A 144,179-nucleotide genomic window follows, 5' to 3' on the forward strand; every position below is an offset into this window, starting at 1 on the left:
CTGTAGATATTTATTATATACTGAATGGACTGATCACGCAGTTAAGTGTCCGGCGAGGGGAATCAGTGCAGCGCATGGTTTGGGAAAGGGAGTGGTCTGAGGGTAATATACTCTAGATATTCATTATATACTGAATGGACTGATCACGCAGTTAAGTGTCCGGCGAGGGGAATCAGTGAAGCGCATGGTTTGGGGAAGGGAGTGGCCTCAGGGTAATATACTGTAGATATTTATTATATACTGAATGGACTGATTACGCAGTTAAGTGTCCGGCGAGGGGAATCAGTGCAGCGCATGGTTTGGTGAAGGGAGTGGTCTGAGGGTAATATACTGTAGATATTTATTATATACTGAATGGACTGATCACGCAGTTAAGTGTCCGGCGAGGGGAATCAGTGAAGCGCATGGTTTGGGGGAAGGGAGTGGTCTGAGGGTAATATACTGCAGATATTCATTATATACTGAATGGACTGATCACGCAGTTAAGTGTCCGGCGAGGGGAATCAGTGAAGCGCATGGTTTGGGGAAGGGAGTGTTCTGAGGTTAATATACTGTAGATATTTATTATATACTGAATGGACTTATCACGCAGTTAAGTGTCCGGCGAGGGGAATCAGTGAAGTGCATGGTTTGGTGAAGGGAGTGGTCTGAGGGTAATATACTGTAGATATTTATTATATACTGAATGGACTGATCACGCAGTTAAGTGTCCGGCGAGGGGAATCAGTGAAGCGCATGGTTTGGGGAAGGGAGTGGTCTGAGGGTAATATACTGCAGATATTCATTATATACTGAATGGACTTATCACGCAGTTAAGTGTCCGGCGAGGGGAATCAGTGAAGTGCATGGTTTGGGGAAGGGAGTGTTCTGAGGGTAATATACTGTAGATATTTATTATATACTGAATGGACTTATCACGCAGTTAAGTGTCCGGCGAGGGGAATCAGTGCAGCGCATGGTTTGGGGAAGGGAGTGGTCTGAAGGTAATATACTGTAGATATTTACTATATACTGAATGGACTTATCACGCAGTTAAGTGTCTGGCGAGGGGAATCAGTGCAGCGCATGGTTTGGGGAAGGGAGTGGTCTGAGGGTAATATACTGTAGATATTTATTATATACTGAGTGGACTGAACACGCAGTTAAGTGTCTGGCCAGGGGAATCAGTGCAGCGCATGGTTTGGGGAAGGGAGTGGTCTGATGGTAATATACTGTAGATATTTATTATATACTGAATGGACTTATCACGCAGTTAAGTGTCCGGTGAGGGGAATCAGTGCAGCGCATGGTTTGGGGAAGGGAGTGGTCTGAGGGTAATATACTGTAGATATTTATTATATACTGAATGGACTTATCACGCAGTTAAGTGTCTGGCGAGGGGAATCAGTGCAGCGCATGGTTTGGGGAAGGGAGTGGTCTGAGGGTAATATACTGTAGATATTTATTATATACTGAATGGACTGATCACGCAATTAAGTGTCCGGCCAGGGGAATCAGTGAAGCGCATGGTTTGGGGAAGGGAGTGGCCTCAGGGTAATATACTGTAGATATTTATTATAACTGAATGGACTGATCACGCAGTTAAGTGTCCGGCGAGGGGAATCAGTGCAGCGCATGGTTTGGTGAAGGGAGTGGTCTGAGGGTAATATACTGTAGATATTTATTATATACTGAATGGACTGATCACGCAGTTAAGTGTCCGGCGAGGGGAATGAGTGCAGCGCATGGTTTGGGTAAGGGAGTGGTCTGAGGGTAATATACTGTAGATATTTATTATATACTGAATGGACTTATCACGCAGTTAAGTGTCCGGCGAGGGGAATCAGTGAAGCGCATGGTTTGGGGAAGGGAGTGGCCTCAGGGTAATATACTGTAGATATTTATTATATACTGAATGGACTGATCACGCAGTTAAGTGTCCGGCGAGGGGAATCAGTGCAGCGCATGGTTTGGGAAAGGGAGTGGTCTGAGGGTAATATACTCTAGATATTCATTATATACTGAATGGACTGATCACGCAGTTAAGTGTCCGGCAAGGGGAATCAGTGAAGCGCATGGTTTGGGGAAGGGAGTGGCCTCAGGGTAATATACTGTAGATATTTATTATATACTGAATGGACTGATCACGCAGTTAAGTGTCCGGCGAGGGGAATCAGTGCAGCGCATGGTTTGGTGAAGGGAGTGGTCTGAGGGTAATATACTGTAGATATTTATTATATACTGAATGGACTGATCACGCAGTTAAGTGTCCGGCCAGGGGAATCAGTGAAGCGCATGGTTTGGGGAAGGGAGTGGTCTGAGGGTAATATACTGCAGATATTCATTATATACTGAATGGACTGATCACGCAGTTAAGTGTCCGGCGAGGGGAATCAGTGAAGCGCATGGTTTGGGGAAGGGAGTGTTCTGAGGTTAATATACTGTAGATATTTATTATATACTGAATGGACTTATCACGCAGTTAAGTGTCCGGCGAGGGGAATCAGTGAAGTGCATGGTTTGGGGAAGGGAGTGGTCTGAGGGTAATATACTGCAGATATTCATTATATACTGAATGGACTGATCACGCAGTTAAGTGTCCGGCGAGGGGAATCAGTGAAGCGCATGGTTTGGGGAAGGGAGTGGCCTCAGGGTAATATACTGTAGATATTTATTATATACTGAATGGACTGATCACGCAGTTAAGTGTCCGGCGAGGGGAATCAGTGCAGCGCATGGTTTGGGAAAGGGAGTGGTCTGAGGGTAATATACTCTAGATATTCATTATATACTGAATGGACTGATCACGCAGTTAAGTGTCCGGCGAGGGGAATCAGTGAAGGGCATGGTTTGGGGAAGGGAGTGGCCTCAGGGTAATATACTGTAGATATTTATTATATACTGAATGGACTGATCACGCAGTTAAGTGTCCGGCGAGGGGAATCAGTGCAGCGCATGGTTTGGTGAAGGGAGTGGTCTGAGGGTAATATACTGTAGATATTTATTATATACTGAATGGACTGATCACGCAGTTAAGTGTCCGGCGAGGGGAATGAGTGCAGCGCATGGTTTGGGTAAGGGAGTGGTCTGAGGGTAATATACTGTAGATATTTATTATATACTGAATGGACTTATCACGCAGTTAAGTGTCCGGCGAGGGGAATCAGTGAAGCGCATGGTTTGGGGAAGGGAGTGGCCTCAGGGTAATATACTGTAGATATTTATTATATACTGAATGGACTGATCACGCAGTTAAGTGTCCGGCGAGGGGAATCAGTGCAGCGCATGGTTTGGGAAAGGGAGTGGTCTGAGGGTAATATACTCTAGATATTCATTATATACTGAATGGACTGATCACGCAGTTAAGTGTCCGGCAAGGGGAATCAGTGAAGCGCATGGTTTGGGGAAGGGAGTGGCCTCAGGGTAATATACTGTAGATATTTATTATATACTGAATGGACTGATCACGCAGTTAAGTGTCCGGCGAGGGGAATCAGTGCAGCGCATGGTTTGGTGAAGGGAGTGGTCTGAGGGTAATATACTGTAGATATTTATTATATACTGAATGGACTGATCACGCAGTTAAGTGTCCGGCCAGGGGAATCAGTGAAGCGCATGGTTTGGGGAAGGGAGTGGTCTGAGGGTAATATACTGCAGATATTCATTATATACTGAATGGACTGATCACGCAGTTAAGTGTCCGGCGAGGGGAATCAGTGAAGCGCATGGTTTGGGGAAGGGAGTGTTCTGAGGTTAATATACTGTAGATATTTATTATATACTGAATGGACTTATCACGCAGTTAAGTGTCCGGCGAGGGGAATCAGTGAAGTGCATGGTTTGGGGAAGGGAGTGGTCTGAGGGTAATATACTGCAGATATTCATTATATACTGAATGGACTGATCACGCAGTTAAGTGTCCGGCGAGGGGAATCAGTGAAGCGCATGGTTTGGGGAAGGGAGTGGCCTCAGGGTAATATACTGTAGATATTTATTATATACTGAATGGACTGATCACGCAGTTAAGTGTCCGGCGAGGGGAATCAGTGCAGCGCATGGTTTGGGAAAGGGAGTGGTCTGAGGGTAATATACTCTAGATATTCATTATATACTGAATGGACTGATCACGCAGTTAAGTGTCCGGCAAGGGGAATCAGTGAAGCGCATGGTTTGGGGAAGGGAGTGGCCTCAGGGTAATATACTGTAGATATTTATTATATACTGAATGGACTGATCACGCAGTTAAGTGTCCGGCGAGGGGAATCAGTGCAGCGCATGGTTTGGTGAAGGGAGTGGTCTGAGGGTAATATACTGTAGATATTTATTATATACTGAATGGACTGATCACGCAGTTAAGTGTCCGGCGAGGGGAATCAGTGAAGCGCATGGTTTGGGGAAGGGAGTGGTCTGAGGGTAATATACTGCAGATATTCATTATATACTGAATGGACTGATCACGCAGTTAAGTGTCCGGCGAGGGGAATCAGTGAAGCGCATGGTTTGGGGAAGGGAGTGTTCTGAGGTTAATATACTGTAGATATTTATTATATACTGAATGGACTTATCACGCAGTTAAGTGTCCGGCGAGGGGAATCAGTGAAGTGCATGGTTTGGGGAAGGGAGTGGTCTGAGGGTAATATACTGCAGATATTCATTATATACTGAATGGACTGATCACGCAGTTAAGTGTCCGGCGAGGGGAATCAGTGAAGTGCATGGTTTGGGGAAGGGAGTGGTCTGAGGGTAATATACTGCAGATATTCATTATATACTGAATGGACTGATCACGCAGTTAAGTGTCCGGCGAGGGGAATCAGTGCAGCGCATGGATTGGTGAAGGGAGTGGTCTGAGGGTAATATACTGTAGATATTTATTATATACTGAATGGACTGATCACGCAGTTAAGTGTCCGGCGAGGGGAATGAGTGCAGCGCATGGTTTGGGGAAGGGAGTGGTCTGAGGGTAATATACTATAGATATTTATTATATACTGAATGGACTTATCACGCAGTTAAGTGTCCGGCGAGGGGAATCAGTGAAGCGCATGGTTTGGGGAAGGGAGTGGCCTCAGGGTAATATACTGTATATATTTATTATATACTGAATGGACTGATCACGCAGTTAAGTGTCCGGCAAGGGGAATCAGTGCAGCGCATGGTTTGGGGAAGGGAGTGGCCTCAGGGTAATATACTGTAGATATTCATTATATACTGAATGGACTGATCACGCAGTTAAGTGTCCGGCGAGGGGAATCAGTGCAGCGCATGGTTTGGGGAAGGGAGTGGCCTCAGGGTAATATACTGTAGATATTTATTATATACTGAATGGACTGATCACGCAGTTAAGTGTCCGGCGAGGGGAATCAGTGCAGCGCATGGTTTGGTGAAGGGAGTGGTCTGAGGGTAATATACTGTAGATATTTATTATATACTGAATGGACTGATCACGCAGTTAAGTGTCCGGCGAGGGGAATCAGTGAAGCGCATGGTTTGGGGAAGGGAGTGGTCTGAGGGTAATATACTGCAGATATTCATTATATACTGAATGGACTGATCACGCAGTTAAGTGTCCGGCGAGGGGAATCAGTGAAGCGCATGGTTTGGGGAAGGGAGTGTTCTGAGGTTAATATACTGTAGATATTTATTATATACTGAATGGACTTATCACGCAGTTAAGTGTCCGGCGAGGGGAATCAGTGAAGTGCATGGTTTGGGGAAGGGAGTGGTCTGAGGGTAATATACTGCAGATATTCATTATATACTGAATGGACTGATCACGCAGTTAAGTGTCCGGCGAGGGGAATCAGTGCAGCGCATGGATTGGTGAAGGGAGTGGTCTGAGGGTAATATACTGTAGATATTTATTATATACTGAATGGACTGATCACGCAGTTAAGTGTCCGGCGAGGGGAATGAGTGCAGCGCATGGTTTGGGGAAGGGAGTGGTCTGAGGGTAATATACTGTAGATATTTATTATATACTGAATGGACTGATCACGCAGTTAAGTGTCCGGCAAGGGGAATCAGTGCAGCGCATGGTTTGGGGAAGGGAGTGGCCTCAGGGTAATATACTGTAGATATTCATTATATACTGAATGGACTGATCACGCAGTTAAGTGTCCGGCGAGGGGAATCAGTGCAGCGCATGGTTTGGGGAAGGGAGTGGCCTCAGGGTAATATACTGTAGATATTTATTATATACTGAATGGACTGATCACGCAGTTAAGTGTCCGGCGAGGGGAATCAGTGCAGCGCATGGTTTGGTGAAGGGAGTGGTCTGAGGGTAATATACTGTAGATATTTATTATATACTGAATGGACTGATCACGCAGTTAAGTGTCCGGCGAGGGGAATCAGTGAAGCGCATGGTTTGGGGAAGGGAGTGGTCTGAGGGTAATATACTGCAGATATTCATTATATACTGAATGGACTGATCACGCAGTTAAGTGTCCGGCGAGGGGAATCAGTGAAGCGCATGGTTTGGGGAAGGGAGTGTTCTGAGGTTAATATACTGTAGATATTTATTATATACTGAATGGACTTATCACGCAGTTAAGTGTCCGGCGAGGGGAATCAGTGAAGTGCATGGTTTGGGGAAGGGAGTGGTCTGAGGGTAATATACTGCAGATATTCATTATATACTGAATGGACTGATCACGCAGTTAAGTGTCCGGCGAGGGGAATCAGTGCAGCGCATGGATTGGTGAAGGGAGTGGTCTGAGGGTAATATACTGTAGATATTTATTATATACTGAATGGACTGATCACGCAGTTAAGTGTCCGGCGAGGGGAATGAGTGCAGCGCATGGTTTGGGGAAGGGAGTGGTCTGAGGGTAATATACTGTAGATATTTATTATATACTGAATGGACTTATCACGCAGTTAAGTGTCCGGCGAGGGGAATCAGTGAAGCGCATGGTTTGGGGAAGGGAGTGGCCTCAGGGTAATATACTGTAGATATTCATTATATACTGAATGGACTGATCACGCAGTTAAGTGTCCGGCGAGGGGAATCAGTGCAGCGCATGGTTTGGTGAAGGGAGTGGTCTGAGGGTAATATACTGTAGATATTTATTATATACTGAATGGACTGATCACGCAGTTAAGTGTCCGGCGAGGGGAATCAGTGAAGCGCATGGTTTGGGGAAGGGAGTGGTCTGAGGGTAATATACTGCAGATATTCATTATATACTAAATGGACTGATCACGCAGTTAAGTGTCCGGCGAGGGGAATCAGTGAAGCGCATGGTTTGGGGAAGGGAGTGTTCTGAGGTTAATATACTGTAGATATTTATTATATACTGAATGGACTTATCACGCAGTTAAGTGTCCGGCGAGGGGAATCAGTGAAGTGCATGGTTTGGGGAAGGGAGTGGTCTGAGGGTAATATACTGCAGATATTCATTATATACTGAATGGACTGATCACGCAGTTAAGTGTCTGGCGAAAGGAATCAGTGAAGCGCATGGTTTGGGGAAGGGAGTGTTCTGAGGGTAATATACTGTAGATATTTATTATATACTGAATGGACTTATCACGCAGTTAAGTGTCCGGCGAGGGGAATCAGTGAAGCGCATGGTTTGGGGAAGGGAGTGGTCTGAGGGTAATATACTGTAGATATTCATTATATACTGAATGGACTGATCATGCAGTTAAGTGTCCTGCGAGGGGAATCAGTGAAGCGCATGGTTTGGGGAAGGGAGTGGTCTGAGAGTAATATACTGTAGATATTTATCATATACTGAATGGACTTATCACGCAGTTAAGTGTCCGGCGAGGGGAATCAGTGAAGTGCATAGTTTGGGGAAGGGAGTGGTCTGAGGGTAATATACTGCAGATATTTATTATATACTGAATGGACTTATCACGGAGTTAAGTGTCCGGCGAGGGGAATCAGTGAAGCGCATGGTTTGGGGAAGGGAGTGGTCTGAGGGTAATATTCTGTAGATATTTATTATATACTGAATGGACTGATCACGCAGTTAAGTGTCCGGCCAGGGGAATCAGTGCAGCACATGGTTTGGTGAACGGAGTGGTCTGAGGGGAATATACTGTAGATATTTATTATATACTGAATGGACTGATCACGCAGTTAAGTGTCCGGCGAGGGGAATCAGTGCAGCGCATGGTTTGGGGAAGGGAGTGGTCTGAGGGGAATATACTGTAGATATTTATTATATACTGAATGGACTGATCACATAGTTAAGTGTCTGGCAAGGGGAATGAGTGCAGGGCATAGTTTGGGGAAGGGAGTGGTCTGAGTGTAATATACTGTAGATATTTATTATATACTGAATGCACTGATCACGCAGTTAAGTGTCCGGCCAGGGGAATCAGTGAAGCGCATGGTTTGGGGAAGGGAGTGGCCTCAGGGTAATATACTGTAGATATTTATTATATACTGAATGCACTGATCACGCAGTTAAGTGTCCGGCGAAGGGAATCAGTGAAGCGCATGGTTTGGGGAAGGGAGTGGTCTGAGGGTAATATACTGCAGATATTCATTATATACTGAATGGACTGATCACGCAGTTAAGTGTCCGGCGAGGGGAATCAGTGAAGCGCATGGTTTGGGGAAGGGAGTGTTCTGAGGTTAATATACTGTAGATATTTATTATATACTGAATGGACTTATCACGCAGTTAAGTGTCCGGCGAGGGGAATCAGTGAAGCGCATGGTTTGGGGAAGGGAGTGTTCTGAGGTTAATATACTGTAGATATTTATTATATACTGAATGGACTTATCACGCAGTTAAGTGTCCGGCGAGGGGAATCAGTGAAGTGCATGGTTTGGGGAAGGGAGTGGTCTGAGGGTAATATACTGCAGATATTCATTATATACTGAATGGACTTATCACGCAGTTAAGTGTCCGGCGAGGGGAATCAGTGAAGCGCATGGTTTGGGGAAGGGAGTGGTCTGAGGGTAATATACTGTAGTAATTCATTATATACTGAATGGACTTATCATGCAGTTAAGTGTCCGGCGAGGGGAATCAGAGAAGTGCATGGGTGGGGGAAGGGAGTGGTCTGAGGGTAATATACTGCAGATATTTATTATAAACTGAATGGACTTATCACGGAGTTAAGTGTCCGGCGAGGGGAATCAGTGAAGCGCATGGTTTGGGGAAGGGAGTGGTCTGAGGGTAATATTCTGTAGATATTTATTATATACTGAATGGACTGATCACGCAGTTAAGTGTCCGGCCAGGGGAATCAGTGCAGCACATGGTTTGGTGAACGGAGTGGTCTGAGGGGAATATACTGTAGATATTTATTATATACTGAATGGACTGATCACGCAGTTAAGTGTCCGGCGAGGGGAATCAGTGCAGCGCATGGTTTGGGGAAGGGAGTGGTCTGAGGGGAATATACTGTAGATATTTATTATATACTGAATGGACTGATCACATAGTTAAGTGTCTGGCAAGGGGAATGAGTGCAGGGCATAGTTTGGGGAAGGGAGTGGTCTGAGTGTAATATACTGTAGATATTTATTATATACTGAATGGACTGATCACGCAGTTAAGTGTCCGGCCAGGGGAATCAGTGAAGCGCATGGTTTGGGGAAGGGAGTGGCCTCAGGGTAATATACTGTAGATATTTATTATATACTGAATGCACTGATCACGCAGTTAAGTGTCCGGCGAGTTGAATCAGTGAAGCGCATGGTTTGGGGAAGGGAGTGGTCTGAGGGTAATATACTGCAGATATTCATTATATACTGAATGGACTGATCACGCAGTTAAGTGTCCGGCGAGGGGAATCAGTGAAGCGCATGGTTTGGGGAAGGGAGTGTTCTGAGGTTAATATACTGTAGATATTTATTATATACTGAATGGACTTATCACGCAGTTAAGTGTCCGGCGAGGGGAATCAGTGAAGCGCATGGTTTGGGGAAGGGAGTGTTCTGAGGTTAATATACTGTAGATATTTATTATATACTGAATGGACTTATCACGCAGTTAAGTGTCCGGCGAGGGGAATCAGTGAAGCGCATGGTTTGGGGAAGGGAGTGTTCTGAGGTTAATATACTGTAGATATTTATTATATACTGAATGGACTTATCACGCAGTTAAGTGTCCGGCGAGGGGAATCAGTGAAGCCCATGGTTTGGGGAAGGGAGTGGTCTGACGGTAATATACTGCAGATATTCATTATATACTGAATGGACTTATCACGCAGTTAAGTGTCCGGCGAGGGGAATCAGTGAAGCGCATGGTTTGGGGAAGGGAGTGGTCTGAGGGTAATATACTGCAGATATTTATTATATACTGAATGGACTTATCACGGAGTTAAGTGTCCGGCGAGGGGAATCAGTGAAGCGCATGGTTTGGGGAAGGGTGTGGTCTGAGGGTAATATTCTGTAGATATTTATTATATACTGAATGGACTGATCACGCAGTTAAGTGTCCGGCCAGGGGAATCAGTGCAGCACATGGTTTGGGGAAGGGAGTGGTCTGAGGGTAATATACTGTAGATATTTATTATATACTGAATGGACTGATCACGCAGTTAAGTGTCCGGCCAGGGGAATCAGTGCAGCACATGGTTTGGGGAAGGGAGTGGTCTGAGGGTAATATACTGTAGATATTTATTATATACTGAATGGACTGATCACACAGTTAAGTGTCCGGCCAGGGGAATCAGTGCAGCGCATAGTTTGGGGAAGGGAGTGGCCTCAGGGTAATATACTGTAGATATTTATTATATACTGAATGGACAGATCACGCAGTTAAGTGTCCGACAAGAGGAATCAGTGCAGCGCATGGTTTGGGGAAGGGAGTGGCCTCAGGGTGATATACTGTAGATATTTATTATATACTGAATGGACAGATCACGCAGTTAAGTGTCCGACAAGAGGAATCAGTGCAGCGCATGTTTTGGGGAAGGGAGTGGTCTGAGGGTAATATACTGTAGATATTTATTATATACTGAATGGACTGATCACACAGTTAAGTGTCCGGCCAGGGGAATCAGTGCAGCGCATGGTTTGTGGAAGGGAGTGGTCTGAGGGTAATATACTGTAGATATTTATTATATACTGAGTGGACTGAACACGCAGTTAAGTGTCTGGCCAGGGGAATCAGTGCAGCGCATGGTTTGGGGAAGGGAGTGGTCTGAGGGTAATATACTGTAGATATTTATTATATACTGAATGGACTTATCACGCAGTTAAGTGTCCGGCGAGGGGAATCAGTGCAGCGCATGGTTTGGGGAAGGGAGTGGTCTGAGGGTAATATACTGTAGATATTTATTATATACTGAATGGACTTATCACGCAGTTAAGTGTCCGGCGAGGGGAATCAGTGCAGCGCATGGTTTGGGGAAGTTAGTGGTCTGAGGGTAATATACTGTAGATATTTATTATATACTGAATGGACTTATCACGCAGTTAAGTGTCTGGCGAGGGGAATCAGTGCAGCGCATGGTTTGGGGAAGGGAGTGGTCTGAGGGTAATACACTGTAGATATTTATTATATACTGAATGGACTGATCACGCAATTAAGTGTCCGGCCAGGGGAATCAGTGAAGCGCATGGTTTGGGGAAGGGAGTGGCCTCAGGGTAATATACTGTAGATATTTATTATAACTGAATGGACTGATCACGCAGTTAAGTGTCCGGCGAGGGGAATCAGTGCAGCGCATGGTTTGGTGAAGGGAGTGGTCTGAGGGTAATATACTGTAGATATTTATTATATACTGAATGGACTGATCACGCAGTTAAGTGTCCGGCGAGGGGAATGAGTGCAGCGCATGGTTTGGGGAAGGGAGTGGTCTGAGGGTAATATACTGTAGATATTTATTATATACTGAATGGACTTATCACGCAGTTAAGTGTCCGGCGAGGGGAATCAGTGAAGCGCATGGTTTGGGGAAGGGAGTGGCCTCAGGGTAATATACTGTAGATATTTATTATATACTGAATGGACTGATCACGCAGTTAAGTGTCCGGCGAGGGGAATCAGTGCAGCGCATGGTTTGGGAAAGGGAGTGGTCTGAGGGTAATATACTCTAGATATTCATTATATACTGAATGGACTGATCACGCAGTTAAGTGTTCGGCAAGGGGAATCAGTGAAGCGCCTGGTTTGGGGAAGGGAGTGGCCTCAGGGTAATATACTGTAGATATTTATTATATACTGAATGGACTGATCACGCAGTTAAGTGTCCGGCGAGGGGAATCAGTGCAGCGCATGGTTTGGTGAAGGGAGTGGTCTGAGGGTAATATACTGTAGATATTTATTATATACTGAATGGACTGATCACGCAGTTAAGTGTCCGGCGAGGGGAATCAGTGAAGCGCATGGTTTGGGGAAGGGAGTGGTCTGAGGGTAATATACTGCAGATATTCATTATATACTGAATGGACTGATCACGCAGTTAAGTGTCCGGCGAGGGAAATCAGTGAAGCGCATGGTTTGGGGAAGGGAGTGTTCTGAGGTTAATATACTGTAGATATTTATTATATACTGAATGGACTTATCACGCAGTTAAGTGTCCGGCGAGGGGAATCAGTGAAGTGCATGGTTTGGGGAAGGGAGTGGTCTGAGGGTAATATACTGCAGATATTCATTATATACTGAATGGACTGATCACGCAGTTAAGTGTCTGGCGAAAGGAATCAGTGAAGAGCATGGTTTGGGGAAGGGAGTGTTCTGAAGGTAATATACTGTAGATATTTATTATATACTGAATGGACTTATCACGCAGTTAAGTGTCCGGCGAGGGGAATCAGTGAAGCGCATGGTTTGGGGAAGGGAGTGGTCTGAGGGTAATATACTGTAGATATTCATTATATACTGAATGGACTGATCATGCAGTTAAGTGTCCGGCGAGGGGAATCAGTGAAGCGCATGGTTTGGGGAAGGGAGTGGTCTGAGAGTAATATACTGTAGATATTTATCATATACTGAATGGACTTATCACGCAGTTAAGTGTCCGGCGAGGGGAATCAGTGAAGTGCATGGTTTGGGGAAGGGAGTGGTCTGAGGGTAATATACTGCATATATTTATTATATACTGAATTGACTTATCACAGAGTTAAGTGTCCGGCGAGGGGAATCAGTGAAGCGCATGGTTTGGGGAAGGGAGTGGTCTGAGGGTAATATTCTGTAGATATTTATTATATACTGAATGGACTGATCACGCAGTTAAGTGTCCGGCCAGGAGAATCAGTGCAGCACATGGTTTGGTGAACGGAGTGGTCTGAGGGGAATATACTGTAGATATTTATTATATACTGAATGGACTGATCACATAGTTAAGTGTCTGGCAAGGGGAATGAGTGCAGCGCATAGTTTGGGGAAGGAAGTGGTCTGAGTGTAATATACTGTAGATATTTATTATATACTGAATGGACTGATCACGCAGTTAAGTGTCCGGCCAGGGGAATCAGTGAAGCGCATGGTTTGGGGAAGGGAGTGGCCTCAGGGTAATATACTGTAGATATTTATTATATACTGAATGCACTGATCACGCATTTAAGTGTCCGGCGAGGGGAATCAGTGAAGCGCATGGTTTGGGGAAGGGAGTGGTCTGAGGGTAATATACTGCAGATATTCATTATATACTGAATGGACTGATCACGCAGTTAAGTGTCCGGCGAGGGGAATCAGTGAAGCGCATGGTTTGGGGAAGGGAGTGTTCTGAGGTTAATATACTGTAGATATTTATTATATACTGAATGGACTTATCACGCAGTTAAGTGTCCGGCGAGGGGAATCAGTGAAGCGCATGGTTTGGGGAAGGGAGTGTTCTGAGGTTAATATACTGTAGATATTTATTATATACTGAATGGACTTATCACGCAGTTAAGTGTCCGGCGAGGGGAATCAGTGAAGTGCATGGTTTGGGGAAGGGAGTGGTCTGAGGGTAATATACTGCAGATATTCATTATATACTGAATGGACTGATCACGCAGTTAAGTGTCTGGCGAAAGGGATCAGTGAAGCGCATGGTTTGGGGAAGGGAGTGTTCTGAGGGTAATATACTGTAGATATTTATTATATACTGAATGGACTTATCACGCAGTTAAGTGTCCGGCGAGGGGAATCAGTGAAGCGCATGGTTTGGGGAAGGGAGTGGTCTGAGGGTAATATACTGTAGATATTCATTATATAGTGAATGGACTTATCATGCAGTTAAGTGTCCGGCGAGGGGAATCAGTGAAGTGCATGGTTTGGGGAAGGGAGTGGTCTGAGGGTAATATACTGCAGATATTTATTATATACTGAATGGACTTATCACAGAGTTAAGTGTCCGGCGAGGGGAATCAGTGAAGCGCATGGTTTGGGGAAGGGAGTGGTCTGAGGGTAATATTCTGTAGATATTTATTATATACTGAATGGACTGATCACGCAGTTAAGTGTCCGGCCAGGGGAATCAGTGCAGCACATGGTTTGGGGAAGGGAGTGGTCTGAGGGTAATATACTGTAGATATTTATTATATACTGAATGGACTGATCACGCAGTTAAGTGTCCGGCCAGGGGAATCAGTGCAGCACATGGTTTGGGGAAGGGAGTGGTCTGAGGGTAAATATACTGTAGATATTTATTATATACTGAATGGACTGATCACGCAGTTAAGTGTCCGGCCAGGGAAATCAGTGCAGCGCATAGTTTGGGGAAGGGAGTGGCCTCAGGGTAATATACTGTAGATATTTATTATATACTGAATGGACAGATCACGCAGTTAAGTGTCCGACAAGAGGAATCAGTGCAGCGCATGGTTTGGGGAAGGGAGTGGTCTGAGGGTAATATACTGTAGATATTTATTATATACTGAATGGGCTGATCACATAGTGAAGTGTCGGGCCAGGGGAATCAGTGCAGCGCATGGTTTGGGGAAGGGAGTTGTCTGAGGGGAATATACTGTAGATATTTATTATATACTGAATGGACTGATCACATAGTGAAGTGTCCGGCCAGGGGAATCAGTGAAGCGCATGGTTTGGGGAACGGTGTGGTCTGAGGGTAATATACTGTAGATATTTATTATACACTGAATGGACTGAACACGCAGTTAAGGGTCCGGCCAGGGGAATCAGTGCAACGCATGGTTTGGGGAAGGGAGTGGTCTGAGGGTAATATACTGCAGATATTCATTATATACTGAATGGACTGATCACGCAGTTAAGTGTCTGGCGAAAGGAATCAGTGAAGAGCATGGTTTGGGGAAGGGAGTGTTCTGAAGGTAATATACTGTAGATATTTATTATATACTGAATGGACTTATCACGCAGTTAAGTGTCCGGCGAGGGGAATCAGTGAAGCGCATGGTTTGGGGAAGGGAGTGGTCTGAGGGTAATATACTGTAGATATTCATTATATACTGAATGGACTGATCATGCAGTTAAGTGTCCGGCGAGGGGAATCAGTGAAGCGCATGGTTTGGGGAAGGGAGTGGTCTGAGAGTAATATACTGTAGATATTTATCATATACTGAATGGACTTATCACGCAGTTAAGTGTCCGGCGAGGGGAATCAGTGAAGTGCATGGTTTGGGGAAGGGAGTGGTCTGAGGGTAATATACTGCATATATTTATTATATACTGAATGGACTTATCACAGAGTTAAGTGTCCGGCGAGGGGAATCAGTGAAGCGCATGGTTTGGGGAAGGGAGTGGTCTGAGGGTAATATTCTGTAGATATTTATTATATACTGAATGGACTGATCACGCAGTTAAGTGTCCGGCCAGGAGAATCAGTGCAGCACATGGTTTGGTGAACGGAGTGGTCTGAGGGGAATATACTGTAGATATTTATTATATACTGAATGGACTGATCACATAGTTAAGTGTCTGGCAAGGGGAATGAGTGCAGCGCATAGTTTGGGGAAGGAAGTGGTCTGAGTGTAATATACTGTAGATATTTATTATATACTGAATGGACTGATCACGCAGTTAAGTGTCCGGCCAGGGGAATCAGTGAAGCGCATGGTTTGGGGAAGGGAGTGGCCTCAGGGTAATATACTGTAGATATTTATTATATACTGAATGCACTGATCACGCATTTAAGTGTCCGGCGAGGGGAATCAGTGAAGCGCATGGTTTGGGGAAGGGAGTGGTCTGAGGGTAATATACTGCAGATATTCATTATATACTGAATGGACTGATCACGCAGTTAAGTGTCCGGCGAGGGGAATCAGTGAAGCGCATGGTTTGGGGAAGGGAGTGTTCTGAGGTTAATATACTGTAGATATTTATTATATACTGAATGGACTTATCACGCAGTTAAGTGTCCGGCGAGGGGAATCAGTGAAGCGCATGGTTTGGGGAAGGGAGTGTTCTGAGGTTAATATACTGTAGATATTTATTATATACTGAATGGACTTATCACGCAGTTAAGTGTCCGGCGAGGGGAATCAGTGAAGTGCATGGTTTGGGGAAGGGAGTGGTCTGAGGGTAATATACTGCAGATATTCATTATATACTGAATGGACTGATCACGCAGTTAAGTGTCTGGCGAAAGGGATCAGTGAAGCGCATGGTTTGGGGAAGGGAGTGTTCTGAGGGTAATATACTGTAGATATTTATTATATACTGAATGGACTTATCACGCAGTTAAGTGTCCGGCGAGGGGAATCAGTGAAGCGCATGGTTTGGGGAAGGGAGTGGTCTGAGGGTAATATACTGTAGATATTCATTATATAGTGAATGGACTTATCATGCAGTTAAGTGTCCGGCGAGGGGAATCAGTGAAGTGCATGGTTTGGGGAAGGGAGTGGTCTGAGGGTAATATACTGCAGATATTTATTATATACTGAATGGACTTATCACAGAGTTAAGTGTCCGGCGAGGGGAATCAGTGAAGCGCATGGTTTGGGGAAGGGAGTGGTCTGAGGGTAATATTCTGTAGATATTTATTATATACTGAATGGACTGATCACGCAGTTAAGTGTCCGGCCAGGGGAATCAGTGCAGCACATGGTTTGGGGAAGGGAGTGGTCTGAGGGTAATATACTGTAGATATTTATTATATACTGAATGGACTGATCACGCAGTTAAGTGTCCGGCCAGGGGAATCAGTGCAGCACATGGTTTGGGGAAGGGAGTGGTCTGAGGGTAATATACTGTAGATATTTATTATATACTGAATGGACTGATCACGCAGTTAAGTGTCCGGCCAGGGAAATCAGTGCAGCGCATAGTTTGGGGAAGGGAGTGGCCTCAGGGTAATATACTGTAGATATTTATTATATACTGAATGGACAGATCACGCAGTTAAGTGTCCGACAAGAGGAATCAGTGCAGCGCATGGTTTGGGGAAGGGAGTGGCCTCAGGGTAATATACTGTAGATATTTATTATATACTGAATGGACAGATCACACAGTTAAGTGTCCGACAAGAGGAATCAGTGCAGCGCATGGTTTGGGGAAGGGAGTGGTCTGAGGGTAATATACTGTAGATATTTATTATATACTGAATGGGCTGATCACATAGTGAAGTGTCGGGCCAGGGGAATCAGTGCAGCGCATGGTTTGGGGAAGGGAGTTGTCTGAGGGGAATATACTGTAGATATTTATTATATACTGAATGGACTGATCACATAGTGAAGTGTCCGGCCAGGGGAATCAGTGAAGCGCATGGTTTGGGGAACGGTGTGGTCTGAGGGTAATATACTGTAGATATTTATTATACACTGAATGGACTGAACACGCAGTTAAGGGTCCGGCCAGGGGAATCAGTGCAACGCATGGTTTGGGGAAGGGAGTGGTCTGAGGGTAATATACTGCAGATATTCATTATATACTGAATGGACTGATCACGCAGTTAAGTGTCTGGTGAAAGGAATCAGTGAAGCGCATGGTTTGGGGAAGGGAGTGTTCTGAGGGTAATATACTGTAGATATTTATTATATACTGAATGGACTTATCACGCAGTTAAGTGTCTGGCGAGGGGAATCAGTGAAGCGCATGGTTTGGGGAAGGGAGTGGTCTGAGGGTAATATACTGTAGATATTCATTATATACTGAATGGACTGATCATGCAGTTAAGTGTCCGGCGAGGGGAATCAGTGAAGCGCATGGTTTGGGGAAGGGAGTGGTCTGAGAGTAATATACTGTAGATATTTATTATATACTGAATGGACTTATCACGCAGTTAAGTGTCCGGCGAGGGGAATCAGTGAAATGCATGGTTTGGGGAAGGGAGTGGTCTGAGGGTAATATACTGCAGATATTTATTATATACTGAATGGACTTATCACGGAGTTAAGTGTCCGGCGAGGGGAATCAGTGAAGCGCATGGTTTGGGGAAGGGAGTGGACTGAGGGTAATATTCTGTAGATATTTATTATATACTGAATGGACTGATCACGCAGTTAAGTGTCCGGCCAGGGGAATCAGTGCAGCACATGGTTTGGTGAACAGAGTGGTCTGAGGGTAATATACTGTAGATATTTATTATATACTGAATGGACTGATCACGCAGTTAAGTGTCCGGCGAGGGGAATCAGTGCAGCGCATGGTTTGGGGAAGGGAGTGGTCTGAGGGTAATATACTGTAGATATTTATTATATACTGAATGGACTGATCACGCAGTTAAGTGTCCGGCCAGGGGAATCAGTGCAGCGCATAGTTTGGGGAAGGGAGTGGCCTCAGGGTAATATACTGTAGATATTTATCATATACTGAATGGACAGATCACGCAGTTAAGTGACCGACAAGAGGAATCAGTGCAGCGCATGGTTTGGGGAAGGGAGTGGTCTGAGGGGAATATACTGTAGATATTTATTATACACTGAATGGACTGAACACGCAGTTAAGGGTCCGGCCAGGGGAATCAGTGCAGCGCATGGTTTGGGGAAGGGAGTGGTCTGAGGGGAATATACTGTAGATATTTATTATATACTGAATGGACTGATCACATAGTTAAGTGTCTGGCGAGGGGAATGAGTGCAGCGCATAGTTTGGGGAAGGGAGTGGTCTGAGGGTAATATACTGTAGATATTTATTATATACTGAATGGACTGATCACGCAGTTAAGTGTCCAGCGAGGGGAATCAGTGAAGCGCATGGTTTGGGGAAGGGAGTGGTCTGAGGGTAATATACTGTAGATATTTATTATATACTGAATGGACTGATCACGCAGTTAAGTGTCCGGCCAGGGGAATCAGTGAAGCGCATGGTTCGGGGAAGGGAGTGTTACGAGGGTCATATACTGTAGATATTTATTATATATTGAATGGACTGATCACGCAGTTCAGTGTCCGGCCAGGGAAATCCGTGCAGCGCATGGTTTGGGGAAGGGAGTGGTGTGAGGGTAATATACTGTCGATATTTATTATATACTGAATGGACTGATCACGCAGTTAAGTGTCCGGCGAGGGGAATCAGTGAAGCGCATGGTTTGGGGAAGGGAGTGGCCTCAGGGTAATATACTGTAGATATTTATTATATATTGAATGGACTGATCACGCAGTTAAGTGTACGGCCAGGGGAATCAGTGAAGCGCATGGTTTGGGGAAGGGAGTGTTCTGAGGGTAATATACTGTACATATTTATTATGTACTGAATGGACTGATCACGCAGTTAAGTGTCTGGCGAGGGGAATCAGTGCAGCGCATGGTTTGGGGAAGGGAGTGGTCTGAGGGTAATATACTGTAGATATTTATTATATACTGAATGGACTGATCACGCAGTTAAGTGTCCGGCGAGGGGAATCAGTGAAGCGCATGGTTTGGGGAAGGGAGTGGTCTGAGGGTAATATACTGTAGATATTTATTATATACTGAATGGACTGATCACGCAGTTAAGTGTCCGGCCAGGGGAATCAGTGCAGCGCATAGTTTGGGGAAGGGAGTGGCCTCAGGGTAATATACTGTAGATATTTATTATATACTGAATGGACAGATCACGCAGTTAAGTGTCCGACAAGAGGAATCAGTGCAGCGCATGGTTTGGGGAAGGGAGTGGTCTGAGGGTAATATACTGTAGATATTTATTATATACTGAATGGACTGAACACGCAGTTAAGTGTCCGGCCAGGGGAATCAGTGCAGCGCATGGTTTGGGGAAGGGAGTTGTCTGAGGGGAATATACTGTAGATATTTATTATATACTGAATGGACTGATCACATAGTGAAGTGTCTGGCGAGGGGAATGAGTGCAGCACATAGTTTGGGGAAGGGAGTGGTCTGAGGGTAATATACTGTAGATATTTATTATATACTGAATGGACTGATCACGCAGTTAAGTGTCCGGCCAGGGGAATCAGTGAAGCGCATGGTTTGGGGAAGGGAGTGGTCTGAGGGTAACATACTGTAGATATTTATTATATGCTGAATGGACTGATCACGCAGTTAAGTGTCCGGCCAGGGGAATCAGTGAAGCGCATGGTTTGGGGAACGGAGTGGTCTGAGGGTAATATACTGTAGATATTTATTATACACTGAATGGACTGAACACGCAGTTAAGGGTCCGGCCAGGGGAATCAGTGCAGCGCATGGTTTGGGGAAGGGAGTGGTCTGAGGGTAATATACTGCAGATATTAATTATATACTGAATGGACTGATCACGCAGTTAAGTGTCTGGCGAAAGGAATCAGTGAAGCGCATGGTTTGGGGAAGGGAGTGTTCTGAGGGTAATATACTGTAGATATTTATTATATACTGAATGGAATTATCACGCAGTTAAGTGTCTGGCGAGGGGAATCAGTGAAGCGCATGGTTTGGGGAAGGGAGTGGTCTGAGGGTAATATACTGTAGATATTCATTATATACTGAATGGACTGATCATGCAGTTAAGTGTCCGGCGAGGGGAATCAGTGAAGTGCATGGTTTGGGGAAGGGAGTGGTCTGAGGGTAATATACTGCAGATATTTATTATATACTGAATGGACTTATCACAGAGTTAAGTGTCCGGCGAGGGGAATCAGTGAAGCGCATGGTTTGGGGAAGGGAGTGGTCTGAGGGTAATATTCTGTAGATATTTATTATATACTGAATGGACTGATCACGCAGTTAAGTGTCCGGCCAGGGGAATCAGTGCAGCACATGGTTTGGTGAACGGAGTGGTCTGAGGGTAATATACTGTAGATATTTATTATATACTGAATGGACTGATCACGCAGTTAAGTGTCCGGCGAGGGGAATCAGTGCAGCGCATGGTTTGGGGAAGGGAGTGGTCTGAGGGTAATATACTGTAGATATTTATTATATACTGAATGGACTGATCACGCAGTTAAGTGTCCGGCCAGGGGAATCAGTGCAGCGCATAGTTTGGGGAAGGGAGTGGCCTCAGGGTAATATACTGTAGATATTTATCATATACTGAATGGACAGATCACGCAGTTAAGTGTCCGACAAGAGGAATCAGTGCAGCGCATGGTTTGGGGAAGGGAGTGGTCTGAGGGTAATATACTGTAGATATTTATTATATACTGAATGGACTGAACACGCAGTTAAGTGTCCGGCCAGGGGAATCAGTGCAGCGCATGGTTTGGGGAAGGGAGTTGTCTGAGGGGAATATACTGTAGATATTTATTATATACTGAATGGACTGATCACATAGTGAAGTGTCTGGCGAGGGGAATGAGTGCAGCACATAGTTTGGAGAAGGGAGTGGTCTGAGGGTACAATACTGTAGATATTTATTATATACTGAATGGACTGATCACGCAGTTAAGTGTCCGGCCAGGGCAATCAGTGAAGCGCATGGTTTGGGGAAGGGAGTGGTCTGAGGGTAATATACTGCAGATATTCATTATATACTGAATGGACTGATCACGCAGTTAAGTGTCCGGCGAGGGGAATCAGTGAAGAGCATGGTTTGGGGAAGGGAGTGTTCTGAGGTTAATATACTGTAGATATTTATTATATACTGAATGGACTTATCACGCAGTTAAGTGTCCGGCGAGGGGAATCAGTGAAGTGCATGGTTTGGGGAAGGGAGTGGTCTGAGGGTAATATACTGCAGATATTCATTATATACTGAATGGACTGATCACGCAGTTAAGTGTCTGGCGAAAGGAATCAGTGAAGAGCATGGTTTGGCGAAGGGAGTGTTCTGAAGGTAATATACTGTAGATATTTATTATATACTGAATGGACTTATCACGCAGTTAAGTGTCCGGCGAGGGGAATCAGTGAAGCGCATGGTTTGGGGAAGGGAGTGGTCTGAGGGTAATATACTGTAGATATTCATTATATACTGAATGGACTGATCATGCAGTTAAGTGTCCGGCGAGGGGAATCAGTGAAGCGCATGGTTTGGGGAAGGGAGTGGTCTGAGAGTAATATACTGTAGATATTTATCATATACTGAATGGACTTATCACGCAGTTAAGTGTCCGGCGAGGGGAATCAGTGAAGTGCATGGTTTGGGGAAGGGAGTGGTCTGAGGGTAATATACTGCATATATTTATTATATACTGAATGGACTTATCACAGAGTTAAGTGTCCGGCGAGGGGAATCAGTGAAGCGCATGGTTTGGGGAAGGGAGTGGTCTGAGGGTAATATTCTGTAGATATTTATTATATACTGAATGGACTGATCACGCAGTTAAGTGTCCGGCCAGGAGAATCAGTGCAGCACATGGTTTGGTGAACGGAGTGGTCTGAGGGGAATATACTGTAGATATTTATTATATACTGAATGGACTGATCACATAGTTAAGTGTCTGGCAAGGGGAATGAGTGCAGCGCATAGTTTGGGGAAGGAAGTGGTCTGAGTGTAATATACTGTAGATATTTATTATATACTGAATGGACTGATCACGCAGTTAAGTGTCCGGCCAGGGGAATCAGTGAAGCGCATGGTTTGGGGAAGGGAGTGGCCTCAGGGTAATATACTGTAGATATTTATTATATACTGAATGCACTGATCACGCATTTAAGTGTCCGGCGAGGGGAATCAGTGAAGCGCATGGTTTGGGGAAGGGAGTGGTCTGAGGGTAATATACTGCAGATATTCATTATATACTGAATGGACTGATCACGCAGTTAAGTGTCCGGCGAGGGGAATCAGTGAAGCGCATGGTTTGGGGAAGGGAGTGTTCTGAGGTTAATATACTGTAGATATTTATTATATACTGAATGGACTTATCACGCAGTTAAGTGTCCGGCGAGGGGAATCAGTGAAGCGCATGGTTTGGGGAAGGGAGTGTTCTGAGGTTAATATACTGTAGATATTTATTATATACTGAATGGACTTATCACGCAGTTAAGTGTCCGGCGAGGGGAATCAGTGAAGTGCATGGTTTGGGGAAGGGAGTGGTCTGAGGGTAATATACTGCAGATATTCATTATATACTGAATGGACTGATCACGCAGTTAAGTGTCTGGCGAAAGGGATCAGTGAAGCGCATGGTTTGGGGAAGGGAGTGTTCTGAGGGTAATATACTGTAGATATTTATTATATACTGAATGGACTTATCACGCAGTTAAGTGTCCGGCGAGGGGAATCAGTGAAGCGCATGGTTTGGGGAAGGGAGTGGTCTGAGGGTAATATACTGTAGATATTCATTATATACTGAATGGACTTATCATGCAGTTAAGTGTCCGGCGAGGGGAATCAGTGAAGTGCATGGTTTGGGGAAGGGAGTGGTCTGAGGGTAATATACTGCAGATATTTATTATATACTGAATGGACTTATCACGGAGTTAAGTGTCCGGCGAGGGGAATCAGTGAAGCGCATGGTTTGGGGAAGGGAGTGGTCTGAGGGTAATATTCTGTAGATATTTATTATATACTGAATGGACTGATCACGCAGTTAAGTGTCCGGCCAGGGGAATCAGTGCAGCACATGGTTTGGGGAAGGGAGTGGTCTGAGGGTAATATACTGTAGATATTTATTATATACTGAATGGACTGATCACGCAGTTAAGTGTCCGGCCAGGGGAATCAGTGCAGCACATGGTTTGGGGAAGGGAGTGGTCTGAGGGTAATATACTGTAGATATTTATTATATACTGAATGGACTGATCACGCAGTTAAGTGTCCGGCCAGGGAAATCAGTGCAGCGCATAGTTTGGGGAAGGGAGTGGCCTCAGGGTAATATACTGTAGATATTTATTATATACTGAATGGACAGATCACGCAGTTAAGTGTCCGACAAGAGGAATCAGTGCAGCGCATGGTTTGGGGAAGGGAGTGGCCTCAGGGTAATATACTGTAGATATTTATTATATACTGAATGGACAGATCACACAGTTAAGTGTCCGACAAGAGGAATCAGTGCAGCGCATGGTTTGGGGAAGGGAGTGGTCTGAGGGTAATATACTGTAGATATTTATTATATACTGAAGGGGCTGATCACATAGTGAAGTGTCGGGCCAGGGGAATCAGTGCAGCGCATGGTTTGGGGAAGGGAGTTGTCTGAGGGGAATATACTGTAGATATTTATTATATACTGAATGGACTGATCACATAGTGAAGTGTCCGGCCAGGGGAATCAGTGAAGCGCATGGTTTGGGGAACGGTGTGGTCTGAGGGTAATATACTGTAGATATTTATTATACACTGAATGGACTGAACACGCAGTTAAGGGTCCGGCCAGGGGAATCAGTGCAACGCATGGTTTGGGGAAGGGAGTGGTCTGAGGGTAATATACTGCAGATATTCATTATATACTGAATGGACTGATCACGCAGTTAAGTGTCTGGCGAAAGGAATCAGTGAAGCGCATGGTTTGGGGAAGGGAGTGTTCTGAGGGTAATATACTGTAGATATTTATTATATACTGAATGGACTTATCACGCAGTTAAGTGTCTGGCGAGGGGAATCAGTGAAGCGCATGGTTTGGGGAAGGGAGTGGTCTGAGGGTAATATACTGTAGATATTCATTATATACTGAATGGACTGATCATGCAGTTAAGTGTCCGGCGAGGGGAATCAGTGAAGCGCATGGTTTGGGGAAGGGAGTGGTCTGAGAGTAATATACTGTAGATATTTATTATATACTGAATGGACTTATCACGCAGTTAAGTGTCCGGCGAGGGGAATCAGTGAAATGCATGGTTTGGGGAAGGGAGTGGTCTGAGGGTAATATACTGCAGATATTTATTATATACTGAATGGACTTATCACGGAGTTAAGTGTCCGGCGAGGGGAATCAGTGAAGCGCATGGTTTGGGGAAGGGAGTGGACTGAGGGTAATATTCTGTAGATATTTATTATATACTGAATGGACTGATCACGCAGTTAAGTGTCCGGCCAGGGGAATCAGTGCAGCACATGGTTTGGTGAACGGAGTGGTCTGAGGGTAATATACTGTAGATATTTATTATATACTGAATGGACTGATCACGCAGTTAAGTGTCCGGCGAGGGGAATCAGTGCAGCGCATGGTTTGGGGAAGGGAGTGGTCTGAGGGTAATATACTGTAGATATTTATTATATACTGAATGGACTGATCACGCAGTTAAGTGTCCGGCCAGGGGAATCAGTGCAGCGCATAGTTTGGGGAAGGGAGTGGCCTCAGGGTAATATACTGTAGATATTTATCATATACTGAATGGACAGATCACGCAGTTAAGTGACCGACAAGAGGAATCAGTGCAGCGCATGGTTTGGGGAAGGGAGTGGTCTGAGGGGAATATACTGTAGATATTTATTATACACTGAATGGACTGAACACGCAGTTAAGGGTCCGGCCAGGGGAATCAGTGCAGCGCATGGTTTGGGGAAGGGAGTGGTCTGAGGGGAATATACTGTAGATATTTATTATATACTGAATGGACTGATCACATAGTTAAGTGTCTGGCGAGGGGAATGAGTGCAGCGCATAGTTTGGGGAAGGGAGTGGTCTGAGGGTAATATACTGTAGATATTTATTATATACTGAATGGACTGATCACGCAGTTAAGTGTCCAGCGAGGGGAATCAGTGAAGCGCATGGTTTGGGGAAGGGAGTGGTCTGAGGGTAATATACTGTAGATATTTATTATATACTGAATGGACTGATCACGCAGTTAAGTGTCCGGCCAGGGGAATCAGTGAAGCGCATGGTTCGGGGAAGGGAGTGTTACGAGGGTCATATACTGTAGATATTTATTATATATTGAATGGACTGATCACGCAGTTAAGTGTCCGGCCAGGGAAATCCGTGCAGCGCATGGTTTGGGGAAGGGAGTGGTGTGAGGGTAATATACTGTCGATATTTATTATATACTGAATGGACTGATCACGCAGTTAAGTGTCCGGCGAGGGGAATCAGTGAAGCGCATGGTTTGGGGAAGGGAGTGGCCTCAGGGTAATATACTGTAGATATTTATTATATATTGAATGGACTGATCACGCAGTTAAGTGTACGGCCAGGGGAATCAGTGAAGCGCATGGTTTGGGGAAGGGAGTGTTCTGAGGGTAATATACTGTACATATTTATTATGTACTGAATGGACTGATCACGCAGTTAAGTGTCTGGCGAGGGGAATCAGTGCAGCGCATGGTTTGGGGAAGGGAGTGGTCTGAGGGTAATATACTGTAGATATTTATTATATACTGAATGGACTGATCACGCAGTTAAGTGTCCGGCGAGGGGAATCAGTGAAGCGCATGGTTTGGGGAAGGGAGTGGTCTGAGGGTAATATACTGTAGATATTTATTATATACTGAATGGACTGATCACGCAGTTAAGTGTCCGGCCAGGGGAATCAGTGCAGCGCATAGTTTGGGGAAGGGAGTGGCCTCAGGGTAATATACTGTAGATATTTATTATATACTGAATGGACAGATCACGCAGTTAAGTGTCCGACAAGAGGAATCAGTGCAGCGCATGGTTTGGGGAAGGGAGTGGTCTGAGGGGAATATACTGTAGATATTTATTATACACTGAATGGACTGAACACGCAGTTAAGGGTCCGGCCAGGGGAATCAGTGCAGCGCATGGTTTGGGGAAGGGAGTGGTCTGAGGGGAATATACTGTAGATATTTATTATATACTGAATGGACTGATCACATAGTTAAGTGTCTGGCGAGGGGAATGAGTGCAGCGCATAGTTTGGGGAAGGGAGTGGTCTGAGGGTAATATACTGTAGATATTTATTATATACTGAATGGACTGATCACGCAGTTAAGTGTCCAGCGAGGGGAATCAGTGAAGCGCATGGTTTGGGGAAGGGAGTGGTCTGAGGGTAATATACTGTAGATATTTATTATATACTGAATGGACTGATCACGCAGTTAAGTGTCCGGCCAGGGAAATCAGTGCAGCGCATAGTTTGGGGAAGGGAGTGGCCTCAGGGTAATATACTGTAGATATTTATTATATACTGAATGGACAGATCACGCAGTTAAGTGTCCGACAAGAGGAATCAGTGCAGCGCATGGTTTGGGGAAGGGAGTGGCCTCAGGGTAATATACTGTAGATATTTATTATATACTGAATGGACAGATCACACAGTTAAGTGTCCGACAAGAGGAATCAGTGCAGCGCATGGTTTGGGGAAGGGAGTGGTCTGAGGGTAATATACTGTAGATATTTATTATATACTGAAGGGGCTGATCACATAGTGAAGTGTCGGGCCAGGGGAATCAGTGCAGCGCATGGTTTGGGGAAGGGAGTTGTCTGAGGGGAATATACTGTAGATATTTATTATATACTGAATGGACTGATCACATAGTGAAGTGTCCGGCCAGGGGAATCAGTGAAGCGCATGGTTTGGGGAACGGTGTGGTCTGAGGGTAATATACTGTAGATATTTATTATACACTGAATGGACTGAACACGCAGTTAAGGGTCCGGCCAGGGGAATCAGTGCAACGCATGGTTTGGGGAAGGGAGTGGTCTGAGGGTAATATACTGCAGATATTCATTATATACTGAATGGACTGATCACGCAGTTAAGTGTCTGGCGAAAGGAATCAGTGAAGCGCATGGTTTGGGGAAGGGAGTGTTCTGAGGGTAATATACTGTAGATATTTATTATATACTGAATGGACTTATCACGCAGTTAAGTGTCTGGCGAGGGGAATCAGTGAAGCGCATGGTTTGGGGAAGGGAGTGGTCTGAGGGTAATATACTGTAGATATTCATTATATACTGAATGGACTGATCATGCAGTTAAGTGTCCGGCGAGGGGAATCAGTGAAGCGCATGGTTTGGGGAAGGGAGTGGTCTGAGAGTAATATACTGTAGATATTTATTATATACTGAATGGACTTATCACGCAGTTAAGTGTCCGGCGAGGGGAATCAGTGAAATGCATGGTTTGGGGAAGGGAGTGGTCTGAGGGTAATATACTGCAGATATTTATTATATACTGAATGGACTTATCACGGAGTTAAGTGTCCGGCGAGGGGAATCAGTGAAGCGCATGGTTTGGGGAAGGGAGTGGACTGAGGGTAATATTCTGTAGATATTTATTATATACTGAATGGACTGATCACGCAGTTAAGTGTCCGGCCAGGGGAATCAGTGCAGCACATGGTTTGGTGAACGGAGTGGTCTGAGGGTAATATACTGTAGATATTTATTATATACTGAATGGACTGATCACGCAGTTAAGTGTCCGGCGAGGGGAATCAGTGCAGCGCATGGTTTGGGGAAGGGAGTGGTCTGAGGGTAATATACTGTAGATATTTATTATATACTGAATGGACTGATCACGCAGTTAAGTGTCCGGCCAGGGGAATCAGTGCAGCGCATAGTTTGGGGAAGGGAGTGGCCTCAGGGTAATATACTGTAGATATTTATCATATACTGAATGGACAGATCACGCAGTTAAGTGACCGACAAGAGGAATCAGTGCAGCGCATGGTTTGGGGAAGGGAGTGGTCTGAGGGGAATATACTGTAGATATTTATTATACACTGAATGGACTGAACACGCAGTTAAGGGTCCGGCCAGGGGAATCAGTGCAGCGCATGGTTTGGGGAAGGGAGTGGTCTGAGGGGAATATACTGTAGATATTTATTATATACTGAATGGACTGATCACATAGTTAAGTGTCTGGCGAGGGGAATGAGTGCAGCGCATAGTTTGGGGAAGGGAGTGGTCTGAGGGTAATATACTGTAGATATTTATTATATACTGAATGGACTGATCACGCAGTTAAGTGTCCAGCGAGGGGAATCAGTGAAGCGCATGGTTTGGGGAAGGGAGTGGTCTGAGGGTAATATACTGTAGATATTTATTATATACTGAATGGACTGATCACGCAGTTAAGTGTCCGGCCAGGGGAATCAGTGAAGCGCATGGTTCGGGGAAGGGAGTGTTACGAGGGTCATATACTGTAGATATTTATTATATATTGAATGGACTGATCACGCAGTTAAGTGTCCGGCCAGGGAAATCCGTGCAGCGCATGGTTTGGGGAAGGGAGTGGTGTGAGGGTAATATACTGTCGATATTTATTATATACTGAATGGACTGATCACGCAGTTAAGTGTCCGGCGAGGGGAATCAGTGAAGCGCATGGTTTGGGGAAGGGAGTGGCCTCAGGGTAATATACTGTAGATATTTATTATATATTGAATGGACTGATCACGCAGTTAAGTGTACGGCCAGGGGAATCAGTGAAGCGCATGGTTTGGGGAAGGGAGTGTTCTGAGGGTAATATACTGTACATATTTATTATGTACTGAATGGACTGATCACGCAGTTAAGTGTCTGGCGAGGGGAATCAGTGCAGCGCATGGTTTGGGGAAGGGAGTGGTCTGAGGGTAATATACTGTAGATATTTATTATATACTGAATGGACTGATCACGCAGTTAAGTGTCCGGCGAGGGGAATCAGTGAAGCGCATGGTTTGGGGAAGGGAGTGGTCTGAGGGTAATATACTGTAGATATTTATTATATACTGAATGGACTGATCACGCAGTTAAGTGTCCGGCCAGGGGAATCAGTGCAGCGCATAGTTTGGGGAAGGGAGTGGCCTCAGGGTAATATACTGTAGATATTTATTATATACTGAATGGACAGATCACGCAGTTAAGTGTCCGACAAGAGGAATCAGTGCAGCGCATGGTTTGGGGAAGGGAGTGGTCTGAGGGGAATATACTGTAGATATTTATTATACACTGAATGGACTGAACACGCAGTTAAGGGTCCGGCCAGGGGAATCAGTGCAGCGCATGGTTTGGGGAAGGGAGTGGTCTGAGGGGAATATACTGTAGATATTTATTATATACTGAATGGACTGATCACATAGTTAAGTGTCTGGCGAGGGGAATGAGTGCAGCGCATAGTTTGGGGAAGGGAGTGGTCTGAGGGTAATATACTGTAGATATTTATTATATACTGAATGGACTGATCACGCAGTTAAGTGTCCAGCGAGGGGAATCAGTGAAGCGCATGGTTTGGGGAAGGGAGTGGTCTGAGGGTAATATACTGTAGATATTTATTATATACTGAATGGACTGATCACGCAGTTAAGTGTCCGGCCAGGGGAATCAGTGAAGCGCATGGTTCGGGGAAGGGAGTGTTACGAGGGTCATATACTGTAGATATTTATTATATATTGAATGGACTGATCACGCAGTTAAGTGTCCGGCCAGGGAAATCCGTGCAGCGCATGGTTTGGGGAAGGGAGTGGTGTGAGGGTAATATACTGTCGATATTTATTATATACTGAATGGACTGATCACGCAGTTAAGTGTCCGGCGAGGGGAATCAGTGAAGCGCATGGTTTGGGGAAGGGAGTGGCCTCAGGGTAATATACTGTAGATATTTATTATATATTGAATGGACTGATCACGCAGTTAAGTGTACGGCCAGGGGAATCAGTGAAGCGCATGGTTTGGGGAAGGGAGTGTTCTGAGGGTAATATACTGTACATATTTATTATGTACTGAATGGACTGATCACGCAGTTAAGTGTCTGGCGAGGGGAATCAGTGCAGCGCATGGTTTGGGGAAGGGAGTGGTCTGATGGTAATATACTGTAGATATTTATTATATACTGAATGGACTGATCACGCAGTTAAGTGTCCGGCGAGGGGAATCAGTGAAGCGCATGGTTTGGGGAAGGGAGTGGTCTGAGGGTAATATACTGTAGATATTTATTATATACTGAATGGACTGATCACGCAGTTAAGTGTCCGGCCAGGGGAATCAGTGCAGCGCATAGTTTGGGGAAGGGAGTGGCCTCAGGGTAATATACTGTAGATATTTATTATATACTGAATGGACAGATCACGCAGTTAAGTGTCCGACAAGAGGAATCAGTGCAGCGCATGGTTTGGGGAAGGGAGTGGTCTGAGGGTAATATACTGTAGATATTTATTATATACTGAATGGACTGAACACGCAGTTAAGTGTCCGGCCAGGGGAATCAGTGCAGCGCATGGTTTGGGGAAGGGAGTTGTCTGAGGGGAATATACTGTAGATATTTATTATATACTGAATGGACTGATCACATAGTGAAGTGTCTGGCGAGGGGAATGAGTGCAGCACATAGTTTGGGGAAGGGAGTGGTCTGAGGGTAATATACTGTAGATATTTATTATATACTGAATGGACTGATCACGCAGTTAAGTGTCCGGCCAGGGGAATCAGTGAAGCGCATGGTTTGGGGAAGGGAGTGGTCTGAGGGTAACATACTGTAGATATTTATTATATACTGAATGGACTGATCACGCAGTTAAGTGTCCGGCCAGGGGAATCAGTGAAGCGCATGGTTTGGGGAACGGAGTGGTCTGAGGGTAATATACTTTAGATATTTATTATACACTGAATGGACTGAACACGCAGTTAAGGGTCCGGCCAGGGGAATCAGTGCAGCGCATGGTTTGGGGAAGGGAGTGGTCTGAGGGTAATATACTGCAGATATTCATTATATACTGAATGGACTGATCACGCAGTTAAGTGTCTGGCGAAAGGAATCAGTGAAGCGCATGGTTTGGGGAAGGGAGTGTTCTGAGGGTAATATACTGTAGATATTTATTATATACTGAATGGAATTATCACGCAGTTAAGTGTCTGGCGAGGGGAATCAGTGAAGCGCATGGTTTGGGGAAGGGAGTGGTCTGAGGGTAATATACTGTAGATATTCATTATATACTGAATGGACTGATCATGCAGTTAAGTGTCCGGCGAGGGGAATCAGTGAAGTGCATGGTTTGGGGAAGGGAGTGGTCTGAGGGTAATATACTGCAGATATTTATTATATACTGAATGGACTTATCACAGAGTTAAGTGTCCGGCGAGGGGAATCAGTGAAGCGCATGGTTTGGGGAAGGGAGTGGTCTGAGGGTAATATTCTGTAGATATTTATTATATACTGAATGGACTGATCACGCAGTTAAGTGTCCGGCCAGGGGAATCAGTGCAGCACATGGTTTGGTGAACGGAGTGGTCTGAGGGTAATATACTGTAGATATTTATTATATACTGAATGGACTGATCACGCAGTTAAGTGTCCGGCGAGGGGAATCAGTGCAGCGCATGGTTTGGGGAAGGGAGTGGTCTGAGGGTAATATACTGTAGATATTTATTATATACTGAATGGACTGATCACGCAGTTAAGTGTCCGGCCAGGGGAATCAGTGCAGCGCATAGTTTGGGGACAGGAGTGGCCTCAGGGTAATATACTGTAGATATTTATCATATACTGAATGGACAGATCACGCAGTTAAGTGTCCGACAAGAGGAATCAGTGCAGCGCATGGTTTGGGGAAGGGAGTGGTCTGAGGGTAATATACTGTAGATATTTATTATATACTGAATGGACTGAACACGCAGTTAAGTGTCCGGCCAGGGGAATCAGTGCAGCGCATGGTTTGGGGAAGGGAGTTGTCTGAGGGGAATATACTGTAGATATTTCTTATATACTGAATGGACTGATCACATAGTGAAGTGTCTGGCGAGGGGAATGAGTGCAGCACATAGTTTGGAGAAGGGAGTGGTCTGAGGGTACAATACTGTAGATATTTATTATATACTGAATGGACTGATCACGCAGTTAAGTGTCCGGCCAGGGGAATCAGTGAAGCGCATGGTTTGGGGAAGGGAGTGGTCTGAGGGTAATATACTGTAGATATTTATTATATACTGAATGGACTGATCACGCAGTTAAGTGTCCGGCCAGGGGAATCAGTGAAGCGCATGGTTTGGGGAACGGAGTGGTCTGAGGGTAATATACTGTAGATATTTATTATACACTGAATGGACTGAACACGCAGTTAAGGGTCCGGCCAGGGGAATCCGTGCAGCGCATGGTTTGGGGAAGGGAGTGGTCTGAGGGGAATATACTGTAGATATTTATTATATACTGAATGGACTGATCACATAGTTAAGTGTTTGGCGAGGGGAATGAGTGCAGCGCATTGTTTGGGGAAGGGAGTGGTCTGAGGGTAATATACTGTAGATATTTATTATATACTGAATGGACTGATCACGCAGTTAAGTGTCCGGCGAGGGGAATCAGTGAAGCGCATGGTTTGGGAAAGGGAGTGGTCTGAGGGTAATATACTGTAGATATTTATTATATACTGAATGGACTGATCACGCAGTTAAGTGTCCGGCCAGGGGAATCAGTGAAGCGCATGGTTAGGGGAAAGGAGTGGTACGAGGGTAATATACTGTAGATATTTATTATATATTGAATGGACTGATCACGCAGTTAAGTGTCCGGCCAGGGAAATCCGTGCAGCGCATGGTTTGGGGAAGGGAGTTGTGTGAGGGTAATATACTGTAGATATTTATTATATACTGAATGGACTGATCACGCAGTTAAGTGTCCGGCGAGGGGAATCAGTGAAGCGCATGGTTTGGGGAAGGGAGTGGCCTCAGGGTAATATACTGTAGATATTTATTATATATTGAATGGACTGATCACGCAGTTAAGTGTCCGGCCAGGGAAATCCGTGCAGCGCATGGTTTGGGGAAGGGAGTGGTCTGAGGGTAATATACTGTAGATATTTATTATATACTGAATGGACTGATCACGCAGTTAAGTGTCCGGCGAGGGGAATCAGTGAAGCGCATGGTTTGGGGAAGGGGGTGGCCTCAGGGTAATATAATGCAGATATTTATTATATACTGAATGGACTGATCACCTAGTTAAGTGTCTGGCGAGGGGAATGAGTGCAGCGCATAGTTTGGGGAAGGGAGTGGCCTCAGGGTAATATACTGTAGATATTTATTATATACTGAATGGACTGATCACGCAGTTACGTGTCCGGCGAGGGGAATCAGTGCAGCGCATGGTTTGGGGAAGGGAGTGGTCTGAGGGTAATATACTGTAGATATTTATTATATACTGAATGGACTGATCACGCAGTTAAGTGTCCGGCCAGGGGAATCAGTGCAGCGTATAGTTTGGGGAAGGGAGTGGCCTCAGGGTAATATACTGTTGATATTTATTATATACTGAATGGACTGATCACGCAGTTAAGTGTCCGGCCAGGGGAATCAGTGCAGCGGATAGTTTGGGGAAGGGAGTGGCCTCAGGGTAATATACTGTTGATATTTATTATATACTGAATGGACTGAACACGCAGTTAAGTGTCCGGCGAGGGGAATGAGTGCAGCGCATAGTTTGGGGAAGGGAGTGGTCTGAGGGTAATATACTGTAGATATTTATTATATACTGAATGGACTGATCACGCAGTTAAGTGTCCGGCCAGGGGAATCAGTGAAGCGCATGGTTTGGGGAACGGAGTGGTCTGAGGGTAATGTACTGTAGATATTTATTATATATTGAATGGACTGATCACGCAGTTAAGTGTAAGGCCAGGGGAATCAGTGAAGCGCATGGTTTGGGGAAGGGAGTGTTCTGAGGGTAATATACTGTAGATATTTATTATGTACTGAATGGACTGATCACGCAGTTAAGTGTCTGGCGAGGGGAATCAGTGAAGCGCATGGTTTGGGGAAGGGAGTGGTCTGAGGGTAATATACTGTAGATATTTATTACATACTGAATGGACTGATCACGCAGTTAAGTGTCCGGCGAGGGGAATCAGTGAAGCGCATGGTTTGGGAAAGGGAGTGGTCTGAGGGTAATATACTGTAGATATTTATTATATACTGAATGGACTGATCACGCAGTTAAGTGTCCGGCCAGGGGAATCAGTGAAGCGCATGGTTTGGGGAAGGGAGTGGTACGAGGGTAATATACTGTAGATATTTATTATATATTGAATGGACTGATCACGCAGTTAAGTGTCCGGCCAGGGAAATCCGTGCAGCGCATGGTTTGGGGAAGGGAGTGGTGTGAGGGTAATATACTGTAGATATTTATTATATACTGAATGGACTGATCACGCAGTTAAGTGTCCGGCGAGGGGAATCAGTGAAGCGCATGGTTTGGGGAAGGGAGTGGCCTCAGGGTAATATACTGTAGATATTTATTATATATTGAATGGACTGATCACGCAGTTAAGTGTCCGGCCAGGGAAATCCGTGCAGCGCATGGTTTGGGGAAGGGAGTGGTCTGAGGGTAATATACTGTAGATATTTATTATATACTGAATGGACTGATCACGCAGTTAAGTGTCCGGCGAGGGGAATCAGTGAAGCGCATGGTTTGGGGAAGGGGGTGGCCTCAGGGTAATATAATGCAGATATTTATTATATACTGAATGGACTGATCACCTAGTTAAGTGTCTGGCGAGGGGAATGAGTGCAGCGCATAGTTTGGGGAAGGGAGTGGCCTCAGGGTAATATACTGTAGATATTTATTATATACTGAATGGACTGATCACGCAGTTACGTGTCCGGCGAGGGGAATCAGTGCAGCGCATGGTTTGGGGAAGGGAGTGGTCTGAGGGTAATATACTGTAGATATTTATTATATACTGAATGGACTGATCACGCAGTTAAGTGTCCGGCCAGGGGAATCAGTGCAGCGTATAGTTTGGGGAAGGGAGTGGCCTCAGGGTAATATACTGTTGATATTTATTATATACTGAATGGACTGATCACGCAGTTAAGTGTCTGGCCAGGGGAATCAGTGCAGCGGATAGTTTGGGGAAGGGAGTGGCCTCAGGGTAATATACTGTTGATATTTATTATATACTGAATGGACTGAACACGCAGTTAAGTGTCCGGCGAGGGGAATGAGTGCACCGCATAGTTTGGGGAAGGGAGTGGTCTGAGGGTAATATACTGTAGATATTTATTATATACTGAATGGACTGATCACGCAGTTAAGTGTCCGGCCAGGGGAATCAGTGAAGCGCATGGTTTGGGGAACGGAGTGGTCTGAGGGTAATGTACTGTAGATATTTATTATATATTGAATGGACTGATCACGCAGTTAAGTGTAAGGCCAGGGGAATCAGTGAAGCGCATGGTTTGGGGAAGGGAGTGTTCTGAGGGTAATATACTGTAGATATTTATTATGTACTGAATGGACTGATCACGCAGTTAAGTGTCTGGCGAGGGGAATCAGTGAAGCGCATGGTTTGGGGAAGGGAGTGGTCTGAGGGTAATATACTGTAGATATTTATTATATACTGAATGGACTGATCACGCAGTTAAGTGTCCGGCGAGGGGAATCAGTGAAGCGCATGGTTTGGGGAAGGGGGTGGCCTCAGGGTAATATAATGCAGATATTTATTATATACTGAATGGACTGATCACCTAGTTAAGTGTCTGGCGAGGGGAATGAGTGCAGCGCATAGTTTGGGGAAGGGAGTGGCCTTAGGGTAATATACTGTAGATATTTATTATATACTGAATGGACTGATCACGCAGTTACGTGTCCGGCGAGGGGAATCAGTGCAGCGCATGGTTTGGGGAAGGGAGTGGTCTGAGGGTAATATACTGTAGATATTCATTATATACTGAATGGACTGATCATGCAGTTAAGTGTCCGGCGAGGGGAATCAGTGAAGCGCATGGTTTGGGGAAGGGAGTGGTCTGAGAGTAATATACTGTAGATATTTATCATATACTGAATGGACTTATCACGCAGTTAAGTGTCCGGCGAGGGGAATCAGTGAAGTGCATGGTTTGGGGAAGGGAGTGGTCTGAGGGTAATATACTGCATATATTTATTATATACTGAATGGACTTATCACAGAGTTAAGTGTCCGGCGAGGGGAATCAGTGAAGCGCATGGTTTGGGGAAGGGAGTGGTCTGAGGGTAATATTCTGTAGATATTTATTATATACTGAATGGACTGATCACGCAGTTAAGTGTCCGGCCAGGAGAATCAGTGCAGCACATGGTTTGGTGAACGGAGTGGTCTGAGGGGAATATACTGTAGATATTTATTATATACTGAATGGACTGATCACATAGTTAAGTGTCTGGCAAGGGGAATGAGTGCAGCGCATAGTTTGGGGAAGGAAGTGGTCTGAGTGTAATATACTGTAGATATTTATTATATACTGAATGGACTGATCACGCAGTTAAGTGTCCGGCCAGGGGAATCAGTGAAGCGCATGGTTTGGGGAAGGGAGTGGCCTCAGGGTAATATACTGTAGATATTTATTATATACTGAATGCACTGATCACGCATTTAAGTGTCCGGCGAGGGGAATCAGTGAAGCGCATGGTTTGGGGAAGGGAGTGGTCTGAGGGTAATATACTGCAGATATTCATTATATACTGAATGGACTGATCACGCAGTTAAGTGTCCGGCGAGGGGAATCAGTGAAGCGCATGGTTTGGGGAAGGGAGTGTTCTGAGGTTAATATACTGTAGATATTTATTATATACTGAATGGACTTATCACGCAGTTAAGTGTCCGGCAAGGGGAATCAGTGAAGCGCATGGTTTGGGGAAGGGAGTGTTCTGAGGTTAATATACTGTAGATATTTATTATATACTGAATGGACTTATCACGCAGTTAAGTGTCCGGCGAGGGGAATCAGTGAAGTGCATGGTTTGGGGAAGGGAGTGGTCTGAGGGTAATATACTGCAGATATTCATTATATACTGAATGGACTGATCACGCAGTTAAGTGTCTGGCGAAAGGGATCAGTGAAGCGCATGGTTTGGGGAAGGGAGTGTTCTGAGGGTAATATACTGTAGATATTTATTATATACTGAATGGACTTATCACGCAGTTAAGTGTCCGGCGAGGGGAATCAGTGAAGCGCATGGTTTGGGGAAGGGAGTGGTCTGAGGGTAATATACTGTAGATATTCATTATATACTGAATGGACTTATCATGCAGTTAAGTGTCCGGCGAGGGGAATCAGTGAAGTGCATGGTTTGGGGAAGGGAGTGGTCTGAGGGTAATATACTGCAGATATTTATTATATACTGAATGGACTTATCACGGAGTTAAGTGTCCGGCGAGGGGAATCAGTGAAGCGCATGGTTTGGGGAAGGGAGTGGTCTGAGGGTAATATTCTGTAGATATTTATTATATACTGAATGGACTGATCACGCAGTTAAGTGTCCGGCCAGGGGAATCAGTGCAGCACATGGTTTGGGGAAGGGAGTGGTCTGAGGGTAATATACTGTAGATATTTATTATATACTGAATGGACTGATCACGCAGTTAAGTGTCCGGCCAGGGGAATCAGTGCAGCACATGGTTTGGGGAAGGGAGTGGTCTGAGGGTAATATACTGTAGATATTTATTATATACTGAATGGACTGATCACGCAGTTAAGTGTCCGGCCAGGGAAATCAGTGCAGCGCATAGTTTGGGGAAGGGAGTTGCCTCAGGGTAATATACTGTAGATATTTATTATATACTGAATGGACAGATCACGCAGTTAAGTGTCCGACAAGAGGAATCAGTGCAGCGCATGGTTTGGGGAAGGGAGTGGCCTCAGGGTAATATACTGTAGATATTTATTATATACTGAATGGACAGATCACACAGTTAAGTGTCCGACAAGAGGAATCAGTGCAGCGCATGGTTTGGGGAAGGGAGTGGTCTGAGGGTAATATACTGTAGATATTTATTATATACTGAATGGGCTGATCACATAGTGAAGTGTCGGGCCAGGGGAATCAGTGCAGCGCATGGTTTGGGGAAGGGAGTTGTCTGAGGGGAATATACTGTAGATATTTATTATATACTGAATGGACTGATCACATAGTGAAGTGTCCGGCCAGGGGAATCAGTGAAGCGCATGGTTTGGGGAACGGTGTGGTCTGAGGGTAATATACTGTTGATATTTATTATACACTGAATGGACTGAACACGCAGTTAAGGGTCCGGCCAGGGGAATCAGTGCAACGCATGGTTTGGGGAAGGGAGTGGTCTGAGGGTAATATACTGCAGATATTCATTATATACTGAATGGACTGATCACGCAGTTAAGTGTCTGGCGAAAGGAATCAGTGAAGCGCATGGTTTGGGGAAGGGAGTGTTCTGAGGGTAATATACTGTAGATATTTATTATATACTGAATGGACTTATCACGCAGTTAAGTGTCTGGCGAGGGGAATCAGTGAAGCGCATGGTTTGGGGAAGGGAGTGGTCTGAGGGTAATATACTGTAGATATTCATTATATACTGAATGGACTGATCATGCAGTTAAGTGTCCGGCGAGGGGAATCAGTGAAGCGCATGGTTTGGGGAAGGGAGTGGTCTGAGAGTAATATACTGTAGATATTTATTATATACTGAATGGACTTATCACGCAGTTAAGTGTCCGGCGAGGGGAATCAGTGAAATGCATGGTTTGGGGAAGGGAGTGGTCTGAGGGTAATATACTGCAGATATTTATTATATACTGAATGGACTTATCACGGAGTTAAGTGTCCGGCGAGGGGAATCAGTGAAGCGCATGGTTTGGGGAAGGGAGTGGACTGAGGGTAATATTCTGTAGATATTTATTATATACTGAATGGACTGATCACGCAGTTAAGTGTCCGGCCAGGGGAATCAGTGCAGCACATGGTTTGGTGAACGGAGTGGTCTGAGGGTAATATACTGTAGATATTTATTATATACTGAATGGACTGATCACGCAGTTAAGTGTCCGGCGAGGGGAATCAGTGCAGCGCATGGTTTGGGGAAGGGAGTGGTCTGAGGGTAATATACTGTAGATATTTATTATATACTGAATGGACTGATCACGCAGTTAAGTGTCCGGCCAGGGGAATCAGTGCAGCGCATAGTTTGGGGAAGGGAGTGGCCTCAGGGTAATATACTGTAGATATTTATCATATACTGAATGGACAGATCACGCAGTTAAGTGACCGACAAGAGGAATCAGTGCAGCGCATGGTTTGGGGAAGGGAGTGGTCTGAGGGGAATATACTGTAGATATTTATTATACACTGAATGGACTGAACACGCAGTTAAGGGTCCGGCCAGGGGAATCAGTGCAGCGCATGGTTTGGGGAAGGGAGTGGTCTGAGGGGAATATACTGTAGATATTTATTATATACTGAATGGACTGATCACATAGTTAAGTGTCTGGCGAGGGGAATGAGTGCAGCGCATAGTTTGGGGAAGGGAGTGGTCTGAGGGTAATATACTGTAGATATTTATTATATACTGAATGGACTGATCACGCAGTTAAGTGTCCAGCGAGGGGAATCAGTGAAGCGCATGGTTTGGGGAAGGGAGTGGTCTGAGGGTAATATACTGTAGATATTTATTATATACTGAATGGACTGATCACGCAGTTAAGTGTCCGGCCAGGGGAATCAGTGAAGCGCATGGTTCGGGGAAGGGAGTGTTACGAGGGTCATATACTGTAGATATTTATTATATATTGAATGGACTGATCACGCAGTTAAGTGTCCGGCCAGGGAAATCCGTGCAGCGCATGGTTTGGGGAAGGGAGTGGTGTGAGGGTAATATACTGTCGATATTTATTATATACTGAATGGACTGATCACGCAGTTAAGTGTCCGGCGAGGGGAATCAGTGAAGCGCATGGTTTGGGGAAGGGAGTGGCCTCAGGGTAATATACTGTAGATATTTATTATATATTGAATGGACTGATCACGCAGTTAAGTGTACGGCCAGGGGAATCAGTGAAGCGCATGGTTTGGGGAAGGGAGTGTTCTGAGGGTAATATACTGTACATATTTATTATGTACTGAATGGACTGATCACGCAGTTAAGTGTCTGGCGAGGGGAATCAGTGCAGCGCATGGTTTGGGGAAGGGAGTGGTCTGAGGGTAATATACTGTAGATATTTATTATATACTGAATGGACTGATCACGCAGTTAAGTGTCCGGCGAGGGGAATCAGTGAAGCGCATGGTTTGGGGAAGGGAGTGGTCTGAGGGTAATATACTGTAGATATTTATTATATACTGAATGGACTGATCACGCAGTTAAGTGTCCGGCCAGGGGAATCAGTGCAGCGCATAGTTTGGGGAAGGGAGTGGCCTCAGGGTAATATACTGTAGATATTTATTATATACTGAATGGACAGATCACGCAGTTAAGTGTCCGACAAGAGGAATCAGTGCAGCGCATGGTTTGGGGAAGGGAGTGGTCTGAGGGTAATATACTGTAGATATTTATTATATACTGAATGGACTGAACACGCAGTTAAGTGTCCGGCCAGGGGAATCAGTGCAGCGCATGGTTTGGGGAAGGGAGTTGTCTGAGGGGAATATACTGTAGATATTTATTATATACTGAATGGACTGATCACATAGTGAAGTGTCTGGCGAGGGGAATGAGTGCAGCACATAGTTTGGGGAAGGGAGTGGTCTGAGGGTAATATACTGTAGATATTTATTATATACTGAATGGACTGATCACGCAGTTAAGTGTCCGGCCAGGGGAATCAGTGAAGCGCATGGTTTGGGGAAGGGAGTGGTCTGAGGGTAACATACTGTAGATATTTATTATATACTGAATGGACTGATCACGCAGTTAAGTGTCCGGCCAGGGGAATCAGTGAAGCGCATGGTTTGGGGAACGGAGTGGTCTGAGGGTAATATACTGTAGATATTTATTATACACTGAATGGACTGAACACGCAGTTAAGGGTCCGGCCAGGGGAATCAGTGCAGCGCATGGTTTGGGGAAGGGAGTGGTCTGAGGGTAATATACTGCAGATATTCATTATATACTGAATGGACTGATCACGCAGTTAAGTGTCTGGCGAAAGGAATCAGTGAAGCGCATGGTTTGGGGAAGGGAGTGTTCTGAGGGTAATATACTGTAGATATTTATTATATACTGAATGGAATTATCACGCAGTTAAGTGTCTGGCGAGGGGAATCAGTGAAGCGCATGGTTTGGGGAAGGGAGTGGTCTGAGGGTAATATACTGTAGATATTCATTATATACTGAATGGACTGATCATGCAGTTAAGTGTCCGGCGAGGGGAATCAGTGAAGTGCATGGTTTGGGGAAGGGAGTGGTCTGAGGGTAATATACTGCAGATATTTATTATATACTGAATGGACTTATCACAGAGTTAAGTGTCCGGCGAGGGGAATCAGTGAAGCGCATGGTTTGGGGAAGGGAGTGGTCTGAGGGTAATATTCTGTAGATATTTATTATATACTGAATCGACTGATCACGCAGTTAAGTGTCCGGCCAGGGGAATCAGTGCAGCACATGGTTTGGTGAACGGAGTGGTCTGAGGGTAATATACTGTAGATATTTATTATATACTGAATGGACTGATCACGCAGTTAAGTGTCCGGCGAGGGGAATCAGTGCAGCGCATGGTTTGGGGAAGGGAGTGGTCTGAGGGTAATATACTGTAGATATTTATTATATACTGAATGGACTGATCACGCAGTTAAGTGTCCGGCCAGGGGAATCAGTGCAGCGCATAGTTTGGGGAAGGGAGTGGCCTCAGGGTAATATACTGTAGATATTTATCATATACTGAATGGACAGATCACGCAGTTAAGTGTCCGACAAGAGGAATCAGTGCAGTGCATGGTTTGGGGAAGGGAGTGGTCTGAGGGTAATATACTGTAGATATTTATTATATACTGAATGGACTGAACACGCAGTTAAGTGTCCGGCCAGGGGAATCAGTGCAGCGCATGGTTTGGGGAAGGGAGTTGTCTGAGGGGAATATACTGTAGATATTTATTATATACTGAATGGACTGATCACATAGTGAAGTGTCTGGCGAGGGGAATGAGTGCAGCACATAGTTTGGAGAAGGGAGTGGTCTGAGGGTACAATACTGTAGATATTTATTATATACTGAATGGACTGATCACGCAGTTAAGTGTCCGGCCAGGGGAATCAGTGAAGCGCATGGTTTGGGGAAGGGAGTGGTCTGAGGGTAATATACTGTAGATATTTATTATATACTGAATGGACTGATCACGCAGTTAAGTGTCCGGCCAGGGGAATCAGTGAAGCGCATGGTTTGGGGAACGGAGTGGTCTGAGGGTAATATACTGTAGATATTTATTATACACTGAATGGACTGAACACGCAGTTAAGGGTCTGGCCAGGGGAATCCGTGCAGCGCATGGTTTGGGGAAGGGAGTGGTCTGAGGGGAATATACTGTAGATATTTATTATATACTGAATGGACTGATCACATAGTTAAGTGTTTGGCGAGGGGAATGAGTGCAGCGCATTGTTTGGGGAAGGGAGTGGTCTGAGGGTAATATACTGTAGATATTTATTATATACTGAATGGACTGATCACGCAGTTAAGTGTCCGGCGAGGGGAATCAGTGAAGCGCATGGTTTGGGAAAGGGAGTGGTCTGAGGGTAATATACTGTAGATATTTATTATATACTGAATGGACTGATCACGCAGTTAAGTGTCCGGCCAGGGGAATCAGTGAAGCGCATGGTTAGGGGAAGGGAGTGGTACGAGGGTAATATACTTTAGATATTTATTATATATTGAATGGACTGATCACGCAGTTAAGTGTCCGGCCAGGGAAATCCGTGCAGCGCATGGTTTGGGGAAGGGAGTGGTGTGAGGGTAATATACTGTAGATATTTATTATATACTGAATGGACTGATCACGCAGTTAAGTGTCCGGCGAGGGGAATCAGTGAAGCGCATGGTTTGGGGAAGGGAGTGGCCTCAGGGTAATATACTGTAGATATTTATTATATATTGAATGGACTGATCACGCAGTTAAGTGTCCGGCCAGGGAAATCCGTGCAGCGCATGGTTTGGGGAAGGGAGTGGTCTGAGGGTAATATACTGTAGATATTTATTATATACTGAATGGACTGATCACGCAGTTAAGTGTCCGGCGAGGGGAATCAGTGAAGCGCATGGTTTGGGGAAGGGGGTGGCCTCAGGGTAATATAATGCAGATATTTATTATATACTGAATGGACTGATCACCTAGTTAAGTGTCTGGCGAGGGGAATGAGTGCAGCGCATAGTTTGGGGAAGGGAGTGGCCTCAGGGTAATATACTGTAGATATTTATTATATACTGAATGGACTGATCACGCAGTTACGTGTCCGGCGAGGGGAATCAGTGCAGCGCATGGTTTGGGGAAGGGAGTGGTCTGAGGGTAATATACTGTAGATATTTATTATATACTGAATGGACTGATCACGCAGTTAAGTGTCCGGCCAGGGGAATCAGTGCAGCGTATAGTTTGGGGAAGGGAGTGGCCTCAGGGTAATATACTGTTGATATTTATTATATACTGAATGGACTGATCACGCAGTTAAGTGTCCGGCCAGGGGAATCAGTGCAGCGGATAGTTTGGGGAAGGGAGTGGCCTCAGGGTAATATACTGTTGATATTTATTATATACTAAATGGACTGAACACGCAGTTAAGTGTCCGGCGAGGGGAATGAGTGCAGCGCATAGTTTGGGGAAGGGAGTGGTCTGAGGGTAATATACTGTAGATATTTATTATATACTGAATGGACTGATCACGCAGTTAAGTGTCCGGCCAGGGGAATCAGTGAAGCGCATGGTTTGGGGAACGGAGTGGTCTGAGGGTAATGTACTGTAGATATTTATTATATATTGAATGGACTGATCACGCAGTTAAGTGTAAGGCCAGGGGAATCAGTGAAGCGCATGGTTTGGGGAAGGGAGTGTTCTGAGGGCAATATACTGTAGATATTTATTATGTACTGAATGGACTGATCACGCCGTTAAGTGTCTGGCGAGGGGAATCAGTGAAGCGCATGGTTTGGGGAAGGGAGTGGTCTGAGGGTAATATACTGTAGATATTTATTATATACTGAATGGACTGATCACGCAGTTAAGTGTCCGGCGAGGGGAATCAGTGAAGCGCATGGTTTGGGAAAGGGAGTGGTCTGAGGGTAATATACTGTAGATATTTATTATATACTGAATGGACTGATCACGCAGTTAAGTGTCCGGCCAGGGGAATCAGTGAAGCGCATGGTTTGGGGAAGGGAGTGGTACGAGGGTAATATACTGTAGATATTTATTATATATTGAATGGACTGATCACGCAGTTAAGTGTCCGGCCAGGGAAATCCGTGCAGCGCATGGTTTGGGGAAGGGAGTGGTGTGAGGGTAATATACTGTAGATATTTATTATATACTGAATGGACTGATCACGCAGTTAAGTGTCCGGCGAGGGGAATCAGTGAAGCGCATGGTTTGGGGAAGGGAGTGGCCTCAGGGTAATATACTGTAGATATTTATTATATATTGAATGGACTGATCACGCAGTTAAGTGTCCGGCCAGGGAAATCCGTGCAGCGCATGGTTTGGGGAAGGGAGTGGTCTGAGGGTAATATACTGTAGATATTTATTATATACTGAATGGACTGATCACGCAGTTAAGTGTCCGGCGAGGGGAATCAGTGAAGCGCATGGTTTGGGGAAGGGGGTGGCCTCAGGGTTATATAATGCAGATATTTATTATATACTGAATGGACTGATCACCTAGTTAAGTGTCTGGCGAGGGGAATGAGTGCAGCGCATAGTTTGGGGAAGGGAGTGGCCTCAGGGTAATATACTGTAGATATTTATTATATACTGAATGGACTGATCACGCAGTTACGTGTCCGGCGAGGGGAATCAGTGCAGCGCATGGTTTGGGGAAGGGAGTGGTCTGAGGGTAATATACTGTAGATATTTATTATATACTGAATGGACTGATCACGCAGTTAAGTGTCCGGCCAGGGGAATCAGTGCAGCGTATAGTTTGGGGAAGGGAGTGGCCTCAGGGTAATATACTGTTGATATTTATTATATACTGAATGGACTGATCACGCAGTTAAGTGTCCGGCCAGGGGAATCAGTGCAGCGGATAGTTTGGGGAAGGGAGTGGCCTCAGGGTAATATACTGTTGATATTTATTATATACTGAATGGACTGAACACGCAGTTAAGGGTCCGGCGAGGGGAATGAGTGCAGCGCATAGTTTGGGGAAGGGAGTGGTCTGAGGGTAATATACTGTAGATATTTATTATATACTGAATGGACTGATCACGCAGTTAAGTGTCCGGCCAGGGGAATCAGTGAAGCGCATGGTTTGGGGAACGGAGTGGTCTGAGGGTAATGTACTGTAGATATTTATTATATATTGAATGGACTGATCACGCAGTTAAGTGTAAGGCCAGGGGAATCAGTGAAGCGCATGGTTTGGGGAAGGGAGTGTTCTGAGGGTAATATACTGTAGATATTTATTATGTACTGAATGGACTGATCACGCAGTTAAGTGTCTGGCGAGGGGAATCAGTGAAGCGCATGGTTTGGGGAAGGGAGTGGTCTGAGGGTAATATACTGTAGATATTTATTATATACTGAATGGACTGATCACGCAGTTAAGTGTCCGGCGAGGGGAATCAGTGAAGCGCATGGTTTGGGAAGGGGGTGGCCTCAGGGTAATATAATGCAGATATTTATTATATACTGAATGGACTGATCACCTAGTTAAGTGTCTGGCGAGGGGAATGAGTGCAGCGCATAGTTTGGGGAAGGGAGTGGCCTTAGGGTAATATACTGTAGATATTTATTATATACTGAATGGACTGATCACGCAGTTACGTGTCCGGCGAGGGGAATCAGTGCAGCGCATGGTTTGGGGAAGGGAGTGGTCTGAGGGTAATATACTGTAGATATTTATTATATACTGAATGGACTGATCATGCAGTTAAGTGTCCGGCCAGGGGAATCAGTGCAGCGTATAGTTTGGGGAAGGGAGTGGCCTCAGGGTAATATACTGTTGATATTTATTATATACTGAATGGACTGATCACGCAGTTAAGTGTCCGGCCAGGGGAATCAGTGCAGCGGATAGTTTGGGGAAGGGAGTGGCCTCAGGGTAATATACTGTTGATATTTATTATATACTGAATGGACTGAACACGCAGTTAAGTGTCCGGCGAGGGGAATGAGTGCAGCGCATAGTTTGGGGAAGGGAGTGGTCTGAGGGTAATATACTATAGATATTTATTATATACTGAATGGACTGATCACGCAGTTAAGTGTCCGGCCAGGGGAATCAGTGCAGCGCAAAGTTTGGGGAAGGGAGTGGTCTGAGGGTAATATACTGTAGATATTTATTATATACTGAATGGACTGATCACATAGTTAAGTGTCTGGCAAGGGGAATGAGTGCAGTGCATAGTTTGGGGAAGGGAGTGGCCTCAGGGTAATATACTGTAGATATTTATTATATACTGACTGAATGGACTGATCACGCAGTTACGTGTCCGGCGAGGGGAATCAGTGCAGCGCATGGTTTGGGGAAGGGAGTGGTCTGAGGGTAATATACTGTAGATATTTATTATATACTGAATGGACTGATCACGCAGTTAAGTGTCCGGCCAGGGGAATCAGTGCAGCATATAGTTTGGGGAAGGGAGTGGCCTCAGGGTAATATACTGTTGATATTTATTATATACTGAATGGACTGATCACGCAGTTAAGTGTCCGGCCAGGGGAATCAGTGCAGCTTATAGTTTGGGGAAGGGAGTGGCCTCAGGGTAATATACTGTTGATATTTATTATATACTGAATGGACTGAACACGCAGTTAAGTGTCCGGCGAGGGGAATGAGTGCAGCGCATAGTTTGGGGAAGGGAGTGGTCTGAGGGTAATATACTGTAGATATTTATTATATACTGAATGGACTGATCACGCAGTTAAGTGTCCGGCCAGGGGAATCAGTGAAGCGCATGGTTTGGGGAACGGAGTGGTCTGAGGGTAATATATTGTAGATATTTATTATACACTGAATGGACTGAACACGCAGTTAAGTGTCCGCCCAGGGGAATCAGTGCAGCGCATGGTTTGGGGAAGGGAGTGGTCTGAGGGGAATATACTGTAGATATTTATTATATACTGAATGGACTGATCACATAGTTAAGTGTCCGGCGAGGGGAATCAGTGCAGCGCATGGTTTGGGGAAGGGCGTGGTCTTAGGGGAATATACTGTAGATATTTATTATATACTGAATGGACTGATCACATAGTTAAGTGTCTGGCAAGGGGAATGAGTGCAGCGCATAGTTTGGGGAAGGGAGTGGTCTGAGGGTAATATACTGTAGATATTTATTATATACTGAATGGACTGATCACGCAGTTAAGTGTCCGGCGAGCGGAATCAGTGAAGCGCATGGTTTGGGGAAGGGAGTGGTCTGAGGGTAATATACTGTAGATATTTATTATATACTGAATGGACTGATCACGCAGTTAAGTGTCCGGCGAGGGGAATCAGTGCAGTGCAAAGTTTGGGGAAGGGAGTGGTCTGAGGGTAATATACTGCAGATATTTATTATATACTGAATGGACTGATCACGCAGTTAAGTGTCGACGAGGGGAATCAGTGCAGTGCATGGTTTGTGGAAGGGAGTGGTCTGAGGGTAATATTCTGTAGATATTTATTATATACTGAGTGGACTGAACACGCAGTTAAGTGTCCGGCGAGGGGAATCAGTGCAGTGCAAAGTTTGGGGAAGGGAGTGGTCTGAGGGTAATATAATGTAGATATTTATTATATACTGAATGGACTGATCACGCAGTTAAGTGTCGACGAAGGGAATCAGTGCAGCACATGGTTTGTGGAAGGGAGTGGTCTGAGGGTAATATTCTGTAGATATTTATTATATACTGAATGGACTGATCACGCAGTTGAGTGTCCGACGAGAGGAATTAGTGCAGCGCATGGTTTGGGGAAGGGAGTGGTCTGAGGGTGATATTCTGTAGATATGTATTATATACTGAGTGGACTGAACACACAGTTAAGTGTCCGGCGAGGGGAATCAGTGCAGCGCATGGTTTGGTGAAGGGAGTGGTTTGAGGGTAATATACAGTAGATATTAATTATATACTGAGTGGACTGAACACGCAGTTAAGTGTCCGGCGAGGGGAATCAGTGCAGCGCAAAGTTTGGGGAAGGGAGTGGTCTGAGGGTAATATACTCTAGATATTTATTATATACTGAATGGACTGATCACGCAGTTAAGTGTCCGGCGAGGGGAATCAGTGCAGCGCAAAGTTTGGGGAAGGGAGTGGTCTGAGGGTAATATACTGTAGATATTTATTATATAGTGAATGGACTGATCACGCAGTTAAGTGTCCGGCGAGGGGAATCAGTGCAGCGCAAAGTTTGGGGAAGGGAGTGGTCTGAGGGTAATATACTGTAGATATTTATTATATACTGAATGGACTGATCACGCAGTTAAGTGTCCGGCGAGGGGAATCAGCGCAGCACAAAGTTTGGCGAAGGGAGTGGTCTGAGGGTAATATACTGTAGATATTTATTATATACTGAGTGGACTGAACACGCAGTTAAGTGTCTGGCGAGGGGAATCAGTGCAGCGCATAGTTTGGGGAAGGGAGTGGTCTGAGGGTAATATACTGTAGATATTTATTATATACTGAGTGGACTGATCACGCAGTTAAGTGTCCGGCGAGGGGAATCAGTGCAGCGCAAAGTTTGGGGAAGGGAGTGGTCTGAGGGTAATATACTGTAGATATTTATTATATACTGAATGGACTGATCACGCAGTTAAGTGTCCGGCGAGAGGAATCAGTGCAGTGCAAAGTTTGGGGAAGGGAGTGGTCTGAGGGTAATATACTGCACATATTTATTATATACTGAATGGACTGATCACGCAGTTAAGTGTCGACGAGGGGAATCAGTGCAGCGCATGGTTTGTGGAAGGGAGTGGTCTGAGGGTAATATTCTGTAGATATTTATTATATACTGAGTGGACTGAACACGCAGTTAAGTGTCCGGCGAGGGGAATCAGTGCAGTGCAAAGTTTGGGGAAGGGAGTGGTCTGAGGGTAATATAATGTAGATATTTATTATATACTGAATGGACTGATCACGCAGTTAAGTGTCGACGAAGGGAATCAGTGCAGCGCATGGTTTGTGGAAGGGAGTGGTCTGAGGGTAATATTCCGTAGATATTTATTATATTCTGAATGGACTGATCACGCAGTTGAGTGTCCGACGAGAGGAATTAGTGCAGCGCATGGTTTGGGGAAGGGAGTGGTCTGAGGGTGATATTCTGTAGATATGTATTATATACTGAGTGGACTGAACACACAGTTAAGTGTCCGGCGAGGGGAATCAGTGCAGCGCATGGTTTGGTGAAGGGAGTGGTTTGAGGGTAATATACAGTAGATATTTATTATATACTGAGTGGACTGAACACGCAGTTAAGTGTCCGGCGAGGGGAATCAGTGCAGCGCAAAGTTTGGGGAAGGGAGTGGTCTGAGGGTAATATACTGTAGATATTTATTATATACTGAATGGACTGATCACGCAGTTAAGTGTCCGGCGAGGGGAATCAGTGCAGCGCAAAGTTTGGGGAAGGGAGTGGTCTGAGGGTAATATACTGTAGATATTTATTATATAGTGAATGGACTGATCACGCATTTAAGTGTCCGGCGAGGGGAATCAGTGCAGCGCAAAGTTTGGGGAAGGGAGTGGTCTGAGGGTAATATACTGTAGATATTTATTATATACTGAATGGACTGATCACGCAGTTAAGTGTCCGGCCAGGGGAATCAGTGAAGCGCATGGTTTGGGGAACGGAGTGGTCTGAGGGTAATATACTGTAGATATTCATTATACACTGAATGGACTGAACACGCAGTTAAGGGTCCGGCCAGGGGAATCAGTGCAGCACAAAGTTTGGGGAAGGGAGTGGTTTGAGGGTAATATACAGTAGATATTTATTATATACTGAGTGGACTGAACACGCAGTTAAGTGTCCGGCGAGGGGAATCAGTGCAGCGCAAAGTTTGGGGAAGGGAGTGGTCTGAGGGTAATATACTGTAGATATTTATTATATACTGAATGGACTGATCACGCAGTTAAGTGTCCGGCGAGGGGAATCAGTGCAGCGCAAAGTTTGGGGAAGGGAGTGGTCTGAGGGTAATATACTGCAGATATTCATTATATACTGAATGGACTGATCACGCAGTTAAGTGTCTGGCGAAAAGAATCAGTGAAGCGCATGGTTTGGGGAAGGGAGTGTTCTGAGGGTAATATACTGTAGATATTTATTATATACTGAATGGACTTATCACGCAGTTAAGTGTCTGGCGAGGGGAATCAGTGAAGCGCATGGTTTGGGGAAGGGAGTGGTCTGAGGGTAATATACTGTAGATATTTATTATATACTGAGTGGACTGATCACGCAGTTAAGTGTCCGGCGAGGGGAATCAGTGCAGCGCAAAGTTTGGGGAAGGGAGTGGTCTGAGGGTAATATACTGTAGATATTTATTATATACTGAATGGACTGATCACGCAGTTAAGTGTCCGGCGAGAGGAATCAGTGCAGTGCAAAGTTTGGGGAAGGGAGTGGTCTGAGGGTAATATACTGCAGATATTTATTATATACTGAATGGACTGATCACGCAGTTAAGTGTCGACGAGGGGAATCAGTGCAGCGCATGGTTTGTGGAAGGGAGTGGTCTGAGGGTAATATTCTGTAGATATTTATTATATACTGAGTGGACTGAACACGCAGTTAAGTGTCCGGCGAGGGGAATCAGTGCAGTGCAAAGTTTGGGGAAGGGAGTGGTCTGAGGGTAATATAATGTAGATATTTATTATATACTGAATGGACTGATCACGCAGTTAAGTGTCGACGAAGGGAATCAGTGCAGCGCATGGTTTGTGGAAGGGAGTGGTCTGAGGGTAATATTCTGTAGATATTTATTATATACTGAATGGACTGATCACGCAGTTGAGTGTCCGACGAGAGGAATTAGTGCAGCGCATGGTTTGGGGAAGGGAGTGGTCTGAGGGTGATATTCTGTAGATATGTATTATATACTGAGTGGACTGAACACACAGTTAAGTGTCCGGCGAGGGGAATCAGTGCAGCGCATGGTTTGGTGAAGGGAGTGGTTTGAGTGTAATATACAGTAGATATTTATTATATACTGAGTGGACTGAACACGCAGTTAAGTGTCCGGCGAGGGGAATCAGTGCAGCGCAAAGTTTGGGGAAGGGAGTGGTCTGAGGGTAATATACTGTAGATATTTATTATATACTGAATGGACTGATCACGCAGTTAAGTGTCCGGGGAGGGGAATCAGTGCAGCGCAAAGTTTGGGGAAGGGAGTGGTCTGAGGGTAATATACTGTAGATATTTATTATATAGTGAATGGACTGATCACGCAGTTAAGTGTCCGGCGAGGGGAATCAGTGCAGCGCAAAGTTTGGGGAAGGGAGTGGTCTGAGGGTAATATACTGTAGATATTTATTATATACTGAATGGACTGATCACGCAGTTAAGTGTCCGGCCAGGGGAATCAGTGAAGCGCATGGTTTGGGGAAGGGAGTGGTCTGAGGGTAATATACTGTAGATATTTATTATATACTGAATGGACTGATCACGCAGTTAAGTGTCCGGCCAGGGGAATCAGTGAAGCGCATGGTTTGGGGAACGGAGTGGTCTGAGGGTAATATACTGTAGATATTCATTATACACTGAATGGACTGAACACGCAGTTAAGGGTCCGGCCAGGGGAATCAGTGCAGCGCATGGTTTGGGGAAGGGAGTGGTCTGAGGGTAATATACTGCAGATATTCATTATATACTGAATGGACTGATCACGCAGTTAAGTGTCTGGCGAAAAGAATCAGTGAAGCGCATGGTTTGGGGAAGGGAGTGTTCTGAGGGTAATATACTGTAGATATTTATTATATACTGAATGGACTTATCACGCAGTTAAGTGTCTGGCGAGGGGAATCAGTGAAGCGCATGGTTTGGGGAAGGGAGTGGTCTGAGGGTAATATACTGTAGATATTCATTATATACTGAATGGACTGATCATGCAGTTAAGTGTCCGGCGAGGGGAATCAGTGAAGCGCATGGTTTGGGGAAGGGAGTGGTCTGAGAGTAATATACTGTAGATATTTATTATATACTGAATGGACTTATCACGCAGTTAAGTGTCCGGCGAGGGGAATCAGTGAAGTGCATGGTTTGGGGAAGGGAGTGGTCTGAGGGTAATATACTGCAGATATTTATTATATACTGAATGGACTTATCACGGAGTTAAGTGTCCGGCGAGGGGAATCAGTGAAGCGCATGGTTTGGGGAAGGGAGTGGTCTGAGGGTAATATTCTGTAGATATTTATTATATACTGAATGGACTGATCACGCAGTTAAGTGTCCGGCCAGGGGAATCAGTGCAGCACATGGTTTGGTGAACGGAGTGGTCTGAGAGTAATATACTGTAGATATTTATTATATACTGAATGGACTGATCACGCAGTTAAGTGTCCGGCGAGGGGAATCAGTGCAGCGCATGGTTTGGGGAAGGGAGTGGTCTGAGGGTAATATACTGTAGATATTTATTATATACTGAATGGACTGATCACGCAGTTAAGTGTCCGGCCAGGGGAATCAGTGCAGCGCATAGTTTGGGGAAGGGAGTGGCCTCAGGGTAATATACTGTAGATATTTATCATATACTGAATGGACAGATCACGCAGTTAAGTGTCCGACAAGAGGAATCAGTGCAGCGTATGGTTTGGGGAAGGGAGTGGTATGAGGGTAATATACTGTAGATATTTATTATATACTGAATGGACTGAACACGCAGTTAAGTGTCCGGCCAGGGGAATCAGTGCAGCGCATGGGTTGGGGAAGGGAGTTGTCTGAGGGGAATATACTGTAGATATTTATTATATACTGAATGGACTGATCACATAGTGAAGTGTCTGGCGAGGGGAATGAGTGCAGCACATAGTTTGGGGAAGGGAGTGGTCTGAGGGTAATATACTGTAGATATTTATTATATACTGAATGGACTGATCACGCAGTTAAGTGTCCGGCCAGGGGAATCAGTGAAGCGCATGGTTTCGGGAAGGGAGTGGTCTGAGGGTAATATACTGTAGATATTTATTATATACTGAATGGACTGATCACGCAGTTAAGTGTCTGGCCAGGGGAATCAGTGAAGCGCATGGTTTGGGGAATGGAGTGGTATGAGGGTAATATACTGTAGATATTTATTATACACTGAATGGACTGAACACGCAGTTAAGGGTCCGGCCAGGGGAATCAGTGCAGCGCATGGTTTGGGGAAGGGAGTGGTCTGAGGGGAACATACTGTAGATATTTATTATATACTGAATGGACTGATCACATAGTTAAGTGTCTGGCGAGGGGAATGAGTGCAGCGCATAGTTTGGGGAAGAGAGTGGTCTGAGGGTAATATACTGTAGATATTTATTATATACTGAATGGACTGATCACGCAGTTAAGTGTCCGGCGAGGGGAATCAGTGAAGCGCATGGTTTGGGGAAGGGAGTGGTCTGAGGGTAATATACTGTAGATATTTATTATATACTGAATGGACTGATCACGCAGTTAAGTGTCCGGCCAGGGGAATCAGTGAAGCGCATGGTTTTTGGAAGGGAGTGGTACGAGGGTAATATACTGTAGATATTTATTATATATTGAATGGACTGATCACGCAGTTAAGTGTCCGGCCAGGGAAATCCGTGCAGCGCATGGTTTGGGGAAGGGAGTGGTGTGAGGGTAATATACTGTAGATATTTATTATATACTGAATGGACTGATCACGCAGTTAAGTGTCCGGCGAGGGGAATCAGTGAAGCGCATGGTTTGGGGAAGGGAGTGGCCTCAGGGTAATATACTGTAGATATTTAATATATATTGAATGGACTGATCACGCAGTTAAGTGTACGGCCAGGGGAATCAGTGAAGTGCATGGTTTGGGGAAGGGAATGTTCTGATGGTAATATACTGTAGATATTTATTATATACTGAATGGACTGATCACCTAGTTAAGTGTCTGGCGAGGGGAATGAGTGAAGCGCATGGTTTGGGGAAGGGGGTGGCCTCAGGGTAATATAATGCAGATATTTATTATATACTGAATGGACTGATCACCTAGTTAAGTGTCTGGCGAGGGGAATGAGTGCAGCGCATAGTTTGGGGAAGGGAGTGGCCTCAGGGTAATATACTGTAGATATTTATTATATACTGAATGGACTGATCACGCAGTTACGTGTCCGGCGAGGGGAATCAGTGCAGCGCATGGTTTGGGGAAGGGAGTGGTCTGAGGGTAATATACTGTAGATATTTATTATATACTGAATGGACTGATCACGCAGTTAAGTGTCCGGCCAGGGGAATCAGTGCAGAGTATAGTTTGGGGAAGGGAGTATCCTCAGGGTAATATACTGTTGATATTTATTATATACTGAATGGACTGATCACACAGTTAAGTGTCCGGCCAGGGGAATCAGTGCAGCGGATAGTTTGGGGAAGGGAGTGGCCTCAGGGTAATATACTGTTGATATTTATTATATACTGAATGGACTGAACACGCAGTTAAGTGTCCGGCGAGGGGAATGAGTGCAGGCATTGTTTGGGGAAGGGAGTGGTCTGAGGGTAATATACTGTAGATATTTATTATATACTGAATGGACTGATCACGCAGTTAAATGTCCGGCCAGGGGAATCAGTGAAGCGCATGGTTTGGGGAACGGAGTGGTTTGAGGGTAATATACTGTAGATATTTATTATATATTGAATGGACTGATCACGCAGTTAAGTGTACGGCCAGGGGAATCAGTGAAGCGCATGGTTTGGGGAAGGGAGTGTTCTGAGGGTAATATACTGTAGATATTTATTATGTACTGAATGGACTGATCACGCAGTTAAGTGTCTGGCGAGGGGAATCAGTGAAGCGCATGGTTTGGGAAAGGGAGTGGTCTGAGGGTAATATACTGTAGATATTTATTATATACTGAATGGACTGATCACGCAGTTAAGTGTCCGGCGAGGGGAATCAGTGAAGCGCATGGTTTGGGGAAGGGGGTGGCCTCAGGGTAATATACTGTAGATATTTATTATGTACTGAATGGACTGATCACGCAGTTAAGTGTCCGGCCAGGGGAATCAGTGCAGCGGATAGTTTGGGGAAGGGAGTGGCCTCAGGGTAATATACTGTTGATATTTATTATATACTGAATGGACTGAACACGCAGTTAAGTGTCCGGCGAGGGGAATTAGTGCAGCGCATAGTTTGGGGAAGGGAGTGGTCTGAGGGTAATATACTGTAGATATTTATTATATACTGAATGGACTGATCACATAGTTAAGTGTCCGGCGAGGGGAATCAGTGCAGCGCATGGTTTGGGGAAGGGAGTGGTCTTAGGGGAATATACTGTAGATATTTATTATATACTGAATGGACTGATCACGCAGTTAAGTGTCCGGCGAGGGGAATCAGTGCAGCGCAAAGTTTGGGGAAGGGAGTGGTCTGAGGGTAATATACTGTAGATATTTATTATATAGTGAATTGACTGATCACGCAGTTAAGTGTCCGGCGAGGGGAATCAGTGCAGCGCAAAGTTTGGGGAAGGGAGTGGTCTGAGGGTAATATACTGTAGATATTTATTATATACTGAATGGACTGATCACGCAGTTACGTGTCCGGCGAGAGGAATCAGTGCAGCGCATGGTTTGGGGAAGGGAGTGGTCTGAGGGTAATATACTGTAGATATTTATTATATACTGAATGGACTGATCACGCAGTTAAGTGTCCGGCCAGGGGAATCAGTGCAGCGTATAGTTTGGGGAAGGGAGTGGCCTCAGGGTAATATACTGTTGATATTTATTATATACTGAATGGACTGATCACGCAGTTAAGTGTCCGGCCAGGGGAATCAGTGCAGCGGATAGTTTGGGGAAGGGAGTGGCCTCAGGGTAATATACTGTTGATATTTATTATATACTGAATGGACTGAACACGCAGTTAAGTGTCCGGCGAGGGGAATGAGTGCAGCGCATAGTTTGGGGAAGGGAGTGGTCTGAGGGTAATATACTGTAGATATTTATTATATACTGAATGGACTGATCACATAGTTAAGTGTCCGGCGAGGGGAATCAGTGCAGCGCATGGTTTGGGGAAGGGAGTGGTCTTAGGGGAATATACTGTAGATATTTATTATATACTGAATGGACTGATCACGCAGTTAAGTGTCCGGCGAGGGGAATCAGTGCAGCGCAAAGTTTGGGGAAGGGAGTGGTACTGTAGATATTTATTATATAGTGAATGGACTGATCAGGCAGTTAAGTGTCCGGCGAGGGGAATCAGTGCAGCGCAAAGTTTGGGGAAGGGAGTGGTCTGAGGGTAATATACTGTAGATATTTATTATATACTGAATGGACTGATCACGCAGTTAAGTGTCCAGCCAGGGGAATCAGTGAAGCGCATGGTTTGGGGAAGGGAGTGGTCTGAGGGTAATATACTGTCGATATTTATTATATACTGAATGGACTGATCACGCAGTTAAGTGTCCGGCCAGGGGAATCAGTGAAGCGCATGGTTTGGGGAACGGAGTGGTCTGAGGGTAATATACTGTAGATATTTATTATACACTGAATGGACTGAACACGCAGTTAAGGGTCCGGCCAGGGGAATCAGTGCAGCGCATGGTTTGGGGAAGGGAGTGGTCTGAGGGTAATATACTGCAGATATTCATTATATACTGAATGGACTGATCACGCAGTTAAGTGTCTGGCGAAAGGAATCAGTGAAGCGCATGGTTTGGGGAAGGGAGTGTTCTGAGTGTAATATACTGTAGATATTTATTATATACTGAATGGACTTATCACGCAGTTAAGTGTCTGGCGAGGGGAATCAGTGAAGCGCATGGTTTGGGGAAGGGAGTGGTCTGAGGGTAATATATTGTAGATATTCATTATATACTGAATGGACTGATCATGCAGTTAAGTGTCCGGCGAGGGGAATCAGTGAAGCGCATGGTTTGGGGAAGGGAGTGGTCTGAGAGTAATATACTGTAGATATTTATTATATACTGAATGGACTTATCACGCAGTTAAGTGTCCGGCGAGGGGAATCAGTGAAGTGCATGATTTGGGGAAGGGAGTGGTCTGAGGGTAATATACTGCAGATATTTATTATATACTGAATGGACTTATCACGGAGTTAAGTGTCCGGCGAGGGGAATCAGTGAAGCGCATGGTTTGGGGAAGGGAGTGATCTGAGGGTAATATTCTGTAGATATTTATTATATACTGAATGGACTGATCACGCAGTTAAGTGTCCGGCCAGGGGAATCAGTGCAGCACATGGTTTGGTGAACGGAGTGGTCTGAGGGTAATATACTGTAGATATTTATTATATACTGAATGGACTGATCACGCAGTTAAGTGTCCGGCGAGGGGAATCAGTGCAGCGCATGGTTTGGGGGAAGGGAGTGGTCTGAGGGTAATATACTGTAGAAATTTATTATATACTGAATGGACTGATCACGCAGTTAAGTGTCCGGCCAGGGGAATCAGTGCAGCGCATAGTTTCGGGAAGGGAGTGGCCTCAGGGTAATATACTGTAGATATTTATCATATACTGAATGGACAGATCACGCAGTTAAGTGTCCGACAAGAGGAATCAGTGCAGCGCATGGTTTGGGGAAGGGAGTGGTCTGAGGGTAATATACTGTAGATATTTATTATATACTGAATGGACTGAACACGCAGTTAAGTGTCCGGCCAGGGGAATCAGTGCAGTGCATGGTTTGGGGAAGGGAGTTGTCTGAGGGGAATATACTGTAGATATTTATTATATACTGAATGGACTGATCACATAGTGAAGTGTCTGGCGAGGGGAATGAGTGCAGCACATAGTTTGGGGAAGGGAGTGGTCTGAGGGTAATATACTGTAGATATTTATTATATACTGAATGGACTGATCACGCCGTTAAGTGTCCGGCGAGGGGAATCAGTGAAGCGCATGGTTTGGGGAAGGGAGTGGTCTGAGAGTAATATACTGTAGATATTTATTATATACTGAATGGACTTATCACGCAGTTAAGTGTCCGGCGAGGGGAATCAGTGAAGTGCATGGTTTGGGGAAGGGAGTGGTCTGAGGGTAATATACTGCAGATATTTATTATATACTGAAAGGACTTATCACGGAGTTAAGTGTCCGGCGAGGGGAATCAGTGAAGCGCATGGTTTGGGGAAGGGAGTGGTCTGAGGGTAATATACTGCAGATATTCATTATATACTGAATGGACTGATCACGCAGTTAAGTGTCTGGCGAAAGGAATCAGTGAAGAGCATGGTTTGGGGAAGGGAGTGTTCTGAAGGTAATATACTGTAGATATTTATTATATACTGAATGGACTTATCACGCAGTTAAGTGTCCGGCGAGGGGAATCAGTGAAGCGCATGGTTTTGGGAAGGGAGTGGTCTGAGGGTAATATACTGTAGATATTCATTATATACTGAATGGACTGATCATGCAGTTAAGTGTCCGGCGAGGGGAATCAGTGAAGCGCATGGTTTGGGGAAGGGAGTGGTCTGAGAGTAATATACTGTAGATATTTATCATATACTGAATGGACTTATCACGCAGTTAAGTGTCCGGCGAGGGGAATCAGTGAAGTGCATGGTTTGGGGAAGGGAGTGGTCTGAGGGTAATATACTGCATATATTTATTATATACTGAATGGACTTATCACAGAGTTAAGTGTCCGGCGAGGGGAATCAGTGAAGCGCATGGTTTGGGGAAGGGAGTGGTCTGAGGGTAATATTCTGTAGATATTTATTATATACTGAATGGACTGATCACGCAGTTAAGTGTCCGGCCAGGAGAATCAGTGCAGCACATGGTTTGGTGAACGGAGTGGTCTGAGGGGAATATACTGTAGATATTTATTATATACTGAATGGACTGATCACATAGTTAAGTGTCTGGCAAGGGGAATGAGTGCAGCGCATAGTTTGGGGAAGGAAGTGGTCTGAGTGTAATATACTGTAGATATTTATTATATACTGAATGGACTGATCACGCAGTTAAGTGTCCGGCCAGGGGAATCAGTGAAGCGCATGGTTTGGGGAAGGGAGTGGCCTCAGGGTAATATACTGTAGATATTTATTATATACTGAATGCACTGATCACGCATTTAAGTGTCCGGCGAGGGAAATCAGTGAAGCGCATGGTTTGGGGAAGGGAGTGGTCTGAGGGTAATATACTGCAGATATTCATTATATACTGAATGGACTGATCACGCAGTTAAGTGTCCGGCGAGGGGAATCAGTGAAGCGCATGGTTTGGGGGAAGGGAGTGTTCTGAGGTTAATATACTGTAGATATTTATTATATACTGAATGGACTTATCACGCAGTTAAGTGTCCGGCGAGGGGAATCAGTGAAGCGCATGGTTTGGGGAAGGGAGTGTTCTGAGGTTAATATACTGTAGATATTTATTATATACTGAATGGACTTATCACGCAGTTAAGTGTCCGGCGAGGGGAATCAGTGAAGTGCATGGTTTGGGGAAGGGAGTGGTCTGAGGGTAATATACTGCAGATATTCATTATATACTGAATGGACTGATCACGCAGTTAAGTGTCTGGCGAAAGGGATCAGTGAAGCGCATGGTTTGGGGAAGGGAGTGTTCTGAGGGTAATATACTGTAGATATTTATTATATACTGAATGGACTTATCACGCAGTTAAGTGTCCGGCGAGGGGAATCAGTGAAGCGCATGGTTTGGGGAAGGGAGTGGTCTGAGGGTAATATACTGTAGATATTCATTATATACTGAATGGACTTATCATGCAGTTAAGTGTCCGGCGAGGGGAATCAGTGAAGTGCATGGTTTGGGGAAGGGAGTGGTCTGAGGGTAATATACTGCAGATATTTATTATATACTGAATGGACTTATCACGGAGTTAAGTGTCCGGCGAGGGGAATCAGTGAAGCGCATGGTTTGGGGAAGGGAGTGGTCTGAGGGTAATATTCTGTAGATATTTATTATATACTGAATGGACTGATCACGCAGTTAAGTGTCCGGCCAGGGGAATCAGTGCAGCACATGGTTTGGGGAAGGGAGTGGTCTGAGGGTAATATACTGTAGATATTTATTATATACTGAATGGACTGATCACGCAGTTAAGTGTCCGGCCAGGGGAATCAGTGCAGCACATGGTTTGGGGAAGGGAGTGGTCTGAGGGTAATATACTGTAGATATTTATTATATACTGAATGGACTGATCACGCAGTTAAGTGTCCGGCCAGGGAAATCAGTGCAGCGCATAGTTTGGGGAAGGGAGTGGCCTCAGGGTAATATACTGTAGATATTTATTATATACTGAATGGACAGATCACGCAGTTAAGTGTCCGGCCAGGGAAATCAGTGCAGCGCATAGTTTGGGGAAGGGAGTGGCCTCAGGGTAATATACTGTAGATATTTATTATATACTGAATGGACAGATCACACAGTTAAGTGTCCGACAAGAGGAATCAGTGCAGCGCATGGTTTGGGGAAGGGAGTGGTCTGAGGGTAATATACTGTAGATATTTATTATATACTGAATGGGCTGATCACATAGTGAAGTGTCGGGCCAGGGGAATCAGTGCAGCGCATGGTTTGGGGAAGGGAGTTGTCTGAGGGGAATATACTGTAGATATTTATTATATACTGAATGGACTGATCACATAGTGAAGTGTCCGGCCAGGGGAATCAGTGAAGCGCATGGTTTGGGGAACGGTGTGGTCTGAGGGTAATATACTGTAGATATTTATTATACACTGAATGGACTGAACACGCAGTTAAGGGTCCGGCCAGGGGAATCAGTGCAACGCATGGTTTGGGGAAGGGAGTGGTCTGAGGGTAATATACTGCAGATATTCATTATATAATGAATGGACTGATCACGCAGTTAAGTGTCTGGCGAAAGGAATCAGTGAAGCGCATGGTTTGGGGAAGGGAGTGTTCTGAGGGTAATATACTGTAGATATTTATTATATACTGAATGGACTTATCACGCAGTTAAGTGTCTGGCGAGGGGAATCAGTGAAGCGCATGGTTTGGGGAAGGGAGTGGTCTGAGGGTAATATACTGTAGATATTCATTATATACTGAATGGACTGATCATGCAGTTAAGTGTCCGGCGAGGGGAATCAGTGAAGCGCATGGTTTGGGGAAGGGAGTGGTCTGAGAGTAATATACTGTAGATATTTATTATATACTGAATGGACTTATCACGCAGTTAAGTGTCCGGCGAGGGGAATCAGTGAAATGCATGGTTTGGGGAAGGGAGTGGTCTGAGGGTAATATACTGCAGATATTTATTATATACTGAATGGACTTATCACGGAGTTAAGTGTCCGGCGAGGGGAATCAGTGAAGCGCATGGTTTGGGGAAGGGAGTGGACTGAGGGTAATATTCTGTAGATATTTATTATATAGAATGGACTGATCACGCAGTTAAGTGTCCGGCCAGGGGAATCAGTGCAGCACATGGTTTGGTGAACGGAGTGGTCTGAGGGTAATATACTGTAGATATTTATTATATACTGAATGGACTGATCACGCAGTTAAGTGTCCGGCGAGGGGAATCAGTGCAGCGCATGGTTTGGGGAAGGGAGTGGTCTGAGGGTAATATACTGTAGATATTTATTATATACTGAATGGACTGATCACGCAGTTAAGTGTCCGGCCAGGGGAATCAGTGCAGCGCATAGTTTGGGGAAGGGAGTGGCCTCAGGGTAATATACTGTAGATATTTATCATATACTGAATGGACAGATCACGCAGTTAAGTGACCGACAAGAGGAATCAGTGCAGCGCATGGTTTGGGGAAGGGAGTGGTCTAAGGGGAATATACTGTAGATATTTATTATACACTGAATGGACTGAACACGCAGTTAAGGGTCCGGCCAGGGGAATCAGTGCAGCGCATGGTTTGGGGAAGGGAGTGGTCTGAGGGGAATATACTGTAGATATTTATTATATACTGAATGGACTGATCACATAGTTAAGTGTCTGGCGAGGGGAATGAGTGCAGCGCATAGTTTGGGGAAGGGAGTGGTCTGAGGGTAATATACTGTAGATATTTATTATATACTGAATGGACTGATCACGCAGTTAAGTGTCCAGCGAGGGGAATCAGTGAAGCGCATGGTTTGGGGAAGGGAGTGGTCTGAGGGTAATATACTGTAGATATTTATTATATACTGAATGGACTGATCACGCAGTTAAGTGTCCGGCCAGGGGAATCAGTGAAGCGCATGGTTCGGGGAAGGGAGTGTTACGAGGGTCATATACTGTAGATATTTATTATATATTGAATGGACTGATCACGCAGTTAAGTGTCCGGCCAGGGAAATCCGTGCAGCGCATGGTTTGGGGAAGGGAGTGGTGTGAGGGTAATATACTGTAGATATTTATTATATACTGAATGGACTGATCACGCAGTTAAGTGTCCGGCGAGGGGAATCAGTGAAGCGCATGGTTTGGGGAAGGGAGTGGCCTCAGGGTAATATACTGTAGATATTTATTATATATTGAATGGACTGATCACGCAGTTAAGTGTACGGCCAGGGGAATCAGTGAAGCGCATGGTTTGGGGAAGGGAGTGTTCTGAGGGTAATATACTGTAGATATTTATTATGTACTGAATGGACTGATCACGCAGTTAAGTGTCTGGCGAGGGGAATCAGTGAAGCGCATGGTTTGGGGAAGGGAGTGGTCTGAGGGTAATATACTGTAGATATTTATTATATACTGAATGGACTGATCACGCAGTTAAGTGTCCGGCGAGGGGAATCAGTGAAGCGCATGGTTTGGGGAAGGGAGTGGTCTGAGGGTAATATACTGTAGATATTTATTATATACTGAATGGACTGATCACGCAGTTAAGTGTCCGGCCAGGGGAATCAGTGCAGCGCATAGTTTGGGGAAGGGAGTGGCCTCAGGGTAATATACTGTAGATATTTATTATATACTGAATGGACAGATCACGCAGTTAAGTGTCCGACAAGAGGAATCAGTGCAGCGCATGGTTTGGCGAAGGGAGTGGTCTGAGGGTAATATACTGTAGATATTTATTATATACTGAATGGACTGAACACGCAGTTAAGTGTCCGGCCAGGGGAATCAGTGCAGCGCATGGTTTGGGGAAGGGAGTTGTCTGAGGGGAATATACTGTAGATATTTATTATATACTGAATGGACTGATCACATAGTGAAGTGTCTGGCGAGGGGAATGAGTGCAGCAAATAGTTTGGGGAAGGGAGTGGTCTGAGGGTAATATACTGTAGATATTTATTATATACTGAATGGACTGATCACGCCGTTAAGTGTCCGGCGAGGGGAATCAGTGAAGCGCATGGTTTGGGGAAGGGAGTGGTCTGAGAGTAATATACTGTAGATATTTATTATATACTGAATGGACTTATCACGCAGTTAAGTGTCCGGCGAGGGGAATCAGTGAAGTGCATGGTTTGGGGAAGGGAGTGGTCTGAGGGTAATATACTGCAGATATTTATTATATACTGAAAGGACTTATCACGGAGTTAAGTGTCCGGCGAGGGGAATCAGTGAAGCGCATGGTTTGGGGAAGGGAGTGGTCTGAGGGTAATATACTGCAGATATTCATTATATACTGAATGGACTGATCACGCAGTTAAGTGTCTGGCGAAAGGAATCAGTGAAGAGCATGGTTTGGGGAAGGGAGTGTTCTGAAGGTAATATACTGTAGATATTTATTATATACTGAATGGACTTATCACGCAGTTAAGTGTCCGGCGAGGGGAATCAGTGAAGCGCATGGTTTGGGGAAGGGAGTGGTCTGAGGGTAATATACTGTAGATATTCATTATATACTGAATGGACTGATCATGCAGTTAAGTGTCCGGCGAGGGGAATCAGTGAAGCGCATGGTTTGGGGAAGGGAGTGGTCTGAGAGTAATATACTGTAGATATTTATCATATACTGAATGGACTTATCACGCAGTTAAGTGTCCGGCGAGGGGAATCAGTGAAGTGCATGGTTTGGGGAAGGGAGTGGTCTGAGGGTAATATACTGCATATATTTATTATATACTGAATGGACTTATCACAGAGTTAAGTGTCCGGCGAGGGGAATCAGTGAAGCGCATGGTTTGGGGAAGGGAGTGGTCTGAGGGTAATATTCTGTAGATATTTATTATATACTGAATGGACTGATCACGCAGTTAAGTGTCCGGCCAGGAGAATCAGTGCAGCACATGGTTTGGTGAACGGAGTGGTCTGAGGGGAATATACTGTAGATATTTATTATATACTGAATGGACTGATCACATAGTTAAGTGTCTGGCAAGGGGAATGAGTGCAGCGCATAGTTTGGGGAAGGAAGTGGTCTGAGTGTAATATACTGTAGATATTTATTATATACTGAATGGACTGATCACGCAGTTAAGTGTCCGGCCAGGGGAATCAGTGAAGCGCATGGTTTGGGGAAGGGAGTGGCCTCAGGGTAATATACTGTAGATATTTATTATATACTGAATGCACTGATCACGCATTTAAGTGTCCGGCGAGGGGAATCAGTGAAGCGCATGGTTTGGGGAAGGGAGTGGTCTGAGGGTAATATACTGCAGATATTCATTATATACTGAATGGACTGATCACGCAGTTAAGTGTCCGGCGAGGGGAATCAGTGAAGCGCATGGTTTGGGGGAAGGGAGTGTTCTGAGGTTAATATACTGTAGATATTTATTATATACTGAATGGACTTATCACGCAGTTAAGTGTCCGGCGAGGGGAATCAGTGAAGCGCATGGTTTGGGGAAGGGAGTGTTCTGAGGTTAATATACTGTAGATATTTATTATATACTGAATGGACTTATCACGCAGTTAAGTGTCCGGCGAGGGGAATCAGTGAAGTGCATGGTTTGGGGAAGGGAGTGGTCTGAGGGTAATATACTGCAGATATTCATTATATACTGAATGGACTGATCACGCAGTTAAGTGTCTGGCGAAAGGGATCAGTGAAGCGCATGGTTTGGGGAAGGGAGTGTTCTGAGGGTAATATACTGTAGATATTTATTATATACTGAATGGACTTATCACGCAGTTAAGTGTCCGGCGAGGGGAATCAGTGAAGCGCATGGTTTGGGGAAGGGAGTGGTCTGAGGGTAATATACTGTAGATATTCATTATATACTGAATGGACTTATCATGCAGTTAAGTGTCCGGCGAGGGGAATCAGTGAAGTGCATGGTTTGGGGAAGGGAGTGGTCTGAGGGTAATATACTGCAGATATTTATTATATACTGAATGGACTTATCACGGAGTTAAGTGTCCGGCGAGGGGAATCAGTGAAGCGCATGGTTTGGGGAAGGGAGTGGTCTGAGGGTAATATTCTGTAGATATTTATTATATACTGAATGGACTGATCACGCAGTTAAGTGTCCGGCCAGGGGAATCAGTGCAGCACATGGTTTGGGGAAGGGAGTGGTCTGAGGGTAATATACTGTAGATATTTATTATATACTGAATGGACTGATCACGCAGTTAAGTGTCCGGCCAGGGGAATCAGTGCAGCACATGGTTTGGGGAAGGGAGTGGTCTGAGGGTAATATACTGTAGATATTTATTATATACTGAATGGACTGATCACGCAGTTAAGTGTCCGGCCAGGGAAATCAGTGCAGCGCATAGTTTGGGGAAGGGAGTGGCCTCAGGGTAATATACTGTAGATATTTATTATATACTGAATGGACAGATCACGCAGTTAAGTGTCCGACAAGAGGAATCAGTGCAGCGCATGGTTTGGGGAAGGGAGTGGCCTCAGGGTAATATACTGTAGATATTTATTATATACTGAATGGACAGATCACACAGTTAAGTGTCCGACAAGAGGAATCAGTGCAGCGCATGGTTTGGGGAAGGGAGTGGTCTGAGGGTAATATACTGTAGATATTTATTATATACTGAATGGGCTGATCACATAGTGAAGTGTCGGGCCAGGGGAATCAGTGCAGCGCATGGTTTGGGGAAGGGAGTTGTCTGAGGGGAATATACTGTAGATATTTATTATATACTGAATGGACTGATCACATAGTGAAGTGTCCGGCCAGGGGAATCAGTGAAGCGCATGGTTTGGGGAACGGTGTGGTCTGAGGGTAATATACTGTAGATATTTATTATACACTGAATGGACTGAACACGCAGTTAAGGGTCCGGCCAGGGGAATCAGTGCAACGCATGGTTTGGGGAAGGGAGTGGTCTGAGGGTAATATACTGCAGATATTCATTATATACTGAATGGACTGATCACGCAGTTAAGTGTCTGGCGAAAGGAATCAGTGAAGCGCATGGTTTGGGGAAGGGAGTGTTCTGAGGGTAATATACTGTAGATATTTATTATATACTGAATGGACTTATCACGCAGTTAAGTGTCTGGCGAGGGGAATCAGTGAAGCGCATGGTTTGGGGAAGGGAGTGGTCTGAGGGTAATATACTGTAGATATTCATTATATACTGAATGGACTGATCATGCAGTTAAGTGTCCGGCGAGGGGAATCAGTGAAGCGCATGGTTTGGGGAAGGGAGTGGTCTGAGAGTAATATACTGTAGATATTTATTATATACTGAATGGACTTATCACGCAGTTAAGTGTCCGGCGAGGGGAATCAGTGAAATGCATGGTTTGGGGAAGGGAGTGGTCTGAGGGTAATATACTGCAGATATTTATTATATACTGAATGGACTTATCACGGAGTTAAGTGTCCGGCGAGGGGAATCAGTGAAGCGCATGGTTTGGGGAAGGGAGTGGACTGAGGGTAATATTCTGTAGATATTTATTATATACTGAATGGACTGATCACGCAGTTAAGTGTCCGGCCAGGGGAATCAGTGCAGCACATGGTTTGGTGAACGGAGTGGTCTGAGGGTAATATACTGTAGATATTTATTATATACTGAATGGACTGATCACGCAGTTAAATGTCCGGCGAGGGGAATCAGTGCAGCGCATGGTTTGGGGAAGGGAGTGGTCTGAGGGTAATATACTGTAGATATTTATTATATACTGAATGGACTGATCACGCAGTTAAGTGTCCGGCCAGGGGAATCAGTGCAGCGCATAGTTTGGGGAAGGGAGTGGCCTCAGGGTAATATACTGTAGATATTTATCATATACTGAATGGACAGATCACGCAGTTAAGTGACCGACAAGAGGAATCAGTGCAGCGCATGGTTTGGGGAAGGGAGTGGTCTGAGGGGAATATACTGTAGATATTTATTATACACTGAATGGACTGAACACGCAGTTAAGGGTCCGGCCAGGGGAATCAGTGCAGCGCATGGTTTGGGGAAGGGAGTGGTCTGAGGGGAATATACTGTAGATATTTATTATATACTGAATGGACTGATCACATAGTTAAGTGTCTGGCGAGGGGAATGAGTGCAGCGCATAGTTTGGGGAAGGGAGTGGTCTGAGGGTAATATACTGTAGATATTTATTATATACTGAATGGACTGATCACGCAGTTAAGTGTCCAGCGAGGGGAATCAGTGAAGCACATGGTTTGGGGAAGGGAGTGGTCTGAGGGTAATATACTGTAGATATTTATTATATACTGAATGGACTGATCACGCAGTTAAGTGTCCGGCCAGGGGAATCAGTGAAGCGCATGGTTCGGGGAAGGGAGTGTTACGAGGGTCATATACTGTAGATATTTATTATATATTGAATGGACTGATCACGCAGTTAAGTGTCCGGCCAGGGAAATCCGTGCAGCGCATGGTTTGGGGAAGGGAGTGGTGTGAGGGTAATATACTGTAGATATTTATTATATACTGAATGGACTGATCACGCAGTTAAGTGTCCGGCGAGGGGAATCAGTGAAGCGCATGGTTTGGGGAAGGGAGTGGCCTCAGGGTAATATACTGTAGATATTTATTATATATTGAATGGACTGATCACGCAGTTAAGTGTACGGCCAGGGGAATCAGTGAAGCGCATGGTTTGGGGAAGGGAGTGTTCTGAGGGTAATATACTGTAGATATTTATTATGTACTGAATGGACTGATCACGCAGTTAAGTGTCTGGCGAGGGGAATCAGTGAAGCGCATGGTTTGGGGAAGGGAGTGGTCTGAGGGTAATATACTGTAGATATTTATTATATACTGAATGGACTGATCACGCAGTTAAGTGTCCGGCGAGGGGAATCAGTGAAGCGCATGGTTTGGGGAAGGGAGTGGTCTGAGGGTAATATACTGTAGATATTTATTATATACTGAATGGACTGATCACGCAGTTAAGTGTCCGGCCAGGGGAATCAGTGCAGCGCATAGTTTGGGGAAGGGAGTGGCCTCAGGGTAATATACTGTAGATATTTATTATATACTGAATGGACAGATCACGCAGTTAAGTGTCCGACAAGAGGAATCAGTGCAGCGCATGGTTTGGGGAAGGGAGTGGTCTGAGGGTAATATACTGTAGATATTTATTATATACTGAATGGACTGAACACGCAGTTAAGTGTCCGGCCAGGGGAATCAGTGCAGCGCATGGTTTGGGGAAGGGAGTTGTCTGAGGGGAATATACTGTAGATATTTATTATATACTGAATGGACTGATCACATAGTGAAGTGTCTGGCGAGGGGAATGAGTGCAGCACATAGTTTGGGGAAGGGAGTGGTGTGAGGGTAATATACTGTAGATATTTATTATATACTGAATGGACTGATCACGCAGTTAAGTGTCCGGCCAGGGGAATCAGTGAAGCGCATGGTTTGGGGAAGGGAGTGGTCTGAGGGTAACATACTGTAGATATTTATTATATACTGAATGGACTGATCACGCAGTTAAGTGTCCGGCCAGGGGAATCAGTGAAGCGCATGGTTTGGGGAACGGAGTGGTCTGAGGGTAATATACTGTAGATATTTATTATACACTGAATGGACTGAACACGCAGTTAAGGGTCCGGCCAGGGGAATCAGTGCAGCGCATGGTTTGGGGAAGGGAGTGGTCTGAGGGTAATATACTGCAGATATTCATTATATACTGAATGGACTGATCACGCAGTTAAGTGTCTGGCGAAAGGAATCAGTGAAGCGCATGGTTTGGGGAAGGGAGTGTTCTGAGGGTAATATACTGTAGATATTTATTATATACTGAATGGAATTATCACGCAGTTAAGTGTCTGGCGAGGGGAATCAGTGAAGCGCATGGTTTGGGGAAGGGAGTGGTCTGAGGGTAATATACTGTAGATATTCATTATATACTGAATGGACTGATCATGCAGTTAAGTGTCCGGCGAGGGGAATCAGTGAAGTGCATGGTTTGGGGAAGGGAGTGGTCTGAGGGTAATATACTGCAGATATTTATTATATACTGAATGGACTGATCACGCAGTTAAGTGTCCGGCCAGGGGAATCAGTGCAGCGCATAGTTTGGGGAAGGGAGTGGCCTCAGGGTAATATACTGTAGATATTTATCATATACTGAATGGACTGATCACGCAGTTAAGTGTCCGGCCAGGGGAATCAGTGCAGCACATGGTTTGGTGAACGGAGTGGTCTGAGGGTAATATACTGTAGATATTTATTATATACTGAATGGAATTATCACGCAGTTAAGTGTCTGGCGAGGGGAATCAGTGAAGCGCATGGTTTGGGGAAGGGAGTGGTCTGAGGGTAATATACTGTAGATATTCATTATATACTGAATGGACTGATCATGCAGTTAAGTGTCCGGCGAGGGGAATCAGTGAAGTGCATGGTTTGGGGAAGGGAGTGGTCTGAGGGTAATATACTGCAGATATTTATTATATACTGAATGGACTTATCACAGAGTTAAGTGTCCGGCGAGGGGAATCAGTGAAGCGCATGGTTTGGGGAAGGGAGTGGTCTGAGGGTAATATTCTGTAGATATTTATTATATACTGAATCGACTGATCACGCAGTTAAGTGTCCGGCCAGGGGAATCAGTGCAGCACATGGTTTGGTGAACGGAGTGGTCTGAGGGTAATATACTGTAGATATTTATTATATACTGAATGGACTGATCACGCAGTTAAGTGTCCGGCGAGGGGAATCAGTGCAGCGCATGGTTTGGGGAAGGGAGTGGTCTGAGGGTAATATACTGTAGATATTTATTATATACTGAATGGACTGATCACGCAGTTAAGTGTCCGGCCAGGGGAATCAGTGCAGCGCATAGTTTGGGGAAGGGAGTGGCCTCAGGGTAATATACTGTAGATATTTATCATATACTGAATGGACAGATCACGCAGTTAAGTGTCCGACAAGAGGAATCAGTGCAGTGCATGGTTTGGGGAAGGGAGTGGTCTGAGGGTAATATACTGTAGATATTTATTATATACTGAATGGACTGAACACGCAGTTAAGTGTCCGGCCAGGGGAATCAGTGCAGCGCATGGTTTGGGGAAGGGAGTTGTCTGAGGGGAATATACTGTAGATATTTATTATATACTGAATGGACTGATCACATAGTGAAGTGTCTGGCGAGGGGAATGAGTGCAGCACATAGTTTGGAGAAGGGAGTGGTCTGAGGGTACAATACTGTAGATATTTATTATATACTGAATGGACTGATCACGCAGTTAAGTGTCCGGCCAGGGGAATCAGTGAAGCGCATGGTTTGGGGAAGGGAGTGGTCTGAGGGTAATATACTGTAGATATTTATTATATACTGAATGGACTGATCACGCAGTTAAGTGTCCGGCCAGAGGAATCAGTGAAGCGCATGGTTTGGGGAACGGAGTGGTCTGAGGGTAATATACTGTAGATATTTATTATACACTGAATGGACTGAACACGCAGTTAAGGGTCCGGCCAGGGGAATCCGTGCAGCGCATGGTTTGGGGAAGGGAGTGGTCTGAGGGGAATATACTGTAGATATTTATTATATACTGAATGGACTGATCACATAGTTAAGTGTTTGGCGAGGGGAATGAGTGCAGCGCATTGTTTGGGGAAGGGAGTGGTCTGAGGGTAATATACTGTAGATATTTATTATATACTGAATGGACTGATCACGCAGTTAAGTGTCCGGCGAGGGGAATCAGTGAAGCGCATGGTTTGGGAAAGGGAGTGGTCTGAGGGTAATATACTGTAGATATTTATTATATACTGAATGGACTGATCACGCAGTTAAGTGTCCGGCCAGGGGAATCAGTGAAGCGCATGGTTAGGGGAAGGGAGTGGTACGAGGGTAATATACTTTAGATATTTATTATATATTGAATGGACTGATCACGCAGTTAAGTGTCCGGCCAGGGAAATCCGTGCAGCGCATGGTTTGGGGAAGGGAGTGGTGTGAGGGTAATATACTGTAGATATTTATTATATACTGAATGGACTGATCACGCAGTTAAGTGTCCGGCGAGGGGAATCAGTGAAGCGCATGGTTTGGGGAAGGGAGTGGCCTCAGGGTAATATACTGTAGATATTTATTATATATTGAATGGACTGATCACGCAGTTAAGTGTCCGGCCAGGGAAATCCGTGCAGCGCATGGTTTGGGGAAGGGAGTGGTCTGAGGGTAATATACTGTAGATATTTATTATATACTGAATGGACTGATCACGCAGTTAAGTGTCCGGCGAGGGGAATCAGTGAAGCGCATGGTTTGGGGAAGGGGGTGGCCTCAGGGTAATATAATGCAGATATTTATTATATACTGAATGGACTGATCACCTAGTTAAGTGTCTGGCGAGGGGAATGAGTGCAGCGCATAGTTTGGGGAAGGGAGTGGCCTCAGGGTAATATACTGTAGATATTTATTATATACTGAATGGACTGATCACGCAGTTACGTGTCCGGCGAGGGGAATCAGTGCAGCGCATGGTTTGGGGAAGGGAGTGGTCTGAGGGTAATATACTGTAGATATTTATTATATACTGAATGGACTGATCACGCAGTTAAGTGTCCGGCCAGGGGAATCAGTGCAGCGTATAGTTTGGGGAAGGGAGTGGCCTCAGGGTAATATACTGTTGATATTTATTATATACTGAATGGACTGATCACGCAGTTAAGTGTCCGGCCAGGGGAATCAGTGCAGCGGATAGTTTGGGGAAGGGAGTGGCCTCAGGGTAATATACTGTTGATATTTATTATATACTAAATGGACTGAACACGCAGTTAAGTGTCCGGCGAGGGGAATGAGTGCAGCGCATAGTTTGGGGAAGGGAGTGGTCTGAGGGTAATATACTGTAGATATTTATTATATACTGAATGGACTGATCACGCAGTTAAGTGTCCGGCCAGGGGAATCAGTGAAGCGCATGGTTTGGGGAACGGAGTGGTCTGAGGGTAATGTACTGTAGATATTTATTATATATTGAATGGACTGATCACGCAGTTAAGTGTAAGGCCAGGGGAATCAGTGAAGCGCATGGTTTGGGGAAGGGAGTGTTCTGAGGGTAATATACTGTAGATATTTATTATGTACTGAATGGACTGATCACGCCGTTAAGTGTCTGGCGAGGGGAATCAGTGAAGCGCATGGTTTGGGGAAGGGAGTGGTCTGAGGGTAATATACTGTAGATATTTATTATATACTGAATGGACTGATCACGCAGTTAAGTGTCCGGCGAGGGGAATCAGTGAAGCGCATGGTTTGGGAAAGGGAGTGGTCTGAGGGTAATATACTGTAGATATTTATTATATACTGAATGGACTGATCACGCCATTAAGTGTCCGGCCAGGGGAATCAGTGAAGCGCATGGTTTGGGGAAGGGAGTGGTACGAGGGTAATATACTGTAGATATTTATTATATATTGAATGGACTGATCACGCAGTTAAGTGTCCGGCCAGGGAAATCCGTGCAGCGCATGGTTTGGGGAAGGGAGTGGTGTGAGGGTAATATACTGTAGATATTTATTATATACTGAATGGACTGATCACGCAGTTAAGTGTCCGGCGAGGGGAATCAGTGAAGCGCATGGTTTGGGGAAGGGAGTGGCCTCAGGGTAATATACTGTAGATATTTATTATATATTGAATGGACTGATCACGCAGTTAAGTGTCCGGCCAGGGAAATCCGTGCAGCGCATGGTTTGGGGAAGGGAGTGGTCTGAGGGTAATATACTGTAGATATTTATTATATACTGAATGGACTGATCACGCAGTTAAGTGTCCGGCGAGGGGAATCAGTGAAGCGCATGGTTTGGGGAAGGGGGTGGCCTCAGGGTAATATAATGCAGATATTTATTATATACTGAATGGACTGATCACCTAGTTAAGTGTCTGGCGAGGGGAATGAGTGCAGCGCATAGTTTGGGGAAGGGAGTGGCCTCAGGGTAATATACTGTAGATATTTATTATATACTGAATGGACTGATCACGCAGTTACGTGTCCGGCGAGGGGAATCAGTGCAGCGCATGGTTTGGGGAAGGGAGTGGTCTGAGGGTAATATACTGTAGATATTTATTATATACTGAATGGACTGATCACGCAGTTAAGTGTCCGGCCAGGGGAATCAGTGCAGCGTATAGTTTGGGGAAGGGAGTGGCCTCAGGGTAATATACTGTTGATATTTATTATATACTGAATGGACTGATCACGCAGTTAAGTGTCCGGCCAGGGGAATCAGTGCAGCGGATAGTTTGGGGAAGGGAGTGGCCTCAGGGTAATATACTGTTGATATTTATTATATACTGAATGGACTGAACACGCAGTTAAGGGTCCGGCGAGGGGAATGAGTGCAGCGCATAGTTTGGGGAAGGGAGTGGTCTGAGGGTAATATACTGTAGATATTTATTATATACTGAATGGACTGATCACGCAGTTAAGTGTCCGGCCAGGGGAATCAGTGAAGCGCATGGTTTGGGGAACGGAGTGGTCTGAGGGTAATGTACTGTAGATATTTATTATATATTGAATGGACTGATCACGCAGTTAAGTGTAAGGCCAGGGGAATCAGTGAAGCGCATGGTTTGGGGAAGGGAGTGTTCTGAGGGTAATATACTGTAGATATTTATTATGTACTGAATGGACTGATCACGCAGTTAAGTGTCTGGCGAGGGGAATCAGTGAAGCGCATGGTTTGGGGAAGGGAGTGGTCTGAGGGTAATATACTGTAGATATTTATTATATACTGAATGGACTGATCACGCAGTTAAGTGTCCGGCGAGGGGAATCAGTGAAGCGCATGGTTTGGGGAAGGGGGTGGCCTCAGGGTAATATAATGCAGATATTTATTATATACTGAATGGACTGATCACCTAGTTAAGTGTCTGGCGAGGGGAATGAGTGCAGCGCATAGTTTGGGGAAGGGAGTGGCCTTAGGGTAATATACTGTAGATATTTATTATATACTGAATGGACTGATCACGCAGTTACGTGTCCGGCGAGGGGAATCAGTGCAGCGCATGGTTTGGGGAAGGGAGTGGTCTGAGGGTAATATACTGTAGATATTTATTATATACTGAATGGACTGATCATGCAGTTAAGTGTCCGGCCAGGGGAATCAGTGCAGCGTATAGTTTGGGGAAGGGAGTGGCCTCAGGGTAATATACTGTTGATATTTATTATATACTGAATGGACTGATCACGCAGTTAAGTGTCCGGCCAGGGGAATCAGTGCAGCGGATAGTTTGGGGAAGGGAGTGGCCTCAGGGTAATATACTGTTGATATTTATTATATACTGAATGGACTGAACACGCAGTTAAGTGTCCGGCGAGGGGAATGAGTGCAGCGCATAGTTTGGGGAAGGGAGTGGTCTGAGGGTAATATACTGTAGATATTTATTATATACTGAATGGACTGATCACGCAGTTAAGTGTCCGGCCAGGGGAATCAGTGCAGCGCAAAGTTTGGGGAAGGGAGTGGTCTGAGGGTAATATACTGTAGATATTTATTATATACTGAATGGACTGATCACATAGTTAAGTGTCTGGCAAGGGGAATGAGTGTAGTGCATAGTTTGGGGAAGGGAGTGGCCTCAGGGTAATATACTGTAGATATTTATTATATACTGACTGAATGGACTGATCACGCAGTTACGTGTCCGGCGAGGGGAATCAGTGCAGCGCATGGTTTGGGGAAGGGAGTGGTCTGAGGGTAATATACTGTAGATATTTATTATATACTGAATGGACTGATCACGCAGTTAAGTGTCCGGCCAGGGGAATCAGTGCAGCATATAGTTTGGGGAAGGGAGTGGCCTCAGGGTAATATACTGTTGATATTTATTATATACTGAATGGACTGATCACGCAGTTAAGTGTCCGGCCAGGGGAATCAGTGCAGCTTATAGTTTGGGGAAGGGAGTGGCCTCAGGGTAATATACTGTTGATATTTATTATATACTGAATGGACTGAACACGCAGTTAAGTGTCCGGCGAGGGGAATGAGTGCAGCGCATAGTTTGGGGAAGGGAGTGGTCTGAGGGTAATATACTGTAGATATTTATTATATACTGAATGGACTGATCACGCAGTTAAGTGTCCGGCCAGGGGAATCAGTGAAGCGCATGGTTTGGGGAACGGAGTGGTCTGAGGGTAATATATTGTAGATATTTATTATACACTGAATGGACTGAACACGCAGTTAAGTGTCCGCCCAGGGGAATCAGTGCAGCGCATGGTTTGGGGAAGGGAGTGGTCTGAGGGGAATATACTGTAGATATTTATTATATACTGAATGGACTGATCACATAGTTAAGTGTCCGGCGAGGGGAATCAGTGCAGCGCATGGTTTGGGGAAGGGCGTGGTCTTAGGGGAATATACTGTAGATATTTATTATATACTGAATGGACTGATCACATAGTTAAGTGTCTGGCAAGGGGAATGAGTGCAGCGCATAGTTTGGGGAAGGGAGTGGTCTGAGGGTAATATACTGTAGATATTTATTATATACTGAATGGACTGATCACGCAGTTAAGTGTCCGGCGAGCGGAATCAGTGAAGCGCATGGTTTGGGGAAGGGAGTGGTCTGAGGGTAATATACTGTAGATATTTATTATATACTGAATGGACTGATCACGCAGTTAAGTGTCCGGCGAGGGGAATCAGTGCAGTGCAAAGTTTGGGGAAGGGAGTGGTCTGAGGGTAATATACTGCAGATATTTATTATATACTGAATGGACTGATCACGCAGTTAAGTGTCGACGAGGGGAATCAGTGCAGTGCATGGTTTGTGGAAGGGAGTGGTCTGAGGGTAATATTCTGTAGATATTTATTATATACTGAGTGGACTGAACACGCAGTTAAGTGTCCGGCGAGGGGAATCAGTGCAGTGCAAAGTTTGGGGAAGGGAGTGGTCTGAGGGTAATATAATGTAGATATTTATTATATACTGAATGGACTGATCACGCAGTTAAGTGTCGACGAAGGGAATCAGTGCAGCACATGGTTTGTGGAAGGGAGTGGTCTGAGGGTAATATTCTGTAGATATTTATTATATACTGAATGGACTGATCACGCAGTTGAGTGTCCGACGAGAGGAATTAGTGCAGCGCATGGTTTGGGGAAGGGAGTGGTCTGAGGGTGATATTCTGTAGATATGTATTATATACTGAGTGGACTGAACACACAGTTAAGTGTCCGGCGAGGGGAATCAGTGCAGCGCATGGTTTGGTGAAGGGAGTGGTTTGAGGGTAATATACAGTAGATATTAATTATATACTGAGTGGACTGAACACGCAGTTAAGTGTCCGGCGAGGGGAATCAGTGCAGCGCAAAGTTTGGGGAAGGGAGTGGTCTGAGGGTAATATACTCTAGATATTTATTATATACTGAATGGACTGATCACGCAGTTAAGTGTCCGGCGAGGGGAATCAGTGCAGCGCAAAGTTTGGGGAAGGGAGTGGTCTGAGGGTAATATACTGTAGATATTTATTATATAGTGAATGGACTGATCACGCAGTTAAGTGTCCGGCGAGGGGAATCAGTGCAGCGCAAAGTTTGGGGAAGGGAGTGGTCTGAGGGTAATATACTGTAGATATTTATTATATACTGAATGGACTGATCACGCAGTTAAGTGTCCGGCGAGGGGAATCAGCGCAGCACAAAGTTTGGCGAAGGGAGTGGTCTGAGGGTAATATACTGTAGATATTTATTATATACTGAGTGGACTGAACACGCAGTTAAGTGTCTGGCGAGGGGAATCAGTGCAGCGCATAGTTTGGGGAAGGGAGTGGTCTGAGGGTAATATACTGTAGATATTTATTATATACTGAGTGGACTGATCACGCAGTTAAGTGTCCGGCGAGGGGAATCAGTGCAGCGCAAAGTTTGGGGAAGGGAGTGGTCTGAGGGTAATATACTGTAGATATTTATTATATACTGAATGGACTGATCACGCAGTTAAGTGTCCGGCGAGAGGAATCAGTGCAGTGCAAAGTTTGGGGAAGGGAGTGGTCTGAGGGTAATATACTGCACATATTTATTATATACTGAATGGACTGATCACGCAGTTAAGTGTCGACGAGGGGAATCAGTGCAGCGCATGGTTTGTGGAAGGGAGTGGTCTGAGGGTAATATTCTGTAGATATTTATTATATACTGAGTGGACTGAACACGCAGTTAAGTGTCCGGCGAGGGGAATCAGTGCAGTGCAAAGTTTGGGGAAGGGAGTGGTCTGAGGGTAATATAATGTAGATATTTATTATATACTGAATGGACTGATCACGCAGTTAAGTGTCGACGAAGGGAATCAGTGCAGCGCATGGTTTGTGGAAGGGAGTGGTCTGAGGGTAATATTCCGTAGATATTTATTATATTCTGAATGGACTGATCACGCAGTTGAGTGTCCGACGAGAGGAATTAGTGCAGCGCATGGTTTGGGGAAGGGAGTGGTCTGAGGGTGATATTCTGTAGATATGTATTATATACTGAGTGGACTGAACACACAGTTAAGTGTCCGGCGAGGGGAATCAGTGCAGCGCATGGTTTGGTGAAGGGAGTGGTTTGAGGGTAATATACAGTAGATATTTATTATATACTGAGTGGACTGAACACGCAGTTAAGTGTCCGGCGAGGGGAATCAGTGCAGCGCAAAGTTTGGGGAAGGGAGTGGTCTGAGGGTAATATACTGTAGATATTTATTATATACTGAATGGACTGATCACGCAGTTAAGTGTCCGGCGAGGGGAATCAGTGCAGCGCAAAGTTTGGGGAAGGGAGTGGTCTGAGGGTAATATACTGTAGATATTTATTATATAGTGAATGGACTGATCACGCATTTAAGTGTCCGGCGAGGGGAATCAGTGCAGCGCAAAGTTTGGGGAAGGGAGTGGTCTGAGGGTAATATACTGTAGATATTTATTATATACTGAATGGACTGATCACGCAGTTAAGTGTCCGGCCAGGGGAATCAGTGAAGCGCATGGTTTGGGGAACGGAGTGGTCTGAGGGTAATATACTGTAGATATTCATTATACACTGAATGGACTGAACACGCAGTTAAGGGTCCGGCCAGGGGAATCAGTGCAGCGCATGGTTTGGGGAAGGGAGTGGTCTGAGGGTAATATACTGCAGATATTCATTATATACTGAATGGACTGATCACGCAGTTAAGTGTCTGGCGAAAAGAATCAGTGAAGCGCATGGTTTGGGGAAGGGAGTGTTCTGAGGGTAATATACTGTAGATATTTATTATATACTGAATGGACTTATCACGCAGTTAAGTGTCTGGCGAGGGGAATCAGTGAAGCGCATGGTTTGGGGAAGGGAGTGGTCTGAGGGTAATATACTGTAGATATTTATTATATACTGAGTGGACTGATCACGCAGTTAAGTGTCCGGCGAGGGGAATCAGTGCAGCGCAAAGTTTGGGGAAGGGAGTGGTCTGAGGGTAATATACTGTAGATATTTATTATATACTGAATGGACTGATCACGCAGTTAAGTGTCCGGCGAGAGGAATCAGTGCAGTGCAAAGTTTGGGGAAGGGAGTGGTCTGAGGGTAATATACTGCAGATATTTATTATATACTGAATGGACTGATCACGCAGTTAAGTGTCGACGAGGGGAATCAGTGCAGCGCATGGTTTGTGGAAGGGAGTGGTCTGAGGGTAATATTCTGTAGATATTTATTATATACTGAGTGGACTGAACACGCAGTTAAGTGTCCGGCGAGGGGAATCAGTGCAGTGCAAAGTTTGGGGAAGGGAGTGGTCTGAGGGTAATATAATGTAGATATTTATTATATACTGAATGGACTGATCACGCAGTTAAGTGTCGACGAAGGGAATCAGTGCAGCGCATGGTTTGTGGAAGGGAGTGGTCTGAGGGTAATATTCTGTAGATATTTATTATATACTGAATGGACTGATCACGCAGTTGAGTGTCCGACGAGAGGAATTAGTGCAGCGCATGGTTTGGGGAAGGGAGTGGTCTGAGGGTGATATTCTGTAGATATGTATTATATACTGAGTGGACTGAACACACAGTTAAGTGTCCGGCGAGGGGAATCAGTGCAGCGCATGGTTTGGTGAAGGGAGTGGTTTGAGTGTAATATACAGTAGATATTTATTATATACTGAGTGGACTGAACACGCAGTTAAGTGTCCGGCGAGGAGAATCAGTGCAGCGCAAAGTTTGGGGAAGGGAGTGGTCTGAGGGTAATATACTGTAGATATTTATTATATACTGAATGGACTGATCACGCAGTTAAGTGTCCGGGGAGGGGAATCAGTGCAGCGCAAAGTTTGGGGAAGGGAGTGGTCTGAGGGTAATATACTGTAGATATTTATTATATAGTGAATGGACTGATCACGCAGTTAAGTGTCCGGCGAGGGGAATCAGTGCAGCGCAAAGTTTGGGGAAGGGAGTGGTCTGAGGGTAATATACTGTAGATATTTATTATATACTGAATGGACTGATCACGCAGTTAAGTGTCCGGCCAGGGGAATCAGTGAAGCGCATGGTTTGGGGAAGGGAGTGGTCTGAGGGTAATATACTGTAGATATTTATTATATACTGAATGGACTGATCACGCAGTTAAGTGTCCGGCCAGGGGAATCAGTGAAGCGCATGGTTTGGGGAACGGAGTGGTCTGAGGGTAATATACTGTAGATATTCATTATACACTGAATGGACTGAACACGCAGTTAAGGGTCCGGCCAGGGGAATCAGTGCAGCGCATGGTTTGGGGAAGGGAGTGGTCTGAGGGTAATATACTGCAGATATTCATTATATACTGAATGGACTGATCACGCAGTTAAGTGTCTGGCGAAAAGAATCAGTGAAGCGCATGGTTTGGGGAAGGGAGTGTTCTGAGGGTAATATACTGTAGATATTTATTATATACTGAATGGACTTATCACGCAGTTAAGTGTCTGGCGAGGGGAATCAGTGAAGCGCATGGTTTGGGGAAGGGAGTGGTCTGAGGGTAATATACTGTAGATATTCATTATATACTGAATGGACTGATCATGCAGTTAAGTGTCCGGCGAGGGGAATCAGTGAAGCGCATGGTTTGGGGAAGGGAGTGGTCTGAGAGTAATATACTGTAGATATTTATTATATACTGAATGGACTTATCACGCAGTTAAGTGTCCGGCGAGGGGAATCAGTGAAGTGCATGGTTTGGGGAAGGGAGTGGTCTGAGGGTAATATACTGCAGATATTTATTATATACTGAATGGACTTATCACGGAGTTAAGTGTCCGGCGAGGGGAATCAGTGAAGCGCATGGTTTGGGGAAGGGAGTGGTCTGAGGGTAATATTCTGTAGATATTTATTATATACTGAATGGACTGATCACGCAGTTAAGTGTCCGGCCAGGGGAATCAGTGCAGCACATGGTTTGGTGAACGGAGTGGTCTGAGAGTAATATACTGTAGATATTTATTATATACTGAATGGACTGATCACGCAGTTAAGTGTCCGGCGAGGGGAATCAGTGCAGCGCATGGTTTGGGGAAGGGAGTGGTCTGAGGGTAATATACTGTAGATATTTATTATATACTGAATGGACTGATCACGCAGTTAAGTGTCCGGCCAGGGGAATCAGTGCAGCGCATAGTTTGGGGAAGGGAGTGGCCTCAGGGTAATATACTGTAGATATTTATCATATACTGAATGGACAGATCACGCAGTTAAGTGTCCGACAAGAGGAATCAGTGCAGCGTATGGTTTGGGGAAGGGAGTGGTATGAGGGTAATATACTGTAGATATTTATTATATACTGAATGGACTGAACACGCAGTTAAGTGTCCGGCCAGGGGAATCAGTGCAGCGCATGGGTTGGGGAAGGGAGTTGTCTGAGGGGAATATACTGTAGATATTTATTATATACTGAATGGACTGATCACATAGTGAAGTGTCTGGCGAGGGGAATGAGTGCAGCACATAGTTTGGGGAAGGGAGTGGTCTGAGGGTAATATACTGTAGATATTTATTATATACTGAATGGACTGATCACGCAGTTAAGTGTCCGGCCAGGGGAATCAGTGAAGCGCATGGTTTCGGGAAGGGAGTGGTCTGAGGGTAATATACTGTAGATATTTATTATATACTGAATGGACTGATCACGCAGTTAAGTGTCCGGCCAGGGGAATCAGTGAAGCGCATGGTTTTTGGAAGGGAGTGGTACGAGGGTAATATACTGTAGATATTTATTATATATTGAATGGACTGATCACGCAGTTAAGTGTCCGGCCAGGGAAATCCGTGCAGCGCATGGTTTGGGGAAGGGAGTGGTGTGAGGGTAATATACTGTAGATATTTATTATATACTGAATGGACTGATCACGCAGTTAAGTGTCCGGCGAGGGGAATCAGTGAAGCGCATGGTTTGGGGAAGGGAGTGGCCTCAGGGTAATATACTGTAGATATTTAATATATATTGAATGGACTGATCACGCAGTTAAGTGTACGGCCAGGGGAATCAGTGAAGTGCATGGTTTGGGGAAGGGAATGTTCTGATGGTAATATACTGTAGATATTTATTATATACTGAATGGACTGATCACCTAGTTAAGTGTCTGGCGAGGGGAATGAGTGAAGCGCATGGTTTGGGGAAGGGGGTGGCCTCAGGGTAATATAATGCAGATATTTATTATATACTGAATGGACTGATCACGCAGTTACGTGTCCGGCGAGGGGAATCAGTGCAGCGCATGGTTTGGGGAAGGGAGTGGTCTGAGGGTAATATACTGTAGATATTTATTATATACTGAATGGACTGAACACGCAGTTAAGGGTCCGGCCAGGGGAATCAGTGCAGCGCATGGTTTGGGGAAGGGAGTGGTCTGAGGGGAACATACTGTAGATATTTATTATATACTGAATGGACTGATCACATAGTTAAGTGTCTGGCGAGGGGAATGAGTGCAGCGCATAGTTTGGGGAAGAGAGTGGTCTGAGGGTAATATACTGTAGATATTTATTATATACTGAATGGACTGATCACGCAGTTAAGTGTCCGGCGAGGGGAATCAGTGAAGCGCATGGTTTGGGGAAGGGAGTGGTCTGAGGGTAATATACTGTAGATATTTATTATATACTGAATGGACTGATCACGCAGTTAAGTGTCCGGCCAGGGGAATCAGTGAAGCGCATGGTTTTTGGAAGGGAGTGGTACGAGGGTAATATACTGTAGATATTTATTATATATTGAATGGACTGATCACGCAGTTAAGTGTCCGGCCAGGGAAATCCGTGCAGCGCATGGTTTGGGGAAGGGAGTGGTGTGAGGGTAATATACTGTAGATATTTATTATATACTGAATGGACTGATCACGCAGTTAAGTGTCCGGCGAGGGGAATCAGTGAAGCGCATGGTTTGGGGAAGGGAGTGGCCTCAGGGTAATATACTGTAGATATTTAATATATATTGAATGGACTGATCACGCAGTTAAGTGTACGGCCAGGGGAATCAGTGAAGTGCATGGTTTGGGGAAGGGAATGTTCTGATGGTAATATACTGTAGATATTTATTATATACTGAATGGACTGATCACCTAGTTAAGTGTCTGGCGAGGGGAATGAGTGCAGCGCATAGTTTGGGGAAGGGAGTGGCCTCAGGGTAATATACTGTAGATATTTATTATATACTGAATGGACTGATCACGCAGTTACGTGTCCGGCGAGGGGAATCAGTGCAGCGCATGGTTTGGGGAAGGGAGTGGTCTGAGGGTAATATACTGTAGATATTTATTATATACTGAATGGACTGATCACGCAGTTAAGTGTCCGGCCAGGGGAATCAGTGCAGAGTATAGTTTGGGGAAGGGAGTATCCTCAGGGTAATATACTGTTGATATTTATTATATACTGAATGGACTGATCATGCAGTTAAGTGTCCGGCCAGGGGAATCAGTGCAGCGGATAGTTTGGGGAAGGGAGTGGCCTCAGGGTAATATACTGTTGATATTTATTATATACTGAATGGACTGAACACGCAGTTAAGTGTCCGGCGAGGGGAATGAGTGCAGGCATTGTTTGGGGAAGGGAGTGGTCTGAGGGTAATATACTGTAGATATTTATTATATACTGAATGGACTGATCACGCAGTTAAATGTCCGGCCAGGGGAATCAGTGAAGCGCATGGTTTGGGGAACGGAGTGGTTTGAGGGTAATATACTGTAGATATTTATTATATATTGAATGGACTGATCACGCAGTTAAGTGTACGGCCAGGGGAATCAGTGAAGCGCATGGTTTGGGGAAGGGAGTGTTCTGAGGGTAATATACTGTAGATATTTATTATGTACTGAATGGACTGATCACGCAGTTAAGTGTCTGGCGAGGGGAATCAGTGAAGCGCATGGTTTGGGAAAGGGAGTGGTCTGAGGGTAATATACTGTAGATATTTATTATATACTGAATGGACTGATCACGCAGTTAAGTGTCCGGCGAGGGGAATCAGTGAAGCGCATGGTTTGGGGAAGGGGGTGGCCTCAGGGTAATATACTGTAGATATTTATTATGTACTGAATGGACTGATCACGCAGTTAAGTGTCCGGCCAGGGGAATCAGTGCAGCGGATAGTTTGGGGAAGGGAGTGGCCTCAGGGTAATATACTGTTGATATTTATTATATACTGAATGGACTGAACACGCAGTTAAGTGTCCGGCGAGGGGAATTAGTGCAGCGCATAGTTTGGGGAAGGGAGTGGTCTGAGGGTAATATACTGTAGATATTTATTATATACTGAATGGACTGATCACATAGTTAAGTGTCCGGCGAGGGGAATCAGTGCAGCGCATGGTTTGGGGAAGGGAGTGGTCTTAGGGGAATATACTGTAGATATTTATTATATACTGAATGGACTGATCACGCAGTTAAGTGTCCGGCGAGGGGAATCAGTGCAGCGCAAAGTTTGGGGAAGGGAGTGGTCTGAGGGTAATATACTGTAGATATTTATTATATAGTGAATTGACTGATCACGCAGTTAAGTGTCCGGCGAGGGGAATCAGTGCAGCGCAAAGTTTGGGGAAGGGAGTGGTCTGAGGGTAATATACTGTAGATATTTATTATATACTGAATGGACTGATCACGCAGTTACGTGTCCGGCGAGAGGAATCAGTGCAGCGCATGGTTTGGGGAAGGGAGTGGTCTGAGGGTAATATACTGTAGATATTTATTATATACTGAATGGACTGATCACGCAGTTAAGTGTCCGGCCAGGGGAATCAGTGCAGCGTATAGTTTGGGGAAGGGAGTGGCCTCAGGGTAATATACTGTTGATATTTATTATATACTGAATGGACTGATCACGCAGTTAAGTGTCCGGCCAGGGGAATCAGTGCAGCGGATAGTTTGGGGAAGGGAGTGGCCTCAGGGTAATATACTGTTGATATTTATTATATACTGAATGGACTGAACACGCAGTTAAGTGTCCGGCGAGGGGAATGAGTGCAGCGCATAGTTTGGGGAAGGGAGTGGTCTGAGGGTAATATACTGTAGATATTTATTATATACTGAATGGACTGATCACATAGTTAAGTGTCCGGCGAGGGGAATCAGTGCAGCGCATGGTTTGGGGAAGGGAGTGGTCTTAGGGGAATATACTGTAGATATTTATTATATACTGAATGGACTGATCACGCAGTTAAGTGTCCAGCCAGGGGAATCAGTGAAGCGCATGGTTTGGGGAAGGGAGTGGTCTGAGGGTAATATACTGTCGATATTTATTATATACTGAATGGACTGATCACGCAGTTAAGTGTCCGGCCAGGGGAATCAGTGAAGCGCATGGTTTGGGGAACGGAGTGGTCTGAGGGTAATATACTGTAGATATTTATTATACACTGAATGGACTGAACACGCAGTTAAGGGTCCGGCCAGGGGAATCAGTGCAGCGCATGGTTTGGGGAAGGGAGTGGTCTGAGGGTAATATACTGCAGATATTCATTATATACTGAATGGACTGATCACGCAGTTAAGTGTCTGGCGAAAGGAATCAGTGAAGCGCATGGTTTGGGGAAGGGAGTGTTCTGAGGGTAATATACTGTAGATATTTATTATATACTGAATGGACTTATCACGCAGTTAAGTGTCTGGCGAGGGGAATCAGTGAAGCGCATGGTTTGGGGAAGGGAGTGGTCTGAGGGTAATATATTGTAGATATTCATTATATACTGAATGGACTGATCATGCAGTTAAGTGTCCGGCGAGGGGAATCAGTGAAGCGCATGGTTTGGGGAAGGGAGTGGTCTGAGAGTAATATACTGTAGATATTTATTATATACTGAATGGACTTATCACGCAGTTAAGTGTCCGGCGAGGGGAATCAGTGAAGTGCATGATTTGGGGAAGGGAGTGGTCTGAGGGTAATATACTGCAGATATTTATTATATACTGAATGGACTTATCACGGAGTTAAGTGTCCGGCGAGGGGAATCAGTGAAGCGCATGGTTTGGGGAAGGGAGTGGTCTGAGGGTAATATTCTGTAGATATTTATTATATACTGAATGGACTGATCACGCAGTTAAGTGTCCGGCCAGGGGAATCAGTGCAGCACATGGTTTGGTGAACGGAGTGGTCTGAGGGTAATATACTGTAGATATTTATTATATACTGAATGGACTGATCACGCAGTTAAGTGTCCGGCGAGGGGAATCAGTGCAGCGCATGGTTTGGGGAAGGGAGTGGTCTGAGGGTAATATACTGTAGATATTTATTATATACTGAATGGACTGATCACGCAGTTAAGTGTCCGGCCAGGGGAATCAGTGCAGCGCATAGTTTCGGGAAGGGAGTGGCCTCAGGGTAATATACTGTAGATATTTATCATATACTGAATGGACAGATCACGCAGTTAAGTGTCCGACAAGAGGAATCAGTGCAGCGCATGGTTTGGGGAAGGGAGTGGTCTGAGGGTAATATACTGTAGATATTTATTATATACTGAATGGACTGAACACGCAGTTAAGTGTCCGGCCAGGGGAATCAGTGCAGTGCATGGTTTGGGGAAGGGAGTTGTCTGAGGGGAATATACTGTAGATATTTATTATATACTGAATGGACTGATCACATAGTGAAGTGTCTGGCGAGGGGAATGAGTGCAGCACATAGTTTGGGGAAGGGAGTGGTCTGAGGGTAATATACTGTAGATATTTATTATATACTGAATGGACTGATCACGCCGTTAAGTGTCCGGCGAGGGGAATCAGTGAAGCGCATGGTTTGGGGAAGGGAGTGGTCTGAGAGTAATATACTGTAGATATTTATTATATACTGAATGGACTTATCACGCAGTTAAGTGTCCGGCGAGGGGAATCAGTGAAGTGCATGGTTTGGGGAAGGGAGTGGTCTGAGGGTAATATACTGCAGATATTTATTATATACTGAAAGGACTTATCACGGAGTTAAGTGTCCGGCGAGGGGAATCAGTGAAGCGCATGGTTTGGGGAAGGGAGTGGTCTGAGGGTAATATACTGCAGATATTCATTATATACTGAATGGACTGATCACGCAGTTAAGTGTCTGGCGAAAGGAATCAGTGAAGAGCATGGTTTGGGGAAGGGAGTGTTCTGAAGGTAATATACTGTAGATATTTATTATATACTGAATGGACTTATCACGCAGTTAAGTGTCCGGCGAGGGGAATCAGTGAAGCGCATGGTTTTGGGAAGGGAGTGGTCTGAGGGTAATATACTGTAGATATTCATTATATACTGAATGGACTGATCATGCAGTTAAGTGTCCGGCGAGGGGAATCAGTGAAGCGCATGGTTTGGGGAAGGGAGTGGTCTGAGAGTAATATACTGTAGATATTTATCATATACTGAATGGACTTATCACGCAGTTAAGTGTCCGGCGAGGGGAATCAGTGAAGTGCATGGTTTGGGGAAGGGAGTGGTCTGAGGGTAATATACTGCATATATTTATTATATACTGAATGGACTTATCACAGAGTTAAGTGTCCGGCGAGGGGAATCAGTGAAGCGCATGGTTTGGGGAAGGGAGTGGTCTGAGGGTAATATTCTGTAGATATTTATTATATACTGAATGGACTGATCACGCAGTTAAGTGTCCGGCCAGGAGAATCAGTGCAGCACATGGTTTGGTGAACGGAGTGGTCTGAGGGGAATATACTGTAGATATTTATTATATACTGAATGGACTGATCACATAGTTAAGTGTCTGGCAAGGGGAATGAGTGCAGCGCATAGTTTGGGGAAGGAAGTGGTCTGAGTGTAATATACTGTAGATATTTATTATATACTGAATGGACTGATCACGCAGTTAAGTGTCCGGCCAGGGTAATCAGTGAAGCGCATGGTTTGGGGAAGGGAGTGGCCTCAGGGTAATATACTGTAGATATTTATTATATACTGAATGCACTGATCACGCATTTAAGTGTCCGGCGAGGGAAATCAGTGAAGCGCATGGTTTGGGGAAGGGAGTGGTCTGAGGGTAATATACTGCAGATATTCATTATATACTGAATGGACTGATCACGCAGTTAAGTGTCCGGCGAGGGGAATCAGTGAAGCGCATGGTTTGGGGGAAGGGAGTGTTCTGAGGTTAATATACTGTAGATATTTATTATATACTGAATGGACTTATCACGCAGTTAAGTGTCCGGCGAGGGGAATCAGTGAAGCGCATGGTTTGGGGAAGGGAGTGTTCTGAGGTTAATATACTGTAGATATTTATTATATACTGAATGGACTTATCACGCAGTTAAGTGTCCGGCGAGGGGAATCAGTGAAGTGCATGGTTTGGGGAAGGGAGTGGTCTGAGGGTAATATACTGCAGATATTCATTATATACTGAATGGACTGATCACGCAGTTAAGTGTCTGGCGAAAGGGATCAGTGAAGCGCATGGTTTGGGGAAGGGAGTGTTCTGAGGGTAATATACTGTAGATATTTATTATATACTGAATGGACTTATCACGCAGTTAAGTGTCCGGCGAGGGGAATCAGTGAAGCGCATGGTTTGGGGAAGGGAGTGGTCTGAGGGTAATATACTGTAGATATTCATTATATACTGAATGGACTTATCATGCAGTTAAGTGTCCGGCGAGGGGAATCAGTGAAGTGCATGGTTTGGGGAAGGGAGTGGTCTGAGGGTAATATACTGCAGATATTTATTATATACTGAATGGACTTATCACGGAGTTAAGTGTCCGGCGAGGGGAATCAGTGAAGCGCATGGTTTGGGGAAGGGAGTGGTCTGAGGGTAATATTCTGTAGATATTTATTATATACTGAATGGACTGATCACGCAGTTAAGTGTCCGGCCAGGGGAATCAGTGCAGCACATGGTTTGGGGAAGGGAGTGGTCTGAGGGTAATATACTGTAGATATTTATTATATACTGAATGGACTGATCACGCAGTTAAGTGTCCGGCCAGGGGAATCAGTGCAGCACATGGTTTGGGGAAGGGAGTGGTCTGAGGGTAATATACTGTAGATATTTATTATATACTGAATGGACTGATCACGCAGTTAAGTGTCCGGCCAGGGAAATCAGTGCAGCGCATAGTTTGGGGAAGGGAGTGGCCTCAGGGTAATATACTGTAGATATTTATTATATACTGAATGGACAGATCACGCAGTTAAGTGTCCGACAAGAGGAATCAGTGCAGCGCATGGTTTGGGGAAGGGAGTGGCCTCAGGGTAATATACTGTAGATATTTATTATATACTGAATGGACAGATCACACAGTTAAGTGTCCGACAAGAGGAATCAGTGCAGCGCATGGTTTGGGGAAGGGAGTGGTCTGAGGGTAATATACTGTAGATATTTATTATATACTGAATGGGCTGATCACATAGTGAAGTGTCGGGCCAGGGGAATCAGTGCAGCGCATGGTTTGGGGAAGGGAGTTGTCTGAGGGGAATATACTGTAGATATTTATTATATACTGAATGGACTGATCACATAGTGAAGTGTCCGGCCAGGGGAATCAGTGAAGCGCATGGTTTGGGGAACGGTGTGGTCTGAGGGTAATATACTGTAGATATTTATTATACACTGAATGGACTGAACACGCAGTTAAGGGTCCGGCCAGGGGAATCAGTGCAACGCATGGTTTGGGGAAGGGAGTGGTCTGAGGGTAATATACTGCAGATATTCATTATATAATGAATGGACTGATCACGCAGTTAAGTGTCTGGCGAAAGGAATCAGTGAAGCGCATGGTTTGGGGAAGGGAGTGTTCTGAGGGTAATATACTGTAGATATTTATTATATACTGAATGGACTTATCACGCAGTTAAGTGTCTGGCGAGGGGAATCAGTGAAGCGCATGGTTTGGGGAAGGGAGTGGTCTGAGGGTAATATACTGTAGATATTCATTATATACTGAATGGACTGATCATGCAGTTAAGTGTCCGGCGAGGGGAATCAGTGAAGCGCATGGTTTGGGGAAGGGAGTGGTCTGAGAGTAATATACTGTAGATATTTATTATATACTGAATGGACTTATCACGCAGTTAAGTGTCCGGCGAGGGGAATCAGTGAAATGCATGGTTTGGGGAAGGGAGTGGTCTGAGGGTAATATACTGCAGATATTTATTATATACTGAATGGACTTATCACGGAGTTAAGTGTCCGGCGAGGGGAATCAGTGAAGCGCATGGTTTGGGGAAGGGAGTGGACTGAGGGTAATATTCTGTAGATATTTATTATATAGAATGGACTGATCACGCAGTTAAGTGTCCGGCCAGGGGAATCAGTGCAGCACATGGTTTGGTGAACGGAGTGGTCTGAGGGTAATATACTGTAGATATTTATTATATACTGAATGGACTGATCACGCAGTTAAGTGTCCGGCGAGGGGAATCAGTGCAGCGCATGGTTTGGGGAAGGGAGTGGTCTGAGGGTAATATACTGTAGATATTTATTATATACTGAATGGACTGATCACGCAGTTAAGTGTCCGGCCAGGGGAATCAGTGCAGTGCATAGTTTGGGGAAGGGAGTGGCCTCAGGGTAATATACTGTAGATATTTATCATATACTGAATGGACAGATCACGCAGTTAAGTGACCGACAAGAGGAATCAGTGCAGCGCATGGTTTGGGGAAGGGAGTGGTCTAAGGGGAATATACTGTAGATATTTATTATACACTGAATGGACTGAACACGCAGTTAAGGGTCCGGCCAGGGGAATCAGTGCAGCGCATGGTTTGGGGAAGGGAGTGGTCTGAGGGGAATATACTGTAGATATTTATTATATACTGAATGGACTGATCACATAGTTAAGTGTCTGGCGAGGGGAATGAGTGCAGCGCATAGTTTGGGGAAGGGAGTGGTCTGAGGGTAATATACTGTAGATATTTATTATATACTGAATGGACTGATCACGCAGTTAAGTGTCCAGCGAGGGGAATCAGTGAAGCGCATGGTTTGGGGAAGGGAGTGGTCTGAGGGTAATATACTGTAGATATTTATTATATACTGAATGGACTGATCACGCAGTTAAGTGTCCGGCCAGGGGAATCAGTGAAGCGCATGGTTCGGGGAAGGGAGTGTTACGAGGGTCATATACTGTAGATATTTATTATATATTGAATGGACTGATCACGCAGTTAAGTGTCCGGCCAGGGAAATCCGTGCAGCGCATGGTTTGGGGAAGGGAGTGGTGTGAGGGTAATATACTGTAGATATTTATTATATACTGAATGGACTGATCACGCAGTTAAGTGTCCGGCGAGGGGAATCAGTGAAGCGCATGGTTTGGGGAAGGGAGTGGCCTCAGGGTAATATACTGTAGATATTTATTATATATTGAATGGACTGATCACGCAGTTAAGTGTACGGCCAGGGGAATCAGTGAAGCGCATGGTTTGGGGAAGGGAGTGTTCTGAGGGTAATATACTGTAGATATTTATTATGTACTGAATGGACTGATCACGCAGTTAAGTGTCTGGCGAGGGGAATCAGTGAAGCGCATGGTTTGGGGAAGGGAGTGGTCTGAGGGTAATATACTGTAGATATTTATTATATACTGAATGGACTGATCACGCAGTTAAGTGTCCGGCGAGGGGAATCAGTGAAGCGCATGGTTTGGGGAAGGGAGTGGTCTGAGGGTAATATACTGTAGATATTTATTATATACTGAATGGACTGATCACGCAGTTAAGTGTCCGGCCAGGGGAATCAGTGCAGCGCATAGTTTGGGGAAGGGAGTGGCCTCAGGGTAATATACTGTAGATATTTATTATATACTGAATGGACAGATCACGCAGTTAAGTGTCCGACAAGAGGAATCAGTGCAGCGCATGGTTTGGCGAAGGGAGTGGTCTGAGGGTAATATACTGTAGATATTTATTATATACTGAATGGACTGAACACGCAGTTAAGTGTCCGGCCAGGGGAATCAGTGCAGCGCATGGTTTGGGGAAGGGAGTTGTCTGAGGGGAATATACTGTAGATATTTATTATATACTGAATGGACTGATCACATAGTGAAGTGTCTGGCGAGGGGAATGAGTGCAGCAAATAGTTTGGGGAAGGGAGTGGTCTGAGGGTAATATACTGTAGATATTTATTATATACTGAATGGACTGATCACGCCGTTAAGTGTCCGGCGAGGGGAATCAGTGAAGCGCATGGTTTGGGGAAGGGAGTGGTCTGAGAGTAATATACTGTAGATATTTATTATATACTGAATGGACTTATCACGCAGTTAAGTGTCCGGCGAGGGGAATCAGTGAAGTGCATGGTTTGGGGAAGGGAGTGGTCTGAGGGTAATATACTGCAGATATTTATTATATACTGAAAGGACTTATCACGGAGTTAAGTGTCCGGCGAGGGGAATCAGTGAAGCGCATGGTTTGGGGAAGGGAGTGGTCTGAGGGTAATATACTGCAGATATTCATTATATACTGAATGGACTGATCACGCAGTTAAGTGTCTGGCGAAAGGAATCAGTGAAGAGCATGGTTTGGGGAAGGGAGTGTTCTGAAGGTAATATACTGTAGATATTTATTATATACTGAATGGACTTATCACGCAGTTAAGTGTCCGGCGAGGGGAATCAGTGAAGCGCATGGTTTGGGGAAGGGAGTGGTCTGAGGGTAATATACTGTAGATATTCATTATATACTGAATGGACTGATCATGCAGTTAAGTGTCCGGCGAGGGGAATCAGTGAAGCGCATGGTTTGGGGAAGGGAGTGGTCTGAGAGTAATATACTGTAGATATTTATCATATACTGAATGGACTTATCACGCAGTTAAGTGTCCGGCGAGGGGAATCAGTGAAGTGCATGGTTTGGGGAAGGGAGTGGTCTGAGGGTAATATACTGCATATATTTATTATATACTGAATGGACTTATCACAGAGTTAAGTGTCCGGCGAGGGGAATCAGTGAAGCGCATGGTTTGGGGAAGGGAGTGGTCTGAGGGTAATATTCTGTAGATATTTATTATATACTGAATGGACTGATCACGCAGTTAAGTGTCCGGCCAGGAGAATCAGTGCAGCACATGGTTTGGTGAACGGAGTGGTCTGAGGGGAATATACTGTAGATATTTATTATATACTGAATGGACTGATCACATAGTTAAGTGTCTGGCAAGGGGAATGAGTGCAGCGCATAGTTTGGGGAAGGAAGTGGTCTGAGTGTAATATACTGTAGATATTTATTATATACTGAATGGAATGATCACGCAGTTAAGTGTCCGGCCAGGGGAATCAGTGAAGCGCATGGTTTGGGGAAGGGAGTGGCCTCAGGGTAATATACTGTAGATATTTATTATATACTGAATGCACTGATCACGCATTTAAGTGTCCGGCGAGGGGAATCAGTGAAGCGCATGGTTTGGGGAAGGGAGTGGTCTGAGGGTAATATACTGCAGATATTCATTATATACTGAATGGACTGATCACGCAGTTAAGTGTCCGGCGAGGGGAATCAGTGAAGCGCATGGTTTGGGGGAAGGGAGTGTTCTGAGGTTAATATACTGTAGATATTTATTATATACTGAATGGACTTATCACGCAGTTAAGTGTCCGGCGAGGGGAATCAGTGAAGCGCATGGTTTGGGGAAGGGAGTGTTCTGAGGTTAATATACTGTAGATATTTATTATATACTGAATGGACTTATCACGCAGTTAAGTGTCCGGCGAGGGGAATCAGTGAAGTGCATGGTTTGGGGAAGGGAGTGGTCTGAGGGTAATATACTGCAGATATTCATTATATACTGAATGGACTGATCACGCAGTTAAGTGTCTGGCGAAAGGGATCAGTGAAGCGCATGGTTTGGGGAAGGGAGTGTTCTGAGGGTAATATACTGTAGATATTTATTATATACTGAATGGACTTATCACGCAGTTAAGTGTCCGGCGAGGGGAATCAGTGAAGCGCATGGTTTGGGGAAGGGAGTGGTCTGAGGGTAATATACTGTAGATATTCATTATATACTGAATGGACTTATCATGCAGTTAAGTGTCCGGCGAGGGGAATCAGTGAAGTGCATGGTTTGGGGAAGGGAGTGGTCTGAGGGTAATATACTGCAGATATTTATTATATACTGAATGGACTTATCACGGAGTTAAGTGTCCGGCGAGGGGAATCAGTGAAGCGCATGGTTTGGGGAAGGGAGTGGTCTGAGGGTAATATTCTGTAGATATTTATTATATACTGAATGGACTGATCACGCAGTTAAGTGTCCGGCCAGGGGAATCAGTGCAGCACATGGTTTGGGGAAGGGAGTGGTCTGAGGGTAATATACTGTAGATATTTATTATATACTGAATGGACTGATCACGCAGTTAAGTGTCCGGCCAGGGGAATCAGTGCAGCACATGGTTTGGGGAAGGGAGTGGTCTGAGGGTAATATACTGTAGATATTTATTATATACTGAATGGACTGATCACGCAGTTAAGTGTCCGGCCAGGGAAATCAGTGCAGCGCATAGTTTGGGGAAGGGAGTGGCCTCAGGGTAATATACTGTAGATATTTATTATATACTGAATGGACAGATCACGCAGTTAAGTGTCCGACAAGAGGAATCAGTGCAGCGCATGGTTTGGGGAAGGGAGTGGCCTCAGGGTAATATACTGTAGATATTTATTATATACTGAATGGACAGATCACACAGTTAAGTGTCCGACAAGAGGAATCAGTGCAGCGCATGGTTTGGGGAAGGGAGTGGTCTGAGGGTAATATACTCTAGATATTTATTATATACTGAATGGGCTGATCACATAGTGAAGTGTCGGGCCAGGGGAATCAGTGCAGCGCATGGTTTGGGGAAGGGAGTTGTCTGAGGGGAATATACTGTAGATATTTATTATATACTGAATGGACTGATCACATAGTGAAGTGTCCGGCCAGGGGAATCAGTGAAGCGCATGGTTTGGGGAACGGTGTGGTCTGAGGGTAATATACTGTAGATATTTATTATACACTGAATGGACTGAACACGCAGTTAAGGGTCCGGCCAGGGGAATCAGTGCAACGCATGGTTTGGGGAAGGGAGTGGTCTGAGGGTAATATACTGCAGATATTCATTATATACTGAATGGACTGATCACGCAGTTAAGTGTCTGGCGAAAGGAATCAGTGAAGCGCATGGTTTGGGGAAGGGAGTGTTCTGAGGGTAATATACTGTAGATATTTATTATATACTGAATGGACTTATCACGCAGTTAAGTGTCTGGCGAGGGGAATCAGTGAAGCGCATGGTTTGGGGAAGGGAGTGGTCTGAGGGTAATATACTGTAGATATTCATTATATACTGAATGGACTGATCATGCAGTTAAGTGTCCGGCGAGGGGAATCAGTGAAGCGCATGGTTTGGGGAAGGGAGTGGTCTGAGAGTAATATACTGTAGATATTTATTATATACTGAATGGACTTATCACGCAGTTAAGTGTCCGGCGAGGGGAATCAGTGAAATGCATGGTTTGGGGAAGGGAGTGGTCTGAGGGTAATATACTGCAGATATTTATTATATACTGAATGGACTTATCACGGAGTTAAGTGTCCGGCGAGGGGAATCAGTGAAGCGCATGGTTTGGGGAAGGGAGTGGACTGAGGGTAATATTCTGTAGATATTTATTATATACTGAATGGACTGATCACGCAGTTAAGTGTCCGGCCAGGGGAATCAGTGCAGCACATGGTTTGGTGAACGGAGTGGTCTGAGGGTAATATACTGTAGATATTTATTATATACTGAATGGACTGATCACGCAGTTAAATGTCCGGCGAGGGGAATCAGTGCAGCGCATGGTTTGGGGAAGGGAGTGGTCTGAGGGTAATATACTGTAGATATTTATTATATACTGAATGGACTGATCACGCAGTTAAGTGTCCGGCCAGGGGAATCAGTGCAGCGCATAGTTTGGGGAAGGGAGTGGCCTCAGGGTAATATACTGTAGATATTTATCATATACTGAATGGACAGATCACGCAGTTAAGTGACCGACAAGAGGAATCAGTGCAGCGCATGGTTTGGGGAAGGGAGTGGTCTGAGGGGAATATACTGTAGATATTTATTATACACTGAATGGACTGAACACGCAGTTAAGGGTCCGGCCAGGGGAATCAGTGCAGCGCATGGTTTGGGGAAGGGAGTGGTCTGAGGGGAATATACTGTAGATATTTATTATATACTGAATGGACTGATCACATAGTTAAGTGTCTGGCGAGGGGAATGAGTGCAGCGCATAGTTTGGGGAAGGGAGTGGTCTGAGGGTAATATACTGTAGATATTTATTATATACTGAATGGACTGATCACGCAGTTAAGTGTCCAGCGAGGGGAATCAGTGAAGCACATGGTTTGGGGAAGGGAGTGGTCTGAGGGTAATATACTGTAGATATTTATTATATACTGAATGGACTGATCACGCAGTTAAGTGTCCGGCCAGGGGAATCAGTGAAGCGCATGGTTCGGGGAAGGGAGTGTTACGAGGGTCATATACTGTAGATATTTATTATATATTGAATGGACTGATCACGCAGTTAAGTGTCCGGCCAGGGAAATCCGTGCAGCGCATGGTTTGGGGAAGGGAGTGGTGTGAGGGTAATATACTGTAGATATTTATTATATACTGAATGGACTGATCACGCAGTTAAGTGTCCGGCGAGGGGAATCAGTGAAGCGCATGGTTTGGGGAAGGGAGTGGCCTCAGGGTAATATACTGTAGATATTTATTATATATTGAATGGACTGATCACGCAGTTAAGTGTACGGCCAGGGGAATCAGTGAAGCGCATGGTTTGGGGAAGGGAGTGTTCTGAGGGTAATATACTGTAGATATTTATTATGTACTGAATGGACTGATCACGCAGTTAAGTGTCTGGCGAGGGGAATCAGTGAAGCGCATGGTTTGGGGAAGGGAGTGGTCTGAGGGTAATATACTGTAGATATTTATTATATACTGAATGGACTGATCACGCAGTTAAGTGTCCGGCGAGGGGAATCAGTGAAGCGCATGGTTTGGGGAAGGGAGTGGTCTGAGGGTAATATACTGTAGATATTTATTATATACTGAATGGACTGATCACGCAGTTAAGTGTCCGGCCAGGGGAATCAGTGCAGCGCATAGTTTGGGGAAGGGAGTGGCCTCAGGGTAATATACTGTAGATATTTATTATATACTGAATGGACAGATCACGCAGTTAAGTGTCCGACAAGAGGAATCAGTGCAGCGCATGGTTTGGGGAAGGGAGTGGTCTGAGGGTAATATACTGTAGATATTTATTATATACTGAATGGACTGAACACGCAGTTAAGTGTCCGGCCAGGGGAATCAGTGCAGCGCATGGTTTGGGGAAGGGAGTTGTCTGAGGGGAATATACTGTAGATATTTATTATATACTGAATGGACTGATCACATAGTGAAGTGTCTGGCGAGGGGAATGAGTGCAGCACATAGTTTGGGGAAGGGAGTGGTCTGAGGGTAATATACTGTAGATATTTATTATATACTGAATGGACTGATCACGCAGTTAAGTGTCCGGCCAGGGGAATCAGTGAAGCGCATGGTTTGGGGAAGGGAGTGGTCTGAGGGTAACATACTGTAGATATTTATTATATACTGAATGGACTGATCACGCAGTTAAGTGTCCGGCCAGGGGAATCAGTGAAGCGCATGGTTTGGGGAACGGAGTGGTCTGAGGGTAATATACTGTAGATATTTATTATACACTGAATGGACTGAACACGCAGTTAAGGGTCCGGCCAGGGGAATCAGTGCAGCGCATGGTTTGGGGAAGGGAGTGGTCTGAGGGTAATATACTGCAGATATTCATTATATACTGAATGGACTGATCACGCAGTTAAGTGTCTGGCGAAAGGAATCAGTGAAGCGCATGGTTTGGGGAAGGGAGTGTTCTGAGGGTAATATACTGTAGATATTTATTATATACTGAATGGAATTATCACGCAGTTAAGTGTCTGGCGAGGGGAATCAGTGAAGCGCATGGTTTGGGGAAGGGAGTGGTCTGAGGGTAATATACTGTAGATATTCATTATATACTGAATGGACTGATCATGCAGTTAAGTGTCCGGCGAGGGGAATCAGTGAAGTGCATGGTTTGGGGAAGGGAGTGGTCTGAGGGTAATATACTGCAGATATTTATTATATACTGAATGGACTGATCACGCAGTTAAGTGTCCGGCCAGGGGAATCAGTGCAGCGCATAGTTTGGGGAAGGGAGTGGCCTCAGGGTAATATACTGTAGATATTTATCATATACTGAATGGACTGATCACGCAGTTAAGTGTCCGGCCAGGGGAATCAGTGCAGCACATGGTTTGGTGAACGGAGTGGTCTGAGGGTAATATACTGTAGATATTTATTATATACTGAATGGACTGATCACGCAGTTAAGTGTCCGGCCAGGGGAATCAGTGCAGCGCATGGTTTGGGGAAGGGAGTGGTCTGAGGGTAATATACTGTAGATATTTATTATATACTGAATGGACTGATCACGCAGTTAAGTGTCCGGCCAGGGGAATCAGTGCAGCGCATAGTTTGGGGAAGGGAGTGGCCTCAGGGTAATATACTGTAGATATTTATCATATACTGAATGGACAGATCACGCAGTTAAGTGTCCGACAAGAGGAATCAGTGCAGCGCATGGTTTGGGGAAGGGAGTGGTCTGAGGGTAATATACTGTAGATATTTATTATATACTGAATGGACTGAACACGCAGTTAAGTGTCCGGCCAGGGGAATCAGTGCAGCGCATGGTTTGGGGAAGGGAGTTGTCTGAGGGGAATATACTGTAGATATTTATTATATACTGAATGGACTGATCACATAGTGAAGTGTCTGGCGAGGGGAATGAGTGCAGCACATAGTTTGGAGAAGGGAGTGGTCTGAGGGTACAATACTGTAGATATTTATTATATACTGAATGGACTGATCACGCAGTTAAGTGTCCGGCCAGGGGAATCAGTGAAGCGCATGGTTTGGGGAAGGGAGTGGTCTGAGGGTAATATACTGTAGATATTTATTATATACTGAATGGACTGATCACGCAGTTAAGTGTCCGGCAAGGGGAATCAGTGCAGCGCATAGTTTGGGGAAAGGAGTGTTCAGAGGGTAATATACTGTAGATATTTATTATACACTGAATGGACTGAACACGCAGTTAAGGGTCCGGCCAGGGGAATTCGCGCAGCGCATGGTTTGGTGAAGGGAGTGGTCTGAGGGGAATATACTGTAGATATTTATTATATACTGAATGGACTGATCACATAGTTAAGTGTCTGGCGAGGGGAATGAGTGCAGCGCATTGTTTGGGGAAGGGAGTGGTCTGAGGGTAATATACTGTAGATATTTATTATATACTGAATGGACTGATCACGCAGTTAAGTGTCCGGCGAGGGGAATCAGTGAAGCGCATGGTTTGGGAAAGGGAGTGGTCTGAGGGTAATATACTGTAGATATTTATTATATACTGAATGGACTGATCACGCAGTTAAGTGTCCGGCCAGGGGAATCAGTGAAGCGCATGGTTTGGGGAAGGGAGTGGTACGAGGGTAATATACTGTAGATATTTATTATATATTGAATGGACTGATCACGCAGTTAAGTGTCCGGCCAGGGAAATCCGTGCAGCGCATGGTTTGGGGAAGGGAGTGGTGTGAGGGTAATATACTGTAGATATTTATTATATACTGAATGGACTGATCACGCAGTTAAGTGTCCGGCGAGGGGAATCAGTGAAGCGCATGGTTTGGGGAAGGGAGTGGCCGCAGGGTAATATACTGTAGATATTTATTATATATTGAATGGACTGATCACGCAGTTAAGTGTCCGGCCAGGGAAATCCGTGCAGCGCATGGTTTGGGGAAGGGAGTGGTCTGAGGGTAATATACTGTAGATATTTATTATATACTGAATGGACTGATCACGCAGTTAAGTGTCCGGCGAGGGGAATCAGTGAAGCGCATGGTTTGGGGAAGGGGGTGGCCTCAGGGTAATATAATGCAGATATTTATTATATACTGAATGGACTGATCACCTAGTTAAGTGTCTGGCGAGGGGAATGAGTGCAGCGCATAGTTTGGGGAAGGGAGTGGCCTCAGGGTAATATACTGTAGATATTTATTATATACTGAATGGACTGATCACGCAGTTACGTGTCCGGCGAGGGGAATCAGTGCAGCGCATGGTTTGGGGAAGGGAGTGGTCTGAGGGTAATATACTGTAGATATTTATTATATACTGAATGGACTGATCACGCAGTTAAGTGTCCGGCCAGGGGAATCAGTGCAGCGTATAGTTTGGGGAAGGGAGTGGCCTCAGGGTAATATACTGTTGATATTTATTATATACTGAATGGACTGATCACGCAGTTAAGTGTCCGGCCAGGGGAATCAGTGCAGCGGATAGTTTGGGGAAGGGAGTGGCCTCAGGGTAATATACTGTTGATATTTATTATATGCTGAATGGACTGAACACGCAGTTAAGTGTCCGGCGAGGGGAATGAGTGCAGCGCATAGTTTGGGGAAGGGAGTGGTCTGAGGGTAATATACTGTAGATATTTATTATATACTGAATGGACTGATCACGCAGTTAAGTGTCCGGCCAGGGGAATCAGTGAAGCTCATGGTTTGGGGAACGGAGTGGTCTGAGGGTAATGTACTGTAGATATTTATTATATATTGAATGGACTGATCACGCAGTTAAGTGTAAGGCCAGGGGAATCAGTGAAGCGCATGGTTTGGGGAAGGGAGTGTTCTGAGGGTAATATACTGTAGATATTTATTATGTACTGAATGGACTGATAACGCAGTTAAGTGTCTGGCGAGGGGAATCAGTGAAGCGCATGGTTTGGGGAAGGGAGTGGTCTGAGGGTAATATACTGTAGATATTTATTATATACTGAATGGACTGATCACGCAGTTAAGTGTCCGGCGAGGGGAATCAGTGAAGCGCATGGTTTGGGAAAGGGAGTGGTCTGAGGGTAATATACTGTAGATATTTATTATATACTGAATGGACTGATCACGCAGTTAAGTGTCCGGCCAGGGGAATCAGTGAAGCGCATGGTTTGGGGAAGGGAGTGGTACGAGGGTAATATACTGTAGATATTTATTATATATTGAATGGACTGATCACGCAGTTAAGTGTCCGGCCAGGGAAATCCGTGCAGCGCATGGTTTGGGGAAGGGAGTGGTGTGAGGGTAATATACTGTAGATATTTATTATATACTGAATGGACTGATCACGCAGTTAAGTGTCCGGCGAGGGGAATCAGTGAAGCGCATGGTTTGGGGAAGGGAGTGGCCTCAGGGTAATATACTGTAGATATTTATTATATATTGAATGGACTGATCACGCAGTTAAGTGTCCGGCCAGGGAAATCCGTGCAGCGCATGGTTTGGGGAAGGGAGTGGTCTGAGGGTAATATACTGTAGATATTTATTATATACTGAATGGACTGATCACGCAGTTAAGTGTCCGGCGAGGGGAATCAGTGAAGCGCATGGTTTGGGGAAGGGGGTGGCCTCAGGGTAATATAATGCAGATATTTATTATATACTGAATGGACTGATCACCTAGTTAAGTGTCTGGCGAGGGGAATGAGTGCAGCGCATAGTCTGGGGAAGGGAGTGGCCTCAGGGTAATATACTGTAGATATTTATTATATACTGAATGGACTGATCACGCAGTTACGTGTCCGGCGAGGGGAATCAGTGCAGCGCATGGTTTGGGGAAGGGAGTGGTCTGAGGGTAATATACTGTAGATATTTATTATATACTGAATGGACTGATCACGCAGTTAAGTGTCCGGCCAGGGGAATCAGTGCAGCGTATAGTTTGGGGAAGGGAGTGGCCTCAGGGTAATATACTGTTGATATTTATTAAATACTGAATGGACTGATCACGCAGTTAAGTGTCCGGCCTGGGGAATCAGTGCAGCGGATAGTTTGGGGAAGGGAGTGGCCTCAGGGTAATATACTGTTGATATTTATTATATACTGAATGGACTGAACACGCAGTTAAGTGTCCGGCGAGGGGAATGAGTGCAGCGCATAGTTTGGGGAAGGGAGTGGTCTGAGGGTAATATACTGTAGATATTTATTATATACTGAATGGACTGATCACGCAGTTAAGTGTCCGGCCAGGGGAATCAGTGAAGCGCATGGTTTGGGGAACGGAGTGGTCTGAGGGTAATGTACTGTAGATATTTATTATATATTGAATGGACTGATCACGCAGTTAAGTGTAAGGCCAGGGGAATCAGTGAAGCGCATGGTTTGGGGAAGGGAGTGTTCTGAGGGTAATATACTGTAGATATTTATTATGTACTGAATGGACTGATCACGCAGTTAAGTGTCTGGCGAGGGGAATCAGTGAAGCGCATGGTTTGGGGAAGGGAGTGGTCTGAGGGTAATATACTGTAGATATTTATTATATACTGAATGGACTGATCACCTAGTTAAGTGTCTGGCGAGGGGAATGAGTGCAGCGCATAGTTTGGGGAAGGGAGTGGCCTTAGGGTAATATACTGTAGATATTTATTATATACTGAATGGACTGATCACGCAGTTACGTGTCCGGCGAGGGGAATCAGTGCAGCGCATGGTTTGGGGAAGGGAGTGGTCTGAGGGTAATATACTGTAGATATTTATTATATACTGAATGGACTGATCATGCAGTTAAGTGTCCGGCCAGGGGAATCAGTGCAGCGTATAGTTTGGGGAAGGGAGTGGCCTCAGGGTAATATACTGTTGATATTTATTATATACTGAATGGACTGATCACGCAGTTAAGTGTCCGGCCAGGGGAATCAGTGCAGCGGATAGTTTGGGGAAGGGAGTGGCCTCAGGGTAATATACTGTTGATATTTATTATATACTGAATGGACTGAACACGCAGTTAAGTGTCCGGCGAGGGGAATGAGTGCAGCGCATAGTTTGGGGAAGGGAGTGGTCTGAGGGTAATATACTGTAGATATTTATTATATACTGAATGGACTGATCACGCAGTTAAGTGTCCGGCCAGGGGAATCAGTGCAGCGCAAAGTTTGGGGAAGGGAGTGGTCTGAGGGTAATATACTGTAGATATTTATTATATACTGAATGGACTGATCACATAGTTAAGTGTCTGGCAAGGGGAATGAGTTCAGTGCATAGTTTGGGGAAGGGAGTGGCCTCAGGGTAATATACTGTAGATATTTATTATATACTGACTGAATGGACTGATCACGCAGTTACGTGTCCGGCGAGGGGAATCAGTGCAGCGCATGGTTTGGGGAAGGGAGTGGTCTGAGGGTAATATACTGTAGATATTTATTATATACTGAATGGACTGATCACACAGTTAAGTGTCCGGCCAGGGGAATCAGTGCAGCATATAGTTTGGGGAAGGGAGTGGCCTCAGGGTAATATACTGTTGATATTTATTATATACTGAATGGACTGATCACGCAGTTAAGTGTCCGGCCAGGGGAATCAGTGCAGCTTATAGTTTGGGGAAGGGAGTGGCCTCAGGGTAATATACTGTTGATATTTATTATATACTGAATGGACTGAACACGCAGTTAAGTGTCCGGCGAGGGGAATGAGTGCAGCGCATAGTTTGGGGAAGGGAGTGGTCTGAGGGTAATATACTGTAGATATTTATTATATACTGAATGGACTGATCACGCAGTTAAGTGTCCGGCCAGGGGAATCAGTGAAGCGCATGGTTTGGGGAACGGAGTGGTCTGAGGGTAATATATTGTAGATATTTATTATACACTGAATGGACTGAACACGCAGTTAAGTGTCCGGCCAGGGGAATCAGTGCAGCGCATGGTTTGGGGAAGGGAGTGGTCTGAGGGGAATATACTGTAGATATTTATTATATACTGAATGGACTGATCACATAGTTAAGTGTCCGGCGAGGGGAATCAGTGCAGCGCATGGTTTGGGGAAGGGCGTGGTTTTAGGGGAATATACTGTAGATATTTATTATATACTGAATGGACTGATCACATAGTTAAGTGTCTGGCAAGGGGAATGAGTGCAGCGCATAGTTTGGGGAAGGGAGTGGTCTGAGGGTAATATACTGTAGATATTTATTATATACTGAATGGACTGATCACGCAGTTAAGTGTCCGGCGAGCGGAATCAGTGAAGCGCATGGTTTGGGGAAGGGAGTGGTCTGAGGGTAATATACTGTAGATATTTATTATATACTGAATGGACTGATCACGCAGTTAAGTGTCCGGCGAGGGGAATCAGTGCAGTGCAAAGTTTGGGGAAGGGAGTGGTCTGAGGGTAATATACTGCAGATATTTATTATATACTGAATGGACTGATCACGCAGTTAAGTGTCGACGAGGGGAATCAGTGCAGTGCATGGTTTGTGGAAGGGAGTGGTCTGAGGGTAATATTCTGTAGATATTTATTATATACTGAGTGGACTGAACACGCAGTTAAGTGTCCGGCGAGGGGAATCAGTGCAGTGCAAAGTTTGGGGAAGGGAGTGGTCTGAGGGTAATATAATGTAGATATTTATTATATACTGAATGGACTGATCACGCAGTTAAGTGTCGACGAAGGGAATCAGTGCAGCACATGGTTTGTGGAAGGGAGTGGTCTGAGGGTAATATTCTGTAGATATTTATTATATACTGAATGGACTGATCACGCAGTTGAGTGTCCGACGAGAGGAATTAGTGCAGCGCATGGTTTGGGGAAGGGAGTGGTCTGAGGGTGATATTCTGTAGATATGTATTATATACTGAGTGGACTGAACACACAGTTAAGTGTCCGGCGAGGGGAATCAGTGCAGCGCATGGTTTGGTGAAGGGAGTGGTTTGAGGGTAATATACAGTAGATATTAATTATATACTGAGTGGACTGAACACGCAGTTAAGTGCCCGGCGAGGGGAATCAGTGCAGCGCAAAGTTTGGGGAAGGGAGTGGTCTGAGGGTAATATACTCTAGATATTTATTATATAATGAATGGACTGATCACGCAGTTAAGTGTCCGGCGAGGGGAATCAGTGCAGCGCAAAGTTTGGGGAAGGGAGTGGTCTGAGGGTAATATACTGTAGATATTTATTATATAGTGAATGGACTGATCACGCAGTTAAGTGTCCGGCGAGGGGAATCAGTGCAGCGCAAAGTTTGGGGAAGGGAGTGGTCTGAGGGTAATATACTGTAGATATTTATTATATACTGAATGGACTGATCACGCAGTTAAGTGTCCGGCGAGGGGAATCAGCGCAGCACAAAGTTTGGCGAAGGGAGTGGTCTGAGGGTAATATACTGTAGATATTTATTATATACTGAGTGGACTGAACACGCAGTTAAGTGTCTGGCGAGGGGAATCAGTGCAGCGCATAGTTTGGGGAAGGGAGTGGTCTGAGGGTAATATACTGTAGATATTTATTATATACTGAGTGGACTGATCACGCAGTTAAGTGTCCGGCGAGGGGAATCAGTGCAGCGCAAAGTTTGGGGAAGGGAGTGGTCTGAGGGTGATATACTGTAGATATTTATTATATACTGAATGGACTGATCACGCAGTTAAGTGTCCGGCGAGAGGAATCAGTGCAGTGCAAAGTTTGGGGAAGGGAGTGGTCTGAGGGTAATATACTGCAGATATTTATTATATACTGAATGGACTGATCACGCAGTTAAGTGTCGACGAGGGGAATCAGTGCAGCGCATGGTTTGTGGAGGGAGTGGTCTGAGGGTAATATTCTGTAGATATTTATTATATACTGAGTGGACTGAACACGCAGTTAAGTGTCCGGCGAGGGGAATCAGTGCAGTGCAAAGTTTGGGGAAGGGAGTGGTCTGAGGGTAATATAATGTAGATATTTATTATATACTGAATGGACTGATCACGCAGTTAAGTGTCGACGAAGGGAATCAGTGCAGCGCATGGTTTGTGGAAGGGAGTGGTCTGAGGGTAATATTCTGTAGATATTTATTATATACTGAATGGACTGATCACGCAGTTGAGTGTCCGACGAGAGGAATTAGTGCAGCGCATGGTTTGGGGAAGGGAGTGGTCTGAGGGTGATATTCTGTAGATATGTATTATATACTGAGTGGACTGAACACACAGTTAAGTGTCCGGCGAGGGGAATCAGTGCAGCGCATGGTTTGGTGAAGGGAGTGGTTTGAGGGTAATATACAGTAGATATTTATTATATACTGAGTGGACTGAACACGCAGTTAAGTGTCCGGCGAGGGGAATCAGTGCAGCGCAAAGTTTGGGGAAGGGAGTGGTCTGAGGGTAATATACTGTAGATATTTATTATATACTGAATGGACTGATCACGCAGTTAAGTGTCCGGCGAGGGGAATCAGTGCAGCGCAAAGTTTGGGGAAGGGAGTGGTCTGAGGGTAATATACTGTAGATATTTATTATATAGTGAATGGACTGATCACGCAGTTAAGTGTCCGGCGAGGGGAATCAGTGCAGCGCAAAGTTTGGGGAAGGGAGTGGTCTGAGGGTAATATACTGTAGATATTTATTATATACTGAATGGACTGATCACGCAGTTAAGTGTCCGGCCAGGGGAATCAGTGAAGCGCATGGTTTGGGGAAGGGAGTGGTCTGAGGGTAATATACTGTAGATATTTATTATATACTGAATGGACTGATCACGCAGTTAAGTGTCCGGCCAGGGGAATCAGTGAAGCGCATGGTTTGGGGAACGGAGTGGTCTGAGGGTAATATACTGTAGATATTCATTATACACTGAATGGACTGAACACGCAGTTAAGTGTCCGGCCAGGGGAATCAGTGCAGCGCATGGTTTGGGGAAGGGAGTGGTCTGAGGGTAATATACTGCAGATATTCATTATATACTGAATGGACTGATCACGCAGTTAAGTGTCTGGCGAAAAGAATCAGTGAAGCGCATGGTTTGGGGAAGGGAGTGTTCTGAGGGTAATATACTGTAGATATTTATTATATACTGAATGGACTTATCACGCAGTTAAGTGTCTGGCGAGGGGAATCAGTGAAGCGCATGGTTTGGGGAAGGGAGTGGTCTGAGGGTAATATACTGTAGATATTTATTATATACTGAGTGGACTGATCACGCAGTTAAGTGTCCGGCGAGGGGAATCAGTGCAGCGCAAAGTTTGGGGAAGGGAGTGGTCTGAGGGTAATATACTGTAGATATTTATTATATACTGAATGGACTGATCACGCAGTTAAGTGTCCGGCGAGAGGAATCAGTGCAGTGCAAAGTTTGGGGAAGGGAGTGGTCTGAGGGTAATATACTGCAGATATTTATTATATACTGAATGGACTGATCACGCAGTTAAGTGTCGACGAGGGGAATCAGTGCAGCGCATGGTTTGTGGAAGGGAGTGGTCTGAGGGTAATATTCTGTAGATATTTATTATATACTGAGTGGACTGAACACGCAGTTAAGTGTCCGGCGAGGGGAATCAGTGCAGTGCAAAGTTTGGGGAAGGGAGTGGTCTGAGGGTAATATAATGTAGATATTTATTATATACTGAATGGACTGATCACGCAGTTGAGTGTCCGACGAGAGGAATTAGTGCAGCGCAAGGTTTGGGGAAGGGAGTGGTCTGAGGGTGATATTCTGTAGATATGTATTATATACTGAGTGGACTGAACACACAGTTAAGTGTCCGGCGAGGGGAATCAGTGCAGCGCATGGTTTGTGGAAGGGAGTGGTCTGAGGGTAATATTCTGTAGATATTTATTATATACTGAATGGACTGATCACGCAGTTGAGTGTCCGACGAGAGGAATTAGTGCAGCGCATGGTTTGGGGAAGGGAGTGGTCTGAGGGTGATATTCTGTAGATATGTATTATATACTGAGTGGACTGAACACACAGTTAAGTGTCCGGGGAGGGGAATCAGTGCAGCGCATGGTTTGGTGAAGGGAGTGGTTTGAGGGTAATATACAGTAGATATTTATTATATACTGAGTGGACTGAACACGCAGTTAAGTGTCCGGCGAGGGGAATCAGTGCAGCGCAAAGTTTGGGGAAGGGAGTGGTCTGAGGGTAATATACTGTAGATATTTATTATATACTGAATGGACTGATCACGCAGTTAAGTGTCCGGCGAGGGGAATCAGTGCAGCGCAAAGTTTGGGGAAGGGAGTGGTCTGAGGGTAATATACTGTAGATATTTATTATATAGTGAATGGACTGATCACGCAGTTAAGTGTCCGGCGAGGGGAATCAGTGCAGCGCAAAGTTTGGGGAAGGGAGTGGTCTGAGGGTAATATACTGTAGATATTTATTATATACTGAATGGACTGATCACGCAGTTAAGTGTCCGGCCAGGGGAATCAGTGAAGCGCATGGTTTGGGGAAGGGAGTGGTCTGAGGGTAATATACTGTAGATATTTATTATATACTGAATGGACTGATCACGCAGTTAAGTGTCCGGCCAGGGGAATCAGTGAAGCGCATGGTTTGGGGAACGGAGTGGTCTGAGGGTAATATACTGTAGATATTCATTATACACTGAATGGACTGAACACGCAGTTAAGGGTCCGGCCAGGGGAATCAGTGCAGCGCATGGTTTGGGGAAGGGAGTGGTCTGAGGGTAATATACTGCAGATATTCATTATATACTGAATGGACTGATCACGCAGTTAAGTGTCTGGCGAAAAGAATCAGTGAAGCGCATGGTTTGGGGAAGGGAGTGTTCTGAGGGCAATATACTGTAGATATTTATTATATACTGAATGGACTTATCACGCAGTTAAGTGTCTGGCGAGGGGAATCAGTGAAGCGCATGGTTTGGGGAAGGGAGTGGTCTGAGGGTAATATACTGTAGATATTCATTATATACTGAATGGACTGATCATGCAGTTAAGTGTCCGGCGAGGGGAATCAGTGAAGCGCATGGTTTGGGGAAGGGAGTGGTCTGAGAGTAATATACTGTAGATATTTATTATATACTGAATGGACTTATCACGCAGTTAAGTGTCCGGCGAGGGGAATCAGTGAAGTGCATGGTTTGGGGAAGGGAGTGGTCTGAGGGTAATATACTGCAGATATTTATTATATACTGAATGGACTTATCACGGAGTTAAGTGTCCGGCGAGGGGAATCAGTGAAGCGCATGGTTTGGGGAAGGGAGTGGTCTGAGGGTAATATTCTGTAGATATTTATTATATACTGAATGGACTGATCACGCAGTTAAGTGTCCGGCCAGGGGAATCAGTGCAGCACATGGTTTGGTGAACGGAGTGGTCTGAGAGTAATATACTGTAGATATTTATTATATACTGAATGGACTGATCACGCAGTTAAGTGTCCGGCGAGGGGAATCAGTGCAGCGCATGGTTTGGGGAAGGGAGTGGTCTGAGGGTAATATACTGTAGATATTTATTATATACTGAATGGACTGATCACGCAGTTAAGTGTCCGGCCAGGGGAATCAGTGCAGCGCATAGTTTGGGGAAGGGAGTGGCCTCAGGGTAATATACTGTAGATATTTATCATATACTGAATGGACAGATCACGCAGTTAAGTGTCCGACAAGAGGAATCAGTGCAGCGCATGGTTTGGGGAAGGGAGTGGTCTGAGGGTAATATACTGTAGATATTTATTATATACTGAATGGACTGAACACGCAGTTAAGTGTCCGGCCAGGGGAATCAGTGCAGCGCATGGGTTGGGGAAGGGAGTTGTCTGAGGGGAATATACTGTAGATATTTATTATATACTGAATGGACTGATCACATAGTGAAGTGTCTGGCGAGGGGAATGAGTGCAGCACATAGTTTGGGGAAGGGAGTGGTCTGAGGGTAATATACTGTAGATATTTATTATATACTGAATGGACTGATCACGCAGTTAAGTGTCCGGCCAGGGGAATCAGTGAAGCGCATGGTTTCGGGAAGGGAGTGGTCTGAGGGTAATATACTGTAGATATTTATTATATACTGAATGGACTGATCACGCAGTTAAGTGTCTGGCCAGGGGAATCAGTGAAGCGCATGGTTTGGGGAACGGAGTGGTATGAGGGTAATATACTGTAGATATTTATTATACACTGAATGGACTGAACACGCAGTTAAGGGTCCGGCCAGGGGAATCAGTGCAGCGCATGGTTTGGGGAAGGGAGTGGTCTGAGGGGAATATACTGTAGATATTTATTATATACTGAATGGACTGATCACATAGTTAAGTGTCTGGCGAGGGGAATGAGTGCAGCGCATAGTTTGGGGAAGAGAGTGGTCTGAGGGTAATATACTGTAGATATTTATTATATACTGAATGGACTGATCACGCAGTTAAGTGTCCGGCGAGGGGAATCAGTGAAGCGCATGGTTTGGGGAAGGGAGTGGTCTGAGGGTAATATACTGTAGATATTTATTATATACTGAATGGACTGATCACGCAGTTAAGTGTCCGGCCAGGGGAATCAGTGAAGCGCATGGTTTTTGGAAGGGAGTGGTACGAGGGTAATATACTGTAGATATTTATTATATATTGAATGGACTGATCACGCAGTTAAGTGTCCGGCCAGGGAAATCCGTGCAGCGCATGGTTTGGGGAAGGGAGTGGTGTGAGGGTAATATACTGTAGATATTTATTATATACTGAATGGACTGATCACGCAGTTAAGTGTCCGGCGAGGGGAATCAGTGAAGCGCATGGTTTGGGGAAGGGAGTGGCCTCAGGGTAATATACTGTAGATATTTAATATATATTGAATGGACTGATCACGCAGTTAAGTGTACGGCCAGGGGAATCAGTGAAGTGCATGGTTTGGGGAAGGGAATGTTCTGATGGTAATATACTGTAGATATTTATTATATACTGAATGGACTGATCACCTAGTTAAGTGTCTGGCGAGGGGAATGAGTGAAGCGCATGGTTTGGGGAAGGGGGTGGCCTCAGGGTAATATAATGCAGATATTTATTATATACTGAATGGACTGATCACCTAGTTAAGTGTCTGGCGAGGGGAATGAGTGCAGCGCATAGTTTGGGGAAGGGAGTGGCCTCAGGGTAATATACTGTAGATATTTATTATATACTGAATGGACTGATCACGCAGTTACGTGTCCGGCGAGGGGAATCAGTGCAGCGCATGGTTTGGGGAAGGGAGTGGTCTGAGGGTAATATACTGTAGATATTTATTATATACTGAATGGACTGATCACGCAGTTAAGTGTCCGGCCAGGGGAATCAGTGCAGAGTATAGTTTGGGGAAGGGAGTGGCCTCAGGGTAATATACTGTTGATATTTATTATATACTGAATGGACTGATCACGCAGTTAAGTGTCCGGCCAGGGGAATCAGTGCAGCGGATAGTTTGGGGAAGGGAGTGGCCTCAGGGTAATATACTGTTGATATTTATTATATACTGAATGGACTGAACACGCAGTTAAGTGTCCGGCGAGGGGAATGAGTGCAGGCATTGTTTGGGGAAGGGAGTGGTCTGAGGGTAATATACTGTAGATATTTATTATATACTGAATGGACTGATCACGCAGTTAAATGTCCGGCCAGGGGAATCAGTGAAGCGCATGGTTTGGGGAACGGAGTGGTTTGAGGGTAATATACTGTAGATATTTATTATATATTGAATGGACTGATCACGCAGTTAAGTGTACGGCCAGGGGAATCAGTGAAGCGCATGGTTTGGGGAAGGGAGTGTTCTGAGGGTAATATACTGTAGATATTTATTATGTACTGAATGGACTGATCACGCAGTTAAGTGTCTGGCGAGGGGAATCAGTGAAGCGCATGGTTTGGGAAAGGGAGGGGTCTGAGGGTAATATACTGTAGATATTTATTATATACTGAATGGACTGTTCACTCAGTTAAGTGTCCGGCGAGGGGAATCAGTGAAGCGCATGGTTTGGGGAAGGGGGTGGCTTCAGGGTAATATACTGTAGATATTTATTATGTACTGAATGGACTGATCACGCAGTTAAGTGTCCGGCCAGGGGAATCAGTGCAGCGGATAGTTTGGGGAAGGGAGTGGCCTCAGGGTAATATACTGTTGATATTTATTATATACTGAATGGACTGAACACGCAGTTAAGTGTCCGGCGAGGGGAATTAGTGCAGCGCATAGTTTGGGGAAGGGAGTGGTCTGAGGGTAATATACTGTAGATATTTATTATATACTGAATGGACTGATCACATAGTTAAGTGTCCGGCGAGGGGAATCAGTGCAGCGCATGGTTTGGGGAAGGGAGTGGTCTTAGGGGAATATACTGTAGATATTTATTATATACTGAATGGACTGATCACGCAGTTAAGTGTCCGGCGAGGGGAATCAGTGCAGCGCAAAGTTTGGGGAAGGGAGTGGTCTGAGGGTAATATACTGTAGATATTTATTATATAGTGAATTGACTGATCACGCAGTTAAGTGTCCGGCGAGGGGAATCAGTGCAGCGCAAAGTTTGGGGAAGGGAGTGGTCTGAGGGTAATATACTGTAGATATTTATTATATACTGAATGGACTGATCACGCAGTTACGTGTCCGGCGAGAGGAATCAGTGCAGCGCATGGTTTGGGGAAGGGAGTGGTCTGAGGGTAATATACTGTAGATATTTATTATATACTGAATGGACTGATCACGCAGTTAAGTGTCCGGCCAGGGGAATCAGTGCAGCGTATAGTTTGGGGAAGGGAGTGGCCTCAGGGTAATATACTGTTGATATTTATTATATACTGAATGGACTGATCACGCAGTTAAGTGTCCGGCCAGGGGAATCAGTGCAGCGGATAGTTTGGGGAAGGGAGTGGCCTCAGGGTAATATACTGTTGATATTTATTATATACTGAATGGACTGAACACGCAGTTAAGTGTCCGGCGAGGGGAATGAGTGCAGCGCATAGTTTGGGGAAGGGAGTGGTCGGAGGGTAATATACTGTAGATATTTATTATATACTGAATGGACTGATCACATAGTTAAGTGTCCGGCGAGGGGAATCAGTGCAGCGCATGGTTTGGGGAAGGGAGTGGTCTTAGGGGAATATACTGTAGATATTTATTATATACTGAATGGACTGATCACGCAGTTAAGTGTCCGGCGAGGGGAATCAGTGCAGCGCAAAGTTTGGGGAAGGGAGTGGTACTGTATATATTTATTATATAGTGAATGGACTGATCACGCAGTTAAGTGTCCGGCGAGGGGAATCAGTGCAGCGCAAAGTTTGGGGAAGGGAGTGGTCTGAGGGTAATATACTGTAGATATTTATTATATACTGAATGGACTGATCACGCAGTTAAGTGTCCGGCCAGGGGAATCAGTGAAGCGCATGGTTTGGGGAAGGGAGTGGTCTGAGGGTAATATACTGTAGATATTTATTATATACTGAATGGACTGATCACGCAGTTAAGTGTCCGGCCAGGGGAATCAGTGAAGCGCATGGTTTGGGGAACGGAGTGGTCTGAGGGTAATATACTGTAGATATTTATTATACACTGAATGGACTGAACACGCAGTTAAGGGTCCGGCCAGGGGAATCAGTGCAGCGCATGATTTGGGGAAGGGAGTGGTCTGAGGGTAATATACTGCAGATATTCATTATATACTGAATGGACTGATCACGCAGTTAAGTGTCTGGCGAAAGGAATCAGTGAAGCGCATGGTTTGGGGAACGGAGTGGTCTGAGGGTAATATATTGTAGATATTTATTATACACTGAATGGACTGAACACGCAGTTAAGTGTCCGGCCAGGGGAATCAGTGCAGCGCATGGTTTGGGGAAGGGAGTGGTCTGAGGGGAATATACTGTAGATATTTATTATATACTGAATGGACTGATCACATAGTTAAGTGTCCGGCGAGGGGAATCAGTGCAGCGCATGGTTTGGGGAAGGGCGTGGTTTTAGGGGAATATACTGTAGATATTTATTATATACTGAATGGACTGATCACATAGTTAAGTGTCTGGCAAGGGGAATGAGTGCAGCGCATAGTTTGGGGAAGGGAGTGGTCTGAGGGTAATATACTGTAGATATTTATTATATACTGAATGGACTGATCACGCAGTTAAGTGTCCGGCGAGCGGAATCAGTGAAGCGCATGGTTTGGGGAAGGGAGTGGTCTGAGGGTAATATACTGTAGATATTTATTATATACTGAATGGACTGATCACGCAGTTAAGTGTCCGGCGAGGGGAATCAGTGCAGTGCAAAGTTTGGGGAAGGGAGTGGTCTGAGGGTAATATACTGCAGATATTTATTATATACTGAATGGACTGATCACGCAGTTAAGTGTCGACGAGGGGAATCAGTGCAGTGCATGGTTTGTGGAAGGGAGTGGTCTGAGGGTAATATTCTGTAGATATTTATTATATACTGAGTGGACTGAACACGCAGTTAAGTGTCCGGCGAGGGGAATCAGTGCAGTGCAAAGTTTGGGGAAGGGAGTGGTCTGAGGGTAATATAATGTAGATATTTATTATATACTGAATGGACTGATCACGCAGTTAAGTGTCGACGAAGGGAATCAGTGCAGCACATGGTTTGTGGAAGGGAGTGGTCTGAGGGTAATATTCTGTAGATATTTATTATATACTGAATGGACTGATCACGCAGTTAAGTGTCCGGCCAGGGGAATCAGTGCAGCGTATAGTTTGGGGAAGGGAGTGGCCTCAGGGTAATATACTGTTGATATTTATTATATACTGAATGGACTGATCACGCAGTTAAGTGTCCGGCCAGGGGAATCAGTGCAGCGGATAGTTTGGGGAAGGGAGTGGCCTCAGGGTAATATACTGTTGATATTTATTATATACTGAATGGACTGAACACGCAGTTAAGTGTCCGGCGAGGGGAATGAGTGCAGCGCATAGTTTGGGGAAGGGAGTGGTCGGAGGGTAATATACTGTAGATATTTATTATATACTGAATGGACTGATCACATAGTTAAGTGTCCGGCGAGGGGAATCAGTGCAGCGCATGGTTTGGGGAAGGGAGTGGTCTTAGGGGAATATACTGTAGATATTTATTATATACTGAATGGACTGATCACGCAGTTAAGTGTCCGGCGAGGGGAATCAGTGCAGCGCAAAGTTTGGGGAAGGGAGTGGTACTGTATATATTTATTATATAGTGAATGGACTGATCACGCAGTTAAGTGTCCGGCGAGGGGAATCAGTGCAGCGCAAAGTTTGGGGAAGGGAGTGGTCTGAGGGTAATATACTGTAGATATTTATTATATACTGAATGGACTGATCACGCAGTTAAGTGTCCGGCCAGGGGAATCAGTGAAGCGCATGGTTTGGGGAAGGGAGTGGTCTGAGGGTAATATACTGTAGATATTTATTATATACTGAATGGACTGATCACGCAGTTAAGTGTCCGGCCAGGGGAATCAGTGAAGCGCATGGTTTGGGGAACGGAGTGGTCTGAGGGTAATATACTGTAGATATTTATTATACACTGAATGGACTGAACACGCAGTTAAGGGTCCGGCCAGGGGAATCAGTGCAGCGCATGATTTGGGGAAGGGAGTGGTCTGAGGGTAATATACTGCAGATATTCATTATATACTGAATGGACTGATCACGCAGTTAAGTGTCTGGCGAAAGGAATCAGTGAAGCGCATGGTTTGGGGAACGGAGTGGTCTGAGGGTAATATATTGTAGATATTTATTATACACTGAATGGACTGAACACGCAGTTAAGTGTCCGGCCAGGGGAATCAGTGCAGCGCATGGTTTGGGGAAGGGAGTGGTCTGAGGGGAATATACTGTAGATATTTATTATATACTGAATGGACTGATCACATAGTTAAGTGTCCGGCGAGGGGAATCAGTGCAGCGCATGGTTTGGGGAAGGGCGTGGTTTTAGGGGAATATACTGTAGATATTTATTATATACTGAATGGACTGATCACATAGTTAAGTGTCTGGCAAGGGGAATGAGTGCAGCGCATAGTTTGGGGAAGGGAGTGGTCTGAGGGTAATATACTGTAGATATTTATTATATACTGAATGGACTGATCACGCAGTTAAGTGTCCGGCGAGCGGAATCAGTGAAGCGCATGGTTTGGGGAAGGGAGTGGTCTGAGGGTAATATACTGTAGATATTTATTATATACTGAATGGACTGATCACGCAGTTAAGTGTCCGGCGAGGGGAATCAGTGCAGTGCAAAGTTTGGGGAAGGGAGTGGTCTGAGGGTAATATACTGCAGATATTTATTATATACTGAATGGACTGATCACGCAGTTAAGTGTCGACGAGGGGAATCAGTGCAGTGCATGGTTTGTGGAAGGGAGTGGTCTGAGGGTAATATTCTGTAGATATTTATTATATACTGAGTGGACTGAACACGCAGTTAAGTGTCCGGCGAGGGGAATCAGTGCAGTGCAAAGTTTGGGGAAGGGAGTGGTCTGAGGGTAATATAATGTAGATATTTATTATATACTGAATGGACTGATCACGCAGTTAAGTGTCGACGAAGGGAATCAGTGCAGCACATGGTTTGTGGAAGGGAGTGGTCTGAGGGTAATATTCTGTAGATATTTATTATATACTGAATGGACTGATCACGCAGTTGAGTGTCCGACGAGAGGAATTAGTGCAGCGCATGGTTTGGGGAAGGGAGTGGTCTGAGGGTGATATTCTGTAGATATGTATTATATACTGAGTGGACTGAACACACAGTTAAGTGTCCGGCGAGGGGAATCAGTGCAGCGCATGGTTTGGTGAAGGGAGTGGTTTGAGGGTAATATACAGTAGATATTAATTATATACTGAGTGGACTGAACACTCAGTTAAGTGCCCGGCGAGGGGAATCAGTGCAGCGCAAAGTTTGGGGAAGGGAGTGGTCTGAGGGTAATATACTCTAGATATTTATTATATAATGAATGGACTGATCACGCAGTTAAGTGTCCGGCGAGGGGAATCAGTGCAGCGCAAAGTTTGGGGAAGGGAGTGGTCTGAGGGTAATATACTGTAGATATTTATTATATAGTGAATGGACTGATCACGCAGTTAAGTGTCCGGCGAGGGGAATCAGTGCAGCGCAAAGTTTGGGGAAGGGAGTGGTCTGAGGGTAATATACTGTAGATATTTATTATATACTGAATGGACTGATCACGCAGTTAAGTGTCCGGCGAGGGGAATCAGCGCAGCACAAAGTTTGGCGAAGGGAGTGGTCTGAGGGTAATATACTGTAGATATTTATTATATACTGAGTGGACTGAACACGCAGTTAAGTGTCTGGCGAGGGGAATCAGTGCAGCGCATAGTTTGGGGAAGGGAGTGGTCTGAGGGTAATATACTGTAGATATTTATTATATACTGAGTGGACTGATCACGCAGTTAAGTGTCCGGCGAGGGGAATCAGTGCAGCGCAAAGTTTGGGGAAGGGAGTGGTCTGAGGGTAATATACTGTAGATATTTATTATATACTGAATGGACTGATCACGCAGTTAAGTGTCCGGCGAGAGGAATCAGTGCAGTGCAAAGTTTGGGGAAGGGAGTGGTCTGAGGGTAATATACTGCAGATATTTATTATATACTGAATGGACTGATCACGCAGTTAAGTGTCGACGAGGGGAATCAGTGCAGCGCATGGTTTGTGGAGGGAGTGGTCTGAGGGTAATATTCTGTAGATATTTATTATATACTGAGTGGACTGAACACGCAGTTAAGTGTCCGGCGAGGGGAATCAGTGCAGTGCAAAGTTTGGGGAAGGGAGTGGTCTGAGGGTAATATAATGTAGATATTTATTATATACTGAATGGACTGATCACGCAGTTAAGTGTCGACGAAGGGAATCAGTGCAGCGCATGGTTTGTGGAAGGGAGTGGTCTGAGGGTAATATTCTGTAGATATTTATTATATACTGAATGGACTGATCACGCAGTTGAGTGTCCGACGAGAGGAATTAGTGCAGCGCATGGTTTGGGGAAGGGAGTGGTCTGAGGGTGATATTCTGTAGATATGTATTATATACTGAGTGGACTGAACACACAGTTAAGTGTCCGGCGAGGGGAATCAGTGCAGCGCATGGTTTGGTGAAGGGAGTGGTTTGAGGGTAATATACAGTAGATATTTATTATATACTGAGTGGACTGAACACGCAGTTAAGTGTCCGGCGAGGGGAATCAGTGCAGCGCAAAGTTTGGGGAAGGGAGTGGTCTGAGGGTAATATACTGTAGATATTTATTATATACTGAATGGACTGATCACGCAGTTAAGTGTCCGGCGAGGGGAATCAGTGCAGCGCAAAGTTTGGGGAAGGGAGTGGTCTGAGGGTAATATACTGTAGATATTTATTATATAGTGAATGGACTGATCACGCAGTTAAGTGTCCGGCGAGGGGAATCAGTGCAGCGCAAAGTTTGGGGAAGGGAGTGGTCTGAGGGTAATATACTGTAGATATTTATTATATACTGAATGGACTGATCACGCAGTTAAGTGTCCGGCCAGGGGAATCAGTGAAGCGCATGGTTTGGGGAAGGGAGTGGTCTGAGGGTAATATACTGTAGATATTTATTATATACTGAATGGACTGATCACGCAGTTAAGTGTCCGGCCAGGGGAATCAGTGAAGCGCATGGTTTGGGGAACGGAGTGGTCTGAGGGTAATATACTGTAGATATTCATTATACACTGAATGGACTGAACACGCAGTTAAGTGTCCGGCCAGGGGAATCAGTGCAGCGCATGGTTTGGGGAAGGGAGTGGTCTGAGGGTAATATACTGCAGATATTCATTATATACTGAATGGACTGATCACGCAGTTAAGTGTCTGGCGAAAAGAATCAGTGAAGCGCATGGTTTGGGGAAGGGAGTGTTCTGAGGGTAATATACTGTAGATATTTATTATATACTGAATGGACTTATCACGCAGTTAAGTGTCTGGCGAGGGGAATCAGTGAAGCGCATGGTTTGGGGAAGGGAGTGGTCTGAGGGTAATATACTGTAGATATTTATTATATACTGAGTGGACTGATCACGCAGTTAAGTGTCCGGCGAGGGGAATCAGTGCAGCGCAAAGTTTGGGGAAGGGAGTGGTCTGAGGGTAATATACTGTAGATATTTATTATATACTGAATGGACTGATCACGCAGTTAAGTGTCCGGCGAGAGGAATCAGTGCAGTGCAAAGTTTGGGGAAGGGAGTGGTCTGAGGGTAATATACTGCAGATATTTATTATATACTGAATGGACTGATCACGCAGTTAAGTGTCGACGAGGGGAATCAGTGCAGCGCATGGTTTGTGGAAGGGAGTGGTCTGAGGGTAATATTCTGTAGATATTTATTATATACTGAGTGGACTGAACACGCAGTTAAGTGTCCGGCGAGGGGAATCAGTGCAGTGCAAAGTTTGGGGAAGGGAGTGGTCTGAGGGTAATATAATGTAGATATTTATTATATACTGAATGGACTGATCACGCAGTTGAGTGTCCGACGAGAGGAATTAGTGCAGCGCATGGTTTGGGGAAGGGAGTGGTCTGAGGGTGATATTCTGTAGATATGTATTATATACTGAGTGGACTGAACACACAGTTAAGTGTCCGGCGAGGGGAATCAGTGCAGCGCATGGTTTGTGGAAGGGAGTGGTCTGAGGGTAATATTCTGTAGATATTTATTATATACTGAATGGACTGATCACGCAGTTGAGTGTCCGACGAGAGGAATTAGTGCAGCGCATGGTTTGGGGAAGGGAGTGGTCTGAGGGTGATATTCTGTAGATATGTATTATATACTGAGTGGACTGAACACACAGTTAAGTGTCCGGGGAGGGGAATCAGTGCAGCGCATGGTTTGGTGAAGGGAGTGGTTTGAGGGTAATATACAGTAGATATTTATTATATACTGAGTGGACTGAACACGCAGTTAAGTGTCCGGCGAGGGGAATCAGTGCAGCGCAAAGTTTGGGGAAGGGAGTGGTCTGAGGGTAATATACTGTAGATATTTATTATATACTGAATGGACTGATCACGCAGTTAAGTGTCCGGCGAGGGGAATCAGTGCAGCGCAAAGTTTGGGGAAGGGAGTGGTCTGAGGGTAATATACTGTAGATATTTATTATATAGTGAATGGACTGATCACGCAGTTAAGTGTCCGGCGAGGGGAATCAGTGCAGCGCAAAGTTTGGGGAAGGGAGTGGTCTGAGGGTAATATACTGTAGATATTTATTATATACTGAATGGACTGATCACGCAGTTAAGTGTCCGGCCAGGGGAATCAGTGAAGCGCATGGTTTGGGGAAGGGAGTGGTCTGAGGGTAATATACTGTAGATATTTATTATATACTGAATGGACTGATCACGCAGTTAAGTGTCCGGCCAGGGGAATCAGTGAAGCGCATGGTTTGGGGAACGGAGTGGTCTGAGGGTAATATACTGTAGATATTCATTATACACTGAATGGACTGAACACGCAGTTAAGGGTCCGGCCAGGGGAATCAGTGCAGCGCATGGTTTGGGGAAGGGAGTGGTCTGAGGGTAATATACTGCAGATATTCATTATATACTGAATGGACTGATCACGCAGTTAAGTGTCTGGCGAAAAGAATCAGTGAAGCGCATGGTTTGGGGAAGGGAGTGTTCTGAGGGCAATATACTGTAGATATTTATTATATACTGAATGGACTTATCACGCAGTTAAGTGTCTGGCGAGGGGAATCAGTGAAGCGCATGGTTTGGGGAAGGGAGTGGTCTGAGGGTAATATACTGTAGATATTCATTATATACTGAATGGACTGATCATGCAGTTAAGTGTCCGGCGAGGGGAATCAGTGAAGCGCATGGTTTGGGGAAGGGAGTGGTCTGAGAGTAATATACTGTAGATATTTATTATATACTGAATGGACTTATCACGCAGTTAAGTGTCCGGCGAGGGGAATCAGTGAAGTGCATGGTTTGGGGAAGGGAGTGGTCTGAGGGTAATATACTGCAGATATTTATTATATACTGAATGGACTTATCACGGAGTTAAGTGTCCGGCGAGGGGAATCAGTGAAGCGCATGGTTTGGGGAAGGGAGTGGTCTGAGGGTAATATTCTGTAGATATTTATTATATACTGAATGGACTGATCACGCAGTTAAGTGTCCGGCCAGGGGAATCAGTGCAGCACATGGTTTGGTGAACGGAGTGGTCTGAGAGTAATATACTGTAGATATTTATTATATACTGAATGGACTGATCACGCAGTTAAGTGTCCGGCGAGGGGAATCAGTGCAGCGCATGGTTTGGGGAAGGGAGTGGTCTGAGGGTAATATACTGTAGATATTTATTATATACTGACTGGACTGATCACGCAGTTAATCGTCCGGCCAGGGGAATCAGTGCAGCGCATAGTTTGGGGAAGGGAGTGGCCTCAGGGTAATATACTGTAGATATTTATCATATACTGAATGGACAGATCACGCAGTTAAGTGTCCGACAAGAGGAATCAGTGCAGCGCATGGTTTGGGGAAGGGAGTGGTCTGAGGGTAATATACTGTAGATATTTATTATATACTGAATGGACTGAACACGCAGTTAAGTGTCCGGCCAGGGGAATCAGTGCAGCGCATGGGTTGGGGAAGGGAGTTGTCTGAGGGGAATATACTGTAGATATTTATTATATACTGAATGGACTGATCACATAGTGAAGTGTCTGGCGAGGGGAATGAGTGCAGCACATAGTTTGGGGAAGGGAGTGGTCTGAGGGTAATATACTGTAGATATTTATTATATACTGAATGGACTGATCACGCAGTTAAGTGTCCGGCCAGGGGAATCAGTGAAGCGCATGGTTTCGGGAAGGGAGTGGTCTGAGGGTAATATACTGTAGATATTTATTATATACTGAATGGACTGATCACGCAGTTAAGTGTCTGGCCAGGGGAATCAGTGAAGCGCATGGTTTGGGGAACGGAGTGGTATGAGGGTAATATACTGTAGATATTTATTATACACTGAATGGACTGAACACGCAGTTAAGGGTCCGGCCAGGGGAATCAGTGCAGCGCATGGTTTGGGGAAGGGAGTGGTCTGAGGGGAATATACTGTAGATATTTATTATATACTGAATGGACTGATCACATAGTTAAGTGTCTGGCGAGGGGAATGAGTGCAGCGCATAGTTTGGGGAAGAGAGTGGTCTGAGGGTAATATACTGTAGATATTTATTATATACTGAATGGACTGATCACGCAGTTAAGTGTCCGGCGAGGGGAATCAGTGAAGCGCATGGTTTGGGGAAGGGAGTGGTCTGAGGGTAATATACTGTAGATATTTATTATATACTGAATGGACTGATCACGCAGTTAAGTGTCCGGCCAGGGGAATCAGTGAAGCGCATGGTTTTTGGAAGGGAGTGGTACGAGGGTAATATACTGTAGATATTTATTATATATTGAATGGACTGATCACGCAGTTAAGTGTCCGGCCAGGGAAATCCGTGCAGCGCATGGTTTGGGGAAGGGAGTGGTGTGAGGGTAATATACTGTAGATATTTATTATATACTGAATGGACTGATCACGCAGTTAAGTGTCCGGCGAGGGGAATCAGTGAAGCGCATGGTTTGGGGAAGGGAGTGGCCTCAGGGTAATATACTGTAGATATTTAATATATATTGAATGGACTGATCACGCAGTTAAGTGTACGGCCAGGGGAATCAGTGAAGTGCATGGTTTGGGGAAGGGAATGTTCTGATGGTAATATACTGTAGATATTTATTATATACTGAATGGACTGATCACCTAGTTAAGTGTCTGGCGAGGGGAATGAGTGAAGCGCATGGTTTGGGGAAGGGGGTGGCCTCAGGGTAATATAATGCAGATATTTATTATATACTGAATGGACTGATCACCTAGTTAAGTGTCTGGCGAGGGGAATGAGTGCAGCGCATAGTTTGGGGAAGGGAGTGGCCTCAGGGTAATATACTGTAGATATTTATTATATACTGAATGGACTGATCACGCAGTTACGTGTCCGGCGAGGGGAATCAGTGCAGCGCATGGTTTGGGGAAGGGAGTGGTCTGAGGGTAATATACTGTAGATATTTATTATATACTGAATGGACTGATCACGCAGTTAAGTGTCCGGCCAGGGGAATCAGTGCAGAGTATAGTTTGGGGAAGGGAGTGGCCTCAGGGTAATATACTGTTGATATTTATTATATACTGAATGGACTGATCACGCAGTTAAGTGTCCGGCCAGGGGAATCAGTGCAGCGGATAGTTTGGGGAAGGGAGTGGCCTCAGGGTAATATACTGTTGATATTTATTATATACTGAATGGACTGAACACGCAGTTAAGTGTCCGGCGAGGGGAATGAGTGCAGGCATTGTTTGGGGAAGGGAGTGGTCTGAGGGTAATATACTGTAGATATTTATTATATACTGAATGGACTGATCACGCAGTTAAATGTCCGGCCAGGGGAATCAGTGAAGCGCATGGTTTGGGGAACGGAGTGGTTTGAGGGTAATATACTGTAGATATTTATTATATATTGAATGGACTGATCACGCAGTTAAGTGTACGGCCAGGGGAATCAGTGAAGCGCATGGTTTGGGGAAGGGAGTGTTCTGAGGGTAATATACTGTAGATATTTATTATGTACTGAATGGACTGATCACGCAGTTAAGTGTCTGGCGAGGGGAATCAGTGAAGCGCATGGTTTGGGAAAGGGAGGGGTCTGAGGGTAATATACTGTAGATATTTATTATATACTGAATGGACTGATCACGCAGTTAAGTGTCCGGCGAGGGGAATCAGTGAAGCGCATGGTTTGGGGAAGGGGGTGGCTTCAGGGTAATATACTGTAGATATTTATTATGTACTGAATGGACTGATCACGCAGTTAAGTGTCCGGCCAGGGGAATCAGTGCAGCGGATAGTTTGGGGAAGGGAGTGGCCTCAGGGTAATATACTGTTGATATTTATTATATACTGAATGGACTGAACACGCAGTTAAGTGTCCGGCGAGGGGAATTAGTGCAGCGCATAGTTTGGGGAAGGGAGTGGTCTGAGGGTAATATACTGTAGATATTTATTATATACTGAATGGACTGATCACATAGTTAAGTGTCCGGCGAGGGGAATCAGTGCAGCGCATGGTTTGGGGAAGGGAGTGGTCTTAGGGGAATATACTGTAGATATTTATTATATACTGAATGGACTGATCACGCAGTTAAGTGTCCGGCGAGGGGAATCAGTGCAGCGCAAAGTTTGGGGAAGGGAGTGGTCTGAGGGTAATATACTGTAGATATTTATTATATAGTGAATTGACTGATCACGCAGTTAAGTGTCCGGCGAGGGGAATCAGTGCAGCGCAAAGTTTGGGGAAGGGAGTGGTCTGAGGGTAATATACTGTAGATATTTATTATATACTGAATGGACTGATCACGCAGTTACGTGTCCGGCGAGAGGAATCAGTGCAGCGCATGGTTTGGGGAAGGGAGTGGTCTGAGGGTAATATACTGTAGATATTTATTATATACTGAATGGACTGATCACGCAGTTAAGTGTCCGGCCAGGGGAATCAGTGCAGCGTATAGTTTGGGGAAGGGAGTGGCCTCAGGGTAATATACTGTTGATATTTATTATATACTGAATGGACTGATCACGCAGTTAAGTGTCCGGCCAGGGGAATCAGTGCAGCGGATAGTTTGGGGAAGGGAGTGGCCTCAGGGTAATATACTGTTGATATTTATTATATACTGAATGGACTGAACACGCAGTTAAGTGTCCGGCGAGGGGAATGAGTGCAGCGCATAGTTTGGGGAAGGGAGTGGTCGGAGGGTAATATACTGTAGATATTTATTATATACTGAATGGACTGATCACATAGTTAAGTGTCCGGCGAGGGGAATCAGTGCAGCGCATGGTTTGGGGAAGGGAGTGGTCTTAGGGGAATATACTGTAGATATTTATTATATACTGAATGGACTGATCACGCAGTTAAGTGTCCGGCGAGGGGAATCAGTGCAGCGCAAAGTTTGGGGAAGGGAGTGGTACTGTAGATATTTATTATATAGTGAATGGACTGATCACGCAGTTAAGTGTCCGGCGAGGGGAATCAGTGCAGCGCAAAGTTTGGGGAAGGGAGTGGTCTGAGGGTAATATACTGTAGATATTTATTATATACTGAATGGACTGATCACGCAGTTAAGTGTCCGGCCAGGGGAATCAGTGAAGCGCATGGTTTGGGGAAGGGAGTGGTCTGAGGGTAATATACTGTAGATATTTATTATATACTGAATGGACTGATCACGCAGTTAAGTGTCCGGCCAGGGGAATCAGTGAAGCGCATGGTTTGGGGAACGGAGTGGTCTGAGGGTAATATACTGTAGATATTTATTATACACTGAATGGACTGAACACGCAGTTAAGGGTCCGGCCAGGGGAATCAGTGCAGCGCATGATTTGGGGAAGGGAGTGGTCTGAGGGTAATATACTGCAGATATTCATTATATACTGAATGGACTGATCACGCAGTTAAGTGTCTGGCGAAAGGAATCAGTGAAGCGCATGGTTTGGGGAAGGGAGTGTTCTGAGGGTAATATACTGTAGATATTTATTATATACTGAATGGACTTATCACGCAGTTAAGTGTCTGGCGAGGGGAATCAGTGAAGCGCATGGTTTGGGGAAGGGAGTGGTCTGAGGGTAATATATTGTAGATATTCATTATATACTGAATGGACTGATCATGCAGTTAAGTGTCCGGCGAGGGGAATCAGTGAAGCGCATGGTTTGGGGAAGGGAGTGGTCTGAGAGTAATATACTGTAGATATTTATTATATACTGAATGGACTGAACACGCAGTTAAGTGTCCGGCCAGGGGAATCAGTGCAGTGCATGGTTTGGGGAAGGGAGTTGTCTGAGGGGAATATACTGTAGATATTTATTATATACTGAATGGACTGATCACATAGTGAAGTGTCTGGCGAGGGGAATGAGTGCAGCACATAGTTTGGGGAAGGGAGTGGTCTGAGGGTAATATACTGTAGATATTTATTATATACTGAATGGACTGATCACGCCGTTAAGTGTCCGGCGAGGGGAATCAGTGAAGCGCATGGTTTGGGGAAGGGAGTGGTCTGAGAGTAATATACTGTAGATATTTATTATATACTGAATGGACTTATCACGCAGTTAAGTGTCCGGCCAGGGGAATCAGTGCAGCAAATGGTTTGGTGAACGGAGTGGTCTGAGGGTAATATACTGTAGATATTTATTATATACTGAATGGACTGATCACGCAGTTAAGTGTCCGGCGAGGGGAATCAGTGAAGTGCATGGTTTGGGGAAGGGAGTGGTCTGAGGGTAATATACTGCAGATATTTATTATATACTGAAAGGACTTATCACGGAGTTAAGTGTCCGGCGAGGGGAATCAGTGAAGCGCATGGTTTGGGGAAGGGAGTGGTCTGAGGGTAATATTCTGTAGATATTTATTATATACTGAATGGACTGATCACGCAGTTAAGTGTCCGGCCAGGGGAATCAGTGCAGCAAATGGTTTGGTGAACGGAGTGGTCTGAGGGTAATATACTGTAGATATTTATTATATACTGAATGGACTGATCACGCAGTTAAGTGTCCGGCGAGGGGAATCAGTGCAGCGCATGGTTTGGGGAAGGGAGTGGTCTGAGGGTAATATACTGTAGATATTTACTATATACTGAATGGACTGATCACGCAGTTAAGTGTCCGGCCAGGGGAATCAGTGCAGCGCATAGTTTGGGGAAGGGAGTGGCCTCAGGGTAATATACTGTAGATATTTATCATATACTGAATGGACAGATCACGCAGTTAAGTGTCCGACAAGAGGAATCAGAGCAGCGCATGGTTTGGGGAAGGGAGTGGTCTGAGGGTAATATACTGTAGATATTTATTATATACTGAATGGACTGAACACGCAGTTAAGTGTCCGGCCAGGGGAATCAGTGCAGCGCATGGTTTGGGGAAGGGAGTTGTCTGAGGGGAATATACTGTAGATATTTATTATATACTGAATGGACTGATCATATAGTGAAGTGTCTGGCGAGGGGAATGAGTGCAGCACATAGTTTGGGGAAGGGAGTGGTCTGAGGGTAATATACTGTAGATATTTATTATATACTGAATGGACTGATCACGCAGTTAAGTGTCCGGCCAGGGGAATCAGTGAAGCGCATGGTTTGGGGAAGGGAGTGGTCTGAGGGTAATATACTGTAGATATTTATTATATACTGAATGGACTGATCACGCAGTTAAGTGTCCGGCCAGGGGAATCAGTGAAGCGCATGGTTTGGGGAACGGAGTGGTCTGAGGGTAATATACTGTAGATATTTATTATACACTGAATGGACTGAACACGCAGTTAAGGGTCCGGCCAGGGGAATCAGTGCAGCGCATGGTTTGGGGAAGGGAGTGGTCTGAGGGGAATATACTGTAGATATTTATTATATACTGAATGGACTGATCACATAGTTAAGTGTCTGGCGAGGGGAATGAGTGCAGCGCATAGTTTGGGGAAGGGAGTGGTCTGAGGGTAATATACTGTAGATATTTATTATATACTGAATGGACTGATCACGCAGTTAAGTGTCCGGCTAGGGGAATCAGTGAAGCGCATGGTTTGGGGAAGGGAGTGGTCTGAGGGTAATATACTGTAGATATTTATTATATACTGAATGGACTGATCACGCAGTTAAGTGTCCGGCCAGGGGAATCAGTGAAGCGCATGGTTTGGGGAAGGGACTGGTACGAGGGTAATATACTGTAGATATTTATTATATATTGAATGGACTGATCACGCAGTTAAGTGTCCGGCCAGGGAAATCCGTGCAGCGCATGGTTTGGGGAAGGGAGTGGTGTGAAGGTAATATACTGTAGATATTTATTATATACTGAATGGACTCATCACGCAGTTAAGTGTCCGGCGAGGGGAATCAGTGAAGCGCATGGTTTGGGGAAGGGAGTGGCCTCAGGGTAATATACTGTAGATATTTATTATATATTGAATGGACTGATCACGCAGTTAAGTGTACGGCCAGGGGAATCAGTGAAGTGCATGGTTTGGGGAAGGGAGTGTTCTGAGGGTAATATACTGTAGATATTTATTATGTACTGAATGGACTGATCACGCAGTTAAGTGTCTGGCGAGGGGAATCAGTGAAGCGCATGGTTTGGGGAAGGGAGTGGCCTCAGGGTAATATACTGTAGATATTTATTATATATTGAATGGACTGATCACGCAGTTAAGTGTACGGCCAGGGGAATCAGTGAAGCGCATGGTTTGGGGAAGGGAGTGGCCTCAGGGTAATATACTGTAGATATTTATTATATATTGAATGGACTGATCACGCAGTTAAGTGTACGGCCAGGGGAATCAGTGAAGTGCATGGTTCGGGGAAGGGAGTGTTCTGAGGGTAATATACTGTAGATATTTATTATGTACTGAATGGACTGATCACGCAGTTAAGTGTCTGGCGAGGGGAATCAGTGAAGCGCATGGTTTGGGGAAGGGGGTGGCCTCAGGGTAATATAATGCAGATATTTATTATATACTGAATGGACTGATCACCTAGTTAAGTGTCTGGCGAGGGGAATGAGTGCAGCGCATAGTTTGGGGAAGGGAGTGGCCTCAGGGTAATATACTGTAGATATTTATTATATACTGAATGGACTGATCACGCAGTTACGTGTCCGGCGAGGGGAATCAGTGCAGCGCATGGTTTGGGGAAGGGAGTGGTCTGAGGGTAATATACTGTAGATATTTATTATATACTGAATGGACTGATCACGCAGTTAAGTGTCCGGCCAGGGGAATCAGTGCAGAGTATAGTTTGGGGAAGGGAGTGGCCTCAGGGTAATATACTGTTGATATTTATTATATACTGAATGGACTGATCACGCAGTTAAGTGTCCGGCCAGGGGAATCAGTGCAGCGGATAGTTTGGGGAAGGGAGTGGCCTCAGGGTAATATACTGTTGATATTTATTATATACTGAATGGACTGAACACGCAGTTAAGTGTCCGGCGAGGGGAATGAGTGCAGGCATTGTTTGGGGAAGGGAGTGGTCTGAGGGTAATATACTGTAGATATTTATTATATACTGAATGGACTGATCACGCAGTTAAGTGTCCGGCCAGGGGAATCAGTGAAGCGCATGGTTTGGGGAACGGAGTGGTCTGAGGGTAATATACTGTAGATATTTATTATATATTGAATGGACTGATCACGCAGTTAAGTGTACGGCCAGGGGAATCAGTGAAGCGCATGGTTTGGGGAAGGGAGTGTTCTGAGGGTAATATACTGTAGATATTTATTATGTACTGAATGGACTGATCACGCAGTTAAGTGTCTGGCGAGGGGAATCAGTGAAGCGCATGGTTTGGGGAAGGGAGTGGTCTGAGGGTAATATACTGTAGATATTTATTATATACTGAATGGACTGATCACGCAGTTAAGTGTCCGGCGAGGGGAATCAGTGAAGCGCATGGTTTGGGGAAGGGGGTGGCCTCAGGGTAATATAATGCAGATATTTATTATATACTGAATGGACTGATCACCGAGTTAAGTGTCTGGCGAGGGGAATGAGTGCAGCGCATAGTTTGGGGAAGGGAGTGGCCTCAGGGTAATATACTGTAGATATTTATTATATACTGAATGGACTGATCACGCAGTTACGTGTCCGGCGAGAGGAATCAGTGCAGCGCATGGTTTGGGGAAGGGAGTGGTCTCAGGGTAATATACTGTAGATATTTATTATATACTGAATGGACTGATCATGCAGTTAAGTGTCCGGCCAGGGGAATCAGTGCAGCGTATAGTTTGGGGAAGGGAGTGGCCTCAGGGTAATATACTGTTGATATTTATTATATACTGAATGGACTGATCACGCAGTTAAGTGTCCGGCCAGGGGAATCAGTGCAGCGGATAGTTTGGGGAAGGGAGTGGCCTCAGGGTAATATACTGTTGATATTTATTATATACTGAATGGACTGAACACGCAGTTAAGTGTCCGGCGAGGGGAATGAGTGCAGCGCATAGTTTGGGGAAGGGAGTGGTCTGAGGGTAATATACTGTAGATATTTATTATATACTGAATGGACTGATCACGCAGTTAAGTGTCCGGCCAGGGGAATCAGTGAAGCGCATGGTTTGGGGAACAGAGTGGTCTGAGGGTAATATATTGTAGATATTTATTATACACTGAATGGACTGAACACGCAGTTAAGTGTTCGGCCAGGGGAATCAGTGCAGCGCATGGTTTGGGGAAGGGAGTGGTCTGAGGGGAATATACTGTAGATATTTATTATATACTGAATGGACTGATCACATAGCTAAGTGTCTGGCAAGGGGAATGAGTGCAGCGCATAGTTTGGGGAAGGGAGTGGCCTCAGGGTAATATACTGTAGATATTTATTATATACTGAATGGACTGCTCACGCAGTTACGTGTCCGGCGAGGGGAATCAGTGCAGCGCATGGTTTGGGGAAGGGAGTGGTCTGAGGGTAATATACTGTAGATATTTATTATATACTGAATGGAATGATCACGCAGTTAAGTGTCCGGCCAGGGGAATCAGTGCAGCTTATAGTTTGGGGAAGGGAGTGGCCTCAGGGTAATATACTGTTGATATTTATTATATACTGAATGGACTGAACACGCAGTTAAGTGTCCGGCGAGGGGAATGAGTGCAGCACATAGTTTGGGGAAGGGAGTGGTCTGAGGGTAATATACTGTAGATATTTATTATATACTGAATGGACTCATCACGCAGTTAAGTGTCCGGCGAGGGGAATCAGTGAAGTGCATGGTTTGGGGAACGGAGTGGTCTGAGGGTAATATATTTTAGATATTTATTATACACTGAATGGACTGAACACGCAGTTAAGTGTCCGGCCAGGGGAATCAGTGCAGCGCATGGTTTGGGGAAGGGAGTGGTCTGAGGGGAATATACTGTAGATATTTATTATATACTGAATGGACTGATCACATAGTTAAGTGTCCGGCGAGGGGAATCAGTGCAGCGCATGGTTTGGGGAAGGGAGTGGCCTTAGGGGAATATACTGTAGATATTTATTATATACTGAATGGACTGATCACATAGTTAAGTGTCTGGCAAGGGGAATGAGTGCAGCGCATAATTTGGGGAAGGGAGTGGTCTGAGGGTAATATACTGTAGATATTTATTATATACTGAATGGACTGATCACGCAGTTAAGTGTCCGGCGAGCAGAATCAGTGAAGCGCATGGTTTGGGGAAGGGAGTGGTCTGAGGGTAATATACTGTAGATATTTATTATGTACTGAATGGACTGATCACGCAGTTAAGTGACCGGCGAGGGGAAGCAGTGCAGTGCAAAGTTTGGGGAAGGGAGTGGTCTGAGGGTAATATACTGCAGATATTTATTATATACTGAATGGACTGATCACGCAGTTAAGTGTCCGGCCAGGGGAATCAGTGAAGCGCATGGTTTGGGGAACGGAGTGGTCTGAGGGTAATATACTGTAGATATTTATTCTATATTGAATGGACTGATCACGCAGTTAAGTGTACGGCCAGGGGAATCAGTGAAGCGCATGGTTTGGGGAAGGGAGTGTTCTGAGGGTAATATACTGTAGATATTTATTATGTACTGAATGGACTGATCACGCAGTTAAGTGTCTGGCGAGGGGAATCAGTGAAGCGCATGGTTTGGGGAAGGGAGTGGTCTGAGGGTAATATACTGTAGATATTTATTATATACTGAATGGACTGATCACATAGTTAAGTGTCTGGCAAGGGGAATGAGTGCAGCGCATAGTTTGGGGAAGGGAGTGGCCTCAGGGTAATATACTGTAGATATTTATTATATACTGAATGGACTGATCACGCACTTACGTGTCCGGCGAGGGGAATCAGTGCAGCGCATGGTTTGGGGAAGGGAGTGGTCTGAGGGTAATATACTGTAGATATTTATTATATACTGAATGGAATGATCACGCAGTTAAGTGTCCGGCCAGGGGAATCAGTGCAGCATATAGTTTGGGGAAGGGAGTGGCCTCAGGGTAATATACTGTTGATATTTATTATATACTGAATGGACTGATCACGCAGTTAAGTGTCCGGCCAGGGGAATCAGTGCAGCTTATAGTTTGGGGAAGGGAGTGGCCTCAGGGTAATATACTGTTGATATTTATTATATACTGAATGGACTGAACACGCAGTTAAGTGTCCGGCGAGGGGAATGAGTGCAGCGCATAGTTTGGGGAAGGGAGTGGTCTGAGGGTAATATACTGTAGATATTTATTATATACTGAATGGACTGATCACGCAGTTAAGTGTCCGGCGAGGGGAATCAGTGAAGCGCATGGTTTGGGGAACGGAGTGGTCTGAGGGTAATATATTGTAGATATTTATTATACACTGAATGGACTGAACACGCAGTTAAGTGTCCGGCCAGGGGAATCAGTGCAGCGCATGGTTTGGGGAAGGGAGTGGTCTGAGGGGAATATACTGTAGATATTTATTATATACTGAATGGACTGATCACATAGTTAAGTGTCCGGCGAGGGGAATCAGTGCAGCGCATGGTTTGGGGAAGGGAGTGGCCTTAGGGGAATATACTGTAGATATTTATTATATACTGAATGGACTGATCACATAGTTAAGTGTCTGGCAAGGGGAATGAGTGCAGCGCATAATTTGGGGAAGGGAGTGGTCTGAGGGTAATATACTGTAGATATTTATTATATACTGAATGGATTGATCACGCAGTTAAGTGTCCGGCGAGCGGAATCAGTGAAGCGCATGGTTTGGGGAAGGGAGTGGTCTGAGGGTAATATACTGTAGATATTTATTATATACTGAATGGACTGATCACGCAGTTAAGTGTCCGGCGAGGGGAATCAGTGCAGTGCAAAGTTTGGGGAAGGGAGTGGTCTGAGGGTAATATACTGCAGATATTTATTATATACTGAATGGACTGATCACGCAGTTAAGTGTCCGGCCAGGGGAATCAGTGAAGCGCATGGTTTGGGGAACGGAGTGGTCTGAGGGTAATATACTGTAGATATTTATTGTATATTGAATGGACTGATCACGCAGTTAAGTGTACGGCCAGGGGAATCAGTGAAGCGCATGGTTTTGGGAAGGAGTGTTCTGAGGGTAATATACTGTAGATATTTATTATGTACTGAATGGACTGATCACGCAGTTAAGTGTCTGGCGAGGGGAATCAGTGAAGCGCATGGTTTGGGGAAGGGAGTGGTCTGAGGGTAATATACTGTAGATATTTATTATATTCTGAATGGACTGATCACGCAGTTAAGTGTACGGCCAGGGGAATCAGTGAAGCGCATGGTTTGGGGAAGGGAGTGTTCTGAGGGTAATATACTGTAGATATTTATTATGTACTGAATGGACTGATCACCTAGTTAAGTGTTTGGCGAGGGGAATGAGTGCAGCGCATAGTTTGGGGAAGGGAGTGGCCTCTGGGTAATATACTGTAGATATTTATTATATACCGAATGGACTGATCACGCAGTTACGTGTCCGGCGAGAGGAATCAGTGCAGCGCATGGTTTGGGGAAGGGAGTGGTCTGAGTGTAATATACTGTAGATATTTATTATATACTGAATGGACTGATCACGCAGTTAAGTGTCCGGCCAGGGGAATCAGTGCAGCGTATAGTTTGGGAAGGGAGTGGCCTCAGGGTAATATACTGTTGATATTTATTATATACTGAATGGACTGATCACGCAGTTAAGTGTCCGGCCAGGGGAATCAGTGCAGCAGATAGTTTTGGGAAGAGACTGGCCTCAGGGTAATATACTGTTGATATTTATTATATACTGAATGGACTGAACACGCAGTTAAGTGTCTGGCCAGGGGAATCAGTGAAGCGCATGGTTTGGGGAACGGAGTGGTCTGAGGGTAATATACTGTAGATATTTATTCTATATTGAATGGACTGATCACGCAGTTAAGTGTACGGCCAGGGGAATCAGTCAAGCGCATGGTTTGGGGAAGGGAGTGTTCTGAGGGTAATATACTGTAGATATTTATTATGTACTGAATGGACTGATCACACAGTTAAGTGTCTGGCGAGCGGAATCAGTGAAGCGCATGGTTTGGGGAAGGGAGTGGTCTGAGGGTAATATACTGTAGATATTTATTATATACTGAATGGACTGATCACATAGTTAAGTGTCTGGCAAGGGGAATGAGTGCAGCGCATAGTTTGGGGAAGGGAGTGGCCTCAGGGTAATATACTGTAGATATTTATTATATACTGAATGGACTGATCACGCAGTTACGTGTCCGGCGAGGGGAATCAGTGCAGCGCATGGTTTGGGGAAGGGAGTGGTCTGAGGGTAATATACTGTAGATATTTATTATATACTGAATGGAATGATCACGCAGTTAAGTGTCCGGCCAGGGGAATCAGTGCAGCATATAGTTTGGGGAAGGGAGTGGCCTCAGGGTAATATACTGTTGATATTTATTATATACTGAATGGACTGATCACGCAGTTAAGTGTCCGGCCAGGGGAATCAGTGCAGCTTATAGTTTGGGGAAGGGAGTGGCCTCAGGGTAATATACTGTTGATATTTATTATATACTGAATGGACTGAACACGCAGTTAAGTGTCCGGCGAGGGGAATGAGTGCAGCGCATAGTTTGGGGAAGGGAGTGGTCTGAGGGTAATATACTGTAGATATTTATTATATACTGAATGGACTGATCACGCAGTTAAGTGTCCGGCGAGGGGAATCAGTGAAGCGCATGGTTTGGGGAACGGAGTGGTCTGAGGGTAATATATTGTAGATATTTATTATACACTGAATGGACTGAACACGCAGTTAAGTGCCCGGCCAGGGGAATCAGTGCAGCGCATGGTTTGGGGAAGGGAGTGGTCTGAGGGGAATATACTGTAGATATTTATTATATACTGAATGGACTGATCACATAGTTAAGTGTCCGGCGAGGGGAATCAGTGCAGCGCATGGTTTGGGGAAGGGAGTGGCCTTAGGGGAATATACTGTAGATATTTATTATATACTGAATGGACTGATCACATAGTTAAGTGTCTGGCAAGGGGAATGAGTGCAGCGCATAATTTGGGGAAGGGAGTGGTCTGAGGGTAATATACTGTAGATATTTATTATATACTGAATGGACTGATCACGCAGTTAAGTGTCCGGCGAGCGGAATCAGTGAAGCGCATGGTTTGGGGAAGGGAGTGGTCTGAGGGTAATATACTGTAGATATTTATTATATACTGAATGGACTGATCACGCAGTTAAGTGTCCGGCCAGGGGAATCAGTGAAGCGCATGGTTTGGGGAACGGAGTGGTCTGAGGGTAATATACTGTAGATATTTATTATACACTGAATGGACTGAACACGCAGTTAAGGGTCCGGCCAGGGGAATCAGTGCAGCGCATGGTTTGGGGAAGGGAGTGGTCTGAGGGGAATATACTGTAGATATTTATTATATACTGAATGGACTGATCACATAGTTAAGTGTCTGGCGAGGGGAATGAGTGCAGCGCATAGTTTGGGGAAGGGAGTGGTCTGAGGGTAATATACTGTAGATATTTATTATATACTGAATGGACTGATCACGCAGTTAAGTGTCCGGCTAGGGGAATCAGTGAAGCGCATGGTTTGGGGAAGGGAGTGGTCTGAGGGTAATATACTGTAGATATTTATTATATACTGAATGGACTGATCACGCAGTTAAGTGTCCGGCCAGGGGAATCAGTGAAGCGCATGGTTTGGGGAAGGGACTGGTACGAGGGTAATATACTGTAGATATTTATTATATATTGAATGGACTGATCACGCAGTTAAGTGTCCGGCCAGGGAAATCCGTGCAGCGCATGGTTTGGGGAAGGGAGTGGTGTGAAGGTAATATACTGTAGATATTTATTATATACTGAATGGACTCATCACGCAGTTAAGTGTCCGGCGAGGGGAATCAGTGAAGCGCATGGTTTGGGGAAGGGAGTGGCCTCAGGGTAATATACTGTAGATATTTATTATATATTGAATGGACTGATCACGCAGTTAAGTGTACGGCCAGGGGAATCAGTGAAGTGCATGGTTTGGGGAAGGGAGTGTTCTGAGGGTAATATACTGTAGATATTTATTATGTACTGAATGGACTGATCACGCAGTTAAGTGTCTGGCGAGGGGAATCAGTGAAGCGCATGGTTTGGGGAAGGGAGTGGCCTCAGGGTAATATACTGTAGATATTTATTATATATTGAATGGACTGATCACGCAGTTAAGTGTACGGCCAGGGGAATCAGTGAAGCGCATGGTTTGGGGAAGGGAGTGGCCTCAGGGTAATATACTGTAGATATTTATTATATATTGAATGGACTGATCACGCAGTTAAGTGTACGGCCAGGGGAATCAGTGAAGTGCATGGTTCGGGGAAGGGAGTGTTCTGAGGGTAATATACTGTAGATATTTATTATGTACTGAATGGACTGATCACGCAGTTAAGTGTCTGGCGAGGGGAATCAGTGAAGCGCATGGTTTGGGGAAGGGGGTGGCCTCAGGGTAATATAATGCAGATATTTATTATATACTGAATGGACTGATCACCTAGTTAAGTGTCTGGCGAGGGGAATGAGTGCAGCGCATAGTTTGGGGAAGGGAGTGGCCTCAGGGTAATATACTGTAGATATTTATTATATACTGAATGGACTGATCACGCAGTTACGTGTCCGGCGAGGGGAATCAGTGCAGCGCATGGTTTGGGGAAGGGAGTGGTCTGAGGGTAATATACTGTAGATATTTATTATATACTGAATGGACTGATCACGCAGTTAAGTGTCCGGCCAGGGGAATCAGTGCAGAGTATAGTTTGGGGAAGGGAGTGGCCTCAGGGTAATATACTGTTGATATTTATTATATACTGAATGGACTGATCACGCAGTTAAGTGTCCGGCCAGGGGAATCAGTGCAGCGGATAGTTTGGGGAAGGGAGTGGCCTCAGGGTAATATACTGTTGATATTTATTATATACTGAATGGACTGAACACGCAGTTAAGTGTCCGGCGAGGGGAATGAGTGCAGGCATTGTTTGGGGAAGGGAGTGGTCTGAGGGTAATATACTGTAGATATTTATTATATACTGAATGGACTGATCACGCAGTTAAGTGTCCGGCCAGGGGAATCAGTGAAGCGCATGGTTTGGGGAACGGAGTGGTCTGAGGGTAATATACTGTAGATATTTATTATATATTGAATGGACTGATCACGCAGTTAAGTGTACGGCCAGGGGAATCAGTGAAGCGCATGGTTTGGGGAAGGGAGTGTTCTGAGGGTAATATACTGTAGATATTTATTATGTACTGAATGGACTGATCACGCAGTTAAGTGTCTGGCGAGGGGAATCAGTGAAGCGCATGGTTTGGGGAAGGGAGTGGTCTGAGGGTAATATACTGTAGATATTTATTATATACTGAATGGACTGATCACGCAGTTAAGTGTCCGGCGAGGGGAATCAGTGAAGCGCATGGTTTGGGGAAGGGGGTGGCCTCAGGGTAATATAATGCAGATATTTATTATATACTGAATGGACTGATCACCGAGTTAAGTGTCTGGCGAGGGGAATGAGTGCAGCGCATAGTTTGGGGAAGGGAGTGGCCTCAGGGTAATATACTGTAGATATTTATTATATACTGAATGGACTGATCACGCAGTTACGTGTCCGGCGAGAGGAATCAGTGCAGCGCATGGTTTGGGGAAGGGAGTGGTCTCAGGGTAATATACTGTAGATATTTATTATATACTGAATGGACTGATCATGCAGTTAAGTGTCCGGCCAGGGGAATCAGTGCAGCGTATAGTTTGGGGAAGGGAGTGGCCTCAGGGTAATATACTGTTGATATTTATTATATACTGAATGGACTGATCACGCAGTTAAGTGTCCGGCCAGGGGAATCAGTGCAGCGGATAGTTTGGGGAAGGGAGTGGCCTCAGGGTAATATACTGTTGATATTTATTATATACTGAATGGACTGAACACGCAGTTAAGTGTCCGGCGAGGGGAATGAGTGCAGCGCATAGTTTGGGGAAGGGAGTGGTCTGAGGGTAATATACTGTAGATATTTATTATATACTGAATGGACTGATCACGCAGTTAAGTGTCCGGCCAGGGGAATCAGTGAAGCGCATGGTTTGGGGAACAGAGTGGTCTGAGGGTAATATATTGTAGATATTTATTATACACTGAATGGACTGAACACGCAGTTAAGTGTTCGGCCAGGGGAATCAGTGCAGCGCATGGTTTGGGGAAGGGAGTGGTCTGAGGGGAATATACTGTAGATATTTATTATATACTGAATGGACTGATCACATAGCTAAGTGTCTGGCAAGGGGAATGAGTGCAGCGCATAGTTTGGGGAAGGGAGTGGCCTCAGGGTAATATACTGTAGATATTTATTATATACTGAATGGACTGCTCACGCAGTTACGTGTCCGGCGAGGGGAATCAGTGCAGCGCATGGTTTGGGGAAGGGAGTGGTCTGAGGGTAATATACTGTAGATATTTATTATATACTGAATGGAATGATCACGCAGTTAAGTGTCCGGCCAGGGGAATCAGTGCAGCTTATAGTTTGGGGAAGGGAGTGGCCTCAGGGTAATATACTGTTGATATTTATTATATACTGAATGGACTGAACACGCAGTTAAGTGTCCGGCGAGGGGAATGAGTGCAGCACATAGTTTGGGGAAGGGAGTGGTCTGAGGGTAATATACTGTAGATATTTATTATATACTGAATGGACTCATCACGCAGTTAAGTGTCCGGCGAGGGGAATCAGTGAAGTGCATGGTTTGGGGAACGGAGTGGTCTGAGGGTAATATATTTTAGATATTTATTATACACTGAATGGACTGAACACGCAGTTAAGTGTCCGGCCAGGGGAATCAGTGCAGCGCATGGTTTGGGGAAGGGAGTGGTCTGAGGGGAATATACTGTAGATATTTATTATATACTGAATGGACTGATCACATAGTTAAGTGTCCGGCGAGGGGAATCAGTGCAGCGCATGGTTTGGGGAAGGGAGTGGCCTTAGGGGAATATACTGTAGATATTTATTATATACTGAATGGACTGATCACATAGTTAAGTGTCTGGCAAGGGGAATGAGTGCAGCGCATAATTTGGGGAAGGGAGTGGTCTGAGGGTAATATACTGTAGATATTTATTATATACTGAATGGACTGATCACGCAGTTAAGTGTCCGGCGAGCAGAATCAGTGAAGCGCATGGTTTGGGGAAGGGAGTGGTCTGAGGGTAATATACTGTAGATATTTATTATGTACTGAATGGACTGATCACGCAGTTAAGTGACCGGCGAGGGGAAGCAGTGCAGTGCAAAGTTTGGGGAAGGGAGTGGTCTGAGGGTAATATACTGCAGATATTTATTATATACTGAATGGACTGATCACGCAGTTAAGTGTCCGGCCAGGGGAATCAGTGAAGCGCATGGTTTGGGGAACGGAGTGGTCTGAGGGTAATATACTGTAGATATTTATTCTATATTGAATGGACTGATCACGCAGTTAAGTGTACGGCCAGGGGAATCAGTGAAGCGCATGGTTTGGGGAAGGGAGTGTTCTGAGGGTAATATACTGTAGATATTTATTATGTACTGAATGGACTGATCACGCAGTTAAGTGTCTGGCGAGGGGAATCAGTGAAGCGCATGGTTTGGGGAAGGGAGTGGTCTGAGGGTAATATACTGTAGATATTTATTATATACTGAATGGACTGATCACATAGTTAAGTGTCTGGCAAGGGGAATGAGTGCAGCGCATAGTTTGGGGAAGGGAGTGGCCTCAGGGTAATATACTGTAGATATTTATTATATACTGAATGGACTGATCACGCACTTACGTGTCCGGCGAGGGGAATCAGTGCAGCGCATGGTTTGGGGAAGGGAGTGGTCTGAGGGTAATATACTGTAGATATTTATTATATACTGAATGGAATGATCACGCAGTTAAGTGTCCGGCCAGGGGAATCAGTGCAGCATATAGTTTGGGGAAGGGAGTGGCCTCAGGGTAATATACTGTTGATATTTATTATATACTGAATGGACTGATCACGCAGTTAAGTGTCCGGCCAGGGGAATCAGTGCAGCTTATAGTTTGGGGAAGGGAGTGGCCTCAGGGTAATATACTGTTGATATTTATTATATACTGAATGGACTGAACACGCAGTTAAGTGTCCGGCGAGGGGAATGAGTGCAGCGCATAGTTTGGGGAAGGGAGTGGTCTGAGGGTAATATACTGTAGATATTTATTATATACTGAATGGACTGATCACGCAGTTAAGTGTCCGGCGAGGGGAATCAGTGAAGCGCATGGTTTGGGGAACGGAGTGGTCTGAGGGTAATATATTGTAGATATTTATTATACACTGAATGGACTGAACACGCAGTTAAGTGTCCGGCCAGGGGAATCAGTGCAGCGCATGGTTTGGGGAAGGGAGTGGTCTGAGGGGAATATACTGTAGATATTTATTATATACTGAATGGACTGATCACATAGTTAAGTGTCCGGCGAGGGGAATCAGTGCAGCGCATGGTTTGGGGAAGGGAGTGGCCTTAGGGGAATATACTGTAGATATTTATTATATACTGAATGGACTGATCACATAGTTAAGTGTCTGGCAAGGGGAATGAGTGCAGCGCATAATTTGGGGAAGGGAGTGGTCTGAGGGTAATATACTGTAGATATTTATTATATACTGAATGGATTGATCACGCAGTTAAGTGTCCGGCGAGCGGAATCAGTGAAGCGCATGGTTTGGGGAAGGGAGTGGTCTGAGGGTAATATACTGTAGATATTTATTATATACTGAATGGACTGATCACGCAGTTAAGTGTCCGGCGAGGGGAATCAGTGCAGTGCAAAGTTTGGGGAAGGGAGTGGTCTGAGGGTAATATACTGCAGATATTTATTATATACTGAATGGACTGATCACGCAGTTAAGTGTCCGGCCAGGGGAATCAGTGAAGCGCATGGTTTGGGGAACGGAGTGGTCTGAGGGTAATATACTGTAGATATTTATTGTATATTGAATGGACTGATCACGCAGTTAAGTGTACGGCCAGGGGAATCAGTGAAGCGCATGGTTTTGGGAAGGAGTGTTCTGAGGGTAATATACTGTAGATATTTATTATGTACTGAATGGACTGATCACGCAGTTAAGTGTCTGGCGAGGGGAATCAGTGAAGCGCATGGTTTGGGGAAGGGAGTGGTCTGAGGGTAATATACTGTAGATATTTATTATATTCTGAATGGACTGATCACGCAGTTAAGTGTACGGCCAGGGGAATCAGTGAAGCGCATGGTTTGGGGAAGGGAGTGTTCTGAGGGTAATATACTGTAGATATTTATTATGTACTGAATGGACTGATCACCTAGTTAAGTGTTTGGCGAGGGGAATGAGTGCAGCGCATAGTTTGGGGAAGGGAGTGGCCTCTGGGTAATATACTGTAGATATTTATTATATACCGAATGGACTGATCACGCAGTTACGTGTCCGGCGAGAGGAATCAGTGCAGCGCATGGTTTGGGGAAGGGAGTGGTCTGAGTGTAATATACTGTAGATATTTATTATATACTGAATGGACTGATCACGCAGTTAAGTGTCCGGCCAGGGGAATCAGTGCAGCGTATAGTTTGGGAAGGGAGTGGCCTCAGGGTAATATACTGTTGATATTTATTATATACTGAATGGACTGATCACGCAGTTAAGTGTCCGGCCAGGGGAATCAGTGCAGCAGATAGTTTTGGGAAGAGACTGGCCTCAGGGTAATATACTGTTGATATTTATTATATACTGAATGGACTGAACACGCAGTTAAGTGTCTGGCCAGGGGAATCAGTGAAGCGCATGGTTTGGGGAACGGAGTGGTCTGAGGGTAATATACTGTAGATATTTATTCTATATTGAATGGACTGATCACGCAGTTAAGTGTACGGCCAGGGGAATCAGTCAAGCGCATGGTTTGGGGAAGGGAGTGTTCTGAGGGTAATATACTGTAGATATTTATTATGTACTGAATGGACTGATCACACAGTTAAGTGTCTGGCGAGCGGAATCAGTGAAGCGCATGGTTTGGGGAAGGGAGTGGTCTGAGGGTAATATACTGTAGATATTTATTATATACTGAATGGACTGATCACATAGTTAAGTGTCTGGCAAGGGGAATGAGTGCAGCGCATAGTTTGGGGAAGGGAGTGGCCTCAGGGTAATATACTGTAGATATTTATTATATACTGAATGGACTGATCACGCAGTTACGTGTCCGGCGAGGGGAATCAGTGCAGCGCATGGTTTGGGGAAGGGAGTGGTCTGAGGGTAATATACTGTAGATATTTATTATATACTGAATGGAATGATCACGCAGTTAAGTGTCCGGCCAGGGGAATCAGTGCAGCATATAGTTTGGGGAAGGGAGTGGCCTCAGGGTAATATACTGTTGATATTTATTATATACTGAATGGACTGATCACGCAGTTAAGTGTCCGGCCAGGGGAATCAGTGCAGCTTATAGTTTGGGGAAGGGAGTGGCCTCAGGGTAATATACTGTTGATATTTATTATATACTGAATGGACTGAACACGCAGTTAAGTGTCCGGCGAGGGGAATGAGTGCAGCGCATAGTTTGGGGAAGGGAGTGGTCTGAGGGTAATATACTGTAGATATTTATTATATACTGAATGGACTGATCACGCAGTTAAGTGTCCGGCGAGGGGAATCAGTGAAGCGCATGGTTTGGGGAACGGAGTGGTCTGAGGGTAATATATTGTAGATATTTATTATACACTGAATGGACTGAACACGCAGTTAAGTGCCCGGCCAGGGGAATCAGTGCAGCGCATGGTTTGGGGAAGGGAGTGGTCTGAGGGGAATATACTGTAGATATTTATTATATACTGAATGGACTGATCACATAGTTAAGTGTCCGGCGAGGGGAATCAGTGCAGCGCATGGTTTGGGGAAGGGAGTGGCCTTAGGGGAATATACTGTAGATATTTATTATATACTGAATGGACTGATCACATAGTTAAGTGTCTGGCAAGGGGAATGAGTGCAGCGCATAATTTGGGGAAGGGAGTGGTCTGAGGGTAATATACTGTAGATATTTATTATATACTGAATGGACTGATCACGCAGTTAAGTGTCCGGCGAGCGGAATCAGTGAAGCGCATGGTTTGGGGAAGGGAGTGGTCTGAGGGTAATATACTGTAGATATTTATTATATACTGAATGGACTGATCACGCAGTTAAGTGTCCGGCGAGGGGAATCAGTGCAGTGCAAAGTTTGGGGAAGGGAGTGGTCTGAGGGTAATATACTGCAGATATTTATTATATACTGAATGGACTGATCACGCAGTTAAGTGTCCGGCCAGGGGAATCAGTGAAGCGCATGGTTTGGGGAACGGAGTGGTCTGAGGGTAATATACTGTAGATATTTATTGTATATTGAATGGACTGATCACGCAGTTAA

The sequence above is a fragment of the Ambystoma mexicanum genome, chromosome 6p (assembly GCF_040938575.1).
Source record: "Ambystoma mexicanum isolate Mex_15411 chromosome 6p, UKY_AmexF1_1, whole genome shotgun sequence".
Classification (NCBI taxonomy): Eukaryota; Metazoa; Chordata; class Amphibia; order Caudata; family Ambystomatidae; genus Ambystoma; species Ambystoma mexicanum.